The sequence below is a fragment of the Trichosurus vulpecula genome, chromosome 8 (assembly GCF_011100635.1).
Source record: "Trichosurus vulpecula isolate mTriVul1 chromosome 8, mTriVul1.pri, whole genome shotgun sequence".
In the NCBI taxonomy this organism is placed as follows: Eukaryota; Metazoa; Chordata; class Mammalia; order Diprotodontia; family Phalangeridae; genus Trichosurus; species Trichosurus vulpecula.
Window position 1 is genome coordinate 149,996,999 of NC_050580.1, and position 121,896 is coordinate 150,118,894.

General features: G+C 44.1%; 2 protein-coding genes and 1 non-coding gene across 4 annotated transcripts in view; all 3 read right to left on the bottom strand.

Moving 5' to 3' along the window:
- Positions 1 to 18,849, bottom strand: part of PARP16 (poly(ADP-ribose) polymerase family member 16) — a 24,421-nt gene extending 5,572 nt beyond the window's left edge. Inside the window, exons 1-4 of one of the 2 annotated variants that reach the window (XM_036736068.1) lie at positions 18,688 to 18,849; positions 16,523 to 16,718; positions 5,440 to 5,577; positions 3,095 to 3,301 (exon numbers count right to left, since the gene is read on the bottom strand). In XM_036736068.1, coding sequence (XP_036591963.1) covers positions 3,095 to 3,301; positions 5,440 to 5,577; positions 16,523 to 16,696 — 519 coding nt within the window. In that variant the 5' untranslated portion in view covers positions 16,697 to 16,718; positions 18,688 to 18,849. The remainder of the gene's footprint in view (positions 1 to 3,094; positions 3,302 to 5,439; positions 5,578 to 16,522; positions 16,719 to 18,687) is intronic. The other variant, XM_036736069.1, reaches the window with a different exon arrangement.
- Positions 18,850 to 47,956: 29,107 nt separating this feature from the next.
- Positions 47,957 to 117,488, bottom strand: IGDCC3 (immunoglobulin superfamily DCC subclass member 3). Its single transcript, XM_036737023.1, has 14 exons — positions 117,401 to 117,488; positions 113,236 to 113,541; positions 62,959 to 63,103; positions 61,238 to 61,368; positions 59,643 to 59,780; positions 58,047 to 58,205; positions 56,537 to 56,702; positions 53,931 to 54,178; positions 53,418 to 53,582; positions 53,002 to 53,193; positions 50,726 to 50,830; positions 50,332 to 50,470; positions 49,203 to 49,410; positions 47,957 to 48,195 (listed from the first exon to the last, which is right to left on the bottom strand). The coding sequence occupies exons 1-14, from the start codon at positions 117,486 to 117,488 to the stop codon at positions 48,028 to 48,030; spliced, it is 2,358 nt and encodes a 785-aa protein (XP_036592918.1). The 3' UTR covers positions 47,957 to 48,027.
- Positions 109,211 to 109,317, bottom strand: LOC118830420. Its single transcript, XR_005009056.1, has one exon. It is a non-coding gene; the product is annotated as a U6 spliceosomal RNA (small nuclear RNA).
- Positions 117,489 to 121,896: the final 4,408 nt, after the last annotated feature.

The following is a 121,896-nucleotide window of genomic DNA, read 5'->3' on the forward strand; positions in this document are numbered from 1 at the left end:
GGTCAAAGGGTATGCACATTTTTATAGCCCTTTGGGCATAGTTCCAAATTGCCCTCCAGAATGGTTGGATCAGTTCACAACTCCACTAACAATGTAGCAATGTTCCAATTTTCCCACATCCTCTCCAACATTTATCATTTTCTCATTTTGTCATGTTAGCCCATCTGACAGGAGAGATGTGGTACATAAGAGTTGTTTTGATTTGCATTTATCTAATCAATAGTGATTTAGAGCATTTTTTCATATGACTATAGATATCTTTAATTTCTTCCTCTGAAAACTGCCTGTTCATATCCTTTGGCCATTTCTCAATTGGGGACTCTAAAAGATAATTTTAAGTGGCCTCTCACAAAAAATGTTAAGGCCCACGTTTCCTGGCAAGAGATTTAATGAATAGGATCCCCATCACAATCATACAATTATTATTAAACATTTTGTATTATTATGATGATTTATAAAAGACCCAAGAAGTTGGTTACCATTAGTGTATGAGTTAAGTCAGGAGAGAAGTTCAGAGAAACTAAATTACGTGCCCATTCCCAAATATACCAAACTAGCAATAAAACTGGAATTAAAGTGAATGACTTAGCTACTCTGATAGGCATACACCCTATACCAAGATAAAGTCAAAATGGGTACACAATTTAGATATAAAGGATGATACTACAAGCAAGCTAGGAGAGCAAGGAATAGTTTACCTGTCAGATCTATGGAGAAGGGAAGAATTTATGACAAAACAAGAGATAGAAAACATTATGAAATGCGAAATGGATGCTTTTGATTACATTAAATTGAAAAGTTTTTGCACAAACAAAGCCAATACAACCAAGATTAGAAAGGAAGCAGAAAACTGGGAAACAATTTTTAGAGCCAGTGTCTCTGATAAAAGCCTCATTTCTAAAATATATAGAGAAATGAGTCACATTTATAAGAATACAAGTCATTCCCCAATTGATAAATGGTCAAAGGACATGAACAGGCAGTTTTTAGAAGAAGAAATTAAAGCTATCTATAGTCATGAAAAAATGCTCCAAATCACTACTCATTAGAGAAATGCAAATCAAAACAACTCTGAGGTACCACATCACACCTACCAGATTGGCTAACATGACAAAATAGGAAAATGATAAATGTTGGAGAAGATGTGGGAAAACTGGAACACTAAAATGCATTGTTGGTGGAGTTGTGAACTGATCCAACCATTCTGGAGAGCAATCTGGAACTATGCCCAAAGGGCTATAAAAATTTACATACCCTTTGACCCAGCAATACCATGTCTAGGTCTGTATCCCAAAGAGATCATAAAAATGGGAAAAGGACCCACGTGTACAAAAATTTTTATAGTAGCTCTTTTTGTGGTGGCAAAGAATTGGAAATTAAGGGGAGGTCCATCAACTGGAGAATGGTTGAATAAATTGTGGTTTATGAATGTAATGGAATACTACTGTGCTATAAGAAATGATGAGCAGGCAGACTTCAGAAAAACCTGGGAAGACTTATATGAATTGATGTTGAGTGAGGGGAGCAGAACCAGGAGAACACTGTACACAGTTACAGTCACATTGTGTGATGACTAACTTTGATAGACTTGGCTCTTCTCAGCAATGCAAAGACTCTAGACAACTCCAAAAGGCTCACAATTGAAAACGCTATGTACATACAGAGAAAGAACTTTGGAGTCTGAATGCAGATGAAAACATACTATTTGCTCTCCTTTTCTTTTGTTGTTTTTTGTTTCTTCTTTCTTGTGATTCCTCCTATTGGTTCTAATTCTTCTTTACATCATGACTAATGTGAAAATATGTTTAATATGAATGTATAAGTAAAGTCTATATCAGATTGCATGCTGTCTTGGGGAGAGGGGGGAGAAGAAGGAGAGGGAGAAAATTTAAAACTCAAAGTCTTATGGAAATGAATGTTGAAAACCAAAAATAATTTAATTATTAAAAAAAAAAAAGAAATTGTCTTTTCAATAGTGAGCTTTTCATGGACCTGAATCTTTTCCATTTGTCCAGTAAAGCTTATAAGAAGAGTTAATTACGCCACTGTTTTAACAATCACATCCTCATTATTGAATTCAGAAGCTTCCCCCATCTTTCGTGTACCCTAGCCAACACACATTTTTCCTAGCTAAAGAAACAAACTCTTTTTTTTCCACAACTCCATAAGTCACTATTGGGCTAAGTCTACAATGGCCACACCTATCACAAAATTGTAGATCTTTTGCAAGACTGCTGTACTCTAACACAGCTGTGTCTGATTTGAAAACTTGTGGTACATCTGCCATGAAAATAATGTGAAAGATCAGAGCTAGAGATGGGACTTCCTTTAAGTAAATCTGATAAATGAAAATCTAGGTTTAGACAAAAAACAGGTTACAAGGGCAGTCTCAGCTTCACAAAAGGATTTACTTTCAAAGAGTAAGTTCCCTTGGTATATTTAAAGTAGGTTTTAACTTTACAGGAGTCCAACTAATGCATAAAGCTGGGGCCACCTGGATTTCAGTAGCAAAGCTACAGGCTATGCATTTGAGACTCCAGAGTAAACAAGCTCTTCATCTTCAATCTAAACAAAGCAAATTAATTAGGCACAGCAGAGTTCTGGAAAACAGTGCTTCAGACTAGACATGGGGTGTGCTGGGCTGTTCTTGTACTTATGCATACTGGATGACCTGAGAGGCACTAGAAGGTCTTCTCTCATCCCAGCCCCAACAAAATAACCCATATAGCCCACCCACCAGGCTGATCTCTGAAAATCCTCTAGCAGGAACAGAATCTCATTCCTCACTAAAAGATAAGGCTTAAAATGTGCAAATGCCCTAAAGAGTAGGAAAAAGCGTGATTAAAATTCACAACTGAAAAAAGATTGTTATCTGGGCCTTTTCCCAGCAGGACAGAGCGAGCCTCTTACCCTACAAGAGGCAGACAGATGGTTCCTCCGTGGAAGCAAAAGGGAGCTGGAAATCCAAGATGTAAACAGCCTTGGCCTTCTTCTCAATTTTCTCCAGGACTGGTCAAGATGGTATGTCCCTGTCCTTGATGACCTTGCCATGGTTTTAACCCGTAATATTTTCAAATTCCCCTTAAAGCCTCACCTTGTTTAAGTGGCAGTGTAAACCATTATGTAGGATGGAATGGAAGTTTTCCAGGCGGCTCCCATGGAACGCATAGATAAGATCCCTTTCTCCTTTGGTCTCATGAAATTTGGCGTCCACTCGACCAGAATACACTATTTCAAACAGAAAGTCAGGCGCAGGGACACTAGTGCCTGAAATTCCCATGAGCTCTTGGATCTTCACGTACTTGAAAATATAAAGGAATTTTCAATGTAATTTGGGAAACTATCAAAATGTATTACAGAACAAATGATATCACAATTCCTCTTATTTTAAACTGCCGTATTGGAATTTATACATAAGAACATATTTTCATCAACCTGGAAAAAAAGAATTAAAAGCTACCATATCAAGATTTCTTTTCTCTAATTACCCAGACTGCCAGAAAAAAAAGTGAACTAAAGAAATATTATTAACACATTACAACATATAGCACTTCTTTTTTTTTGTTTTTTTTGGGGGGGGGTCAGGGCAATTGGGGTTAAGTGACTTGCCCAAGGTCACACAGCTAGTGTGTCAAGTGTCTGAGGCTAGATTTGAACTCAGGTCCTCCTGACTCCAGGGCCAGTGCTCTATTCACTGCGCCACCTAGCTGCCCCTAACATATAGCACTTCTAACTTTCAAAGGATCTTCATATCTATTACCTCATTTGATCTTCAATATGAAGATCTAAGGTATGAAGGATAGGCAATATTACCTCAACTTGAGAAATGAAAAAACTAAGGCCTAGAGAAACTAAGTCATTTGCCAAAGATCATGACACGAGATAGTGGCAGAGCTAGGACTAAAACCAAGGCTTCCTGATAACTAGTCCAGTGCTCTTTCCCATTATGTCACTAGCCATCATTAGAAATATTGTCCAAGTTTCTACTCCAATTGTGAAAGATGCCTGTCATTCAATAGAGCCTCTGCAACATTTTATACTCTTAAATTAGAATTAATCAAGCATTGTGAAGAGAAACCCTTGTACCTATATGAAGTAGCTCTGTGTAGCAGAGAGCAAATGAGACTGGGAGAATAATACAGCATTTCTCTACTATTCCCCAGCAGCAACTCCTGAAGCACTCTGCTCCTCTCGATGAATCCTTCCTGGAACCTCTATTTTGAGGATACGCTCAGGATGGCCATGCTCACTCCTCTCCTTTCCTGGTTCCAATCTCTCAGGCTTCTCCATTTAGTCTTTCTACATCCCTTTTATGTGTTTTCTTTCCCCATCAGAATGTAAGCTCCTAGAAGGCAGGGACTGTCTCTCTTTTTGCCTCTATTTTTAATCCCAGTTCATACCATAGTCAAGCACTTAGAAAGCACTTAATAAAAGCTTATTTACTTCACTTATGTAGGGCTTTAAGGTTTTCAAAGTGCTTTACATATGTTACCACAACTAAGCATCACAACAACTCTAGGAGGTAGGAATCTGAGGCTCAGAGAAGTATGCTGACTTGTTCATGATCACCCAGTTAGTAAGTAGTAGACATAGCCACCAAATTTTAGTCTTCTTAATTGACTTCAAGTTGACGAGCCTATCTACACAGTCAATTAAGTAAGAACCTACTACGTGCAAGGCACTCTGCTGAGCACTGGTAACACAAAGTTAAAAGGCAATCCCTGCTCTCAAGCTGTTCAGAGTCTGATGAGGAAGACAACATAGCAAACAATTACATATATACAAATAAGCTATATGCAGGATAAACTGGAAATAATCACCAGAAGGAAGGCACTAGAATTAAGGATCAGGATGGGCCTCCAATAGAAGGTGGGATTGTAGCTGGGACTTGAAGGAAGCCGGATCAACTAGGAGGCAAAGACGAGGAAAGAGCGCATTCCAGTCGTGGGGGACAGTGAGAGAAAATATCCAGCATCAGGAGATTTATGTCTAATGTGAGGAACAGCAAGGAGGCCAGTATCACTAGATCACATGGCACACCATCTAATTAGTGCTCTACACAAAAGACTTAATGTGATGGTGGTATAAAATGTAAGACTGGAGAGACAGGGAGGGGCCCAGTTATGAAGGGCTATGAACACCAAGCAGAGGATTTTATATTTGATCCTGGTGATGACAGGGAGTCACTGGAGTTTACTGAACGGGGGAAGACATGGTACCTCTCTAAAGAAGTCTAGAAGACTATAGAGTCAAGAAGTCTAAAATCTAAAGTCTTTTAATCCCACCTCTACCACTAATTAGTTGTGTGACATTGCACCAATCCCTTAACCTCTTTAAGCCTCATTTTCCTTCACCAATAAAATGAAAGCATTGAATGGGGTGATCTTTAAGGTCCCTTTCAGCTCTAGAAATCTGTCACTCTAAATACTAAAATCTTACCTCTGTTTTCCCTATGCTGCGTAGTGTTAGAACCTTTGATGACAAAATCCAGCTCACCAGATTCCATGCCCTGTTATCTTTGTCATCTGCAGACTGGAGAAGTTCCTTCAGGTTTGGCAGCATACTGGCATCTTCAAGCTAAAGAAAAAAGGGTTATTCTTTTTAAGGAATATGGTTCGTGAAACATGACAACAGGGAGACCTCTAGTGGCAATGAAACAAAATTTCATTTCTCATGTCAAAATTATTTTCTCACAAGGAATAAAAAACATCAGTAGTTTTCAATGCTTTTTGCTAAGATGGAGTACTTGGCTAGGGTCCAAACTCCTTAGGCTGGCATCATAACTCAAATACCTTTCCCATTTTTTCTTCTACTGTTTCCCTAGATCTAGCCTCTACTCTAGAGAGAACACTGTCTCTCACATACATAGCTGTGCTTTTCTGTCCCTATCTTTGCTCAGACTGTTCCTACCTCCTCACCGAAGACCTAATTCTTGCACACCCTTCAAAGTCAAGCCCAAATTCTACTTCCTCCATGAAGTTTCCTTGACTACTTTTCACCCCAAGGCCTCAGTGATCTCTTTTCTAAATTCCTTTACACTTATTTCTGTAATACTTGACACTAACAGAGGTAGTGTGGTACAGAGGAAAAAGTACTGGATTTCAAGTCAGAAGATTTGGGTTCAAATTCTACCTCTGTCACTTAGTTGTAGTGTAGTAGTAGTAGTAGTAGTAGTATTAAATCACTTGACCTTTTGGAACCTCAGTTTCCTCATCTGTAAAATGAGGGGGCTGATCTAGACAGCTTCTAAGGTACCCTAACCCCATTATTATCTTTATCACATGTCAGTCGCTTTGTATCAGTTAGTATTTTTTCTATTTCTGTTAGTATTCTCTCTCTCCCTATAGTTTAAGTTTCTTGAAATTGGTAACTATGTCTTATACCTTTGCATTCCCCTAATACTTTGTACAGAGTAAACAATCAGTAAATTTTTACCTATTGATTCTATTCCACTTTTTCAACAAGTTAATTTTATTACGAATGAAAACTGCAAAAGGGGCTTTCCTTGGTTCTTAGGTCTCTAATATTGAAAACTATGAACATTTTAGAATTTGTCACTTACTATATTCTCCCTATCTTACAGCGTTATTGTGAAGAGTTCAAAATTCTTAAAAGTGTTTTATGAATATAAGATAACATTATTATAATTAAACTTTAGAAGCAGGCAATCAACAGTACATGTTTAATAATCAAAGTCCTATGTTATTAGACCATGTGAGGACACAAACAGAATGATGAGGGCTATCCTCTGTCCTTATGGAATTTACAATCTTAAGACTACAGAAAAAACAAAAATTGTATGTACACACATAAATATGTTCTATTCACTCTCCTCCAAACGTGATTAATGTTTTTCTGCCTATATGCCTTTGCTCACTATGCTCCTCCTCACCTGAAATGCTTACTTCCCTCCCCTCATTTACCCAAATCCCATCTTCTCATCCCAGCCCCCACTTATCTCTCCCTCCCAAGAACTCCTTCAGTACTTGTCAGTACCACTCACTTAGTATACGTTACTTAGTACTGCTAGATATATCTCCCAATTTGATCACAGGCACCTTGAGGAGCCTCCAGACTACCTTATAATTTTGTGTTAACCATAGCATCTAATTAGTGCTCTACATATAGCAGATACTTGGTAAATGATTGAATACTGATCGATACAAAGAGGTGAGTGAATCATAAAAACATTATATTGCCAAAACACAAATAACAGAAATATAACCAAGAATTATGTCAAACAGACCAGAGGTGGGCTTTCACAGAGGGTACAGGTTCTGAATAGTTTTGAAGGAAAGGACTTAATGTGATGAAAAAAGTCAGAAGACTCCTATCATCCATCATTCACTATTTCCGCTGCTATATCCCCTTCAGAATACAACTTGGGAGTCAAAGCCTCACCCCTGACTCTTGTTCAGTGCCTTTCTTGTGTAGGAACGGTTCAGAGGCAAGAGTGACTTTATCACAGAATAAACAATCTTGTTGCAGAAACTACAGGAAAATCTCCTGATTCGTGGTTTTATAATTTGAGGTTTCTAATATTTGTGGTGAGTAGTGAGTGCCATGTAGCTAATGCTTCAGGCTGCCAAGAATAAAATTTATTATATACACACTGCCCAGGCCATCCATTTTGTTTATATCTTGTAGTTCCCAATGTGTGCCAGCCAATTCAAGAGTTAGTATTTCAGTTAATCACTTGTAGTCTTGTCCTGGATTAATTCAGTCAACAAAATGTACCAATATAAGATGCATTAAATCTCTCCTTAACATCTTGTAATTTGGTCCCTAGCTGAAGGCTTTCTCCACCTCCCAAAGGTAAAGTATGTCGCTTTGTATCTCTAGACCAAGAATAGGTAAGTCTCCAATACATGAAGGCAAGCAAATTTTAAATACACACGAGACTGTTCCCTTTAATATAAAAGTCTGGTTGCACTTAGATCTATCCTGTTTTACCCCCAAGCTAGCAAGATTTTCCTTATCCACTACAGGTTTATTCAGTTAAACATATATTTACTAAATGCCTACTGTGTGCATGGAACTATTAAATATTATGTAAAGTGCTCAGTTCCTATCCATGCTGAAACTTACAATTCAGTAGGGAGGTAAGACATGTACACAAATAATTGCATGCACAGTAGGAATGTGACGAATGACATAATAAAGGTACAAAGAACTATTAGAGTTCAGAAAAAGAAGCAATTCTAGTAGGGGGTGGCATGGGATGGGGATAGAGAAAGATGAGGGAAAACTTCATGAGAAGATGGCATTTAAGTTCAGCTTTAAAAAGCCAGTAAGATTTCATTATGTGTAGGGCCCAAAGGAATTTTTTTTAATGGTATAATTTCAGGGAGGATGGAAAACCAGTAGGGAAGGTATTTGGGGGGTAGGACCTTCTGGCACCCCACAACAATAAATATATGAAAATAATGTATTGCCACGGGAAACATTTTTAGTGCTAACTGGATAGACTGATTGCTAAGTTCAAAACATATACATTTTTAAAAGAGCAAATGAGTGTCAGAACAAGGAAATTGTTTCAATTCCCCTGTATGATAATACAATCACACCACAAATCACATGGTAGGCAGATGCATGTCTAAGTATAAAGCAATACTGAAACAGGGAAATGGTATGTGCAGTGGTTCTGAGACACATGACTGATATATCAGAGGCAGCAAAAGGCAGACAGCAAAGTATGGCCTAAAGTTGTGGTACAAAGGACAATAAGGGCTGTTAAAGGCACTACAGAGATGGGAGAACACCTACTATGTACTAGACGCTTTGCTAACTGAAGGGAATACAAAGGCAATCTGAGCACTTCCAATCTAGTTAAGAGGATAAATCATACAAAAAATAAATTAACCCTATCAGATTAAAGTCATAGTTCAAGACAACAATAGATATCACAAGAGATTTATGTAGTCAACTGTGAAATGAATCATGTGAACAATAAGAGGACTTCAGAAAGATAAATCATTTTAGGGAGAGAAGACTATAGAAGAATGTGATGTGACCTGGGTCTTGAAGGATGGGTAGAATTTCAATTGACTGAGAGGACAGAGGAGGACATTTGAGACAGGGCTGGGCTTGGGGTCAGGAAGATCTAAGTTCAAAACCCACCTCAGACAATTACTAGTTAAATGACCACAACTTCTCAGAGTCTCAGACCTATAAAATGGGGATATAATGGCACTTACCTCCGAGGTTTATTCTGTTTTATCTGGCTCCTTACTGCTTCCTCTCTGCACCACCACCATTCCCCATTCATACCACTAAACTTTTTGACATCTTTATCGGATATGCCCATTTCCCCACTACTCTCTGTCCAACCTCTTGTGATAAGATTGTTGCCCTAACTATTTTGCTGAAACTGTTCTCTTTATCTTTAAAGATACCAAAGACATTCAAGTCACAAACCCAATAGCCTTTTTAAGACTTCATCCTCCTTGTCTTCTCCACAGGTTCTGACTGTAAATCATAGCCTCTCCTCTTAGTACTCTCTTCCCTTGGCTTCACAGACAACCTGGTTCTCCTACCTCTCTAACTTACTCATTCTTTGGTTCTTCATCCTCTTCTTGACCCCTTAACATGGGAAATTTGAAGGAAATTAAATTCAGGGGTTGTTGGGACATGCAACTGGAAACACCTGAAGAAAGTGACAGATCAAACTGGAGACATAGATTTGATGATCATATATCTATGCCTAGCTTTAAGGCAAATCCAGCATGTAAAAATTACAGTTTACCAAAATTAGAGAGGATTCATTTTACAAAAGTTCAATTCACCACACTATTCATGCAGATGAAAACTAGAAGGAAATGAATACAAATGCAGACATACAAATGATCAAAAACTGAATCTTGAAGAGGTACTGAAGGCTGAGAGGTCAGAGAAAAAGAGAAGATGGTAAGAGACAAAGAAATGCCATTCCAAGAACTAAAAAATTAGGGTTTTCCTCCAAGGCCTGAAAGAAACAAGAAAAGAGGCTACTACCATAAAGCAAAACCCTAAATGACCATGATCATCACAACAAAGTCTCCAAATCATAGAACTCTAGATTTGAAAGAGATCATTTAGTTTCGCAATTTTGTTTCATGGACCTTTTTAAGTAGTTGAAGTAACTTCTGTTGAAGTCTATGGACTCTTCAGGATAATGTTATTAAATCCATAAAAAAGATAAAATTACAAAGGAAATCAACTATACTGAAGTACAGTCATTTTTTTTTAAAATAAGCTCATACACTCCAAGTTAAGAATTCCTGGTCAAGTCCAATCTCCTCATTTTAGAATTAAAGATGCCAAGGTTCAGAGAGAAGCAATTTTCTAAGGTCACCAGGTAGCATAGTCAAGATTAAAACCCAGATCATTTGACTCCTAGTACAATTCTCTTTCTGCTATAACAATGTTGTGGTCTAACTTCTGATTAAATTAGAAAAAACAAATTTTGATTTGGGAATCTACAGCCCGCTCTAGAGAAATAGGAGACCAAGCTCCCCTCTCTGTCAAGTACACTGGCTGAAGGTCCTTGGCTCTATCCTTCAGTTTCTCAAATCTGAAAAATGAACACCATATTCCCATTGTCCCTCATAAGAAAGTTAAGAGGACATGTGGGATAACATAGACTAAGAAACTCTCGGAAATTCTAAAGAGTAGCTTAAGCCAATAAAACCACAATGAGCTCTGTAATATATAGCAACCCACTGATCAGCATCGAAAAAGAATACTTCCATTTCCTAAAAAGTCATTGAAACATAGTCACGATGACTAAAAAAAAAGTCACTGTGCAAAAGGTAAATTAGGGAATCTGAAAGCAGAGGCTATGGGCTCAGCTCATGGAAAAAAAGAAATGGGACATGAAAAGAGAACATGTCTAATTCAATTAGATTCTACAGGTATTTGCAGCAAAGCACAGTGTACCAGCTCCTTTCAGTACCCTGGGTCGATCAGTTATGGCCGAGTATAGCACTCCACTGTACAATGCCAAACTGTGCCACTCCCTCAACAATAGGATGAACTCTTCCAGAGGAAAGTATGAAGCCCTGAAGGGTGTGTTCCCATTCCTTATGTCTTCTCCCAGGAAAGGCTGGAAGAGCTAGTCATCCAAGGATAAAATAGGTAGGGAGGACTGCTCGAATGCAATGGAATTTATATCCCCAAAAGGTTCTCTGGAAGCCCCTCACACAGCCTCACTCTGACATGCTACAGTCCTAGCTCCCTGAAAGTCAAACTGTTTTCACCTCTTCCATAGGTAACACCATGGCATATGGGATCTACAGGGCAGAGCATGAGTACCTGGAACGTACTCTTTCCTTTCAGTCACTCTAGGTGAATTTGCTCTTGGCACAGGACTTTTTCTTTTACTGATTTCAAAACCTCCACTGATAGCTAAATCCTCAAGCTTCTCATCTTCCTGGTCTCTGAGCTTCTGTGGTTCTCCAGGTTTAGAGATTTATTACCCCTGATTCAAAATCACTTCTTAGCCCTTCTGCCATTGCCATCATAATGAGATGCTCATTTATTCCGTCACCGATTTTGCTTCTCTGCAACACAAAGCATAATTTCTAGGGTTTAGTCACAAAGGGAAAAAGTATAAAAAATGTATAACTATAATTAGAATTGTATATTAAACTACTGATTTCCAAAATTAAAAGTACCCAAATTTCCTAACCTAATGGAATAGAAAAGAACTAAGTGCTTACCATGTCAGAAAAACTATGTTCAGTGGTGGGGATACCAATAGAAAATTGAGACACTCCTTGCTTTCAAAGAGATCATATTGTAATTGGGGGAGACAACACATAAAGGAGAGTTTGTGTTCAGTTCATAGCAGGTAGAAAGGCCAAGAAGTAGTACGGTAGATACTAAGGCCCCAGGACACTGGAGACCAAGGGGAGAAAATGGTCCACTACCAAGGGGACACTACTTTATGGCAGCTAGGTGGCACAGTGAATAGTGTGTCAGGCCTGGAGTCAGGAAGACCCATCTTCCTGAGTTCAAATCTGGCTTCAGACACTTACTAACTGTGTCTCTTAGGCCAAGTCACTTAACCCTGTTTGCCTCAGTTTCCTTGCCTGTAAATGAGCTGGAAAAGGAAATGGCAAACCATTCCAGTATCTTTGCCAAGAAAAACCCCAAATGTGGCCACAAAGAGTTGGACACAACTGAAATGACTGAACAACAACATCAAGAAGACAGTGGACTCTAGGCTGTTAAGTGTGTTGTTCAGGACTCTGAGATACCTCCAGCAGAGATAGAGAGCTAGGAAACAGAATCCAGCTGACAGTGGACTTCTTGCACCTATGTTAGTTGAGGAAGGGAATGCTCTGTGGCCCTAGGCACTGTTGGTCTATTTTCCTGCCACCCAATGGCAGGATGGGCCATGGAAATGGCTGGTCCAGGTCATCCAGAGCCCATATGTTGTTCTGCCACCATTCTTGTTTACCTTAAGACTGTCATCTCCTCCCCAAAACATCCCTATTAGACATTACGCAATCCTGATGGAGCTTATTCTCTGTTCTACAATCCTAAATTGAGTCTCAACCAAACAGGAAGCTTCCTGATTTTACCAATAGTGTTTTATTGCCTTACTGATACAGGTGTCCTGCCTGAACTCCTACTGAATTGCTTAGCTAATTACAAATTTTCCTCCTCACCAAATTGAGGCTAGGATATGAAGAACTATCACACACAATTACAGTTTGCCCCGTCTCTCAGAAAATAGAATAATATAATCTGCCATGCAGTTCATCTCTTCATTCTACTCTTCCAAAAAAATTGCTTTCCTTACAAGCTTATCAGGCTGCTCTCTTATATCCCAGGAAAATAACCCATTCTTTATAGATTGTTTTTATCAGGAATATTGGAAAAATGGAGGACCCACACTCAATGTGAGGCTAAACTAAATGATATCTGAAAGCCTCTCTACCAGCTCTTCAGAGTCTAAAATCATGCTAGTCATTATAACACTATTATATTTGTCCATTTTGATTTGAGCTATAGACAGAAAAAGTGACATCCTAGAGGATGTCTAGAGAAGGGCTTATGACAAAAGTTAGAAGTCAAAAGCAGGGAAAAACCATACTCTTCCAACAACCCAGAGGGTGAAACTAGAGTAAACCAGTCATAAGTTACATTACTCACACAATGGGCAATGTGTTGGACTGGGGAGTCAGGAAGGCCTGAATTCCAATCCAATCTCTGCCATTTACTAGCTGTGGGACAAAGGGCAAGACACGTCACCTTTCTGAGCTTCAGTCTCTTGGCTGCACAATGAGGATAGTAACTGAAGTACCTACAGGTTGTGCGTTGTAAGGGTTATTGAGAACTTCATATTCAAAATGTGTAAAGTACTTTGCAAACTTTAGAATGTCAGTTATTATTATTACTACCCAAATGGTCAGCACCGAAAGGGGCTTTGGACCAACTGGGGACAAGGATAAGCTATGTCTAGAAGGGCCCATCTTGATACTTTGAAACTTGAAGTTTGTGCCTTCCCTCGTGCTGATTCTCCACTCTTAACCCAAGTCAAACTAACTGAATAATATGAACTGTATCTACAACCCTTCGATTACATGCAATCTGTATCCTGAAATCCCCACACTGTATCATATACCTTAGCTGTGCACCTGTGTGTGCAGAACAAGGACAAAGTGGGATGCGAATACAGTTCCACCTAAAAGTCGAGTCTTTTGCTGTGAGAAATCTCCCCACTAAGAAAAGAGAACCTAGTGTGAGTGGCAATAAAAGGGATACAAAGATTCACCAGCAGATGAGATATAGTTTTAGACCTATATACATCCCAGGCACTTACAAAACATCTATGATACTACAACAATACGTGTTTGGAACAATGTTCTTAAGAAACTACAAGACTCTGAAATGCCTTGATGGCTGACATTGCGCCTTTAATGACTGTAAACTGCTTTACATATACTACTTCATTTGAACTGCGTAATAATCCCTAGGTAGATACTATGGGTATTATATTCTTATTTTATAGATGAGAAAGTTGAGGCTCAGAGATTGGCCAAGGTCAATCAAATTAACAAGTATTTATTAAGTACCTACTGTGTGTTAGGCCCTGTGCTAAGTGCTGGGGATACAAATACAATGAATGAAACAATCCTTACTCATAAAGAGCTTACAATCTAATGGGAGAAATACCAAAGAGATAGTGTCCCAAAAGTCTTAGTGCAGTGTTAAGCATTCATAACTTCCTAAGTATAAATGCTACAAATTTACCGCCCGCTCCCCAATCCCATCATTTGGAAGTTTAATCATTTTAAATTTCTTTTATATTTAGTTTTGTAGATTCCGAATAATTTTTAAGTTTTTACACCACTGGGCACCTAGTTGTCATGCATTGCATGTATGACAGTTTCTTTATGACACTGGTGGATTCGTAGAGGAGGTCCTTTTGCTTGGTCACCTTGGTCACTTGATCTACCTCTGTTAGACCTTTTCTTTTGAGGACTTGTCAAAACTGTTGTGTATACATCAAACCTTTGTTCTTTGGATGTTCTTAAGTCTAGGATTACAAATCCAATCGTTTCAGTCACTGAGTAGCAGGGACTCATAAAGTTTTTACAAAGTTAAAAAATCAACTTCAGCAATGAACAGCATAAGTGGTGGTTATGTACCATTTTAACATGAAACATATTCAATAGTTTAAATAACTTAACCTTTCAAAAACTTGTAAATACTTTTGAAGTTATTAAAGCTTAAAACTGCATTAAGACTTTGGGGCCACTCTATATAAACTTATTCAGAACAAACATAAGGAGAATAAATACAAATATAATACAAAGTAGCTAAAGATGAGATCATTTGAAAGGGAGGATACTAACTAGCAGCTAGAGGTCCAGGAAAAGCTTCATGTGGTGCATGAGCCGTGTCTTGAAGGAAGTGCGTTCCATTCATGGGGAACAGAATATGTTCAGGCCTCAAGATGTACACACCTACTAAGTATAAGAGGCAGGATTCAAACACGGGACCACCTATCTACTATGCCATATTACCTTCTAAATCATCAAAGGAAGATTATGTTAAATGTGACTTTCATGCTTGTAAACTGTTAATCCAAGTACAGTCATTTTCTATTCATCAGAATAGCTGATTAAGCAGAACTTCTTACTCCACGACTAACCTAGAAGCATTTGCTGTACGATGTGCTTTTTTAAAATTCTCTACTAGGTAATGTGCAGTATGTAATGTGTCATTAACAACCTAAAACATCTAAGTATGTGCTGCAATAGTAGATCCTGAGAGGAAATCATATTTATCTCATGGAAATTATCCAGTGAGAGCATGGGCCTGGAATAGAAATTTGGTAGCCAGACTATTTACTAATGCAGGGTGGGACCTGAGTAATAGAGACACATCTGCCTCTTTCCCCTTCCATAGCCTGCCAGGGCAACTGGACTTGGTCCACAGCCCAGGAAGGTACAGAGGCAAACAGAACATAAGAGCTTTGAATTTTCCTTAAGAGAAAAGAGAACAACAAAAGTTGAAAATGGTAAATGTTGGATGGACTGAGTGAAGACAAGCGCATTGATAAACTGTTGATAGAGCTGTGAATGGATCTAACCTCTCTGGAAAACGACTGAGAATTATTAAAAAGTCACTAAACTGTACATACCCTTTGATCCAGTGACACCACTTCTAGACATACACCTCAAGGAAGTCAAGTCAAACTAAGAGAAAAGTCCTATACACAACAACTTATACAGTAGCACTTTTTGTAACAGAAAACAACCAAGCAACAAGCATTTATTATGAGACTGCTTTGTGTCTAGGATACAAAAACATAAATGAAACAGTACCTGCTTTCAAGCAGTTCACATTCTATTCAGGTAGACAACATGTACATATATAAATAACTATTATATACAGACTATAAAAGAAAAATACAAGATAGTTTACAGAGAGAAGATACTAGCATTTGGGTGGCAGCTCAGTAATTGGAAAATAGCTAAATAAATTGTAGTATATGAAGATAATGGATGTTATTAAGAAATGATGACTACAAAGAATTCAGAGAATTGATAAGACCTGTATGAACTGATGTAAATCAAAGCAAGCAGACACGCAATTATTTTACATGGTGATCACAATAACGGAAGGAAAAACAACACTGAAAAACTTCAGAATTATGATTAATGGGATAACTGTGTCTCCAGCCTTCTGACGAGGAGCTTCACTTGATCACTGATTTAGAGCTTGAAGGGATCCCAGAAGCAACCTAGTCCAACCCCCTCATTTTATGGTTGTGGAAAATGAGTCCTAGGGAAGTTAGGTGATGGGCTCAAGATTACACAGGTACTAAGCAAAATAGGTGCAGAATGAGGCATAGGTTTTCAGACATGGTAAATGAGTTTGTTTTGCTTGACTACTTATTTATTAAAAAGAAGGGTTCTAGAGACGGAGGGAAGTCAATGGGAAGTAACGGGGATGTTAAAAAATAATTAAATAAATAAAACACTTAAAAAGAAAAAAATGAGACAAGTGGTTGAGAAGAACTCACCAGGGCCTCAAAGTCCTTGTTGTCCTGGCTAACATAGGAGGCTGGGAATGGCCTCAGCACAGAGTCCCGCTTGTAGCTCTGCAGGGCAGAGGCAAAGAAGCTGCACTGGAGATCTGCTGCCAGCACATCCCTCTGGGCTGCTTCCCTGGCTGCCTCCAGGCTGAAAGGCTGCATCCCCTCGGCAGAGATGGAGGCACTGTGGGGAGATGGAATCCTGGATCGGGATGTGTGTATTGTGGGTCAGAAAACGGGACTCCTACGAGGTGGGTTTAGGGGAGTGGAGGTAAGAAGCAAAGCTAGAATGAGGCATTTGTGTACCCTAGGGAAGGCTTCCCAAACTACTCACTGGATACTTTGAGCTTTCACATGATTACAAAATTAATGCCCCTGTGCCACAAAGAACAGAAATTTTGGGCATTTAAAAATACCTATTGGTATTAAAAGTGTCCTCTCTCATGTTCTCTCCCTGCCCACCTGCACCACCCCCCCCCCCTTGTGTTCTAGATGGCTGCTTACCTTGCCTACCCTGGTCCTACTTCTAACAAGAAGTACTCAGAGAAAGCAAAAGGGAGAGATCAGTAGACAAAGAATGAGCCTCTGTAAGTCAGGGGAAGGGGAAACCAAGAAGGCAGGAGTATGTGAAGGATGGAAGGGGGCATGTGAGATAAGAGGTCAAAGGTATCTCTTAGAGGAAGGTAGTGACCATCTCTTTTAAACCAAAAATCAGGATACCAGATATTAGAAAGTTGTTTGTCTTCCACTCACCCGCCTCCCCACTTGTCAATAAGGTAAAATATCTAAAAATCCAGGACAGAATGTGAGAGGGGGTGGGGAGAATCTCAGGGGGAAAGGGACGAAGCAGGAAGTTTGGGGATATCTCAGTTCAGTAAAGGGAGTTGGGCTGGAGTAATAGGTGAAGAGGGAAAAGGGTCACTTCAGAAGGGAAGGAATAAAAAAAATCAAGAGGCCTTAGGGGTATCCCCAGGGCAGTGACCAGTCACTTGGATAGAGGAACATGGGGTGGTGTCCCCACTGGGGCATGGGATGGAGGAGTATGTACAGATGGATGGACAAAGTCAGGTGAAGGTCCGTGCTGAAAGAACCAGGTAGGATGAAGCAAAAGGTCAAGAAGGCAACTCTAGGCACCTGGAGGGGGAAGTGTGTATGGGATCACCATTGAGAGAGCTAGTACTGGGGGAGTATTGGAGGGTAGAGGGAGACACCAAGGCCTGGAGATTAAAGTGTCAGGAAGGCAGACCTGAATGGGGTTGGGAAGGGAGCGCTGAGATGGGGGAGTTTCTCTGGCTGGTGGAAGGGGTGAATAGGAGGAGCCAAAAGACAAGAATTTGAGGAGCAAAGGGTCAGAAATGGAGCTCAAGGCACTTGGATGGAGGTTTTGTGTGTGGGATCCCCATTGGGAATGCTAGGATGGGGAGTGTATGGGGAAGGGGAGAACAAAGAGCAAGGAGGCTGAGAGGGATGTATGAGAAGGGCCAAAGGGCAGTGACCTGGGGAGCCCTTGGTCAGGATGGCAGCTCTGCACTTCTGGGCAGAGAGGTCTAGGTGACAGATCCCCACTGGGGGCGCCGGGAAAGACACGGTGTCTGGTCGGGTGGACAAAGGGCAGGGGCCTGGGGAGCCCTTGGTCGAGATGGCAGCTCTGCACATCTGGGCAGAGAGGTCTACGTGACAGATCCCCACTGGGGCGTCGGGGGTGGACAAAGGGCAGGGGCCTCGGGAGCCCTTGGTTGGGATGGCAGCTCTGCACATCTGGGCAGAGGTCTAGGTGACAGATCTCCACCGGGGCGCCGGGATGGCCACGGTGTCTGGGGCACGGGGGTGCACAAAGGGCAGGGGCCTGGGGAGCCCTTTGTGAGGAAGGCAGCTCGGCGCCCCCGAAGAGGGGGAGGTGTATGTGAGGGATCCCCACCGGGGGCGCTAAGATGGAGAGTGCGGGGGCCAGGTCGGAAGGGCAGTTAGTGCAGGGGCCTCGGACTAGGGCCCCACTGTCAAGGAGAGCCTTCGGGGGACAAGGCTGAGGCCTTCCCCAGGGGCCGCGAGCCCGCCCCCCGCCCCCCAGCTGTCAGGAAATACCGGCCCAAGAGACAGTGGAGGAAGGTGGTTTCCCCAAACCCGTTAGCGCCCCTCCTCGCCGGCCGCCGCACCTCCGCCACCGGGCCCGCGCGTTCTATCAGCTCTCCGCCCGCCCTGCCTGGCCGGGCCCGCCCGGCAGGTCCAGCGAGCTCAGCCGCTGAGCCTCCCGGCCCGCCCCGACCTGCCGCCGCCACCGCTGCCCCTGATGTCGCCGCCGCCGCCGCCGAGGCCCCGAACGAGGCTGCCCGCCACTCCGCCTGCGTGCAAGCGTGCGTGCGCAGTGCCCGTCACCGCCCACCAGCCTGTCCCGAGCCGGGCCCGAACCCGGCCCGAGCCCGCCCGAGCCCAGCCCGAGCCCGTACGAGCGCTCATGGTTCTCCTCCCCACCCCACCCACATCTCTCCAGTCAACCCAGGCCCCACCCCCAGGAACGGCCTCCACTGACCGCCCCGCCCTTTTCAATGATCATTTATTAGGCGCCCACTGGAGATACCAAGGCAATTCCTGACCTTTAAGCACTTATATTCTGGAAAGGGAAATGAAACCCACAGGGTGTCCCCAAAGACATTTAAGCGTTAAACTGCACTAAGACTTTTGGGTCACCTAGTCTCTCCTTGCTAAGAAAGTATTTACAAACAACTGTGGGGCGAGGCCGGGCGGAGAACTGAGGGGGCGGGAGGGGGAGGGAGTAATCAGGAAAGGCTTCCCGTAGGAGGGGGCGCCCGAGCAGAGCTAGACTGGCTGAGACGAAGCAGAAGGCGCGGCTGTCGGCCACGGAGACTTACCTGAGCCTAGGGGATGGATGAACATAGCCAGAGGTACAATGTTTGTATTTAAGAGATGGACCAGGCCGAAGCCAAAAGGACCCCCAGTGTCCCCAGCTCTTAGTACAGTGCCTGGCACACGGTAGGCACTTAATAAATGTTTATTGAATTGAATCTATGCCCCACTCAAATCTGTCTCCTTGCACCAAAAATCACCCCTGTCTCCCCTTCCCCAAAAAATATCATTCTGGTTGCCTTAAAAATCAGAATAATTTCATGGCATGCACAGCTAACCACCTCACCCCTCAACACTCACACATAGATATACACATACACACAGCCCAAGTTCACAACCAACCATCCTTTTCCTTATAGAGATTTAATTTGTCAAACATTTATCAAGCCCATGTTGTGTAAGTGATTGCACTGGTTCTACTCACAGGTTCTGTTTGTCTTTCGCCTGGAAGAGGGCGGTGACATCAGGGAAATGATGACGTGACTTACAATTGACTTTGATTTGAGTGAGGGAGGGCTGTGCAAGGTCACCAGCTTCACTTCATCCTCCAGAGCCATCTGGGTCCAGTGGCCTGATATTCACCAGGACGACTGGAGGTGGCCCAGGATGACTGGGTGAACTTGGCCCTTTCAGGCTTAAGGTCTTTTCGGGTTCTCACTGTGAGTGAGGTAATGCCCATTCGGTGAATAGGCCTCTTTAAGAAGTTAATCAAGGGATGGCCCTTTTAATCAAAAACTCAAAAAAAAAAAAAAAGAAAGAAAGAAATCGAATTGAGAGGGGAAGACCCTCAGGATTCCTGGTGAAAGAGAAATAGTTACTATTGTCCTAGAGATAGAAAAACAAAACCGACAGACCTGGCCTTCAGGGAGCTTACATTCCATTGAGGGAATGCCGCAGAAACAGAAGTAACTAAATGCAAAGTCTCTTAGATACAAAGTAACTTGAAGGAGAGGAGTGTAAATAATGGGCGTATCAGCAAAGGCTTCTGGAAGGAAGGGGCGCCTGAACTGTGAAGGGAGGGGGGGATCGGTATTGGAGGTAAGTAGGGAGTGCATTACATACTCTGGGAATTCTTTGTGGAAAGGCAAATAGGAACCAGATGTAGGTGGATAACAGTTAACAGATTAGTTTAAATGAGATAGGGAGTGCATGCGCCTTATAATAGGAAATAAAAGCATATGGGAGTCTGACTGTGAAAGGCTTTTACGTCCCAGGCTGAGGAGATTGTATGTCTGTTAACACCTGGGGATGCTCCCGACTCCATGGTTCCCCTAGACAAGAATATGCAAAGTTCAAGGTTCTCTGTGGGTCTATATCACCCCAAACCAAAGCTCTTGAGTTCCCATCAGTGTGTTTGCCCGTCTCTAATTAGCCAAACAAGGCAGTTCAAAGCCCAAGCATTGCATTTAATGGCATAATAAAAAAAAGATAGTAAATATTTCCCCCATAAACATGGGACATATTCCCACAAATACAAACACACACACACCTTTCTTAGGAAAATGGACACAGGTAGGGAATGTTCATAGAGAGGTGTGTGTATATATATGATATATACATTTGCATATATATATATACGCACATATATATGGAACACAGCCAGAGTACATTTGTAATGAAAGGAAATGTTTTTCTGTTTTTCTTTTTCTACAAAATGTTATCTGTGTACTTCTTTCATAGCCTTGAGTGGAGGAGATTCATTATCCAGGAAGAAAGTCCTTGTGCTAGGCACCAAGCTCTTTTGAATTCAGGGCAGAATCACTTCTAGCTATCTTGTGCCCTTAAACTTAAGTTGATTTTAAAAATTTGTTCAGTGAGGTTTGGGTCTCTGTCAGAGACCACATCCTAGACCTAAGTCGATTTTAAAAATTTGTTCACTGAGGTTTGGGTCTCTGTCAAAGACCACATCCTAGTTTAGGACTATCAAGTCCATGTGGCTCCCTGTTTAATTTCTAGCAACTCAATTACATCAACTCATCATCTGAGTAGAGACTAATCTTGGAGCACTGGGCTACTGACAGTCATCTTGACTTATGTTCTGTCACTGGACTCGGATAACTCTGGAGGAGAGAGTGAGGCTGATGACTTTTCATAGCTTTGCCTCACTTAAATCCAATTCACTTGCAAGTCAAGACATCACCCTTGTGATGTCATTGGTCCTCTTCAAGAACCAAGGACTAATAATAATCTTGGAGCAAACTTCCAAAGCTTCTGTAATTTTTAGGTTACCCAGTTTCTAAATGCCAAGACTCTTTTTCTCTCCCATACCAAAAAAAAAAAAGTGGCAGGAGAAAAGGTAGGGAGCAAACCTAAGCCCCAGAGTCAACTCCTGAGTCATTCTAGATAAGGGAATCAATTCTGTGCCAGAGCAAGGCAAGAAGGCAAGGCTGGGACACTGTGGACAGGACGGAGAAATGTGGTTTGGATGATGGTATAATCAGGTTAATTTGAAACTAGTCCAACAACTAGAATCCAAGAGTGCTAGTTAATGTCTTACTGTCATATCTGAGAAGTCTCTTAAGTAGTACTCACAGGACTGTGTCATCAGCATCGCTGTATTAATCTTCAAAAGCAAAATGTAACAGGGAGAAGGAAACTTTGACTCTATGATGACCAAACCCACTATACAGAACTGACCTAGGCAAGAGCCAAGATAACGGAGTCAACGTCTCTTGAGGATGGCTTTCGCTTGCTAGCCCTGACCCATAGTGCTAGGAGTTGTAATTTTTCATTTCTAATGTTTCTGGCAGGAGATTGTGTCCAGGAGGCAAAAAGTGAGAGTGCAGGTAGAGTTCAGGAGCATTTCTGCTGCTTCTTTCCCTCAGTGGTGGGAAAAATCTGGTGGTACAAAAATTTCTACCAAAGACTTTTAAGGACCCCATAGAGAAGGAAGCCTCTGATATATGGAGGAGTTTGGGAATAGCAAAGGACTGACCAGTACTTGGTGGTGAGAGTCATTGTGGAAGAACCCAAAAGAGTCTAAGATGGTGGGGCAGTGGCATCTTTTGTGTTTGTATTTGGGTCTCTTCCCACTGGGTTATTAGAGTTGTTATTGGAATTTTGTATTATTTATTTATTATGTTATTATTTAATTTATTTTTTTTATTTCCATTTATTGATTTTTTTTATTCTGGGAGGTGGGGAGTCAGGGTCATTGCTCTTAGTTAGGAGGAGATTGAGCTACCTGAAAGTTTTCCCATGGAATGTGGAAATTTACTAAAGGCTTTAAACATCCCACAGATAAAAAGCCACAACGGAAATCAAGGCTTCCCAAGTAATTTGACTTGAGAGAGTCTACTGACACTACCTTTGTAAGCACATCAATCTCCCCCCACTCTCAATCAGCTCATTATGAACTCTCTAAATGTAGTTTTGTCTGTAGCCTGACTTAGTTTACCTGTAATATCTGTTTAGCTAGGTTTGTTTCCCTAGGAGATGTATGAAATTATGATTCTGCTTAACTTTAAGTTTGTGCGATTTTTATGACATCAAAGGAAGCATGAGATTATGAATTGGTCTTTCTTTAAAATTTCTATAGCCTAAAAGAATGTATAAGATTGCAGTATATAAAAGAATCACTTCTCTGTCACTCTGACATAATTTTGTATATAAGAAGCCTGGTTAGAATCCTAATCAGGGATCAGGGGTTATTTTTCTACCCATCTGAACTTGTGCTTATCTCTATAATTTCTGCATTGTGGTTAGATCTATTTCAGCCCACATACAACATGTACTTTTGAAGAGGCAAAGTACTATGGGTACTGTGTTATGATCCAGGTTAGCACTGTTATCTGAATTGTACCAGCTGAACTTGCTTCTGGTTTCTGTCCCTAGAGAGGAGGGAGGGAGGGAGGGAGGGAATAAGTATTTATTAAGCACCTACTATGTGCCAGCCCCTGTATTAAGGGCTTTAGAAATGCTTTCTCATTTCATCCTCACAACAACCCTGGGTGGGTGCTATGATTATCCCCATTTTATAGTTGAGGAAACTGAGGTAGACAGAGGTTAAGTGATTTGCCCAGTGTTACTCAGCTAGGAAGTATCTGAGGCTAGATTTGAACTTAGGTCTTCCTGACTTCAGGCCCAAGCCCAACCTCACTGCCTTGAGACGGTGAATCCTATCCCGTGAGAGAAATCATTCTGTGACACAGTTGGAGAAGAATTCTCCTAACCCTAAACGCTATTGTTTTGTGACTTCTTTTTGCAAGGTTGATTTTGTTTTCCAGGTTGGCCCACAGTCGTAGTGAAGGATAAAGAAAATGTTGATTGAGTGAAAAGAATATTGGACTTGTAGTTAGGAGGCCAGAGTCCTAGTCTTACCACTGCCACTGACTAGCTGTGTGACCTTGGGCAAGTCATTTAAACTGCCTATACTTCAATTCCTTATCTGTTAAATGAAGGAACTAGAATAGATGACCTCTAAGGTTCCTTTTATGAAAATGGAAGAGCTTACATTGAAAGTCAGGACTTTTAAGGTTTGCAAAGCATCTTCTTCGTAATCTTGTGAGGTAAATCATGCACTTTTATCCTCATTTCCTCCAGATAAGTCTTAGAGAGGTTAAGTAATTTGTTCATGGTCACACAGCTAAGGAAATGTCAAAGCTGGGAATCAAACCCAGGCCTTCTGCCTCAAGTTCTGTGATCTTTTTACTATGTCAGGCCACCTCTGGCTGGGGACAATTTAAGCACCCTAAAAGAGGACCAAACCTGGAGCCCAACATTCTGGGACCATATTTGGTAAAATTAGTGTTCTTTGTCCCATAGAACATCCAAAAAAGCCATTGCATAACTCTACCCAGGCCTAGTCACTAATGACCACTTCCCCATAAGGAAATTAATATGAATTGGAACAGGTGAGTCCTGAGGTCCCTTTTAACTCTAGGATTCTGTGACTCCATGACTTGGATGAAAGCTCAGAGGGACTGCTTGTCTAATTTATGAATGGCATGAAGCTGAAATCGATAGCTAATATTGGGTAATAGAATCAGGATCCTAAAAGAGCTGTACGGGCTGGAATGATGGGTTGATTAATCCACCAACTCAAGTTTTTAAGTGGTATATATAGGTGAAAGCAAGAGAAGGTTTAACTTGGACTAAACATGAAGGGTCTAAGTTCCTTTGAGGATCTCTCTTTTCTCTGACTCAATGTCTTCCACTCCCCAGTTACAACCTAGGAACATCGGTATGTGGCACTCTCTTTACAGTAGCCACCATGCCTCTTTACAAGCACTCAGGTTTACATTCTAAGGTGTCTAAACATAGAACAATGTTATTGATGCAGTAAAGGACCCAAGGTAATACTGTGAAACATGGGGAGGGACTATATGGCAGGAGGCCAGTACATCAGAAAGGGGCAAAGGCTTCTCTGTTATAAAAATATTTATAGCAGCAACATTGGTGGTGGCAAAGAATTGAAAACTAAAGCACTGCGTATCAGTTGGGGAATGACTAAATAAGTTATAGTATATCCATGGAATGGAATATTATCTCTTCACAAGAAATCATGGAAAAGTTACTTTTAGAGAAACCTGGGAAGACTTGTGTGAATAGAGTGAATTGAGCAGAACTGGAAAAACAATTTCTATAACAGCAGCAACAGTGTAAAGACAAACAACTTTGAGACTCTGAGGAACTCTGAACAATGCAATGACCAACCATGATTCAGAGGATGAAGTATGCAGCACACCTTTTGACAGAGAAATGAGGGACTCAGGATGCAGAATGAAACATTTATTTTTTGGATATGGTATGTGCAGAAATTTGCTCTATTTACTGTACATTTTTGTTACAAGAGTTTTGTTTTTGTTCCTTTTCACTAGGGCTAAGTGGAATAGAGAAAGGAAAAGTAGTTCTGGTAAAGCACCCCCCTACACACACACACACACACACACACACACACACACACACACACACACACACGCGCCGGAATACACCAAGAGAGAGAGAGAGAGAGAGAGGGCGGGGGGGGGGGGGGGGGGGAGAGGGGGGGGAAGGACGGCCACAAGGAAACACAAACAAGCAGGACAGCTTTCAAAGTTACATGTTGAATTTATTATATGTTCAAAAAGAAATGCAAGCCCTTAACAGAGACTCACAGTTTCATGTGCAATTATCCCCTCTCTTCCCCCATGTATATAGAAAGGCTTGTTTTGTTTCATGTTAAGTTCACAATAAAAACAAAGTAAAATTAAAAAAAAAGAAAGGGTTCTTGTGACTCTGTGGGCTCATGTCCAAGTTCTTTGTGTGTCCTTACTGTGTAAATAAAACTTTTCAAGGTTTTGCAACTCTGTAAGCCTGTGTATTTATAAGAAGAGCAGGTGGTTACCCTTGGGAAAGGGCTAGATATGGAAGTTTCCGGGTTCCACCTGGGTATGAGCAACAGGCTAATGTAAAGATAGGAATAAAGGGCAGTTGAAAAGGCTGATGAGCTAATCAATAAACATTTTATTAGTGCCTACTATGTACCAGGCACCTTGCTAGGTGCTGATGACACAAATATGGAGAATGAAATAATACCTATTTCCAAACAGCTTACATTCTTTTTCTTTCTCTTTTTTAAAATTTATTTTTTTAAACATTCATTTTTGAAATTTTCAGTTCCAAATTCTTTCCTTCCTTCCTTCACACCCATTGAAAGTGCAAGGATTACATTATACATGCAAAGTCATGCAAGACATATTTCCATGTTAGCCATGTTAAATAGCTTATATTCTAAGGAGAAATAAATACGTATGTAAATTTAGACAAAATAAATATAAAGAGAATAAACACAGGATAGATACAAAGGTTAAGAAGGGTGCTCTCTAGCATGGTGGAAGGAATGAGGAAGGGCTTTTATAGAAGGTAGAGTGTGAACTGTGTCTTCAGAAAGAGAGGGATTCTGTGAGGCCAATGTGGAGGAGGGCTTTCCAAGCACGGGAGACAAACCATTGCAAAGGATCCAAGACGGGAGATGCAATGTCAGGTGTAAGGAACAGAGGTCAGTATGGCTGGATTCTGGACTACAATAATGTACCAGGAGGCTAAGAAGATAGTTTGGGGTCAGGTTGTGGAGGACTTTAAAGTCTAAACAATGGGATTTATCTTTATCCTAGAAGCAAAAACATGCCTTGGAGCCAAGAAGCCAGTTACCAGGGATTAACATTGTAGATTTAGTAACCACTAAAGACCATAGTTAAAGCTGAGGCATAGAGTGCTCCAGGTGCAAAAATTAATGAAAAAGATGATAAAGTGTCCTGAGGTCAGTGACTGACAATGACAGAGATCTGGACAGAGTTATCTCATCCCACCCAAAGTCACTCATTAGGCAAATCCCTGAGTTGGGGATTGGAGGGTGGGGAGAATCCTGGCCTGGGGCCAAGTTGAGAAGAGAGCAAGCTGAGCTTAGTCCAAACCAACCACCCCCACTTCTCAGTAACCCCTGTTGGTACTAGGGTATCTGAGAAATATCAAGGTCCCAAACCTGAGATGAGTTTCTGAGCAAAGACTTACTTGGAGAAATCTGTATAAGATCAGGGAGCCAAAATGCAGGGAATGCCAGGGAGGTAGCCATTTATTTTAGTCTAGCTGATTTCCCAAAAGCTTCAACCTTTTCACCTGAGCTTCTGTTGTTTCCCACTGCCTCCCAACTCGTGTGATCATGGGTGATGCCTGCATCGATCTGGCCATGGCCAGGGTAATCCAAGGGGCGATTCCATCTTCAGAGAAGAGGTTGTTGAGTGATGGTGGCAGAACGGGGGTCTGGAAATGGCAGGCGGAATCAAGAAGTATTCCAACTCTGCTTCGTGGCCAATACTTGGAGGGAGGTTGGGGGAGAAAAAGGATAAAACATGAAAAGATGAGTGTCAAACTTTGGACATAATGGCCAGGGAGGTGGTTTTATGTGATTAGATAGGATTGGTGTTCAGTCATTTCAGTCATGTCTGACTCTTTGTGACCTCATTTGAGGTTTTCTTAGTCAAGATATTGGAGTGGTTTGTGATTTCCTCCTCTAGCTCATTTTACAGATGAGGAAACAGAGGCAAACAGGGTTAAGTGACTTGCCCAGGGTCATATAGCTACTAAGTGTCTGAGGTCCCCACAAGGATGGGTCTTCCTGATTCCAGGCCTGCCACTCTCCCCACTGTGCCACCTAGCTAATTTGCTTATTCTTAAATCATGACTTTGAGTGAGTCTTACTAACCAGCTGTGTGACATTGAGAAAGTCATTTTCTGTTTCTGGGACTTGATTTCTTCAGCTATAAAATGAGAAGCTTGTACTAGATCATCCCTAAAGTTCTCTTCCGGTACCAAGAATCTGTTGTTCTACACTAGCACTTCCTGGAAATAAAGACAAGGATGCTTTGGAGTTGGCTTAAAAGGCTATGATGAATGGTTCCCATTTAGCTGGTTACAGTGTTTATCTGACTTGGCCAACCTATACCATTCCTTATTGTAGTCATAAAGGATGACAGCGAGCCAAGAGCTCCGAGGTCATGCTGAGATGTTAGCACACTGCACAAACACTCACAAACCCACCATCGTGGGCTGTTTCGCTTGAAAGAAAGCTTGACCCACAGTGCTGCCAGGGTTAGAAATCTGTCTTCCTTGCTCCACACCAAAGAGACTTTTTGAAGGTCTGTCAGAAAAAAAAGAAGCAGGGCCCAGAGGAGCTGGGAGGAAACGATGCTCCGTCAGCAGGCAGCTCAGCAGAGAAGACCCAGAGAATAGAGACAGCGTGTTAACTGCTCTGCTCATTAATTCATCAGGGCCTGCTTACGCCTATACATAGTCTCTTTGCAAATCATTTGCTGTCTAAATTGGTTGATTTTCATTTGCTAATATTTCATTAATCTTAATCATTCTCTCTCCGGCATCTGATGAAGGATAGTAGAAGGAAACCACAAAAGGACTGTGGGGGTGGGGAGCTCTTATATCTGTCTCTATGCGCGAGATAGAATAAAGAAAAATGGGTAGATATACAGACAGTCAGACTTAGTTCATGGAACTTCAGATCAGGAAGGGACCTAAGAGATTATTTGGCCCAACCTTAGATAGATAGATAGATAGATAGATAGATAGATAGATAGATAGATAGATAGATTTTGTTGTTGAGCTGCTTTCAGTCATGTCCAATTCTTTGTGACCCCATTTGGGGTTTTCTTGGCAGAGATACTGGAGTGGTTTGTCATTTTCTTCTCCAGCCCATTTTATAGATGAGGAAACTGAGGCAAACAAGGTTAAGTGACTTACCCAGGGTCACCCAGCTAGTAAATGTCTGAGACCAGATTTGAATTCAGGAAAATGAATCAAGTCTTCTAGATGAGTGTTTCTCAAGTTTCATTATGTTCAGAACACCATCTTGGCAGGAAGCCATGGAAAGCTGGGGAGACTCATGCATGCACATGTAATTGCATGTATATGTTCCATACAATTCATTGCATACCAGTCAAAATTCAAAGTACCCTACTATGCCAGGGTATATTCTGAGAACCACTACTCTGAACCCATAGAAGGTGCCATGGCTGGCTGAGAAAAGATATCAGGCAGTGGAGTCAGCCCAATCTTGTGAATAGAGAGAGCTGTCTGGCTGCAGAACTATAGAGCAAGGGAGAAATTCAGAGCAGGGTCTTTTGTTTGGCATTGAGCTGGACGAACACAGGGATGTGAAATATCTCCAAGATAAGCTAGCTGTAGAATGTACTCCCTCACCATGGCATTGGCACATGGCACTTATACAGAGGACTGGCGCCATATCCATTTCTTCAGGTCCCAGACTGAGTGTAGAGCAGGGGTTCTCAAAGGACATGTCATAGCCCAATTGTTAGGTACTCTGGGAAGTCCATGGAACGTATATTTGTGGGGTTATGCACATGCAAGTCTCCTCATTTTCCAGCAATGTGTGCCATGAGTGATAGACGTCTGAAAACCATGGGCACAGAACAATGTCAGGATAACCCAAGGACTGCAATAGGGAGCCATCTTGAAATCACCATCATCTTCTGGGAGCTGTTGTTTGTCCTTTGTTCTCAAAGAGGACCATGACATCAGGAAGGTGATGTCATGACTTGCAAGTGAATTAGATTTAAGTGAGGCAGGGCTGTGCAAAATCACCAGCCTCACGTTCTCCTCCAGTGCCATCTGGGTCAAGTGGCCAGATATAGATCGGATGACTGAAGATGACCCCAGCTGCAGTGGGTCTTTTTCAGCTAAGGTCTTTCCCAGTTCTCAGTTTAACTGAGGCAAGTGAGGCAAAGAATGGTTTCTTTTACCTAGCAAAAAAAAAATCAATCTGGGAGGGGAAGAACCCCAGGGTTTCCAGCCAAAACAGAAATAATTGCCATTTACATTCACTCTGAGCCATCTGGGCCCAAATAATGACTAGGTGGGGCATGGTTTGGGACCTATTGTTGGCCAAGGAAGGAAGGAGCTACGGAAAACTGAAGGCAGAGAGAGAAGCTACACTAAACTGATAGCCACAGAACGAAGAATAGGAAAAGTGACATCAAGTCACCTGTGTGAAGGAGCCACACAAGAACTAATACTTGCTAGAAGCCTAGCCAGGGTAAGGCTAGAAACAAGTGGATGATGGGGAGGGTTGCATATAGGTAGGCATCATTATTTTTCCATGAGATAAGAATGAATATTATTTGATTTCTTTGAATGTATTTAGATCTGTTCATTTCTTTAGGAAGTGATCTTCTTAACTTGCCAATCTGACCATGTCATCTTCCTACCAATAAACTCTAGTGGCTCCCTATTACTTCCAAGATCAAATAAAAGATCGCCCCTTTGACTTTTTAAAACCCTTCATTACCTAGCTCTGTTCTACCTTTTAAAGCTTCTTACACTTTGCTCCACACAATGAATTTTGCAATCCAGGGCCACTGACCTCCCTGCTCTTCTCTGAACAAAACACTACATCTGAACATTTTTGCTGACTGTCCCCTTGCCTGTATTGCATCCCCTCCTCATGTCCACCTCCTAGTTTCCCTGGCTGTCTTTAAATTTCAGCTAAAATCTCACCTTCTGCAAAAAGCCTTTTTTGGTCAGCCTCAATGCCTTCTCTCTGAGATTACTTCCAATTTACCGTGTTTATACCTCATTTATATAGTATATATAATTTATATAATTATATATTTATATATCATATATATATATATATGTCATTTATATCTCATGTACAGAGGTGTTTGTATGTTGTCTCCCTCCCCCATCATTAGTTTGTCAACTTCTGAGAGCAATGACTGTCTTTTTGCCTCTGTATCCCAGTGCTTAGCACAGTGCCTGTATAATAAATAATTAAGTCATCAGTCAAGAAACACTAAGTTTACAATCTAATAGAGGAGATAACATGCAAAAAAATATGTACACATAAGATACACATAGGATAAAATGGAGGTAATCTACAGAGACATTGAGAGGGATAGGGAAGGGTGAGATTTTAGCTGAGACTTAAAGGAAACTGGGAGGGAGATGAGGAGGGGGAGCATTCCAGGCATGGGGGCAGCCAGTGAAAATGCCCAGAGTCCAGAGATGGACTGTCTTGTTCAGGGACAGCAAGAAGGCCAGTGCCAATACATCAAAGAGTATGTGGGAAATAGGGGAGGTAAGAATAAGAAGACTGATGATCTTTGAGCTCTATGACCCCTGTATATACAAACAAAGGTGGTGACAACATCCTGACTTTCTGATAGCAAAGTGCCTGCATTATCTGGGTGGAGACAAGTCAGAATAGTGAGAAATAAGGTGTGCTAAAAATAGGTCTAGATTAGGGCCAAGCTTCACATTCTGGCTAGAAGATCAAGACTTGGTGATTTGATCAGACAGTACAGATCTGAGGTAAATGTGAAATATCCCACAAGTTTCTTGGGAGTCTTTACATTCCAGGGGGGAAAACAGGTGGGTTATTGTTTCATGTTTAAAGCACTGGTTGATGAGAGCTTATAAGTATTGTATGTTTTAAGCATTTATTTTGTGGTAGTGGAAATAAATAGCTGTCCTATACCTGATATCTACTTTGTATATTGAGTTCCAAGGACCTTTGTTCATTCTTTTTGCGGGGACCCAGATATGAGCTTTTTAAAAGACATTTTCCCTAGAACTTCGGATTGGAGGCATGCCCTCTCTTCCTTTAAGACACAACTCAAGCACCAGCTCCTGAATGAGCCCTTTCCTGATCATTCCAACTGCTAGCGCCATTCCTCCCAAACTACATTGTATTCAATCTCCAGGCCTGTCAGCTAAGAAAGGTCTGAGCCCTTAATTTTCAGGTTGTCCAAAAACTGTTCTGAATTGTCTGCTGCACAACATTCAGGAAACCATTAAGAGTTCTGCCACACACAAAGAATTGGAAATTGAGGGATGCCCATCAATTGGGGAATGGCTGAACAAGTTGTGATATATGAATGGAATGGAATACTATTGTGCTATAAGAAATGGTGAGCAGGAGGATTTCAGAAAAACCTAGAAAGACATGAACTGATGTTGAGTGAAGTGAGCAGCCAGGAGAACATTGTACACAGTGACAGCAGCATAGTATGATGATCAACTATGATAGACTTAGCTCTTCTCAGCAACAAATGATCTACAACAATTCCAAAAGAGTCATGATGGAAAATACTATCCATATCCAGAGAAAGAACTATGGAGTTTAAATGCAGATTGAAGCATACTATTTTTTTTCCCCACTCCTTTTGTTTTTTTTTCTTGTGGCCTCTCCCTTTTATTCTGTTTCTTCTTTCACAGCAAGACTAGTGTGTAAATATGTTTAACCATTTGCACCTATATAACGTATATCAGATTGCTTGCTGTCTTGGGGAGGGAGAGGCGGAGGAAAAATTTGGAACTCAAAATCTTATAAAAAAGGAATGTTGAAAATTAATTAATTAAAAATTCTGCCACACAGACTGTTAAGATTCTTTAGGGCAAGGCTTTAGAGAAAGCATTCAAAAGAACAATGTGTGAGCCTCTCCAAGTACCCGGAGAACTTTCCAGAATTTGGAAATGTGAGATGTAGTTATTTGTCTACAAAGTAATTAAATAGAAGGTGGTTTGGAAGAGAAGGACCAAGCAGTTTGGGTGAGTGGGAACCAGGAAAGGCTTCATGCAGAAGACGGTACCACGACTGCATCTTAAAGGAAGAGAGGGAATCTATAGGATGGGCAGCTAGGTGGCACAGTGGATAGAATGCCAGTCCTGAAGTTAGGAAGACTTGTCATCCTGAGTTCAAATCTGGCCTCAGACACTTACTAGCTGTGTGACTCTGAGCAAGTCACTTAACTCTGTTTGCCTCAGTTTCTTCATCTGTAAAGCGATCTGGGGAAGGAAATGGCAAACCACTCCAGTATCTTTGCCTGCCAAGAAAACCCCAAATAGGGTCACAAAGAGTTGGACACGACTGAAAAAAAAGACTCAACACACACAAGGAGGGAGTGCATTCTAGATCTGTGGGATGGCCAGCACAAAAGCGCAAAGACTGGAGATGGAGTGCCCTGTGTGAGGAACAAAGAGAAGGCCAATTTGACTGGATTGCAGAGCATAGAAGGGGTCATAATGTCCAGTTAAGCTGGCTGGGACTGTGTTATGAAGAACTTTAAAAGCTCAACAGTTTACATTTGATTCTAGAAGCAAGAGAAAATCATAAGAGTTGATTAAATAGGAGAGTCCTATGGTCAGGTATGTGCTTGACAAAAATCACTTTGGCAACAGTATGTGGGATGGACTGAAGCAGGGAGAGCCTGAGGCTGGGAGACCCAATTAGGAGAATTAGGAGGCTGTTGTAGTAATCTGGGTGAGAGATGATGAGGACCTGACCCAAGGTGGTAGCTGTGTGAGTAGAGAGACGAGGTCACATGCGAAAGATGTTGTGCAGGTAGAGGCAACAAGATGTGGCAACTGATTATCTGTGTGTGGTAAGGCAGGGTAAAGAGTCCAGGATAATGCTGAAATTAGGAACTGGAGAAACTGGAAGGGTGGTAGCGCCTTCACCAAAAAGGGAGATGTTCATTAAATACCTATTGACTTTCACTTCACTATCCAGGTCACAGACCACAGAAAATGCAAATCTCGGATGGAAAGGCAAATGGCGGTATACACCCCAAGGGAAGATGTGGATCTGGAACCAGCAGCTTTCAGAAATACACTGAAGCCTCATGCCAAGTTATCCCAGCTGAGCCCCTTTAAAGAGAATAGCATCTCACATATTCAGAGCTCCTGCTGCCCTTGTTACAGGTCCCAGGGCAAGAATATAATAGAAAGAATATAGAGAATATAATAGAAAGAAGTCTGGTCTTAGAACTGAAAAACCTGGGTTTGAATCTCTATCTTGATGTTTATCTCCTCTGTGATTTTGGGCAGATACTTTGCCTCAGTTTCCTTATCTATAAATTGAGGGACTCTAGACTCAACCTCTAAAATCCTATGATCCTGGCATGTTTCAGTCACTAGCTAGAAAGCAGTTAGAGGCTAGCCAGCTCCTCCTCTGTTCCCAAGAGACCCCCTTTTAAAAGATGGAATAAGATTCACACAGCTATTGATTTTTCCAGGAAAAATATCACCCTCGTTAGTTAAATATTATGTCTAAGGAAGGGTTGGCCCGGGATTCCTTAATAGCTGAAAGGGACTCTGGCCACAGTGTAGTGTGGATCAGGTCTCTGTGTGTGGCTCCTTATAAAATTAAGAACCTATTAGTGGGAGATGCAGTCCTGGAGTTTTCCCCACCCTGATCAGTTTTCCTTCCCCTCCCCCTGATAGCTCTGGAAGCAAGGTCTGTAGCATCGAATTCCAACAGCTGCTTTCTGAATGAAAATGTGGTTTAAATCCCCTTCCTGAATTCCCAGCAAATTAAAATTTATCTCTGCCAGAGGAAATGAGAGGGTTTTCCCCCCTTCTTTTTCTTCTTCTTCTTAATGAGCACTGATGAAGGAAATGAGGGTAGAGTAGAAAAACAGAGCTAAGATCAGGCACTGAGTAGCTCAGAAAGATCTAGGGTTCCCTATTCCTGTGGGGGTGGGGAAGGGGCAGCTGGCCACAGTCTGTTTTATTATATAATTAACCTTGACCTCCCTGGATTCAAAGAGAGAGGTTAGATGGAAATAAATCAATAGTCTGGTCCGGTCACTTCAAAGGCTACTAAGTCAGACAAGGGACATTCCAGGCTCTTTCAGTGAATAAATTGGAATAGGTTGTATGACTTGGTTTTTTAAAGTTTGGTGCTTTAAGGGGAAAATTGGAACTAGGTCACATATTTCTTTAATCAACAGGAAGAGGCAAGATGACTTCTGCAATGTCACATAGCTATTAAATAGAAGAACTGGGCCTGGAACCCGGTTCTTCTGACACTGTCCACTGACACTACGTTTTTCTCTAAGACCTCAGATGGTTAATGAGAAAAAAAATCACATGGTTCTAAGATGGCTCTCTCCCATGGCACCTCGGTTAGACTGGATGATCTCTAAGTGAAACTATTGAGATAGGAATAGAACCTGTGATCTTATTAAACTCCCATATGAGGAAGGTCCCTCTACCAGTGCAGACCAACAACTTGTCTGCAACTCAAAGTCTTAGAGAATTGCCTAGAGCAGTGGTGTCAAGCTCCTTCTGTGATATATTGACTTTAAAAACCACATATTACCAATCTCCATGTTGTATTATATTTTTATTTATTTTGTTAAACACTTCCCAATTACATTTTAATCTGGATCTTGCTGAACCTGAGTTTGACACCTCTGTTGTAGAGTATTGAGAAGTTAAGTGATTTACCTAGGGTCACACAGCCAGTTAATATGTCAGAGACAGAATTTGAACCCAGGTTTTCCAGTGTCTGAGTCCAACTCTCTATCCACAACACCATACTACCTCTAAGAGCCATAGCTAAAGGAAAAATAGAGGCAGGTGTTAGAGCTGGGGGCAGTGCAGAGGGTGGTCTGACTATAATGGTTATCATGCTAGGAAAGGGGGTTGAAGAGTAGTGGTAATGGACATCCTTGCTTTACCCCAAAACTTATTGGAAAGGCCTCTAGAATTTCTGTATTTTTAGAGTAAGGGTTCTTAACCTTTTTTTGTATTATGGATCCTTTTTTCACCCAGGTGAAGCTCTGCTCAGAGTGATATTTTTAATGCATAAAATTAAACATATCGAATTACAAAGGAAACCCAAAGTTAGTGAAAATAGAGATGTAATTTTTTCTACCCCAGTTCACAGGCCACCCGAAATCTGTCCATAGATCCCAGTAGACATCAGGTCCTATTTTAGGTAGATACTGTTTACCATATTAAGCAAATATCTGTCTTGTCCTATGCGTTTTCATTGTTTAAAAAGAGAAATGAGTGTTATATTTCATTAAATGCTTTTTATGCATCTATTGGTATGATAATATGATTTTTATTGTTTAATCTCCTTGCACAGAAGTTCTTAACCTGAGGTCCATTATTTGTTTTATTTTGGGTTTATTTTTTTTACTATTTTAATAACTGCTTTTCAATTATCAGAACTGGTTTCCTTTGTAACCCTATGTATTTTATATTATGCATTTGAAGACATTAGTCTGAGAAGGGGTCCGTGGGTTTCAACAGACTTCCAAAGAGGTCCATGACACATAAAAAAGTTAAGAACCCCTGGCCTACCTCCTGTGGGGTGGGAGAGAAAGAGGAGCCATAGTGATGGGCCTTTGAGGGAGGTGGCTATGCCATGTAATAATACTAATAGCTAGCATTTATACAATGCTTTAAGGATTACAAAGTACTTTACAAATATTACCTCATTTTAATCCTCTTCATAACACTAGGAGGTTGGTGCTATTATTATCTTCATTTTACTAATGAAGAAACTGAGACAGACAGACCAGTGTTACACAGCTAGTCGTCAGTGTCTGAGACTAGGTTTAAACTCAGTCTTCTTGACTCCAGATCCACCAATTTATCCACTGCACTACCTAGCTCTGTGTGTGTGTGTGTGTGTGTGTGTGTGTGTGTGTGTGTGTAGGTGGGTGACAAGGGCCAACAGAATCAGTTAATCAGTCAATAAAAATTATTAAGTTCCTACTATGTGCTAGGTACCCGGCTAAGTGGAAGACCAGAAAGCACAGGTTTGGTGGTTGCTTCAAGAAAGGCAATGTGGCCATATTGGTGCCATAAGCGAAGTCCCTTTTGCCCAGTGCTAGTTATAGTTCTGTTTCTAAGGTACCTTCAAACTATGATATCTATTATTTACTAAGTCTGGCCTCCTTCACAACTCATCTATAAGAAGTATAAGAGAAGCTTATTTGGGGGAGAAAAAAACAAAAACATATGAAAAGTTAAATAGCAAAAAAATTTTTTTTTTAAACCAGACCTCTTAATTCATCAAAGGAGGGAATTTCTGGTAGGGGACCTTTCCCACCAACAAGAATCTCTGCCTTCTCTGAAACTTGAGAGTCTTTGAGAGTCTCCTGGGGGCACTGAGGTTCCACTTGCTTAGGGTCACCCAGTCTTTAGGTGTCTGAGGTGAGTTTTCATCTCTTCAAGATCAGCTCTTTCTTTCACTCTGTCTCTCTGAAGTAATAATCAGATAGCTAAGTTGAAAACAATAGGAAGTTTGTGGCCAATTGTTTACCAAGAGTGTTCTAGTTAATACAATAGGTACCACACACACCAACTCTTCCCCTGCTCAGCTGGCAAAGTCATCTTCCTCAAGCTCAGGTGTGACTGTGTCACACATATACCCTCCTTCTGTAAACACCTGTGGCTCCCTATTTCCTCCAAGATCAAATATGAACTCCTGTATATGGCTTCTAAAGCCTTTTACAACCTGACCTCATCCTACCTTTCCAGTCTTCTTATATTTTACTACCTTAATTAAGCAACACTGGCCTTCTTACTGTGCCTTTTCATTGACTCTCCATTCCTGGGACACTCCCTCCTCATCTGTACTTCTTGGCTTTTCTGGAATCCTTCAAGACTCAGCTCAAATCCCATCTTCCACAAGAGGACTTTCCTAGTGTCTCCCCACCCCTATACCCAGCTTGGTGCTTTCTCTCTGAGATCAACTCCCATTTACACTGCAGCTGGATGGCACAGTGGATAGCGTGCGGGGCCTGGAGTCAGGAAGACCTGAGTTCAAATCTGTCTTCAGATACTTACTAGCTGGGTGATTCTGAGCAAGTCACTCAACTGTTTTGCCTCAGTTTCCTCATCTGTAAAATGAACTGGAGAAGGAAATGGCAAACCACTCCAGTATCTTTGCCAAGAAAACCCCAAAAAGGGTCACAATTGGATAGGATTGAAAATGACTGAACAACAACAACCCCATTGGCATGTGAGCTCCTTGAGAGCAAGGACTATTTTTGCCTTTGTTTTTATTCCCAGCATTTAGCACAGTGCCTAAAGCTTAGCAATCATTAATAAATGCACACTGACTGGCTATTGAGTAAAGCAGCAAGATGAGAGAGATAGATCAATGTGGGTTGGAGTGGTGTGAGAAGGACTCCCAGAAGAAATGAGAGCCAAGTCCCTGAGGGACTTAATGGATTTGGTTAAGTGAGGAGAAAAAGGGAGGCCATTCCCAGAAAGGGGAAAAGCACAAAACAAAGCATGTAGGCTTCACAGATCATGTCCTCCATGAAATCTTCCCTGAATGCTCAAACTCAGATTAATCTCCCTTCTCTGAGACATTTGTAGTTTGAACCATATAGTTCCATTTGAACTGTTCTCTCTTTGATTTCATATGTATATATGCCTTCTGTCCCCAACCTTTCAAAGCCTGAAAAATGTATCTGATATCTCTTGTATATAATAATTCTCTCAGCACCTAGGACAGATTTAAGCATACTGCTATGTAGACCAAGACAGGTAGAATGATTGGTTAGTAGAAACAGCACAAACCTTAGAATCAGAAGAGGTGTTCATAAATCTTTCAGAGTTATTTGTTTTTATAGTGTTGTTTTTATGGTATAAATTATTCTCCTGGCTCTTTTCACCCTGCTCTGTATTACTTTATGCAAATCTTCCCAAATTTCTCTGAAACCATCCCTTTCACTAACTTAAAAACTGTAATCAATGCACTGACCAACAATGATTCCAGAGGATTGAGGATGAGACATGACAGAGAAGTGATAAACTTAGGGTGCAGAATGAGACTTACATTTTGGGAAATGGCCAATTTCCAATGACCTATGATTTACTTGGCTGTACATGTTTGTTACAAAGGATTTTTTATTTCTTTTTCCAGTAGAGAGGGATGGGATGGAGACAAAATAAATGCTTTTTAATTGAAAAATTTTTAATTAGAACAATCAGAATATGTGTGTTTGAAGCATAGTCATAAGTGTACAAAGGTCATGGTCTGGGCTTGTTGGCACAACTACACTAGGGAAAGCCTTAACAGGGAGGAGGTTCTGTGTTCACATATGCCTAGGATCACAGTTCTAATACTCACTAGCCATGTCACCGTGAACTTACGACTCTTCTTCTCTAAGCATCACTTTCCTTTTCCATAAGATGAGGAAGATCTGGAAGAGTTGACCTCTAACATTTCATGATTCTATGTAGATTCTATGTAATCTACTGAAACTTGCAATCCCTGATGTCCCCATATGATGGCAGCAGGAGCAACCTCAACACAGCCCCTGGAGTGACAAAGTCTCACTCCTCACTTCTCAGAGGGGCAGCATATGGGATTTCTCCCTCTAGAAGTCCTGTGCTGACCAGAGGCATCCTCTGCCCTCGGAACTTCCTCTCCAGTCCCCTTACATGTCTGTCTGACCCTGTCTTCTCCAACAGCTCTCTGAGGTCAGAATTGTCAACATTCCCAGTGAATTCCCCCCTCACTCCTCCCCTTGTGTCAAAGATCATGGATCTTACACGCTTGAAAGCTGGAAGGGACCTGGGAGGTCCTCTAGTACCCTTCCACCCCCATTTTGCAGATGAGGAAACTGAGTCCTAGAGAGGAGTAGTGACTTGCTTAATTGCAAAGTCTGAATTAGAACCCAGAACCAGTAGACTCTCACTATGTCATTATCACTGTCTTTTAACTTAAAGGAGGCTCACTGGAGTGAATGGTTCAAATCCTGCCTCATACTATATGAGCATACACAAGTTACTTAATTTGCTGAGCCTCAATTTTCTCATCTTTAAAATGGGGATAATAATACCTGTAGCATCCAACTCAAAAGGAGCTATGGAGCCCTAATGAGACAGTGCATGTAAAGGATTTTGTAAAATTTAAAACATTATATAAATACCAGTTATGGTTGTAATTTTTGGTAGGGTCTGGACCGGCAATTTCATCCAAGTAGGGGAGTTCTCAGCGTAGCAATGCCTTGCATCTATAGATTGACAGGTCACCTGTAATATAGCTTTACAGAGTGCCGTGGGGGCAAAAAGCCTTTATGACAAATGGCTGGTTCATGGTGGCATAGTTAACAGACATCAGAGGCAGGGCTCGAGCCCAGATCATGCTGACCCCTTTATAAGGACACCCCTTTATAAGCCACACCAACTACCTTATCATAATCATTACTATTGCTTAGTTTCTCTTCTATCTCTCATTTTTTTGGAGTTTTTTTTCCTTTTCTTACTGTTTTTGTGTCATCTGCTTTCATGTAACTTTTCATAGCTTCTCTGACAGAGGTGGGATCGCGATGGCAAAGATGGCCCAGAAGAGGGATGTGGATGGAGCCAGGCCTGCTGCCTCAGGGCAGTATCCCTGGATTGAAAAACTCCCATAAGGCCTTAGGCCTTATCAGGGAACAAAGGATACCAGAAGCTAGATGTGTCACTCTGAGAGTGTAAACACTCCTTGATGATGTGGTGATGGTAGCAATCAGTTATACTAAAAAACCACTGATGGCTGTGGCAGATGCTTCAGGGGCTATGGTGGCTTTGGTGCCACTAATCTCCATCCCCTTGGACCTGCTTCTTATTCCTTCTCTGCCCCAGCCAGAACACAAATAACAGAATTGCTCCCAGAGGCCCCAGAAGGGGAGCACCACCCTCGCATTGAGGAATCTCCAGGGAGGGTGATTCCGGGGTCCCCAATAGAAGGGAAAGAGGAGGTTCTCCCCTCCTCAGGCCCAGTCAGAGCTTCCTCCCCAACAGAGAGCATGTGGAGAACCAAGTAATGGTTATGGTCCCCTCCCCTCCCTGTTCTTCCCCCCTGACCCTGGCAGATGTGCAAAATACCCCAAAAGTAAGGGCAGCCCCTTAGGGATTTTCTTTCTATGTGTGATTGTCTATGAAGGTAACAACTGAAAGCATTTGTGGCTAAAAATTCTGGGTCCTGGGTTCTAATCCTAATTTGGCCACTGAATTGCTGTGTGATTTGAAGATGAAAGTCGCTTTCCTTTTCTGGCCCTTAGTTTCCTTATCCTTAAACTATGAAGGTTAGATTGTATTATTTCTAAGATCTCTTAGCTCTAAGATTCCCTTCTAGGGCTGGCATTCTGTGTGCTTAATAAATAGTAAGAGGTTACTTTTGTAAGCGCACTCCGAGGTCGTCAAGACTCACGTTTGGAGGTTTACAAAAGCACTTTCCATAGAGAGTCCAGTAAGCTAGTGAGAATGTTATTAGCCTGACTTTATTGATGGGGAACCAGAGGCAGTAACTTATCCAAGGTCACACACAGTTTAGGCAGAATCTAAAACCCAGATCATCTGATCCCCAAAGTCACACTCATTCCGCTGGACCAGGGGTGGGGTTCTGCAGGTTCTGCAGCCTTGAGGCCACATGCGACCCTCTAGGTCCTTGAGTGTGGTCCTGTGGCTTTGAGGCCACGTGTGAGTGACCCTCTAGGTCCTTGAGTGCAGCCCTGTAGCTTTGAGGCCACATGTGAGTGACCCTGTAGGTCCTTGAGTGCGGTCCTGGGGCCTCAAGGCCACACATTCCCCACCCCTGCACTAGACCTTGTCGCATGCTAAAGAAATCATCTCAAGGACCACGGTCCTCAGTCTTTCTCAACCCTGATTCTATCTCCATCTTTTTTCATCTTTTCTCTCGTCAAAAAGCAGAGAATAACGCTCTCGCGGACTTCGTACCCTGACTGAAAGCGCCCGCCTTGGTGCTGCCGCCCCCTAACTAGTGCAGAGCTTCTGCCTCCACCTGGCTGGCTAACTGGACCCTTGCATGATTCCACTGTCCTGCTCCCTCCTTCCTCCATCCCTTAGTTCTCAAGTCAGCCTCATTCTGGTTAGTTTAGGCTTTTGCCTGGTCGAGACAAGATGGTTTCTGTTGACTTCCTGATAATAGCTAGCACATCAAGGTTGGCAAAGCACTGTACACATATCATCTCAGTTGATCCTTACCACAACCCTGTGAGGGAGAGAGGTGCTATTATTATAATTATATGTAAATATATTATAATACCCATTTTACAGGTGAACTGAAGCTGAGAGGTTATACAGGGTCATATAGCTTGTGAATATCTCAGGCAGGATTCAAACTTGGGTCTAAATCAAAGACCAACACTCTATCCACTGTGCCTCCCAGGTACCTCTAACTTCCTGCCTTGACTCCATGTGGACTTGAGCTGGGTTGAGGGGGGACCCTTTCTAGATGTTTATAGGTTTATGGGGTGGGGCTAGTTTCTCTGCCTTTGGGCCTTGGGTTTCTGATTCAAGATAGGCCATAATCCTGGGGTCTTATAACTTGATATTTATATTCAGACTTCTGCAGGTAAGGTACCTCAGCCCAAATAAAGATATGTATATTCACACACATACACACACACACACGCACGCACACACGCACGCACACACGCACACGCACAGGCACATATACATATATAATATTTCTCTATATATAAATAAAACCAAATATACATTATATGTATAAATATAACTATACATATTATATAATATATACACACACATATATTCACATACCTAGATATATAAACTGCCCAGTCATTCAATGTTCTATGACTTATATATTAATACGTAATATAGATATTATATATAATTAATCCATATTATAAAACATATTAATATAATTTATTTTACATACATATAGTTGCTATGAACATCAAATGACTGGATGGTTGAAGAGGGTATAGGGCTGCTTGAGGTCTGGAGCTTCCCTAGCTAGGCCAAATACTACTAATGATAATAACAGCTAGCATTTATATAACAATTTAAGGTTTGAAACATACATATGTTAACTCTTTTGACCCTCACGACAACCCTGGGAGGTAGGTGAGATTATTAAACCCACTTTACAGATGAGAAAGCTGAGGCTGAGAAAGATTAAGTGATGTTTCCAGGGTCGCAGATCTCTGAGGTTGGATTTCAACCCAAATTTTCCTGACTCAAGGTGCATCATTCCATCTACTGTCCTACTTAGTCACTGAAGGGCCAAGGCGGGGGGGGGGGGGTACCTGATCCCTCTGGTGTCAGTGGCTGTGACAAGCAGGCACCACTGGCAAATTCATGGACCCACACACAAGTGGATAGAGGAAAACTAGAAGACGGTGGGACCAATTACAATTTTTTTCAATCTAACCCCAACTCTTACTTCAGGAGGAGAGGATGAGGAAAAGAAAATCGAAATACATTGTATAAGCTACACTAAAGTTTTGTACAAACCAGATTGGGGGTGAGGGGGAGAAGAGTATTCAAATCAATGTTGTAATTTATGTAAGATCTTCATGGGTCTATATGGGCATTAATGTCTACTCCCAATTGAGTTTATAAATGGTTCCTACTGCCATCTTATCAGATAAATATGAGAGAATGACAATACCATCGAGTCTTAGAGCTGGAAATGACCTCAGAAATCATCCGATTTAACCCCCTCCTAATATAGTAATTTCTTTTACAATATGGCCATCCAGATTCTGCTTGCACACCTCACCGAAGGAGAGCTTACTACTTGAAAAATCAAGTCTGGTGGATGGTTCTAGCTCTTAGGAAATTCTTCCTTCCATTAAGTCGGTATCTGTCTCCTTGCTAACTTCCCTGTCTCAAACATAGTTCTGCCCTCTGAAGCCAACTTATCTACATCTTCTTGTATATGAACGCCCTTCTGATATTTGAAGATAGCGGTCATCTCCCCAAATTTTGTCTTCTCCAGGCAGAGCATCCTCAGTTCCTTCAGTCAATCTCTATGTGACTCCTGGACTTCTCAGCATCCTGACGGCCTTCCTGTGGACTGATTCTAGTTATTCAACGTTACTCTTGAAAATATGGGGTCCAGAACTGAACTCAGTACTCTAGATGTGGTCTGAGTTGCGCAGAGAACAAAATGACTGTTGCTTCTTATGATTTGGACACTGTGCTTCCATTAATGTAACCTAAGATTGAGTTAGCTTTTGTAAGCAGCTATCTCCCATATTGGTTTATAGTAAGTTTGTGGTCTACTAATCACCTCCCTGATCCACCCCCTATCCCTAAGTACTTTTCACATGATTGGCTACTAATCCAGGTCTCTGAAATAAATCCTCTATTTGTATCATTACTGTCCTGTTCTCCACCCCTTACCTAGGAACAACGAAGGGGAGGATTGTGATGGAAGAGGGAAAACAGAAGGGGAATGAAGGCCCCCTAAAAGTTGACCTTGGCCCCAGTCTGGAAAGGGTTGGCTCAGAGGGTAAAATCTATAGAGGCAGCAGGAGATTTTTTCTGAGGCACTCTTTCTTTCTGGGTAATGAGGATGATCCTACTCCATATCTAAAGGGGGGGAAAATTTTTATAGTAGGAGATAGGAATTTGAAGGTGTCAGAGCCACGATAATGTGGGGCAACAAACCTAAAAGCAGCCATACACATCCAAAGAAAGAACTATGGAGCTGGAATGCAGAGCAAAGCAGACTATTTTCTCTTTTGTTTTCTTTCTCATGATTTCTCCCATTCATTATTATTCTTCTATGAAACATGAATAATGTGAAAATGTGTTTAATAGGAATATATATATAGAGAGAGCCCATATCAGATTGCATGCTGTCTTGGGGAGGGAAGGAGAGGGGGGGGAGAAAATTTAAAACTTATGGAAGTGAATGTTGAAAACTGAAAACAGAGGCAGCTAGGTGGCGCAGTGAGCAGAGCACTAGCCCTGGAGTCAGGAGGACCTGAGTTCAAATTTGGCCTCAGACACTTGACACATGCACTAGCTGTGTGACCTTGGGTAAGTCACTTAACCCCAATTGCCCTGCCCCTCCAAAATAAATTTAAAAAAAGAAAACTGAAAATAAATAATTTTAAAAAAAAACCTAACAGCTTATCAGAATCTAGAATAAGCTGGATATCAATGGAAAAGCAGCAAAGAAAAGATCAGGGATGAAGTCTAGAGAGCTGGCCATCACATCCAACAGAGTAGGCAAAAGCAGAAACCAAATGGATGTCCAATAGAACTATAATGCTAAGAGGAACAGACCAAGCCAGAATAGGCCAGTCTAAAGGAGAAAAACCAAATGAAGAGGCCCAGAATCAAAACCTCATAAAACCAGCAGAAAACCAAGGGAGGACATGGTAGAGATCAGTTGACAGGTGACAACAGTTCTGCTGGTTTCTTCTAGTCTTTGGCCTGCTTTATTCAGACAAGGTGCTGGGCTGTGACAATTACTCCTAAGCAGGCAGCTTAAAGGAAATATCCCATGAGAAATTGAAGTCCAACCTTATGTCGTAGCTGAGGTGGAACTGGACACTGACCAGGGCTTAAGCTCTTGCTAACTTGTCAGTTAGCCCCTTCTCAACTAGGAAAGTTTAGAAGAGGAAGACTGCAGGAAAAACTATTGTGGTTCCATAGGGTTATAAAAGAAAACCTTATAAATCATTACTAAACCCACTAGTGGGCACATACATGACAGAAAGAAAGATACCATATGTACCAATATATCCCTAAGAATACTTCTCATGGTAGCAAAACTCTAGAAACAAATTAAGTGCCCTTCTAATGGGGAATACCAGAACAAACTGTGGTATAAGAACATAATGCAATATTATTGTGTCATAAGAAATGGCAAAGGTAAGGAATTCTGAGAAACATGGGAAAGTTTGCGTAAAGTGGTAGATATCAAAGAAAGCCAAGCCAAAAGAAAAATCTATGGATTACAGCAATGTAAATGAAAACAACACTAAAAGACGTGGTACCCAATGAAATGTTAACACCAGTCTTGGTTCCAGTAAATTGCTTCTGGAACACACTTCTCTCCTCTACCTAGAGAGGTGGTGATCTGTGGGCATGGAATGTTGTATGCACAGTCCCTGGGTCAGTTGGCTTTGTTTAACTATTCTTCTGTTATATGAGAGGGTTGGAGGTGTGCATGGGGGTGGGGGGATGGGAGTTAATCAATAAAACATTTTCTTTTAAAAGATGCCATAGGCAGACATTCTTCCACAATCCCAAATGCATCACAACATTACAACTTCCACCCCACAACTTCCTCCCTCCCTACCTTTGATCATCCTCAGTACAGTCAGATACACAAGTGTTCACTTTGGCAACAGGACTTTATTCAGTCAGACAGAGCAGACAGCAAGAAATTCCTCGGTAGCCCAGGGCTCCAGCTCCCCCTTTCTTCTCTCCCTACTCCCTCTCCAGTACCCTCTATTTCTGCTCTATCACCCCCGGAAGGATAGAAACAGGAATTAGAGGTGGAAAGAAAGATAAAATTTTTGTGATGAAAGAAGTCATCTCCAGTGGACCCAACCCTGCAGCCTCCTTGACTTGGCTGATCAATGAGACCAGAATGCTCTGAGAACCCCTGCTGGCCAACAGAGCATCTGGGGAAGGGGAACATTTTTGTCACCGTATTACGCATTGAATCCCCATGGACACACAACCCTACTGCTATTACAACACCACAATTCTTTAACCTAATTAGCTAATGAGGGAAAGGGGTAGGGCTGGAGGACAGGAACCTAATAATCTAATCTCTCATATCTGAAGGGTACATTTTAAAGGGGTGGGGTTGGTTTTTTTGCTATTAAAATGTTTCTGTGCTTAATCAAAAATAGTTATTTTGTTTCTTCTCATTTCTATTCATTGAGCAATCACAAACAAAACCCAAACAGACCACGAAAATTCAAATCTTGAACATGCCACCGTTTAAAAACAGCTTTCAGCCCATTATCTGGCAATGGAGGTCATGCCAACATCCCAGGGGTGAAGCAGGGTGGGTAGGCCTAACTGGTATCTCAGGGGTCTTTGCCTGGGCATGCACATTAACACACACACACACACACACACACACACACACACGCACTCATCACAATCATAGTACATTCTAGGGTGTCTACTCCGTCCACCTCCAATCACCTGGGATCCATGTCTGAATGGGAGCAAATGGAGATTGGGGGAAATGTACCACTGTGGGAGCTGGGCCAGTGGGAGACTGAAGGGATAATGTAGAAGCGGGGCTAGGATTGGTAATGGGGATAAGAGTTGAGTGGGGTGAGTTGGTTAGGGGATGAGATAGAGATCAGTGGGGGTAAGTTGGGAGATAGGATGGATATGAAATTGTAATGGAATGGAGGTGAATGAGGCAAGTTTGGAAATTAGATGAAGGAGAAAGGGGAGTATGTAGGAGTGGGAATGAGTAAGGATGACTGAGGGTAGGAGATGGTTCATTTGGGGTGGGGGGTAACCATGAAAATTTGTCACCAGGGTTTTCAGGTTCAATATTTTTTCCTTTTTCAAATTCTTTCTTTAAAAAAAAAGTTGTCTTTATGCAAGGATCGGGTGGGGTGGAGGCGGGGGGGAAGCGATAGGGTCTCCATGCGATAGGCAACTCTATCTACCCTTTCTCCTCTCACAGCAGATCCAGGGGGCCATCTTTAACAAGGATGGCTCAATTGGAGGCAGAAGAAGGGAGGAGGAAGACCAAAAGAGGAGGACAGGAGGCCCAGGGACACAAACAAGTGACCTGGAGTGAACCTTGAGGTAGAAAAATTTTGCTTTTGCGCCTAGAAGTGCTTTTTTTTTCTCTTTATATCTGGACTCAACAAGGCCCTGGAGCTTGGGGGCCCAAAGCCAGGACCTGAGGTAGGATAGAGCAAGGACCAAGCTCCTATAGGGCTCTATGGGGTCGGAGGGGTGGGTCCTTGGACCTCCCCTCCCCCAAGGACATTCATTCCGGCTGAGGTAGGTGCTGAGGTGCCTCCGACGCTTTGTAGTCAAGAGTCAAAACAGCCAAAAACCATCCTGAGAAAAGAGGAAGTGAACAGAGCCACTTGGCCAGGGTGGGACGGAGTCAGTTGGGAGAACAACAGTATAAGAGGGACCTGGCCAGGGCCAAGGGTGATGAGGGAAGAAGGAGCATATTTTTAGAGTCACATTAGAAGGATTCACCTTCCTTTCTCTCTCTCTCTCTCTCTCTTTTTTTTAGTTTTTTTTTTTCTTAAGAAAATTAATCCCGAGTCATGAGAAGTATCAGGAAGCTGAGTACAAAGATTGCCAGGGGAGGCTCCCTCTCCACATTATTCCCATGGAAGCATCTCTTGCAAGAAGATCAGGCCTAAATGACCTGAAGGGAAAAAAGGGTATATTCCCTAGCAGTGGGCTCCAGCCCAGATGAGACTGGGGGAATGCCCTTGGAGGCTCTGGTCAGACATAGCTTGATAGAAGAAATCTTTCCTTTGACCTGAGATTTAAGAAGTCACCATTCAGAGCCCTATAGACACTGGCTATTGTCCAAATGTGGCCAGCTGCGGCATCTTGGAGGGGGTATGGTGAGACTTGGCAAACTATCCTTCATTGGTGGGACTGGGGCTGGGCACTTCCTCCCTTTGGGGTGGGATGCCTGCAGCTAGACAAGACATCTCAGTTATCTGTTCTTCCAGTATGCTGAGTTCATCAGGTGGGAGAGTGGAGAGCTGGGTCTCATCACATGGGCCTGGGGATCCAGGGTCCAGCTGAGGGAAGAGATAAAGGGCAATATTAGGAGCAGTACCTCCCCACTAACCCCAGCCCTCCATAGGGAAGCTGCAGTGCACCAAGACTGGGCAGTTTAATGCATGGGCTAACTTATGTCTTCCTATGATAAAGGCAGGTACCTCAGAACATACTTCCCCTCTCCTGCCCATACCACCCAGTTCCTAACAAGCACCAGGAGGACTGGAGGAGCAGGCACTGTAAGGCCCTTACCCCAACTTTCTTATCAATGTCCCCTTCTTTCTCAGTTGGTTTCTGACATATACCTCTCCCCACCCTCCCCCACTCCTCATAAGAGGGAACTCAGAGTCCAGCTTCATTCTCTTCCCAACAGTCACAGGCTGGGCCCCTCCAGCTTCTGTTCTTCTCCTCACCACCCAATGCTTACATTACTTGGATAAACAGAGACTTACCAATTAGAATCCTTTAGTAAGATGGAAGACAACCAGGTATCACCATCTGCTCTGCCACTGTGTGCTAAAATACACTGAGATACCCTAAGGGCTCATCTGCTTTACCCTTTAGCCTACTGGGCCTTCCATTCACCCTGCAGCTAAACCATCCTGAACCTGTTGTCTTCCTCAATTAGAAAGTGAGCTCCCTGAGAGCACAGACTGTCTTATTTTTCTATTGGTATCCCCAAGTACTTAGCGCAATGCTTTGTACATAATAAGTATGTAATTAATCAATTTTTTCATTCATTTATTGCTACATGACCCCAGGTAGCTGGCTTAGCTTCTCTGGACTTTAGTTGAAGACCAAGGAGCAACTGTCCACAATGGGAGTTAGCGTCTAGAAGGAACTTGGGCAAGGGAGAAGCCCGAGGGCAGTGGCTGAGGTTTGAGACTGACACTAAATGGTGAGTTTGGGAGTCCTCCATCAGTTGGTGACAAGTGATTAGGTCAAGTTATTAATACTTCTGCACGGAACACCATGCTCCGTGCGTAGTAAGCAGACACCAATACTTCCAGTTTCCCTGCTGACTTACCATAAGCCTGCTGCCCTGCTGCCCTGAACCCAGAGAGAGTGGGAATAGCTGCTCCAGTTCATTCAGATCCAGACGCTTCTCATCCCCATCGAGCCGGCCTCGGTCCCCTTGGCCCATTCCATTCAGAGCCAGAATGCCTAGGTCCCTCTGGCTCCGGGGCACCTGGGGTGGGGACAGTTGATCCTCCACATCCTTACACTGAAGGAGCCTGGGGAAGAGAAACGTACAATTCAATTCCAGAGTCTCTTATTAAGCATCTGCTACGTGCCAGGAGGAAGGCTAGAGATGGGGGTAAAAAAACCAGAAACGAAACAACACCTACCCTTCAGGAAGCTTACATTCCACTGGGAAGATATCGCACAGAGACAAAGAACAAGAGGAAAGACATACTGAGGCAGAGATGTAGAGAGGGGAAAGAGGAGAAAGAGAGTCATAGAAATTGTGATCAGAGAACTGGAAGAGAGAATGAGAAAGACTGAAAGGATGAATGAGATTCTTTGTTATAAGGGACAGCTCTGTGAGAGGAGAGGGGTAAGGATACAGGAGAAACTAGGTGACATAAAAACAAAAGATAGTAATAAAATTTTATTTAAAAAAAGTGAATGAGAAGTATTGAGTGAAAGAGAAATAAGTAGGAAGGCAGGTTAAAAACAGATGATTGGGGGGCAGCTAGGTGGAGCAGTGAGTGCAGCACTGGTCCTGGAGTCAGGAAGACCCGGGTTCAAATCCAGCCTCAGACATTTGACACATTTTCTAGCTGTGTGACCTTGGGCAAGTCACTTAACCCCAATTGCCCTGCCTTCCCCCTTCCAAAAACAAAACAAAACAAAAACAGATGACTGAAGCAGGAGAGACAGTGAATAAGCTAGATGAATAAAGTGACTAGGTGGAACCTCTGTCCATCACTTTCTGCCCATCCTCCATCTAATCTGATCCTTCTTCTACCCCCAGGCTGGGTGTCCCTAGCTTGGGCACAAAACCCAATCAAGTCCTCCCAACCCTTTTGTTAGAAGGCCTGGCAAGAGGAGGTACAAGCCAGAAAGCCCTCCTCCAGTAACCCTCCTGCTCCTTTCTCTCCTCTCTTTTCTTCTCTTCTCCCTCCCCATCCCTGGCCCGCCCTGGCCCCTACCTGCCCCTGTAGCCAAACATAAGGAAGAGGACACAGAAAATGATGCAGGTGACTCCAATGTGGATGCTGATGATGATGCCCGTGGCAGAGGTCTTATTGCTCGTCTCATCCTTCCTGCAGTCACAGGGGGGGCTCAGTGCTAAGATAAGAATGGAGCAGGGAGGGCCAGGTTAGGGGGGAGACAGCGACTCAGTCTCTAGGACCTTCCTGCTCCCTCCTCTCCCTGCTCACACCCACACACGTAAGCTCAGCTATTAGTAGGCAGAGCTAGGAGCCAAGTGGAGCTCCAGCCAACTCTGGACCCCAGGCCCACACTCCCTGCTGAATCACCCCAGGCCTTCTAAACTTCCATGCCCATATGTCTCCCTCTTGTCCTCTCTCTGATTCCCTTTACCTGTCCTTTCAGAGGTTCCCCTCAGAGACACAAATCGGACAGTGGCATTGCCATCCCCATGTTGGTTGTAGGCCAAGAGTTTCACCTCATACACCTCAGTTGGATCTGTGGGCAAGAAGAGAGAGAGGCTCCTTTCAGCAGACTAAACCAGCCCACACTAGGTTGACTTGTCTTCTTAGGACTAGAGGGCTCTGGGCATAGTCTGGGAAACCAGAGACCTCATTTTAGGAAGGCATGACAGGAATAATCGATAGCCTACTTGTAGCTACCAAACTAATCTTGCCCATGCACAGATCTCCACGGGTCAGTCCTCTGCTCAAAAGCTTTCACTTGTTCCTTATTGCTTCCTGAGTACTGTTTCATTGCCTGATGCTCAGAGCCCTCCACAATCTAGTGTGACCTTACCTGGTCAGATTTATTTCCTCCTATTGATAACCTCTACAAAATCTACATTCTAGCCAAACTACTCTTGTCTGTCCCCCGAACAAGCCTTCTACTTTCCACGCCCTGTACCTTTGCCCATCTGTAACCAGAATGGCCTTTGTTTTCTTTGAGTGACTCAGTTTATCTCATTGAGCCTTGCTGGGTGCTGGGCCCCAGGCCCAGAGCCCTGTTATGTGTGGAACCTTGGTGGGATCATCTTTGGGGAAGCTCTTCCGGTGCCTGCTGCTTCTCTTCCGGGGCAGGAAGCCCAGAGACCCATGCCTGGGAGCAGAGAACTTCCTGTGTGACAATTCATGGGGCTGGCTGAGGGGAGGTGTTGACTCCAGAGCCACGCCCTATTGGGTGTTAACCTAGTCTACGTGGATGTGAACCTCCCAGGGTCCTAGGGGGAGGGGCCAGCTTAAGAACCAATCGGCCCTGGTCATTCAGGCAGCGCTTGATGATGTCAAAAACTCTATAAGAGGGGAGAAGACAGCTTGAAGATCCCTTTTTTCAGTTGGAGCAGCAGCAGTGGTGAGCATGACTCTGGGCCACCCCTTGTTCCGAGCTCTGGGGCTGAACCTAGATGTTGGTAACTATGAATTGTATTGGGCCTGTCTGTTGATATTTGTAATTTGTTTGTATTTTATTCTGAAGTTCAGGGTGCTAGTTTTTTCCCCTGAACTAAATGAATGTTCTGAAGTTCAGGGTGCTGGTCTTTTTCCCCTGAACTAACTGCTGTCTGTATGCTCCCCTGAACTAGGGTGCTGGCTTTTTCCCCTGAACTAACGAATGCTGTCTGTATGCTGGATTAAAGTAAGCTTGTCAACCCCTTCACCATGCTTTCCTTGGTTAAGCAGATAAAAAGAACCTGTGCTTTCCTGGCGTACCGGCAGCTTTCTGGGTGCTGGATGCAGGTGGATCTTACACCCCCACAGAAGCTGCTAGCCGGATTGTTAAAACACCATCATGTTTCCTGTGCCTAGAATACTCCTCCTTCCCCTCTGCAACTGCTGAATTCCTACCTGCCTCAACTCAAAAGCCCAACTCAAATACCCCCTCCTTCAAAGACCTCCCTCTATGGTCCCATGGGTAATGACCTCACACAGCCCTTTGTCTGAGTCTCTCTAAAGCATGTAGCATGTAATCCAGTAAATTATGGTTATTTATATTTGTGTCATCTCCTATTACTAGACTGCAAATTAAAGTTTACATCTTCCTCATAGGGGCAGATAGGTGGCACAGTGGATAGAACACTAGGCTTGGAATCAGGAAAATTAATCATCATGAGTTCAAATCTGGCCTCAAACACTAGCTGTGTGACCCTGAGCAAGTCACTTAACCCTGTTTGTCTCAGTTCCTCATCGATAAAATGTGCTGGAGAAGAAAATGGGAAATCACTCTTGTATCCTTGCCAAGAAAACCCCAAATGGGGCCATGAAAAGTCAGATATAACTAAAAAATGACCAAAAATATTCTTCATGCCTTTTATTGTTGTATACATAACAAATGCTTAGTAAATATTTGTTATCGAATGAAGATTTGGGTTACGTGACCTCCAACCACTACACACCACCCCTTTCTTACCATACTAGCCCTCAATCACCATCACAAACTACCCTTTATTGACCACATGGACCATTACAGCTTGCCCCTCACCAGCCCTGTCAGCCACTATATGCTGGTTCACAGTGACTACATAGCTCCTTTACTAACCACACTAAAACACACACCCATCTTTACCAGCACTGTGTACCAGGACTCTCACCCACATTACGGATCACTCCTCTCCCTGACAAGACCATGAAGTTAGATATACTCAGGTAGGTGGTGAAACTCTGTGGCTCCCTTACCCAGCTGGGTGATATTGTAGGCTGTGAGGATTCCTGGCAGTACAATGGGACCGGTGAAGAGGCCTTGACTTGCTGGGCGGTAAAACAGCTTGAAACCACCATCTCGCTGTGTCAGCTTAGGGGGCAGCTCCCACAGCAGCTGGACAGAGGAGCTACTCAGAACCCGGATAGAGAGTGGTGGCGGGGCAGGAACTGGAGAGGGGTAGGTGGGTTTAGAAGGAGACAGAGACAGAAAAGCTGAAATGTAAGCACTGGGACCTCCTCCCTCAGAGCCACTAGACAAGGCCACCAGCCCAGCCTTCCTAGGCCCCTGAGACCCAGCTTACTCCCTGGTCACCCCCTCTGGCTTAAGGACTCAGAGTGGTCCATTCTCCCCATGTCCCCCTCCCCTTCAACCTCCAAGGTCCAGTTCTTACCCTCTCCCAGAGTGCTGGCCAGGGTGGGGACAGAGGCCAAGCTGGCTCCTCGGGGAGTATAGGCCTTGATGTAGAAGCTGTAGCTTGTTGAAGGTTCCAGGTCACTCACCAACTGTTGGAAAGTGCTCTTGCTCACAGCTTCCTGATATTCCAGCTCAGGGGGGTCTGAGGAATGAGAAGAACAGAGGGAAGAGTATAAGAGCCCCAAAGGGAGGCTTTGGGGTGAGGAGCCCCCGAGCCTTGGGAAGAGAGCAAGATTCAGAGGGCAAGTCAGTAGGGGGAAAGTAGAGACTCAGAACATGTGGGAAGAAGGAACCACTATTGGGAAGGGGGAGGTAAGTAGGGGGGTAACGAAGGTAAGGGGAGAAAGCCAGTACAGGATGCCTAGCTCAGTGCCTGGCACCTAGCAGATGCTTCATTGATGTTCATTGACTGACAGAGAAGGATTGGGGGTGGGGTAAAGATAGGAAGAAGGGGACAAGGAGATTCAATGGATGCCACCTCTGGCCCCACCTGCTGCCTTCCTGATGTGTAGGACATAGCCGATGATCTCCTTGGTATTCAGCAAAGGTTCACTCCAGGACACACGGACAGAAGTGGCTGACACAGAGACGGCGCGTACATCCCGGGGAGGGCCCGGGAGTCCCTCAGCCCACAGCACAGTCAGTCGGGCACTGGCCTGGGAGGACCCGGCACTGTTCTCTGCCACACACTGGTAGATGGCCTCATCTTCAGGACCGATCCCCGAAATGGTCAGTGTGCTGGAAGGAAAGGGAGTGAATAACAGCAACAGAATGGAGAACCATCCCATCCTCCTGTACAGACACCACTTGGAACTTTCCAAAGCATTTTTATATCCACTTTGTCATTCTGAAATCACAAAACTTGTGATTTCATCCATCTGTGGGTCTTCCAGAGGTAGAACCTTCCCCTACTGATGCAGGTCAGCTACTCTTCTTAACTTATAGTCTTAAGACAGTTGCCTGGGGCACTGAGAGCTTAAATAAATTGGCTGGACTTGAACTCAGGGCTTCCAGACTCTAAGGCTGGCCCTCTATTAACTACATCATGCTTTTTTTCTGTTAGATCTCACAGAATTCCTATAGGCAGATAGGGCAGCTGTCATTAACCCCATTTGCTTCCGATGAAGAAACTAAGGCTGAGACTAAGGCTAAGTCTGCAAAAAAGTCAAGACCAGAGCTCCTTTCTTCTGGTTCTTAGGAGTAATCTCTTTTGATTATCCCCATTGCTGTGTGCAGCTCTCCGTTCTGATTAAATGAAGACACAACCCTACCTTTGAAAGTAAGCTTTGATGAGTAGTTCTCCATGTATGCCGAGACATGTATGTTGCTGACTACAGATGGTTCACCCCTCTCCTCTTCCTCCTCTCTTCCCTTCCTCCCTCTTGTTATCCCCACTTTATCCTTGTTATCCCCTTCCCTTCCTCCCTTCTTCCTTTCATCCTTCCTTCCTTTTTTCTTTCCTTCCCTCCCTCCCACTCTTCCTTCCTCTTATCTCCATTTCATCCCTATGTTGTCCCTTCCCTTTCTTCTCTTTCATCCTTCCTTCCTTCTTCCTTTCTTCTTCCCTTCCTTCCTCTTGTTATCTCCATTTAATTTATTATCCCGTCCTCTTCCTTTCATCCTTCCTTCCTTCCCCCTTTCTTTCCTTCCTTCCTTTCTTACTCCCTTCCTTTTGTTAGCCTCATGTTGTCCTCTCTCTTTCCTCCCTTTCATCCTTCCTTCCTTCCTTTTTTTCTTTCCTTCCTTTCTCTTTCCTTTCTACCTCCCTGTCTATGCCATGTGTGACCAGAAATGCCCTGGATCCTCCAGAGACATCTAATAAGCCTCATCTATCTTCTTGTGGACTTCCTAAACAAGATGTGAATTCCTTATCAATTCTGTTCTGGCGCTGACTCAAGTTCATGGCTGGTTTACTCACCTAAGTTGTGATTTTGGGACTTGGCTTTTAAGGGGGGCAGGGGACAGTGATGTTAGATGGCCCAGTAGATAGAACACTGGGTCTGGAGTCAGGAAGACCTGAGTTCAAATCTGGCTTCTTATTAGCTGTGTGCCCCTGGGCAAGTCACTTAACCTCTCTTCGCCTTAGGTCCTTCATCTGTAAAATGGGGATAACAATAGCACCTGCCTCCCATAGTTGTGAAGATAAAATGAGATAACATTTTTAAAGCACTTAACACAGTGACTAGGACAGAGTAGGTGCTAATATAAATTTTAGAAATTGTTATCAGGGCAGCTAGGTGGCACTGTGAGTAGAGCACTGGCCCTGGAGTCAAGAGGACCTGAGTTCAGATCCGGCCCCAGATACTTGACACACTTACTAGCTGTGTGACCTTGGGCAAGTCACTTAACCCTAACTGCTTTGCCTTCCCCCCTCCAAAAGAAAAGAAATCGTTATCATCACCATTATGACTATACTTTTAAAAATGTAGCTCAAAGGACAGGGTTATTTTATTCTGTAGTAACCCTGAATTCATTCTCTTCACAGGAGAGAACATTGAGACCCAATGGAAAGGAAAGTGGAATTGTCTTGACTGTTTAAGGGCTCAGGTACCAGTTCTTTGCATTTTTCTTAGAATAAAACTTGCCCTGTCTTTGATGTCTTGTTAGCTTCAGTGCCTGCATGGAAGCCAAGTATCCATGTAGGCACAAGGCAAATCCTGCTTTTCCCAGATAAAGCCTGAATGGGAGCATGAGCCAAAAAGATTGAGGTTCAGGAAGCCTCCAAGATATGAACTCAGGTCCACATGAATCCAGACTTTTGAGCCACAGGTTACATACATGTTTTCTAAAAAGTTGGATGCAATTGGATTTTGTAAGTAAAATTATAAATTTAAGTGCACCAGGAATGCTGGTGTATGGTGAGCCTGCAACGACAATTTCAGAAAAGCCAAGAATCCTTCTACAAAGTGAAGTTGTTCACTGAACCCTCTCTCACCCTACCATCCATCCAAGTTTCCAAATACTGCATGGGGTTCCCTTAAAGAATTCTATCTATATTCACATAGTAACCACCTGCTCCAGGACATCCTTTTGGATCTGCCCCTCCCACCTCTATCACTCAAACGCACACCCTCCTGTTCTGAACACTGCTGGCACCTGTTATTGTTCCTGAGACGAACATGGCCTCCGGGGCCCAGGACCTGTCCATTCTTCAGCCACGTAACATGGGGCGGTGGCTCCCCCTGGGCCTGGCAGGTAAACATTGCCGTGGTTCCAGCTGGGCGAGAGATGGACTGGGGATGCTGGATGAACTCTGCGGGGGCTGGTGGGAGGCAGAGAACAGGCATGAAATAGAGACAGGGAAATGGAAATTCCTGCATGACGGAACAGGCAAGGAACAATATGGCTCATCTCCAATGACTAAAAAAAGGTTCCATCTCCTAAGGCTCCCAGACCTCCAATGTTTTTCCATCCTAAGTTTCTTTTGCTATTGTGTCCTGCTCTTCCCATCTCAGTCTCCACTAACCCTGATCCCCGCTGACCCTTCATCTGGGTTCCCTTAACCCCCAGCATATATGACTCTGTCATATATATATATATATGTATATATATGTATATATATATATATATATATATATCCACGCCTCTGTCTCTATCAGGTGGAGATGGGGAGAAAGGGAGCTGGTGAGAGATCTGGGAGTTAAGGGGCCCTGTACAGAATCTAGGAACATCCTGACTGGCCCCTTCTTCAGGCATAGATGAGAGATACTTCCACTTTAATGGCAATGCCTGACATTTCTATCTGAAAACGATCAAGCTGAGCTCCCCATTCGGAAATTGTTAAATAAATAAATGTGCTAATAGGTTTGGCTGTTCCTTGCAGGCTATAATGACTTGGAAGATGGATGGGCCATGAGCACCACCCCCTGCTACCCACCTGCCTGCATTCCACTTCCCACCAATCCTGAGGCAGAAGGCTCCATTAACACTCCACAAATGAAACGCTCCGTCACTTTCATTTAGACAGATTAGTAGCACATGGAATGCTAAACAAGCGAGCATTTAAGTCACTAATTTTCTCTTTACCCCCATCCCTTACCCATAGCTCTCATGAGGAAACAACCAAGGATTAACCCTGAAAACTGAAATATGGGTCCAGGCTCTGGCTCTGAAGGGGAGCTTACTGCGGAGGCAAGGATGTGTGCAGATCTAATGGCCTCTTTGGGTTCAGATCCAATGAGACTGGGTTTTGTTCTTGATCTTGTGTGTGATACAATATAGTAAGGAAACTAATGATTACTATATGGTGATGGTATTATGAGGGTAAATGGAAAGGATGGGGGTATATAAAGATTCCATAAGTCTGGGAGCTAGAGCAGGGAGTGTGGAAATGATGGGAGTAAAGAGGTGGGGATGAAGGATGGAGATAAGGGATGGGATTGAGAAATAGCAAAAAAAGGATAGAAATAGGAATGAAGGATGAGGGACAAGGGATAGGGAAATAGGGTGAGAGGTGGGTCTGGGGATATAAGATGGAAATGAGGAAGAGAATAAGACTGACATATGAAGATGAGGGGTGGGAATTCAGACGACAATCAACAAAGGGAATGAGGGATGGGGCTAAGGAGAGCTCCTGTCTCCTTTATTCTCCCCTTAAAGTCCATACCTTGAACCACAAGCCGGCCCTGGGCTGTACGTCGTACCCTTGTGCCAGGCCTGTTGGCAGCACAGACATAGACTCCGGAGTGCTGGACAGTGACATCAGAGATGATGAGGTTCCCTGTTCCCAGCACCTGAATCCCTTCCACTCCAATGGGACGGCCATCTGGACAGGAGATGGAGATGGAAGTGGGCAGAAAGAGACATAGTTGGGTAGGGAAGGGGGAGGGAAGAGTCAGAGAGGCATTGAGAGGGGACATAGAGGTAACAGTTCTCTGAGGGAGGAGACCTCAAGCTTGTCTCACAATTCTCCCCTGCCCCCAACCCATTTCCCAAAGAATGGTGAGACCCTGACTTTTTGATTTAACTTCCCCTCAGGTTGGAGGATGAAAGAAACAGCATGACAGATTATTAAGAATACTAAATCAAATGTTAAGATGCCTAGTTCTAAAGCCATCTCAGTCACTGACAAGCTATGGGACTTTAAAGGCAAAGCATGCCCCATCTTGGTACCTCAGTTTCCCTCTCTGTAAATAGAGAGGTCTAGGCTAGACAGTCTCTATGGTCTCTTCCAATTCTAACATAATGGGATTCTCTCATTGGCATCTTGCAGAAGCAGCAGTGGGGGTAGGGTGGGGGAGGAGGTTGGGGTGGCAGCAGCTCTGCCACTGGCTGTCCTAATGGTCACTTAGCTTGTTAGGATTTCTTTGTCCAGCTCCTTGCCCTGGGACCTGAGCACTCCCCCTCCCCAGGAGCGGATTAGAACAGTCATAATACACACGGACAGCTCCCCATTCAGTCCCTGAAGTGGTGAAATTTACTCTATTATCCATCCCCCCACCCCAGTTACCAATTACTTGGCTGCTACAATGTGGCACAGTCTCCTTCATGAATACCTACCTACCCTCCCCCACCCCCTCCCAGCTCCTTCTTTTCCCCTTTCTCAGGGACGCTGGTGGCCCACGGTCACCCTTTCTTCCCTCTCTCCTTCAGTAACTTGAGGGTTTAGGCAGTGCGGCTGGGGGAAGTGGATCGTAGTGGGGGTGGGGAGGGGGAGCTGGGAGCAAGCAGGGATTAGGAGGCTTGGACTAGAGGCTTAGGGGTTGGAGATTAGAAGGGGGCTGGTGAGGGTTCAGAGTAGGACAGAGGTTCCAAGCAGGGACTGGGAAGCTAGGATGATAGTCCTATAGGGTTAGCGAGATTGAAACCTGGCTAGGATGAGGAACCAAGGTCTAGGAGCAGGGCTAAACTGAGGGCCTGAAAATAGAGACTTGTGCATCCTTGTACTACAAGAGGCAAAGTACAGATGGGGCTCTGGGAATCAGATGCTGTTGGGATGTAGGAATGGTAGGAGGTAGGGCCAAGGTTAGCCACGGGTTAAAGTAGGATGGAACCCAAACACTATAACCTTTGGGCCCAGGGCCAGAGGATCCAATGGCTAGCCCAGCCACCCACAACCCATCATACAGGGTCAAGTTATTGGCCTACCACCCATACAGAGCACGGACTTCACAGAGAACAAATGAGATTTGGAATCTTCAAGTAATTGGGCAAGACCAGGCATTCCAGGGTTTAGGGGATGGGGCGGGAGAATGGGGCTCACCAAGGCGGCTCCAAGACACGATAGGGCGGGGGTTGCCTGTGGCAACACACTCCAACACAGCTGTCTGGTGCACAGTCAGGGTCAGGTTCTCAGGCCCCACGAGGATTGTGGGCTCCTTGTAGGCACTGGAGCCGGAGCCTGGAAAGACACCACCACATCCTCCCTCCTGACTTAGCTAAGAGCCACAGTAGGAATCACACCATCCCTAGAACCCAACTCTGACAGCTCAGCATACACAAGCAACAGAGGAGGAGGTAAAACAAAGTTCTTTAGGCTGGAACTCCAAAAGACCCATCCCACAGTCTAGAACTAAAGGAGAATACAGCCACCAACCACGGGAAGACTGTCTCAGAATGAACTCCCCTGTCCCCAGACAGCTGAATGACGGAGAAGATATTGGAGTTGGGCAGTCAGCCCCCTGACTCCTCAGGCCTCAGAGGCCACTCTGAAGTTAGGGACACCTAGGGCATTCCAGGGATACTCTGAAGATCTGAACGTCTCCTGCCTCAGTCCAGGAGGACCCACAGTCTAGTTTCAAAGTCACCTCAATTTGTAAAGCACTTTATATGTTATTTCATTTTATCCCCATAGCAGTTCCATGTGGTACCTGCTGTTATTCTCTTTTTAGAGATAAGGAACCTAAGACTGAGAAAGGCTAAGTGACTTGCCCAGGGTCACACAGTAAGTATCTGAGGCAGGATCTGAAGTCAGAGTTTCCTGACTCCAAGGCAGTCTATTCACTCCACCACGTAGCTGCCCGAGTTTTACCACATTGTATCCTGCCTCACAGGCAACTATATTAATGTAGCCTCGTGCCATTGGGTCAAGCTGGTAATTAGGAGATGGGCTTCCTCTAGCTAGAGTAGAAACTCTGAGAGCAGGGATGATGTCTTCTCTTTCTTATGGATACCTCACAGAAAGCAGAACAACTCTTGGATAGGTAGGTGCTCAGCTTGTGCCTATTAACTACAGCAATGGTTATCAAATCTTTGGGTCCCCTTTGAGGACCCCAAAGAGCTCTTGTTTATATGCATTATATCTATCAATAGTAAGTCTATCAGAGATGAGAACAACTTGGTATTGTTATGAAAATAGTTTTGACCTTGAGAACCCTCTGAAAGCATCTTGGAGACCCCCAGGAATCCCCAGACCATACTTGGAGAACCACTGAATTAGAAGATAGTTAGCAGCAAATGAATTAGTGAATGGGAGCAAACGAGGAATAGTCAATAAGAGGATCCTCTCAGCAGAGAGGCTGGGGACTACTACAGCCAGGTTGTTAGAAAGGTCACTGGACTGGCTGTTTTCCCTTAATTATTTATCTTTGTTATAAGGGAGGATTCAACTGATAAATGGAGGTAGCTCTCCATGTATTTCAAATAATGGCAACATAAAAAGGCGCCCATAAGACTTTAGTAAAAAAACATGTTAATTAGAGCTCTAGCTATTAAAATTCTAATAATCATCATAATTAATAGGAGGGTAGTGGGTAAGAAGGGACTAGGGTAATTACCCAGGGGCCATGGGAATCGTCGATGAGGGCATGGGAAGTAGTTAGTCAGGGAGAAGGGGAAGAACAGGTGGAACTCTCTCACCTGAAACGGTGAGGCTGGCTCCCTGGCTCACTCGGACACTGGCGATGTTGGAGGCCACACAGTGAAAGATGCCACTGTCCTCAGCCCGAAGCCCTGTGATCTGCAGGACACCCTTGGGCAGCAGAGTGTACCTGCCAGAGACAGAGACAGAGACACACAGTCCATCACAGTCACAGATGCAAAGTTCTAGGCAGGAAGCCAATCATAGCCACAGGCAGAACTGCACAGGATAGCCCAGATCCAAGAGATAGCCATGGCATTTTACAACTCAACGAGGTCAGAGAGAGAGGGAAAGGCCTCATATATGCAAAAAATATACAACAGCATTTTTTACAACAGGAAGGAAAATGGCTTCCCGTTGATTGGGGAATGGCCGAACAAGTCACTGTACATGAATGTAATGGAATATTAGACATAGGGACTGGGCTAAGGAGCTCCCAGGTGAGGAAAGTCCCTCTACCAATGCAGCCACCCCAATCCCTCCATACAGAGTCAAAATGGGGCTCTGAGAAATGAAGGCTTTAGCCAAGGTTCCACAGTTAGTAAATGCCAGAGAAAGGTTTGAACTTCTTTCTCTGCCTCTAGATTCGGCACTCATTCCAACATACCACATGATCTCTTGCTTTCTTCAACCCCTTAAACCATTTTGTATCTACCACTTTTTTTGTATTTATCATGGACAAAAGCTAGAACCCAGGGCTTCTTACTTCAAGTTCAATCTTCTTTTAACTATAATTAGATATTAACCAAGATTAACCAAGATATTAACCAAGGTCCCAAAGGATCTCATTGGTACCCCACTTTCTGCAGTCCCCTTTTGCACCCTTAATGCAACTCATAGCCTTGGAGAGTTGCCTAGGAGACTGAGAGTTAAATTACCCTAATCTCCAGTTGTACAGGGTCACACAGACAGTATGTGTTAGGACTTGAACTCAGATCCTCCTGGCTTTAATGCCACTTCTCTATCCACTTGATCATGCTACCTCTCAATGGAATATTATTGCACTGTAAAATGATGAATATGAGTAATTCAGAAAAACTTGGGAATTTGAACTGATGCTAAGTGAAGTAAGAAGAACCAGAAGAATTTACGTAACGACCATAAAAATGGAAAAGAAAACCACACTCCAAAACTTCTGGTCTCTGATCAATACAGCGACTACAATGTATTGTGCACACCTGTGACTACAAAAGACTTCAGGGGGCACAGAGAGGTGGTAGCCAATGGGTGCAGAATGAGGCATACATTTTTAGAGATGGTCAATATGTTGATTAATTTTATTTGTGACTCATTGTTACCATTAAGGATTATATTATTATAGGGGAAAAGAATCACTAGGAAGTAACGGTGATATTTTAAAAAGACATCAATAAAACATTTTTTCAAATCTATAGATAAAAGGATCCACAGATATCTAGTCTCTCTACCCACTCCCCATTTTATAAATGAAACAGTACCCCAGACAAATGAAGTGGTCCCATAGTTGACGGAAGAACCAGGTTTCCGAGCTCCCTGGTTGATGCTATTCTGTGACAACTCAGTCACATTCACAGTAACATTTGCAAATGTCCTCTTGCACAAGGCTGCACAGTCACCTCATAGCACAAATGTTAGCACAGACAGCCACCCTCACAGTCATTAATATCTCCAACAGCTACCTGTGACCACCATCGATTTGGATCTTTGTTAGTTTCTCTCCCATAGGAAGCTGCTCACTCACCTGTCATTCCTTGTGTCAATGGGGATATGGTTCTTCTCCCACAGGATGAGGGGCTTGGGAAGCCCATGGATCTGGCACTGGAACCTGGCCACTCCACCCTCCTCACCCACTGTGGCCTGTGGGTGCACATGGAAGTCCGACATGGCTGGCAGGAGACAAGAGGGGAAGGGAGGGAAGTGGGGGTCAGGAAAGGCATCAAAGATTTGACTCAGAGAGGGCCATGGGAAGAACTCTGGGGTAACATTCCTCCAGAAACTACCTCATTCCTGGTTGCAGCTCTGGCATTTAAAGGTATGTGCAAAGATTATGATAATGGAAATGGAAAGAAAAATCAAAAAGGAATATTGCAAAACTACAAAGAACAAGAATAGCCCCAAAGAATAGATCAGAAGATATTTTCTTACTCTATGGATGTGGAAAGTTGCATATGTTTTCAGATTTTTTTTTTTGGTGTATTGATTGGCTTTTACTGCTCTTTCACTCTTTTTTTAAAAAATCCTCTGCTATATGTGATGGATCTCTGGGAGGGAAAGGAGGGCTACAAGGGGAAAATTTAAGGGATACAAAAACAAAAGACATTGCATATTCTAAATGTCAGTTACACGTAGTATTGTCTCTCTGTTTAGAATGTTAAGTTCCTTGAGGGCAGGCCTGTTTCATTTTTGTCTTTGTACCCCCAAAGATTTGTTCAGTGCCTGGCTTATAGTACTAAATTAATAAGTGCTTGTTGATCAATCGATAAGTTGGCTGGTTGGACAACTCACACCATCCTTGTATCTGTATTGAGGTATCTGCTCAGAGGTAAGAAACCTCTGAGTCTTGGTGCATAGGTTTCCACACCTTCAATTCAATCTCCTTCTTCCAACTCCAATAATATTTATGCCTTGAAATGCTATCAATCCTTCATGCACCCAAAACATCACCTTATTGAAGTCTTCATTCTCATCTCCCCACAATTACAAAAAGGATTATTAGTCTTGGATCTCAAACGGACCTCAGATCTAATCCAGAGGTTCCTAACCCTAGAGTCCCTGGATAGATTTAAAGGGGTCTGTGAATTAGATGGGGGGCTACACCTTTATTTCCACATAACTGTTTTCTTTCAGGGGCTATGCATTTCACATTTTGTGACTAGGGGTCCATAGATTTTAGCAGACTGCCAAAGGGGTCCATGACACAAAAAAGGTTAAGAACCTCCGATCTAATCCAACCCCCTCATTTTACAGGAAAAAAACCACAACCTGGTACTTAGAGGGGCAGGACTTGGCCAAGGTCATGCAGGTATTAAGCAGGGGGATAGGGATTTCAACCTCTGTCATCTGACTCCAAATTCAACAATCATCCCTACGTACCACATTACCTCTTGCCTTCCTCAGGCCCATACCTAATAGCAATTTGTATCCACCTCTTTTCTGCACTTATCATGGACAAAAGCTGAAACCTGGGTCATCTCACTTCCAGTTCAGTCTTGTTTTTACTATAACTAGATATTAACCAAGCATCACATCTGCACCCCTCTTTTCTGCAGTCTCCTGTTGTACCCTCAGTTCTGGAACAGGGGCCCCACCCCAATGAGACCCTTTCTTAGAGCAAGGAAGGAGGATTGGGATTTAATCATCGAAGTGACAGACAAGTGGATGGTGAGGATTCTCAGACCCACCAATCTACATTTCAATGTGTCATAAATATTCAGAACTCTCTACTCCACCCCACCCCCACCACCTTTTGGGGGGATCTAAATTAACCCCTTGAACTCTGCATCCTGGGGAATGTGTACAGGGATGGCTAACTAAGGTTCCCCCCCTCCCCCCGCCAAAAAATAAAAAGTCCTGGTTGATGCTTTAGCCTTTTAAAATTGTATCATACCTCACACAAAGCCATTGGGAAGTGAGGGGTGGGGGGAGGTGGCCAAGAGGCTGCAACTGCTACAGGGTCCCTATTTCATTAATATCCATTTTGCTTCGAGTGTTGTGAGCCCAACTCACCATCTGTCCTCCCAGGCAGCCTGGGCCCCCTCCTTTCTGCCTCAGGCACTCCATCAACAGGGACAGTTGTTCCCCCCCTCCCCTAAGGTGCCTCTTCCCCCTCCCCTTACTCTCCTCAGTTAGGGAGAAGAAGGGAAGCTGGGGAAGGCCCAAGGCACTAGACTGTCTGGTACCACCTCTGGTACTCACCTCCCAAGGCCACCTCCTCTGGTCCTGGCCCCTCATCTGCCCCCCTGCCCTCCACTGTCCTTTGCTGAGAGCAGAATCTGTCACAGAATCATAGATTTAGGGTTCAGATAAGGAAACTGAAGCCTAGAGAGATTAAGCAACCTGCCCAGGAACACACAGCTAGAAAATAGTAAAGATCTGAACCCTATGTGACAACTTCTGATCTTAAGTGCCTGCACTGCTTCCATCCCCACAGCAACAAAATATATTTTTGAAGTGCCTACTATGTGCCAGGCATGATGCTAAGTGATATAGATGCTAGAGATCTAAAGACCAGAAAAAAAATAAACAGTCCCTCAAATAGCTTATATTCTACTGATAGTATCCTTACCAGTCATATGTTGTTCAATATCAAAACGCTCTAAAAAATCCCTTGGACCCACCCCTCTTTTCCCCACAGTTATGTACCTACACACATGAATATACAAACGTATATGAGCAGCAATGTGCTGGTAAATGTTTAACAACCGGCTCTCCATCTCTCCCCTTCGAAAACGTACACATTTAAGCTGATTCTGCATTATTAATATTTTCTCTTATTACTTTCTTAAGTCTAGACCAGGGGTGGGGATCCTGTGGCCTCAACACATGTGGCCCTCCAGTTCCTCAATTGCAGCCCTTTGACTGAATCCGAATTTCCCAGAACAAGTCCCCTTAATAAAAGGATTTGTTCTGTAAAACTTGGACTCAGTCAAAATGTCATACCCGAGGACCTAGAAGCCCACTAGTGGGCTCCAGGCTCCAGGTTCCCTACCCCTGGTCTAGACAATCAACAAAACAATAAATCAAGCCCAGATTTGTAGCATTTGTTCATTTCAGAGGTTGAGAAGTAGTCTGAGGTAGTTCCAGCACACTCCTGTAATGTCTATGGATGTGTGTATGTGTCTGAATGTGTGTTTGTGTAAGTATACACAAACACACACACACACACATATACATATACACACATATTCATATATATGAATCTGCCTTTTTAGTAGTTTTTAGTAGTTTTCTGTATATATTCATGGCTGCCTGTGTCTGTATAATTTGTATCTGTGTATGCTAGTCTCTACAGGTATGTGGATGTAGAGATGCATGAGAGTTAGAGCTGAGGTGGCCTTGGAGGCCATCTATTCCTACTCCCTCATTTTACAGAGAAGGAAACTGAGTCTCATACCAGTTAAGTGACTTGCTTAAGGTAACATAGGCAGTAAGTAGAAGCACTGGGATTCAAACCTAGGTCCCACTGACTCAAAAACCAATACATGTTCCGCTAGACCACATTTTGATGAATGAGGAGTTGACCTGTAGTGGAAAAAAATCACTGGAACTGGTCTCCAAGGACCTAGATTCAAGTCCTGCCTGCCTGTCTCTTCAGCTCTGTAACACTGTCCAAATCACTTTACTTTTCTGAGGTTTCTCGGTTTTCCCATCTGTGAAATGGGGGTCATAATAATTGTACTACTCTAATGGGCTTCAGTGTGCCCTTAGGCCAGCCAATTTAGGATTCAGGGCACGATGACCAAGTGCGGTCCCATGGGAAGCTCCTAGTTCAGTTGCTTTAGGGGCAGGGAAACCAGGACTCTTGGCTGATATCTCCTCCACTACACGGAGCCCTCCAGTCAGTGGGAAGAAATGAAAAGAGGAAAATATTCCTTCAACTAGCAAAACTAGATTTTCCTTGACCCTAAAGAAGAGATATAAGAAACCCTTCAGCCCTTCCCCCTACTCCTTTGCAGAGAGTGGGGAAATCCACAGGTACCAACTATTGCACATGTCAGATTTTTTCCATGTATTGATTAGTTTTTCTGAATTTTTTCCTTGGGTTAATTTTTAAAAATGTTCTTGGTTACAGGAGATAGCTTTCTGGGAGAAGGACTGGAAGGAAAACTGGGAAATCTTGGTGCTATAAAAAACAAAAGGTATCAATAAAATATTTTTTTAAAAGATGAAACTAGATTACACACACACCTTACCATAGTCTTAAGTACTTTCTTGTTCATCCACCTTCAATATCGGTGCTTGTCAGTCGCCTCCCAGTTGATGCCAAGAGCACAAGATGCCCACAGTAGGATGCTAAAGCTAATCCTGACCAGTCATTGGATGCCTCCTCCCTTTGCAGAAATGGGTCTCCACTGCTTCTAATTCTTTTTGCTCTGTAGAGAATCACAGTCCTTTTTCCTGGGCACAGAGAGCATGACCCTAGCCCCATACCCAAATATATTTCCTAGGTTTGTCTCATAGTCTATAACTAAGCTGGGGAGGGTGGGGGGTAGGGAGTTGGGAGGCCTGGGTTCCACAGGCCCCTTCCCTCATAGTGTTATCAAAGCCATAAGGACAGCTTAGAAGGTTTTGGCTTGAACCACTGTACCAGGAGGGTTAGGAGGGCACATGAAATTGGGGAAGGAAGAGAAAATTAGGTGCTTTTCCACCAAATCCCACCTCTAACAAGGAGTGGAACACTTACTGGACATCCCAAGTCTGGGCCCCCATCCCCAAACCCTCACCTCTAGAACAAAGGGGTCATCCTCTTTTGTGTCATGGATTTGTGTCCCAGAGTAATGTTTTTGAGTAATTGAAAGAAATGCTAGATTTCCATCAGAATATAGTGAAAAATAAAGATGTAATTTTTCCCTCTCCAAGTGCACAGACTCCCTGAAATCTATCCATGGACCCCTGACCCCAGTTGAAAAACACTGTTCTGTAGAAACAGAGAAACTTCATAGCTCCTGACTCCCTAATAGTGAGGACCAGATGTGGCCCCAGGGCCCTGCTTCACCCAGGGAGCTTGGGGGGGGGTGCTGCATAGAGCCAGGGGGTGAGGTGGGGGAAGGGGAAGGAGCCCTTTCTCCCCTCCATACTCCAGCTGGCGAGGAGCCTGTGCTGCCTCTACCCCAGGGACCCTGGGGAGGAACTAATGCAGTTGCCTCCTCATTAAAGGGCTTAATCCTTTTGTGTTTCCCTCCTCCTCTCCCTAGAGACTTACCAGCCAAAGGCAAAGCTAAATTGTTACCGAACAGAAAGGGCTGGTGGAAGGCTAAGGCAGGAAGAGAGTGGATTCTGTTTCGGGGAGCACTGGAGATAGAGAAAATGTTGCCCCAACTAGCACGGATTTCCTCGTGGCCACGCCCCTCCCCTGCTCTCCTCCCCACCCCCACCCCCAGTGATCTAAATCATGGAGTACATTAGAAATAGAGTTTGAGAATCACAGAATGTTAGAGCTGGAAGCAACTTCATAAGTGATCAGACCCAATGCTTCATTCAGATGTAAAATGACCTGCCCAGGGTCACAAGACTAGTTACTGTCTCTGAAACAGGGCTTCCCATCAGAATAAGGCGCTTCGAGGGTAGATATTAATTTGCTGTTTTTCTTTGTCTCCTCAGCACTTAATCAATACTTGTTGATCGGTTAATGTCTGTAAATCCCATGAATTGCCCCCCTAATATATATGCATACATATACAATTATATATACATATATGACATATAAGTGCATGTCTGTTTATATATACAATATATAGGTGCATAAGATATTAAGTGTAGATAATATGTAATATTCTATATACTCTAATATATGATATTTAATAATAAATATGTATAAATTTATTTTAAAGTGAGGCTTTAGTCTCCCCTCCCCCATCTTATTCATGTCAAAAGGGATCAGAGCTGGACAGGATGTCATTTCATGGGTATTGGGAACTCCTGATGAGGGAGGTATCCCTACTGAGGCCAGTGGGTACCTCATAGTCTTAGAGAGTTGCCCAGTTGACTCAGGGTCACATAGCCACTAGGTATCAGAAACGAAGATTTGAACATTGAGCCTCCTGGCTCCAAGGTTAATTTTTGAATCTGCCACATCTGCCACAGCATTTACTTCAATACCCAGAAAAACACCCAGTTCCGCCAGAGAGCAATATAAATTTGGGGTGGTGACTACCAAGACGTTTTGGGCATGCAATTCATATCTAGCCATGCAAAGAAAGCTTCCTCCCAGAAGACCCTAGCAGCTTAAACCAACACCAGCCCTCCAAGGTGATGTAATTCAGCATGGGGTGGGAATTCAGAGAAGTGGAAGCAATGTGTCTGAAGCCATCACCAACCCCTCCCCCAATTCACCCTGGTTTGAGCTAACAAGAAAGGTGTTTATTAGTGCAAAGCGCTGCAGGTGATGTGTGGGCTCCAGAGACCTAGGCTCCATCTGCCTGGGGAAATGGTTCTTTTTCCTACACCTGCTCTGCCCATAAGCACAACCTGTGGGGACATTGGCTGACCACTCCTTGCAGATTTGTGAGGGGCTGATGAATGAAGAAATCATTCCGGGCCTGTGTGGAGATGTGGTCTTTTCCACTAAGCTCCCCAGTCTCTGTTCCACCAAAGAATGAATGACTGAAAAATCGTTTTACTAAACACCTACTATGTGCAAACCACTATACAAAAGCAGAGAGTCCTTGCTCTCAAGGAACTCACATTATAATTGTTGTTCAGTTGTGTCAGACTGCTTTGTGACCCCATTTGGGCTTTTCTTGGCAAAGATACTAGAGTGGTTTGCCATTTCTTTCTCATTTTACAGATGAGGAAACTGAGGCAAGCAGAGTTAAGTGACTTGCCCAGGGTCACACAGCAACGAAGTATCTGAGGCCACATTTGAACTCAGGTCCTCCTGACTCCAGGCCTCCACTTGTACCACCTCATTGCCCCTTCAAATTATAAAAGAGAGACAAAAACATAGGACAACAGCTTGTAAACATTCCCCCTATTTCTCAGCCAGACTTGCCAAAGCTAATGGTAGCCTCTGGGAATCACCCAAGGTACTTCCAACTTCCAGGCAGAATTTTTCTCTCAGGAATAATAACCATCCTCTCTCCAGTAGCTCCAGTTCTCCCCACCAGTATTCCAGAATGGGAAGATGCCTGGTTGGCTCTGGTTGGCTGCTTTGGGATAGGTTGTAAATTCATTGCAAGCAGGGATTGTTTCATTCCTTGTACTAGTATCCCCAGGGCCTAGCATTGGGCCTGCCCCCAGTATTGCTTAAAAACATTCACTGATTTCATCGATGCTGTCCTAGAGGTATAAGCTAATGTATAAGCAAATTCCAAAACCCAGCAATAAGAATTTGGAAGGCCCATCTTACTGTCAGCCAAAAACATTTTCCCAAATCATAGGCTCATAGGATGATCAGATTTAAAGCTAGGAGGAACCTCGGCTGTCTCATACTCTAACACACAGTGGTCCTGGAGCCAGAGGATCTGAGTTCAAATTTCAGCCCTGCTTGTGTGACCTAGGCAAAGTCAATCTCCTTCTCTGGGCTACTTACTTGTAAAATGAGGGAACTGAACTAGAAGGCCTCTGAAATCTCTTCCAGCTCTCAATCTATGGTCCTCTCCTTTCGTTCAAACCCTCTCATTTAATTTTTTTATTGAGGTCTTTGTTTCCCTCCCCTATCCTATGAACCTCCCCTTGTAACAAAGGTTTAAAAGGAGGGGGGAGCAATTTCCAGCTAAACAACACATCAGCAGAGTCTGACAGTTTATGCGATGTTCAACACCCATTATCCCCAATCTCTACAAAGAAGGGAGGGAGGGAGGTACATTTTCTCATCTCTGTACCTTCGTTTTACAGAGACAGAAGCCCAGTGACACTCTAGGGAGGTGTTCCCACAGGACAGCACGGTGATTTGAGACCCAGGAGCAGTATCTGAGACCCCAGGAACTCAGGAGAAAGCGGCACTTTGAAAAGATGGGGAAAATTCACCTTCCCCCAATCTGGTGCCCACTTGTACTGGAGCCTCTAGGTTCTATACCGTGGGCTGAAACTGATTAGCTAATGTGTTCATGGTTAGCCACCATTAGTGACACACACACACACACACACACACACACACACCTCTTAAGGAACCTGTCACAGAAATATAGCCCTTCTCCCCAGCCTTCTCTTGAGGCCAATCAAAGTGTCTGATAGCAGAAAGCATTCAGAGGACCTGGGTTCAAATATTGCCTCTTAGCTTAGGCAAGTCACTTAACTTCCCTAGGCTTCCACGTCCTTGCTTGCAAAACAAGGGGCTTAGACCAGATAGCCTCCTCTAAGGTCCCTTCAGCTCTAAATGCATGATGCGGAGACATGAGAATCCTGCTACTGTAAAAGCTTGGCGTGAGGATGTGGGAGGTTTTCCTGAATTCTCCCTCCAGAACTGAATACTGAAGATGGATGCTGGTCCATGGAAGTCTGTGGATCAGGAAAATTGGTAGGATGGAGGCCCTGGGGTGGGGGAGGGGGGAACAGGAGGAATAAAACATTTACTCCCAATAAGTTTAGAGATAAAATTTTCCCATGTCCCTCCCTGCCCCTCTGGCCACTGGGCTCCAAACCTGAGGGAACAGGGGAGGGGGGAGGGGCCAGCTTAGAGGAGGCAATCCAAAGGAGGAGGAAGGAAACAAAAATGGTAGGGCAGGAAATGACTCCCTGATACCCTCTATAAATCACCTGGGGAGGGGGAGGAGGGAGGTCTACTGGGAGACCAAAGGCAGCTCAGGAAGCCAAGGGAAGGGCTTTCCTCTGGAGCCACTGGACTTGGCTTATGTCTTGCCTGGTCCTGATTAGAGAAGATGAGGAAGAGGGGGAGAGGAGATGCTAAGGGGTGAGAGGTGGGGGAAGAAGCACAGAGGAGGATGTTCTAGAACAGGGCTGGTGAAATGAAGCTGCCTGATTAATACATCTGAATTTGGCCTCCTGGGCCTCAAGACCTTCTCCAACACTGAGGCCACCCACCACAAAGGTGCCGTGTTATGGACTTCTGATAATACAGGTCTATTATTATCTAAATTTGAGACGAACATGAGTCAAAATCAGTAACTTCCCCTCTCCCAATATCACACAGATATGCTGTAAAAGGCTAATAGAAGGGGTTGAGCCTGAGACACACCCCTGGCACATAGCCTCCCTCCAAAAGGGGCCCCACCATATTTAAATTATTTCACCAAGATCTCCCTTAATGGATTCACTTGTGACAGAAGGGCTCCATGCTGATACAGGATATTCTAATATCATCTCTCTTCTCTTTTGGAGAGAGAGGGTGTAGCTATAAATCCTGCCTCTGATACTTCAGTCAATCCATAAACATTTATTAAATGCTTACTACGTGTCAGCCACTGTGCTAAGAGCTAGGGAATACAAGAAGAAGCAAAAGCCTTCAAGGAGCTCGTATTCTGAACAAATGCAAACAAACAGGTACAAAACAAGCTGAATACAGGACAAATAGGAAATAGTTAATACAGGGAAGGCAGTCGAATTAGGAGGGGTGGGGAAAGGCTTCCAATAAAAGATGGTGAGACTTAAAGGAAGCTAAGGTATGACCTCTGGGACATCATTTAATCCTGTGCCTCAGTTTCCTCTTCTGAAAAATGAAGAGGCTGCATTAGATAGCCTTGAAAGTCTCTTCCATCTTTAAATCTATGATTTCTCTCACTGTCCCCAACAAGCTAGGACCCCTTCCACCCAACAGGTCTAGTAAGTAGAGCCTCATAAATCCAGGCTACCAGCCACTCTCCAACCCCATCTCCAGTCCAACATCACTGGCCAGGAAGACTCAACCTTCACACCTTGCTCCTACACTCACTTACTTCTCTCCACCCATCCCCAATAAATTTTTAAAATTAACACCCTTTGTTAAAATTAATGCCCTCAACCCTGACAAGTGGAACCCTCCCTTAGAACAAAGAAAAGCAACTCCTCAAAACCAGCCCCATCTGGCAAGCGTATGTGATGCTGTACATCTATAGCCCCCCACCTTTCTGCAGAGAAGAGCATCCTGTTCCATCCTGTTTTCTGGAAAGAAGATTCTTCACTGCAATCATTCTGAATTCAACTACTTTTTAATATCTTGCAGGACTTTTCAATTTGTGTTCATTTCTAGTCAGTCACACAGGTCCCTAGAACATTGACTAGGAAGTAGCTTAAGAAATCAAAAAGTGAGTCCTGATTTTTGTAGATAAAAAACTGGGGCCCAGTTCAATAACATAACCCATCCACCCATCACACAGCTAGAAAGTGGCAGAGATTCATGCCCTTCTGTTCCTTCTCCTAGGGGGACTTACACATCGGAATTTGTAGCCTCTACACAGATGAAGGGTGGGTAGGGGAATGGAGGGGAGGAGAGTGAACATATTATAAATCAAAGTCAACCCAACCACTGAGACTTGCCAGCTTCTTACTCCTTTGGTATGGGGCCTTTTAAGAGGCCCCAATAAACACACTCTTCATAGGAAGAAGCCAGGCCCAGTAATTGGGGCCTTGATTTCTCCAGTAAAATGTTTACAAAGCCCATAAACTCATGCCTTTATTGGTCCTGGCTCATTCGCTGGATTGGAAGTAGCTCTCGGAGGTGTAATTAAAGCACCTGCTGTTGGCCAACTTGACATCTAGCTCTGCTCTCCAGGCCAGTCCCCAGCTAGAGACCTCAGCACCATGGATATCAGGTGTGGGTGTCCCTGCATAGCTGCGGGGCAGGACGCTGCCCTGATAATCACACCAATGATGTGTGCTTCTCACCTTTCAGAGAGCCCTCTCTTTGGTCTTCCAAAGATCACAGGGAAGCAGGCTCCGTAAGAATTATTATCCCATCTGACAGACAAGAACACTGACGCTCTAGAGAGATTCTGTGACTTGCTATAGGAAATCTTGAAAGTTAGTGTCAGTCAACAGAGATCTCTTAACTCCTGGACCGGAACCCTGCCACACAGTGATGGCCTCTCCAACCTCCCCACCAGCTGTGCCCCAGCACAGTGTTGCTGGACACTGGCTCTAATCAGGGACAGTTCCCACCCAGCCCAGCTGTGGCAGAACAGGGAAAGTCAGGGGATGAGGTGAAGAGCCTTCTATTTTTTCCTTCCCTTGAACCTTGCCCCCCCCCCAAAAAAACAACAACAAAATGAAGGCCTGGGTTTAGATTCTAACCCCTAAATAGCAGCTCTGAGGGGAGGCATGGCCTGGTGGGGGGAGGTGCGGGGGGAGTAGCTGGTAGGGGTGGGAGATTCCCTGGATTTACAAATAGAATAAAAGAATCACAACAGGCCCCACTCAGCCTTGCTCAAAGGAATGATTTATTTATCTGGGGCCTTTGCCTGGATGACCCTGCCCTGGGGAGCCTCTGAAACCTCTTTGTCTGCCCCTGGGCCTCCTCACCTCCCACTCTCAGACCCAAGCCCCTGAATCCTACCCCCTCCTGCTCTCATCAGCTCCCACCCCCTACTCGATCCCTGGGCCCCATTTCTTACACAAAAGCCAACTTTGTCTTTAAAGTGAGCAGCCATAAATCCACGCTTCTTCTGTCCTCTGCCTCCTAAAATAGGGAGCAGAAAGGGAGGGAGGAAAAGGCACAGGGATAAGGGGAAGGGGAGGAAGGTGCTCTGCTTCAGAAAGGCAGTTTCATCAGCTGCCCATTGGCCAGTCCAGGGTAAGGGAGGCATGTTGCCTTATGGCCTCATCTTGGCTTTAGATGGACAGCCAAATGCATGAAGCAGCTGCTGGGGAGACACAATATGGGGTTCTCCATCTGGCTCTCTACTAGGTTTTTATAACACAGAAGGGAATTAAAGCCTCCGATCTTTGGTTAATATTCTTTAATCTCCATAACAAGGAAGCCATCCCCCAGCACCGCAATAATTCACCTTTCTAGGGGGCATTAAGGTTTTCAAAGCTCTTTGCACAAACCCTAACTTGATCTTCACAGCAATCTTACACTCTTATCACTGGCCCCATTTTGCTGATGAAGAAACTGAGGACAATTTGTAATTTGTGTAGGGTCACATAGCTAGTAAGTAAAAGCTCAGATCTTGCTAAATCTAGGTCCGTTATTCTATCCATTTCCCCCATAGGATAAGTAGAGGTTAATAGCTAGGTAGGTATCCTTTTCCCAGACCCTAGGGGTTGCCTGATTCTCACAATCACCATTGTCATTACTACCAATATAATCACCACCACCTGCTCAACAGAACTTTTTATAGTGTGTGAAGTGTGCTTTATATCCATTAATCCATCAATCAACCACCATGTGCCAGGCGCTATGATAGGATACAAAGACAAGTGTGAAGCAACCCTGCCCTCAAGGTGCTTACATTCTTTGGGAAAAAGTGGGAGAACATCATACCTCGTCATGTAGGGGTATACTTTATATGGTATCTTCTTAAAGAAGTCTTTATATGCTGTCTAGGTGTATACTTTATAATATCTTCTGAAAGATAGACATACCCTCTATCCCACTCCAGTGGACAGGTAGGTGGGACAATGGATAGACTGCCAGGCCTGAAGCAGGAAGATTCATTTTCATGAGTTCAAATCTGGTCTCAGACACTTACCAGCTGTGTGACCCTGGGCAAGTCACTTAACCTTCTCTGCCTCAGTTTCCTCATCTGTAAAATGAGCTGGAGAAGGAAATGGAAAACCACTCCAGTATCTTTGCCAAGAAAATCCCAAATGGGGCACAAAGAGTTGGACACAACGAAAAACAACTCAACAACTGAATCTTACTCCAGGGGCTCTCAATTACCTCCAGGATCAAATATAAAAATCTTCTGTTTGTCTTTGAAAGTCATTTAAAAGACCTGACCCTTTTCCTATCTTTCTTATACCTTACTCCCTTCCACTTTATTCTGACATCCTTCAACACTGGTCTCCTTGCTGTTTCTGGAACAAAACTCTGTCTCCCAACTGCAGGTGCTTTTACTGACTGTCCCCCATACCTGGAACACTCTCTCTCCTCATCTCTGCATTCTGGCTTCCTTGGCTTCTTTCAAGTCCCAGCAAAAGTCCCACATTCTGCAAGAATCCTTTCCTGGTCTGCCTTAATCTTAGTGCCTTCCCTCTGAGACCACCCCCAATTTATCTTGTGTAGATCATGTATCTAGAGAGTTGTTAGTATGTTTTCTCCCCTATTAGACTGTGAACTCCCTGAGGGCAGGCCCTGTTTGTTTTTGACCTTTCTTTGTATCCCCAGTGCTTAGCATAGAGTCTAGAACATAGTAGGTCCTTGATCAATACTAGATGAATGCCTATAAAATAAGAAATGTAGGGTATGCCTTAGAGATTGTGGGAGTATCTTATGAAGGGTGAGTTGAGGGGAACCTTGGAGAATATGTGGGACAGCACAGGTCATATAGAATACAAGTTACATCACTAGAGCCCTTTCTATAGGGCCTCCCCGGTAGCCCTATCCATCACCGCAACCGCCTTCCCAGGCATAACAGAGAGGCAAAGGAGATGTTTCATGTGACCCAATTGAATGTAAGCTCCTTGAAGGCAGGAGTTGATTTCATCTTTGTTTCTGTGCATCTGGTTCCAAGAGCAGCACCTGGTATACAGCTGGTACTTAAATCAATGTTCATTGAATTGCTCCCAAGTGATCCCTTCCCTGAACCTCCAGGTGGCTGGATTTTAGGGATGGAAAAGAGAGAGTGACGATAGAGCAGGATTGAAGCAGCAAAAGGAATTATCTAGAAAGCAAGCCTCCTAGAGGATCAGCCTAAGGGTATACAACATGGCACCAGGCAACACTTGAGCTGAAAGGGACTGATACAACGTGGCACCACATAATGATTTAGTTGAAGGGGACCTTAGGACCCTTCCTTGTATATACAGCTCAGCCCCCCAGGGTGGGGGCCACCAGAGAGTCTTGACAACTTGTGCTTATTGCTGAGAGCAAAGAGAAGTTTCAGAAGTCACAGATTGATCAAGCAACACTTCCCCAGAGGCCTGAAATACTTTCTGGGGGTTACTGAACTTAATCTACCCCAAAACCCCAAAGTCATTTGCCACAATAACTACTCACACTTCTCCAGCTCTTTCATTTCTAAGGACTTTCCTCACAACAACCTTCTGAAGATGTAGTGCAAATATTATTAACCCCATTTTACAGGGGGAAAAATGAGTCTGAGAAAGGGTGAGGCAGAGTGGTATAAAGGTGGTTGTTTGTTGCCAACACTTCATGACTCCATTTGGGGTTTTCTTGCAAAGATACTGGAGTGTTTTGCCATTTTCTTCCCCAGGTCATTTTACAGATAAGGAAATTGAGGCAAACAGGGTTAAGTGATTTACCCAGGGTCACATAGCCACTAAGTATCTGCAGCCAGATTTGAACTCTGGTATTTCTGACTGCAGGCCTGGCGCTCTATCCACTGTGCCACCTAGACTGCCAGCATAAAGGACAAAGCGCTTATCCTACCATAGTTATGGATCCATTGTTGGGTTGCTTTTTTTTTTAAGTATAAGCTGTCCCCCTAGAGATCAAGCAAGACTATGTCACATTAAGAGCTCCCAAACTCTGAATGTAATTCCATGACAGAGTGCCATTCCTGAGAGAATGTGCACTCAGACCCCATCTACTCCTTCCAAGAACCTTGAGCAGATCCAAGTCTACATTCCAGAACCTCCAAATGCCTCCTGGACTTTTCCAAGCCTATGTCCTGCTCTCATCTTAAACTTAACATGTTTAAAACTCATCTTCCCTGAGATGCAGCCCATGTTCTACCTCCCCTTATTTTGAAGGCAAAGAAGCCGAGACACAGAGATGTGAAATAATTCGGGATTTGAATCCAGGTCTCCTGACTTCAAGTCTAAGGCATTTTCCACTATCCTGCCCTGCCCTCTCTGCAGAAATACACACATTTACACACCTATTCAGGCTGAGATCACAAGCCTAAGTACCTACAAGCACCCTCCCAGAAATGGGAAAGCACAATTACCCAAGATGCGTAGCATCGCAGAGATCCACGAAAACACACACAGGCATACAGAACCATGCAAAGATACTGGCAAGCCTAGCAATGCACAGAGAGAACTCCACACCAACACATGCATGCACACACACACACACTCACACAGAGCTCTTCAGTGAGCTCCACACAGCTGACTTCATTTTAATTGAATCCCCTCAGGGTTTTTGGTACAAGCTTTATAATGCATAACTAATACCGATGAGCAAGCTTGATAAAGGTGGCATTATTACTCTACTAATGGGTCACTTCATCCACAAAGGCTTCCTAATTTATTTGAAAACAGGTTCCTGAACCACAAGTAATGGGGCATATATACCAGACTGGCTCTCTCCCTGCCCTTCTCTAGGGCCAGGACCTTTTCAAATGTGGGCTAGTATTACATGGGGTAATCAAAAGCTAGAAACAAACTGCTCAAGCATTGGGGAATCGCTGAACAGGTGTGGCATATGAATGCAGTTAGTCCTTATGGCATTCACTGCAAGGACTGGCAACTGTGAAGCATTCAGAGAATTCTGGGGAGACCTGAGGGGAGTGATACGGACACGAAGAGAATGGAAGCAGAAGAAATACACAACAGGCCCGGAACAACGTAAATACGGTCAAGCTGTACAGGCTGCCCAATTCTGGCCAAACTCAACTGTCAATGTTGGTGCCCCAACTGGCAAAGCTAAAGGGCACAGCTCTCCTTTCTTTTAACATGTGATGAACCATTTCTAGAACAGGTGCTTTGGAGGGGGAACTTAGGTGTTTATTGGGAATTCCACTGAGTCCAAACAAAATGTATCCACAAGATCTTTTCACAGTAAGAAATGTAAAGGGGCTGCACCCTTTACATATATAATAAATAAAATAAAATAAAAGACAGTCTAGCGCTCCTGTAAGCCCAAAGGCCCACGAGTACAATCCCAGCACCTTACAGATGTAGAAGCTAAGACCTGGGGAGGTTAAGTGATTTGCTCTAGATCATAGAGGAAATGTCCAGTCCTCTGGTCCCAGAAACGACACTCTTTCCACTGTAACTTCTATTATTTTGTAAACGAGGAAAATGAGGCATAAAGGGGTGGTGACATCCAGAAAGTAGCCTTGCCCAGTGAATGAAACAATTTGGAAGTGAATACAGGTCTTTAGATTCCCAATCCAAGGTTCGCTCTACTATACCATAACAGCTGACTATGAAAGAGGTTAAGTGAATTGAACCCCCGGGGACAGTGTTAGGAAGCCTGGGCTCTAGTCCCAGTTGTGATATTGGCTAGCTGTGGGGGTCATTTCCCTTCATTGGGCCTCAGTTTTCTCATCCATAAAATGATCATCCAGAACCAGAGAGTTAGAGCTGGAAGGGAACTTGGAGGTTGTCTATATAAAACCCCCTCATTTTATAGACCAGGCATTGGAAGCCTAGAAAGGTTAAGTGATTTGCCCAAGGTCACATAGGTAGGTAGTAAAATAGCAGAGATACTATTCAAATGTAATCCAACTTATGTCCAAGGTTCCTTACAGTTCTAAAAGTCTATCATTTTAGGTGCTAGAATTCATAGATCATAGATTTAGAACTGCATGAGACCTTAAGGGCACCAAATCCAACTCCTCACTTTATAGATGAGGAAATAGCCAGAGTTTAGGTAATTTGCCCAAAGTCACCCAACTTAATGAGTGTCCAAATCAGAATTTGAACTACAGTCCTCCTGATTTCAGGTCTAATGTCTTCTTGGCTATGCAATTCTGCTTCTCTTGGGAGCCTAGGTACCAGAAACAAATGTGGGAATGCAGGTCTGTTTAGGCCAGACCTAGGAATACAGGTCTTGGTTCCCTATTGCTCAAGCATCAGAGCTAGGACAAGAGGGAGGTAGCTAGGCAGTCAGTCACCTGAGATGTCATATAGGAGAGAGAGGAGGGTGTGTGGTTTACCTCTAGAGAGGGTCCTTCTAAAATCTACCAAAATGCAAATATTTTAATGCCAGAGATTTCCATTTTCCAAAGCTGTAAGTATTCATTTTCTGAGAATCAGTTACTGCATCAGTCAGTTATAGTGAAGGCTGGAAGCCCCTAGGGGACAGTAACAGGGAGGCCCAGGGAGAGGCAGTTTCATTTCCAAGCCTGGCCTGGGGCTCTGTTGGGCAATGACCCTGCCTCCAGAGGCTCTATTCTCTGGCCCACAAACACCAAAGGCCTCCAATTTTCTTTAACAAAAATGTGAGCTATCCCACAGCAACTCATCACTCTGCCTTTCTTGTTAGCACACAAGATCCCCCTCATCCTCCGGAAGGGGGACTTGTAAGGAGTGGGGGTGGGGTGGGGGCTGGCCTGGAGCTATTAAGTAAATTGCTTGCACATGAATGTCTGTTCCTTTCAACAAGGGAATGAAGCTTATTGAGTATTTGTAGGTCCTAAGGCATCCTAATGTAGTGAGAAGAATGCTGACATAAGGAGACCTCAGAGTCTGGTCTTGGCTCTTCTACCATCTAGCTGTATGACCTTGAGCAAATCAGTCAACCTCTCTGAGACTCAGTTTCCTTAAAAAGGTGCTTGGAATAGATGATTCCTAAAGTCCCTTGCCGTGCTAAGATTCTAAGACTTTAATGAGAAATGCAGTGATTTCCCATCCACATTTGGAGGCTTCCCACTCTATACCAACAATCTCCAAGTAAGTCCCCTGTTCATCTCACAGGAGAACTCAACTCTGGAAACTCTGTGCTATGAAGACACCCAAACTTGAGGTCAGGAAGAACAAAGATACAGATGGGAAATCCTCAGTGGATAAAGTGCTAGGCTTGGAGTCAGGAAGACCTGAGTCCAAATCCAGCCTCAGACACTTACTAGCTGTGTGACCCTGGGCAAGTCACTTAACCCTGTTTGCCTCAGTTTTCTCATCTGTAAAATGAGCTAGAGAAGAAAATGCCAGTTACTCCAGTATCTTTGCCAAGAAAACCCCAAATGGGGCCATGAAGAGTTGAATAAGACTAAAAGACAGCTGAACAACAACAAAACAACAAGCCCTTAGCTTTCTTCATATTATATCTGCTATGCAAGATTGGTCTGACTTTGCCTTTCACTCACAGGCATGCATTCATTCTAGAGGATGATCTTTGCTAGACTAGAACTCAGGTTTCTTGACACCTTCAGTATTTTTTTTCACAGGATATACTCTAATCTGTAAGTTCCACAGTCATGTGCAAGTAATTTACTGAAAATTGATTTACTTAGTAACCCTCTGCCTTTTGTTATTGGGGGGGGGTTGCAAAGAGTCTCCCTAAAATCTATAAAAGCCCAACTTTTACCACTGGGCTTTGGAATGTTTCTTCTGAAGTCCAAATAAGCAAAGTCAATCCTGGGTCCCAATGTCTACCAACCTGCACCCCTGTTTAGAATCTGACATTCAGCTTTCACAAAATTCCAAAGGAAAATTAGGTAGCCAAAGTCTGCTACCCAGAACATTAACTCTTTCACCCCACTCAGGCATACAAATTAATTTTCCAGGACAGAACATTTTCTTCAGCCCTTTTTTCTTTCACCTTTCCTGCTCGTCCTCAAACCCCCAAACTGAAGGGTTTAGCAGTGCTGCAGAGCTGCAGGGCATTGGGAAGAGCACTGGAATCAGGAGACATGGAATCCCAGCATTGATACTTAGCAGCTATGTGAACCTGGGCAAGTCACCAATAAGTCTGAGCCTCAGTTACTTCATCTGTAAAGTGGGAACAACACTGACACAACCATGCTAGTGTCTTCCCTCTAAGGGATCCAGGTTCAATTTATCCCATTTATAAGTGGTCTGCTCACAGCTGTTTGCATGTTGTCTCCCCCATTAGGCTGTGAGTGTAGGGAGTAAGAGTAGGGATTGTCTTTTGCCTTTTTAGCACACAGGAGGTACTTAATAAATGCTTATTAACTGACTGACTACCTAGCTCACAAGATGGTCGTGAGGAAAGTCCTCTAGAAATGTGAGCTGTTATCAATATTCCTGTGACAGGTCAGTTGGTGGGCACTGTCTGGGCTCCCTTCAGAACAGGCAGCACCAGCCATTGAGGGGCACCTGGCAACTCATACACTCACAGTCCAAGGGCCCCAGTGTCATGGTGGGAGCTCCAGGAGGGAGTATGAGCCGTGGCAGTGGTCTGACTGCATGCCCATCGAAACTAGGCAGAATGTGTGATGGAGGAGCGAAGCTGAGCCCCAGCTGGGGCCCCCAGAGTTCAGGCATTCAGATGGCAGGCAGGGTCAGAGACCCTGGCCTCGGGGCCATGAGAGAGCGGCTCAGAGGAAGAAGAGGGGCCATCTGCTTCAGACTCCTCCAGAGGTCACTGCTGTGGGTCAAGCTTCCCCACCCCCACTCCTCACTCTCCCTCCTTCCCTCCTTGCCCTCTGACTCCTGGGACTGAAAGGAAGAAAGCTCCCGCCCGCCGGAGCCCGATGAAAGTGGGACCCTGATAGCAGAGGACAAGCTGCACAGGGTTTAAGCAAAACCAGCCACATGCTCTCCCCCTCCCCAGTTAAAGGAGCCGGGCTCCATTTCACAGCTTCGTGGGACTCAGCCGTGCAGAAGGAAATGGGATGGGGAGCTCAAGGGAAATTAGAGTGAGGTATATATTCAGTCCTAGGACAGCTTTGCAAAGGGGCTCGGTCATCCCCAGACCAGAAGGAGCAGAACCAGAGCTGAGAGATGCGCGGTGCCCCAAAACACACACACATACGCACACACACGCACGCACACACCAATGCAGGGCGGGGGGGCTGGTCTGCAGCCAGGGGGAATATCGCTGGTTCCCACCACGCCACTGCCCCAGTGGGGCCCCTTTGAAGTGCCCGGCAGCTGCACACCCCAGCACCAGGCGACTAATCCCAGCCAGACACGGGGCGTTCTCCTCCCCACCCGCCCCCCTCCATCCGCGAATAGCAATAGTGTCTTCGATGAATAGCACTGGCTAATTACCTTGTTCGCACCACCACTGGTGAATGAGAGAATCCGCCATTGTGCTAGGCAAATGGAGAAAATAAGCTGGCCATTGTCCTCCAAAGCCAAACGAGGGTTTGATGTCGCAGTCGTTAGAGAGATACCATTTCCCTTCCCTCCTGTCCCCACTCCCATCTGAAATCCACCCCCCCTCCCATCCAGGCCCAGGCTCTCCCCTGAAAAGTGCTGCTATTAGTTGCTTCTGCAAGGAGATGAGTTCAGAAGGAAAATGAGGCGACTGCTCCTGACTCCCCTAAAATGAATTCTTACGCAACCATTCTTATTCAATGAGAAACATTCATTCAACAAACAATTCATTCCACAAATATTTACTGAAGGCTCACGATGTGCCCACAAACACAGTTCTGCCTCCTCCACCCCTCCCCCATCCCTCATACCCATCTTGGCCCCACAGAGCCCAGAGATCTCCCTCAAATCAATTCAGTTCAATTCAGCATTTATTAAACCCCTAATACATTCCAGACCCTGTAGTTTGGGCGCTGACTGGCTGGTGTAAATGTTATTTTTCCGTGTAAGCTTCTTGTGGGCAGGGCTTATTTGGTTCACTAAATGTGCCACCAGAAGCTGGAACACAGCCTGGCGCCTGGCAATTTAATAAATGCTTGTTGAATGAATGAAAATGAAAATCCCTGTCCTCAATGAGTTATAATCTAGGAGGAAAGCAAGATGGTATAGAGGAAAGTGAGGTAGATTTCAGTCCAGAAGATTTGAGGCTCAATTCTCAGCTCTGCTCCTGACTCCCTATGTAATCAGGAACAAATCAGTTAACATCATTAAGCCTGAGCTTCCTCCTCTGTAAAAAGGAGGGGTGTACCAGATGATACTGAAGCCCCCTCCAACTCTAAATCTATGATGACCTGCTGTTATGTATATTCAGTTTTTAGTTTAGGGCTCATCTTTTTCCACATTGCTGGATACAGAGCATACAATACCATAGATAAGAAACACTTAAAATATCTCAGTGTTTAGTGTCAGAGGCACGTGGAAACGGACCAGGTAAGGGTTGTGGCAGATAAATCTACCAGCTGTAATATTATATGATTCTCCACCTCCACCCCCAGGGTTGGCTTTATATATAGGCAGAATAAGCAGCTACCTATGAGATAACTTTGGGTTCAAATCCAGCCTCAGCCAGTTACTAGCTGTGTGTGACCCTGGGTAAGTCACTCAACCCTGTTTTGCCTCAGTTCCTCATCTGTAAAATGAGCTGGAGAAGGAAATAGGAAACCCCTCCCGTATCTTTGCCATGAAAACCCCAAATAGGGTCTAGAAGAGTTGGATGTGACTGAAATGACTGAACAACAACAACAATATGGTATAACATTTCAGAGTTGCTGAAAGACCCACCTGACACAATGCCTGAAACTCTGCCATTAGTAGAGTAGAACCAGGGACAGCTAGGTGGCAAAGCGGTTAGAGAGCAGGGCCTGAAGTCAGGAAGACTCATCTTCTTGAGTTCAAATCCACCCTCAGACACTTACTAATTGTGTGACTCTGGGCAAGTCATTTAATCCTGTTTGCCTCAGTTTCTCCATCTGTAAAAATGAGCTAAAGAAGGAAATGGCAAACCACTCCATCATCTTTGCCAAGAAAACCCCAAACAAGGTCACAAAAAGTCAGACACAAGCAAAAACAACTGAAAACTATGAACCAACTAATCCCAAACCTCTAGCTAAAGAGGCAACGTGTTGAAGTTGAAATGTAACTGAATTTACAGTCAGAAGACCTGGGTTTGAATCTGGGCTCTCCTGCTTACTCTCTGTATGGCCTGGATGTCTAGTGCTAGATTCAGAGTTGGAAGACCTGGACTCGTACTCTGGTTCTGCTATTAGCTATCTGACTTGGAGCACTTTTTTGGGCCTCGGTTCTCCTAAAAATCAGGGGATTGGACCAGATGATCTTTAAGGTCCCTTCCAGCTCTCAAAGTCTGTGATTCTAAATCACTTAGCTGATCCCAGCCTCAGTTTCATCATCAGTAAGATGAGAGGGTTGACTGGACTACAAGTCAATTAATAAGCATTTATTGAGTGCCTACTGTGTGCCAGGCCCTGTGATAGGTATTAAAGTCACAAAGGAAAAAAAAGAGTAAGAAAAAGAAACAGATCCTCACGAAGCTCATAGTCTATCAAGGAAGACCACATGGCGTAGATAACACAACATGTATATGAAATAAAGTACAAAGTAACTTTGGGGTAGCGCTAGCCACTGGGGGAGGGAATCATGAAAGGCCTCCCATAGGAGATAGAGTTTGACTTGTGCCTTGAAGGAAGGATTCTAGGTAACTAGACAAGAGGGAGTGTATTTTCCCCACATAAAAGCAGGGAGACCCGAGATGTAATGTTAGATAAGAGGAGCAGCACATGGGCCCATCTGATTAGAATATAGAGTCTGTGGAGGAGGGTGATGTGTCGTATTCCTGGAAAGGTATGCTGGAGTCCAATTACAAAATGCTTTCCAAGACAAAAAAGAGAGATTTGCATTTTATCCTAAATGCTGCAAAGATTCATTTGAGCTTTTTGAACAGAGGACTGGAATGTCCAGAATGTATGTTTAGAATATCACGAAGGTCTTTCTTCATTCACTATTCTCAGAACCTAGCAGGGTGTTACTTTTCCCTTCTTTTTCCCATCACCAAAAAGCAAAACAAACCATGAGAAGCTACTTCAGATCGTTGGGGAAAAATAGACAGAAGGGAAGCATTCTTGGCCTGGAAGCTTATGGTTTTAAGTACAAACCATTTCTTATACTTCTCAATACACTTTTAAGAGGTTGAATTTCCTGATTGGGAGGGGAGATATTGACTATCTGTATGGGGTACAGATAGCAATTCAAAGACCAGGAAGGCAGGTTTCTCTTCCCTGAGATATTTATCTACCGTTCATGTATGCATCAGAACTGAACTCAATCAACAAATATTTACTGAACACCTGTGTGCCCAACCTCAGGGTGGGAAGTAGGAGAAAGACGAGAAGGGGAGAAGGCACTCTTGGAACTCATTAGACTTAGTTTGAGACATATGAACAATTAAGGGCTAATTTAAGTCTGACTAATTAAGTGCCAAACTGTATAAGTACACGGCCAATACCTAGCAGATCAGAAAAGGGAGAAATCAGCATGGGTTAGAGCTATAGTGTACAACTCAAATGAAAATGGGACCACTAATCTAGATATAACGATCCCTGCAGGACACATACTGACTTAATTTTTAAATGTGATATTATCTATGTTTTATTGTTTTCTTATTTATTTTGTTAATTATTTCCCAATTACATTTTAATCTGGGTCAGGAATATTATGGGTCACATGTGGACTGAGCTAGAACAGTCAAAGCCTTTATAGAGTCACTGGGCTTCGAGAGATGCCTAAGTATTCAAATAAACAAAATGCAGGGAGAATTCATTCCAGGTGTGTGGGGGAGGGCGGAAAGAGAGCATGATTTGTGGCCTGATGGGGCATCAGTGAGAGAACAGTGTTGGAGAGTAGTGGGAGATGAGGGTGGAAAACAAGGGTGGGGCCAGATTATAGAGGCCTGGAAATGCAAGCAGTTGGGGCAGCTAGGTGGCATAGTGCATAGAGTACCAACCCTGGAGTCAGAAGGATCTGAGTTCAAATCCAGCCTCAGACACCTACTAGTTGTGTGACCCTGGGCAAGTCCTTAACCCCATTGCCTCCCCCAAAACAAAAAGCAAACAAAAGAAATCCAAGGAGAGAGTTTTAGACTTGGTTCAGTGAGCAGCACTGAAGTTTCTCAGACATTAGGATTATTTGTCTGACAACAGTGTGGAAAAAGCATCAGAACCAAATTATTGTGTAGGAAAAGAATTCTTATTTCTAGGGCTAAGAGACATCATGCCGCACTGGAAAGAATACTGTATTTGGAGTTAGAGGACCTAGTTTCAAGCTGAGGTTGAATTTCTTACTGCTTTGTTTCCTTGTTCAAGTGACTTCACCTGTCTGTCCCTTGGTTTTGTAAAATGAGGGGGTTAGACTAGACCAGGGGTAGGGAACCTGTGCCCTCGAGGCCACATGTGGCCTTCTAGGTCCTTGGGTGCAGCCTTTTGACTGAGCCCAAGTTTTACAGAACAAATACTTTTGTTAAGGCAGTTTGTTCTATGAAGTTTGGATTCAGTCAAAGGGCTGAACTTGAGGACCTAGAGGGCTACATGTGGCCTCGAAGGCTACATGTGGCCTCGAGGGCACAGGTTCCCTACCCTGTACTAGATGATCTCAAAAAGTTGTTTCCAATTCTATAAAGCCAAACTCAGAAAGTCAATGAGTTTATTCCTTCAAGGGAATTGTTGAGAAAACCCTAGGAAAATTGAACCGCCCAAGGGCAAAGTCCTAAGGGAAAGTTCAACAAAGATTAGTTGTCCAATGTATACATGGCACTGTGTTGGTTCCTGATAATTTAGACTCCAATTCTGCTCCCCAAGAATTTATAATCTAGTAGCAGAGATAAAATATATGGCCTGTAATATAATACAAGTGTATCAATGGTATAAAATGCTAAGAAACTCAGAAACTGAGCTAGCGAGACCCACATGGAATCTCCAAATTGGAAGAGAGTACCTCAGAACTCACCTGGTTCAAACCACATACCCAACATTTCTGACAAATAGCCAGGTAGCTTCTGCTGGAAGATGCTCAGTGAGGAGGGACCTGCCATCTCCCGAGGTAGCCTATTTCCATTTGGCAGCTCAAATTATTAGGAAATTTTTCCTTCTGTTGAATGGAAATCTTCCACTTGTCCACTTCTACCCATTGCTCCTAATTCTTCCCTTCTAGTCAAAACAGAAAAATTCTAATCTTCCTTCCGCTAGATAGCTTGTTAAATACTTGGAGAAAATTGTTGCTCTTTCTGGGGCAAAACATTCCCTATGCAGCTATGTGGCACAGTGAATAGAGTGCTGGGCTTGGAGTCAAGAAGACCTGAGTTCAAATCCAGTCTCAGACACTAACTAGCTGTGTGACCCTGGGCAAGTCACTTGCCTGGGTTTCCTCAACTGTAAAATGGGGAATAATGGCATCTGCTTCCCAGAGTTCTTGTGAGGTTCAAATGAGAATATTTTTAAGGCACTTAGCAAATCTATCCTTCTTCCCACTCTTCCTTCGTTTCTTCCTTCCTCTTCCTTCCCTCCCTCCCTCCTTTCTTTCCCCCCTCCCTCCTTTCCTTCCTTCCTTCCTTTTTCTTTCTTCCCTCCTCTATCTTTCCCTCTCTCCCTCCTTTCTCCCATGAAGCCTTCTCCTAAATTTTTAACTCCACACTGAATTTCTCAAAGCTTCAGTAGTATGAGCCACAATCTTTATGATTGATTATACGTTTTCTTACCTTGGTCTCTCTTGGTTTCGTAGATTCAGTTCAACTCAACAAGCACTTATCAAGTGCCTAGGCAATTCAAGGCATCGAGTACACAAGGCAAACAACAAAATAGTGCTTGCCCTCAAGGAACTTACATTCTACTTCAGGAATATGATGTATAAAAATAAGTAAGTGCAAGGAAATTTAAGCTGGTGCGATCAGGACGGGCTGTGTTCTGTGGGAAGCTAAAGGTTCTGAGAGGCACCTTGAGAATGAAGATGGTGTGAACCTGGGACAGCCAGTGTGAAGCCCAAAGGTGGGAGACGGAATGCTGAGTCTAGAGAATTAGTAGTCGAGTTTAGGCAGAATGCAGAATGTACAAAGGGGTGTGATACAAAATGCCTGGAAAGTAGTTTGGAGCCAAACTGTACAGTGTTTTGAATATTTAACTGAGGAGTGTTTTATTTTATCTCAGAAGCAATAGGAAGTCACCGAACATTTGGGAGCAGAGGAGTTGTTGATCAGAACTATGCCTTAGAAACACTATTTTGACAGTTGTGTGAAGCATAAATTGGAGAAGAGACAGAGAGACCGACAGACACAGACATTGACACAGACACAGAGAGATACACAGGTAGGGAGACAGAGAAACAGAAAGAGACAGAGAAAGTAAGGAAAACAAATAGGCTGTTACATAGTGTACTTGAGGGGTGATGAAAGTGTGAGCTTGGTTAACGGCCAGACTTAGGAGTGGAAAGAAAGGTGTCTGCAAGAGATATTGTGGAGGGAGAACTCTCAAGACTTGCTGCTGATTGGACATTAGAGGGTGAGGGAGAGGGAAGAGTCAAGGAAGACTCTGAGGCCTGGAAAGATAATGATGTCCTTACCAGACATGAGGAAGTTTAGAAAAGGTGTGGTTTGAGTGGGGAAGGGGGAGGAAGATAAAGAGTTCTGTTTTAGATGTGCTGATGTGATGCCAATGGGGCATTGAGATGAAAATGTCTAGAAGGCAATTGGTTGTTGCAGGCTTGAAGTTCAAAAGAATTTAGGGTTAGTTTTTTTATTCATCTGCATAGAAATGATAATTTGGGAATCATCTGCACAGGGATGATAATTGAACCAATAGGAGTTAATGAGGCCTCTAAGAGATCTTGTAATGAACAGAGAGAAGAGGGCACAAGACTGAGCCTTGGGGAGCATCCATCCTTAGGAGGAAGAAGATGGATGATGAGCCAGCAAAGGAAATTGAAGAATGGTGAGGTAGGAGGATCATAGATTTAGAAATAAAATAGACCTTAGAGGCAATCTAGCCCAACTCTCTCACTTCACAGATGAAGAAATTGAAGACTAAAGAGGTTAGTTGACTTTCTCAAGGACACACAAATAGTAAAGAAGAGCAAGAATTCAAATCTGGATCCCCTTACCCTAAAGTGGTTCTCTTTCTAATGTACCACCCTAGAAAACCAAGGGAGAGCAGTCACCAAAATCAAGGGAGGGCAAAATATCCAGGCAGATGGCGTGGACAACTATACCAAAAGTTGCCTGGGGCAACCAAGTGGCACAGTGGATAGAGAATCAGGATAGAGAACCTGAGTTCAAATCCATCCTCAGACACTTGACACGTACTAGCTGTGTGACCCCAGGCAAGTCACTTAACCCAGATTGCCTAGCAAAGGAAACAAAAAGTTTTAGAGAGGTCACGTGGAATGCGGACTGAAAAAAGACGATCAGATATAGCTGATGAGAGATATTGGTGACCTTGGAAAAAGCAATTTCAGTTACATGGTAGAGTAAGAATCCAGGTACTGAGTGAATGTCCAGAGATATTGGTATTAACTGCTGCTTGTTTCCTTTCTTCTTCCAGAAACACCTGTACCCTCTAGGTAGCTTTTATTAGACTGGTTCTATTTAAAGAAAGATCAAAATCCTCAAGTGCCAGGGTTTTATCAAGCTGATCAAGAAGCAAAAGGCCCGATGTTGATCAGGGAAAGTTAGGTGGAGAGCGGATAGCGGATAGAGCCGCGGATAGAGCAGCAGATAGTGGATAGAGTGGCGGATAGCGCAGTGTATAGCGGATAGAGCAGCGAATAGCGGATAAAACAGCGGATAGTGGATAAAACAGCGGATAGTGGATAAAACAGCAGATAGCGGATAGAGCCGAGGATAGCGGATAGAGCAGCGGATAGCGCATAAAGCCGTGGATAGCGCAGCACATAGCGGATAGAGTAGCGGATAGCGGATAGAGCCGCGGATAGCTGATAAAACAGCGGATAGCGGATAGAGCCAAGGATAGCGGATAGAGCAGCGGATAGCGCATAGAGCCGTGGATAGCGCAGTACATAGCAGATAGAGCAGCGAATAGCGGATAAAACAGCGGATGGCGGATAGAGCAGCGAATAGCGCATAGAGCCGCGGATGGTGCAGCGGATAGCGCAGCGGATAGAGGATAGAGCCGCGGATAGCGGATAGAGTGGGGGATAGCGGATAGAGTAGTGGACAGCGGATAGTGCATAGAGCAGCGGATAGCGCGTAGAGCAGTGGATAGCGCATAGAGCGGCGGATAGCGCAGCGCATAGCCGATAGAGTAGCGGATAGAGCCACGGATAGCGCGGCGCATAGCGGATAGAGTAGTGGATAGCAGATAGAGCAGCAGATAGCGGCTAGAGCGGCGGATAGCAGATACAGCAGCGGATACAGCAGCTGATACAGCAGCGGATAGTGGATTGAGTAGCGGATAGAGCAGCGGATACAACAGGGGATAGAGAACCCTGTCTGGAGTCAGGCAAACCTGAGTTCAAATGCAACCCCAGATACTTAATAGCTGTATGACCCTGAGTAAGTCACTTTTTTGCCTCATCTGTAAAATGAGCTGGAAATAGCAAACCCCTCCAGTATCTTTGCCAAGAAAACCCCAAATGGGGTCCCAAAGAGTCAGACATGACTGAACAACAACAAAATTGTCGATCATATGGCAGTAATCTGTTTATATAGCCCTGGCTCAATAGACTTATACCTTCTTGGGTTTGTCCTCATAGTTCATTGTCATTGAACTCCATTCGCTGACTGTCATTTGAGAGGTACCTTAAGATGATGTTTTAGGCTTGGAATGTGCTGGAACCAACATCTATTTGAGTTAAATTTTCAGTGTGAGCATTTACTGTGTGGAAATCTTCAAGCTCTATAACTCAGAGCTGGATTTCTTGTTTTGTTGATTGTGTAGACATAAGAGATAGAGAAAACATTAAGAATGAAGATATCCCGCATGTATTACCACTACCCCCTCCCCCAAGCTGGCTGTTAAACATTGTCAGCACTCCCCTGGTTTTAGTCATCTCTTTATCTCATTTCCCCCACTGTATACTCCCTCCACCCAAAAGCACTTAGCATAGTGGCTTAATGTAATAGCTACTCACAGTTCTGGATGGGTGGCCCCAAGTATCAAATTTCCAGTTTGGTAATATTGTATACTAGAGCAAAAAATACTCCTTGTATTCAGTTAGAGGAAACTTTGGAAGAGAGTCTGATGGAAAGGGATGGATGGGAGGCAGGGGTAGAAGGAAGGAGATGACCAAGGAATCTTAAGGGAGCAATTAGGGGCTACCTGGAGAGGAGATGTGGGATGATGATGAGGGAGGGGTTGGGGAACATCCTGGCTGCTGGTACCCAGAAACAGAACTCCATTGATGCTATACTGGTTGCTACTCTGATGCATATTAAAAATGCTCCAATGTTATCCAAGATAAAGGAGAAGAGGCCTCTCAAATATGCACACTAGATGAAGGTCCTTTTCAGCTGGAAAGGTCTTTCAAATGAATTCTATTTCTTTTTCATCTTCCAAACCTGAGAACATTAATAACTTTCTTAATATTGCTTAGTGGGTTAGGACCATGATATGAAGATAATTATAATAAGCATGATGATAATGAAAAATTACAATTTCTACTATTAAACATTTCCAGAGTACCACACCATAGCAAAGTGCTTTGCCATAATTAGTTATTACTTTAAAAGATAAGAATGATGAATCTTTACTGTTTCAAAAAGGTGGGAAAGAATAGTATTGGTATTTCTTAATAAAGAGAGGAGTAAGGCAGAAGAGAAATGGATCTTGGGAAGAACACACCCAGGGGAAAACAGGGGGGCAGTGGTCTTAATGTAAAAAGTCCTGGGGGGGTCTTACAGACTGTGTGATTCTGGGTAAGTCACGTACAGTCTCTGAGCCTCAGCATCCTCATTACTGTGGAGAAATTCTCAGTGTAGCAACCCCCTCAACACAGCAGCAACTTGTCCTTATAGTCATGAAGAGTTGTCTGGGGCACTGGGAAGTTAAGGAATTTATCCATGGTCACCCAGCTAGTACACATCAAGGGCAAGACTTGAGCCCAGGTCTTCCTGACTTCTTGGAAAGCCTTTTATCCACCCCTTGCAGAGGTCTCAGAGCTGAGAGGAAGCCAAGAAAAGGACCAGGATTCCAAAGCCTAGGGGTGAAGGTCTGAGGTTATCTCCCCTCCTATCCTCAACCCAATGGGTAGTACAGGGCAAAAATCTCCAGCCTTGCCTGAGGGAGGAGCCAAATGGTGACCTAAAAGTGATAGATGATGGCTTAGAATAACCTCTACCACTATTGCTACTTGCTACTGGGTGATGCTGGAAGAAAGAAATAAAACGGATGAGCTAGGAAAATGATCCTGTAGAGACAGGATGGCAGCAAGTGCCAATCACACAAATAGAAACTGAGGAAAGATGGCCCAGGTGCAAGAGTAACAGAAAAAGAGGTCTGAGATTCATGGTTTTACTTCCTACAAACTGAAAGTGTCATCCATAAAGAGACACTGTGAAAAATAAACCAACATGTGATATGATCAAAGAAATCTGATGTGAAAACCCAGGAACCATTCCTTCTGGGGTACTCAGCATAACCCCGAGTCTTAGTATTAAGTCTAGTCTGGGTTACTCCACTTCAAAATGGGGTATAGGAATGTGCAGGAGGAGTGACCAAAATGATCAGATGAACAGAGAAGGCTCTGAAAAGTAAGGCCAAAGGTCTAAGAACTTTTTAACCTGAAGAAGAAAGAATTAAGAGGTGACTTCATCACTGCCTTGGAGTATAACAATTTTGATGTTGTTATTGTCCTGTTCTTTTCAGTAGTGTTTGACTCTTGGAGTTTCCTTGGGAAAGATACTGGAATGGTTTGTTATTTCCTTCTCCAGCTCATTTTACAGATGAGAAACTGAGGCAAACAGGGTTAAGTGACTTGCCCAGGGTCACACAGCTAGTGTGAGTGTCTGAGGCCAGATTTGAACTCAGGAAAATAAATCTTCCTGACTCCAGGCCTGGTACTCTATCCACTTCACCACCTAGCTACCCCAGGGTAACAATCACTCTGGCCCCTTACAGGTACAGTTAGGTGGAGCAGTGGATAGAGCATTAGGCCTGAAGTCAGGCAGACCTGAGCTCAAATCCAGCCTTAGACACTTATTAGCTGTGTGACCCTGGGCAAGTCATTTAAACTTTATGCCTCAGTTCCTTCAACAGTAAAATGAGGATAATAATAGCACCTACCTCCCAGGGGTGTTGTGAGGATCAAATGAAATAATATTTGTAAAGTGCTTAGTACAATGCACTTAATAAATACTTGTTTTCTTCTACCATGATTTAGGGCAGGGCTGTCTAAAATGTGGCAGCCAGTGTGATTTATGAGGCCCACCTACAAGCATAGAAATTGACATAAATGCTTTAGTAAATGAAGCTGAGCTACCCAAGAACTCTCACTAAAATGGCAAATCAAAATATATTGTCTATAGTTTCAATAAAAACCTAAGGTTGGACAGCCCTGATTTAAGGGAAAGAACCCTGGATTTGGAGTCAGAAGATGTGGCTACGTACCCTTGAAGAAATACTTTCATGTCTAGGGAATCCAGTTTTTCATCTAGGAAAATGAAAGGATGATCTCTAAGATCACTTCCAAATTTAAGTTCCATGATCTATGCCTAGGTGTGTGGACAGCTCCAAGTTCTGCTTCTCTATATGTGACATGTTAAAGAAAAGGGAATGGATTTAAGTGGAGGTCAAAGATGTTGGCTGAAATGAAGGAGGATCTTCTTGTTAGACAGACAAGGTAGTAAAATCGTGGAATAGGTAAGGGAGCCTATGATCTTGAAAGTTTGTGGGTAGGAAGGATAGCACCTGCCCAAGAGATGGGAATGGGTTTGAAGAAAGATTCCCATCTCCTCTCTGAAAACATTATTTTAAAAGACTGAAGAACACTTGATCAAGTGTATAGGTCCTCCCTCCCCCAAAGGGTGGACACAGTCTATGGCCACAAAGACTTATAAGTATTTTGAAATCAAAAGGAGAAACATGAAGAATAAAAGTATTTGGAGGATAAAGATTTTCTAGGAAAACAGAAATCCTCAATTCCCTAAGTGCATAAAACTGAGTAGAGGAGCTGGCCAACACCCTGAGGGGGAAAAAGAGGGCAAAAAGAATGGCAACCTGAGTGTATTGTCTTTTTATTTTGTGTGTGTGTGTATTGTCTTTTTAAAGAAGAGTGTGTTGTATTTATAAGAAATTGATAAAGAGTTTCTTCTACAACTCAAAAGCTGGTCCAAGTTTTCTTTTGTTTTTGGAGTGGAAAAGAATAAATTGAGTAAGGGATCAATTAAAAAAATCTGTTGATTAATAGAGGTTTGTAGAATTGGACTAAAGCAAAGGTAAGGAGTTCAGAGCAGAAAGAAAGGCACTTTGGACTGGAGAGGTCATGAAGGAATTTGAGCTGGGCTTTGAAGAATGGCATGGTAGAAATGTGTTCTATGAAAATACCTTTTACAACATATTCTTAGATGATTTTTTAATAGAGTTGATAGTCACCTTCTTGAAGTCAGAGAGCTTGAGAAGAGATATACTGCATCAATCAACCAAGTATAAACACCTTGAACTGGACTTCTGAAGACCCAGGTTCTGCCTCTAATTAGCTGGATGACCTTGAAGTCTTTCATCAAGGCAGCACCACCATGGACTAAGGGACCTCAAAGGCCATCTATTTCAACTTCTTCATTTCCCAAATAAGAAAAGTGAAGCCCAGAGAGGTTAAGCCACTGGACAAAAAACATAAAGATAGTACAGGGTAGAGCAGCAATTTGAAACCAGATCCTCCAACTTCAAATTCAGTGCGCTCTCCAATGTACCAAGAGTCTCGGTTTCCTCGTCTGTAAAAATCATAGGAACACAGACTTAGAGCTGGAGGGAACTTCAGAGGCTAGCTAGTCCAACTTCAACATTTTGGAGTGGAGGTAACTCAGTTTCTTCAGGGAAATTGTGACTTGCCCAAATTCACACAGATACATACTGTCCAGAGGCAGAATTTGAACCCACATCCTGTGGCTTGAGTATCTTTGGCCTAAGCTATGATCCTATTATTTCTTTTAGCTCTAACCTTATGTGGTTAAGTCCTGTCTCTAAATATTTTTAAGGGCCTAAGGAGTTCTCTATTTAGGACCATATGAAGTGACAGTACTTTCCTACCTTCTAGGAATTGGAATTCTTTCCTGGAACTACTCACCAAGGGATATTTGTCAAGGAACTTTTGACCATTCCTCTCCCTAATATTCCATAATCTATAGAAATGTTAGCACAGCTGCCCCTCAATGTACCTGAGATCCTCTCCAATCCCTCTGCCTCTGCCCCCCGTTCCTTGTTACAGTGCTTAGGACTGAGATGGGTAGACGACAGAAAAGTATATTTCGGAGGCCAGCTCCCAATTCTCTATCTGGGAGAAAGGTCTCGTTTTTTTGAGTTAGAAGTGGTTACCCTGGCCTCCCTCCCTATCTTCCCGCGCCCAGTACACAAACTGGCTCGCATTGCTGCATATGTTGCCTGGATGCTTTCGCATCTCCGAGGCAAAGACAGGATAGCGTTCTCTAGTCTCACTCTCTCTCTCTCTCACTCTCTCTCTCTCTCTCTCTCTCTCTCTCTCTCTCTCACACACACACACACACACACACACACACACACACACACAATCCCGCCCCCACCGCCAGCAGCCCGGGCCACTTTGACTTTATAGCGGCGACACTTGAAAGCGTCTGTTCCCGGCCGATCCATGGAGACTGCGCGGCGCGGGGGTTAATTGAATGCACATTGATTCCACCGAGGAGCCTCTAGAAGAAGCCGCGGCTTTCTTTCATTGCCTTCCCCACCCCTACCCAACCTCCGCATCCAGCCAGCCATCGTAGGTTGGGGCTGGAGAAAGGGGCGGAGGGAAGAGGGTGGAAGGGGCACATCTCATCCTTGCCTGAACTCCCTATTCCCGTGTAATGACCCCAGCTGGGAAGCTTAACCTTCCACTCCCCCAAAAAATACATCCTCTGAGTTTCCCCCATTCTTCGTCTCGGATCCTCAGGGACCGTAGCCCAGAGCAGCGCAGGGAGTGTGCCGGTGGTGTGTTCCTCTATAGGGGGTTGGGGTGTGGGGAGCATCCAGGCCGGGAGGGAATTAATTTTCTGCAAAGGGCTCCTTTCCCAGCTCCCAGCCCTCGCCCCACCACCCCCCACCCCACTCCCAGCCTGCTTACAATTGCAAATCCCCCGCTGCACAAAGAAACTGGATTGTAATGAGCTCGGTGCTAGGGGCTGGGGGCTTCTAGAGCCCAAGTCCCTGGTCTGTAACGTAGCGAGAGCCAAGAAAAGGTTCATCTGAATCATAAAACTCCAGCCCCGGGCCGAGTATGAAGCCCGAGTAACCCAGGCCCCACTCGCTCCCTCTGGACATCTGCCTAAAGAGAGGAGCCGAGCGGGGAGGAGGAGAGGCACAGAGAGCCTAGGCGACAAAGGAAAGAGAGAACACAACAAAGGAGCAGGCTGATTGTTTGTTTGCAAAACTTTGAGCTTCAAACACTAAATAAAGAAAGAGACCACGAGGTTCGAATTCTGGAGGGAGAGATGCTTACAGAGACAAAACAGAAAGGGGGGGAGGGAGAAGTTCTTGCTAGATGAAGCAAAGAAATATACAAGGCACATCCAAAATTTTTGAAAAGCGATTTGTGCCGGAAGTGAGGCACAAGCTAGAAAAGCTAGGATGGGGAAAGGTCACTTTTCTAGGCCTCAGTAAACTTATCTATAAAATCAGAGGGTTGGATGAGATCATCTCTAAGGCACCTTCCAGCTCTAGTGTTTTGTGGTTCTACTCCCCAGTCAAATCTCACAGCTTCCCATGGTCTGGAATTTCCTCCCTCCCCATTTCCTGCCATTTGAAACACCTGGAATCTTTTGAGATCTAACTCAAATGGCATCTTTCCCATGAAGTCTTCCTTAATCTTTCTTCCCTCCCCAGATCAGAAGTAATCCTTCTTTTCTTTCAACTCATAATACTTGCTTGTGCCTCTTAGACATTTTTGCAGACTGTATTATAATTATTCAAATCAAGAAATATTTGTTGAGTCTAATGTGTACAAGGCACTACTAGGAACTGTAGGCACAAAAGACAAAAATATGAAAAAGAAAAAGAAATACCCATTGGTCGCTGCCCTCCAAAAGCTTAAGATTTTACTGGGGACTCAACGATTGCAACAATAACTTATTCTCCTCCCACTCTCAACTGAATTGTAAACTCTTTGAGGGAGGGAGACTATATCAGTCAATCGTACTCATTTGTGTATCCAATTGACGTTTATAAAATTTAATTGAAGCCTCAGGATGGCTCCCTCTATCCAAACTGCCATAGACTGGGGCTGTCACGTTTTTTTCAGGCTCTGTACACTATCCCATTCCAGTCTCTTGTCTCAGGGCATACCTTCACCCAAGCCACCTCGGAATGACTCTCGTATATCAAAGACTTGTGGGCTTCCCCCTTTAGATCTCCAGGCAGTCGTACATCATCCTTTGGGTAAGAAGATATATGATGCCTGCCAGAAGCCAGCCTTGTCTTTGGCCACAGATATCCAACCTCACTCCTACCCCAACTGGAGGGAAAAACTGTTCCCCATTCTCCAAAGGGGAAACCGCAGAAAGAATGGTTAAGCGATAAAACTGGGGCCCCTCCTACCTCACAGTATACTTTGTTCCCTCTTATTATTTTGTACTCTAGTTGTGTTTGTGTCTTGTCCTCTCACCATACTTACCAAATTCCATGAGGGCAGGTAACCCTATTTAAATTAAACTTCGTTAAAAATCCCCACGGGCTTAATAGGGATCTCAAAGCAGTAGGCTTTTAATAAATGTTTTTAACGAGCGAATTGAGGTGAACTAAAACTATAAAGTGTTTTGATTCTCAGCTCCGAGCTTTTACTATTAGGGGACGCTGCCGCACTGCCAAGTAGCCTCCGGATACTGGACCAAGAGCCCAGCTCCCTCACTTTGATACCACCTACCATCTCACGTACACACGCGATTGACACTTTGGGGCTTTTTAACTCAGCCTCTGGGAAGGGAGCGTAACCTGCCCGGGACTCTAACCTCTAAGGAGGATAGAAATGGAGGTGGGACGGGATTTGTGCTGAAATCCGGAGGTATTCCCAAAGCAACTAGCTTAGAGCCAAAAGTACAGACCGTCACAATACCCCCCAGGGCTAGGGCTGGGGCTTCCTAGGCTAAACTTGGAAGCGAGTAGGGGAAGCTCTGGGAGCGAGGGGAGCGTCTTTGACACTATGGGGCCACGGGTTTCCAGTCCCAGGCGGGAGCAGCCTGGCCCTGTCACGTGTCCCAGGGATTAGCTGCCTCGGAAACAAAGGCATTTACAGAGTCAGCTTGGTGGGCATAGATCAGGGACTGGGAGCCCCGGCAGAAACGAGAGCCCCTGGCCGCCCGTGGCCAGCCTGAAAATGGGACTGGGGCGTGAGTGGGCGGGGTTGCTCGTTAGTTCTGGAGCCAGGATCTTGAATCGCAGGAGCTGCTCAGTGTTAGAGCAGGTTAACTCCGGTTGGCTGAGGTTCTCAGGGGCACATCGCCCCAACTCTGTCTCTGCACACTTTGGGATGCTGGGCCCCCTAACCTCCAGAAGTCTTGGGTTTCCAGTCCCGTATGCTGTGCAAGTCCCCTGTCTCTTGGGACCCCCTGCGGGGCCTCTTCTTTGCCCCCCGCACCTACCCGCCCCAACCCCTCCGGAGCAAGTGACCCTAGCCTTCTCAGAGGAGAGGGCTAGTTGCTCGGGTTACAACGTTGCCTATGCCTCCCGGCCCATTGTTACTGATTCGAGCCTAACTTGAAGTTTGCAAGGTAGAAGCTTTAGGCCTTGAGTTCCCCTAGTCTCTGGCCAGGGGCTGTGCTGAAGGTCTGAGGCTGTGAACACGACTACAACGACCTTTTCCCTATCAACTCCTGGGATCTCATACCCTTTTAGCGAAGGCAGAATTGCGGAGAGTGAGGGAAGGCAACCTCCCTCCCTTCCCTCCCCAGCCCCCACTTAGCTTCCCCCACACACCTCCAGGGGGAAAGAAGCTTTTTTTTTCTCCCAAGGCAAGCTAGTTCCTTTCGTTTGATTTGTTCTGAATTTTCAAACAATGACTAACTAATTGTGACAGATGCAGAGCAATCAGCATCATTATGCAAGGAACAGGAAAGGCGAGAGGAGAATGGGGGTGGGGGTGGGCAACAGCCTCATTCAGCCCTGGGGATACAACCTCCAGCCTCCGCCTTCCCCTCACCTTACCTGCAGCGGGTCGGTAGCCCGCTCTAATTGAAGCCCTCCTTTCTCTGAGAGGGGTGCAGTCGGGCTCACCACCAGAACAGAGGCCGGCATAAACTGGGCCAGTGTAACCCCACCCACATAGAGTCCTCAGAGACCGACAGGGTACAACAGCAATAATAGGAACTTGAATTCATAGACCTTTTCTACTTAAAGGCCTCTTCTCACAAAAGCCCTGGGAAATAAAAGTATAAGAAACCATATGGAGCACTAAGCTGGTTTTGGAGCAAGAGGGTCGGGGTTCAAATTCCCGCTTCTGCTACTTCACACCAAAGCAAGTAATTTGATTTTTTTCTGAGCCTCTATCTCCCCATCTGTAAAATGAGGAAGTTAGGTTAAATGGTCCCAGGGACAGCTAGGCAACAAAACAGAGCTCTGGGCTTGGAATCAAGATGACTCATCTTCCTGAGTTCAAATCCACCCTGGGTAAGTCACTTTGCCCCGTTTGCTTCAGTTCCTCATCTGTAAAATGGGCTAGACAAGGAAATGTCAAACCATTCCAATATGTTTGCCAAGAAAACCTCAAATGGGGTTATGAAGAATGAGACAAGACTAAACAAGAACAGAAGTCCCTGCCAGTTCTAAATCTATGATCTCCAACTGCCTTAGCAGCTCAGTATTGGGCCTGAGATCTCCCAAGTGTGTGGGCATTTCTTCACCTTTAGTAGCTCCTCTCCCAGTTACTTCTCTGGGGCTTAGAAAGGCTTGGCCTATACTATGCCAGTCCTTTTGTAAGAAGTAGGGACAGTGAAATTGTGAAGGGATCGTCCCAGAAAGTCTTCTCCTCAGAGGCTTTTTTCTGGAGGTCTTAACCAGTCAATTCAGCCTCCAATCTGGCTTGCAGACTGAAATGCTCCCTCTAACATACTGCAGACTCTGAGTCCATTAAGCATTTCTTCATTCCCTCTTTATGTATAGAATTGTGTGGCCCTGAGGAGGGAAGGGGACAGGAGCACATTGGAAATAGTGTCATCCTCAAGTCAATAAGCATTTATTTATTTATCTGTTCATTCATCATCCATTCATTTATTTATCCTGCCTCTGATACTAGTTGTGCTATTTCAGGCAAGTCATTTTTCACACACACACACACACCCCACCACCACCACCACCACCACCACCACCATCAGGTCTCAATTTCCTCAACTGTAAGGTGAAGGGATTATACAAGGTGGCCTCTGAGATCCTTTCCAGCTCCATACCCTATGATCTTAGCCTTGATCTTGGGAAGCATACTTATATCCAAGACTAGATACAATGAAGAAGTTTCTGACCAAAATGAGAGTTTGCTCATTTTTTAAGCTGTATATGATTCTTTGTGATCCCATTTGGGGTTTTCTTGGCAAAGATTCTTGGGTGGTCTGCAATTTCCTCCTTTAGCTCATTTTACAGACAAGGAAACTGAGGCAAACAGGCTAAGTGACATAGTAAAGCACTGGGCTAAACAAAGAACAAAGTATCTTCAGGGAACACTAAGGGCAAGAGAAGTTCCCTTTTTTTTTTTATCAAGACTTGAGTCCCAAAAACCAGAATCAAGAGGGATGACCTTCAAAGGGCCTGGGGACACTACTAATTTTAGGGCTTTCCAGTAGTGGAAACCAGAAAATATGAAAAGAAGGGAAGGAGCTTCTTTCTCCCATAGTGGTCTACCCTCTCTTTCCCTTACTAGGTGGTCTTCTTTCTCTTCCTCCCTCCCTCTCTCTCTCTCTTCCTCTCTCTCTTTCCCCCCCTTTCCTCCTCCCTTGGGGCCCCAGGTCCCTGGGGTTTGCAGCTACTTTTTCACACATTCCAATGGCCCCAACATCAGCAGCCCAGACCAGAAAGTCCAGTTCCTGCCTATTATCAGTACTTTCATCTGTGAAGCAACCTAACACCTGCATTCCTGAAGCAGCCTCCAGTCTTGGGTCAGCACCGGGCAGTCAGTGCCCTGGGCCAAAGGGACCCTTCTCTGACCGAAGAAGATGTGATAGGAGAGGGAAGGGACACTACAGTTTTCAACCTCAGGAAAACCTAGGCTCCCATGGTAATATTAGGACAAGCCACATGGCTTCCACTTTGAAGTTCAACTTTTCTTCTTGCACTTTACTCCTAATTCCTGAAATAGAAGGGCTCTGCATCCCTTGGAGTCTAGCAGAGACAGGAATTCCTACAATTATACACAACTGTAAAAGGGGCTTTATTCTTTGAGAACTGGAATTTAGGCTAGCTGACCCCTAAATCCCCCCCCACTCTAGTATTCTATGATTCCAGCTGAGGGAGAAGGATAGAAGGACAAACAGAGAAGAAGACGGAAGAAGAGAGGGAGAGAAAAAGAGAGGCATAAAGAGTAGGATAAGAAAGAAGAGAAGCAGAGAAAGAGGTAGAAAGAAAGAAAAAAGAAACAAAGAATGAAGAAAAAGAAAGAAGGGAAGAAAAGAAAGAAAGGAGAAAAAAGAGAAACAAATGGGAGGGAGAGAAGGAAGGAATCAAAGAAGGAGAGAAGGAAAAAAAGGAAAGAAACAAGGAAATTGATTTAGTGGGATGAATGGAGGTCTGGGAAAATAGAGGAGAATGAGAAGTAAACAAAGTATATAACATGCCCTGAGTCCTAGAGTCCTTCAGTGGTAGGTATTATTCACCAAAAAGTTTGTTCTATACACTCAATCTCAACTCATCTATGAACTCTCTTGGGCTCACACACCTCAGCCTCTGAAACATTCCCATGGCTAACCAGATCCCCTCTCATCCACAAGGGCTACCCCTTAACCTCTCAAGAACCAAGCTTCAGTCACCTCTTTTGTGAAAGATCACAAGCTCACTCTCCAATTAGCAAGTAGTCACTATCTCACTGCAAAATTTCATTTGTCTCTTTCCCCAGTACAGCCCAAGACTGGGTCAGGTACTGAGTTCAGGGGTTTAGGCCAGGGCAGGAACGACATCAAAGGCTTTAAATGGGCCTTTCTGGTAGGCAAAAGGGGGAGGGGATAAGAAGAAGAAAAGGATTGTCCGTTGAGAAACAGAGGGAGAAAAAAAGAGAAACACAGGGAGAAAGAAAAGGCTTTCCCCTTTCTCATTGGCATCAACTCTGAACTCCTCGGTCTGTCTTTTAAGGTACTAACTCCCCATTCAACCTTATTTCCCACTGTTCATTTACATCATTTACATGCAATTTCCCCTTCCCTCTAGTAAAAATCCAGTCTCTTTATGCTTTTTCTAACTCCCACCACCACCACCTTTGCTCATTTCAGTCTCCTATTTGCCTCCACTCATCAAGAACCAGCTTATGTGTCACCCTCTCCATGGCATCATTTCATACCATTTCAGATTACTCCAACCTGGCCATCTTTCTCACTTTTTTTTTCCTGAACAGTACAGTAGGGTACTGTTATTATATGTGTATACATATGTATATATATATGTATATGTATGTATGTGTGTGTTTTATGTATATACATATATATATATATATATATATATAATAGTACTACAGGTATTAACAGTCAATAAATTCAATATGCTTTGGTGCCCAAGGGGAAAGAAGCACAGGATTTAAAGTCAGAAGGCCTGAGTTTGGGTTCAATTTCTTCTTGTACAGAATGAGCAGGTTAGATTAGAAGGTTTCTAAAGTCCCCTGCAGCTCTATATCCTATGATCCAATGAAGGAGAGAAGCAAATTGTGACAAATCAATACCCCCACTTGCAGGCCTGATCATAGAGTCATTCAGGCTTTTTTATCTTATGCGATTCTTACAGAGATTTTTAGTAAATCCTTTTATAAAGGATCTACTCAGTGTGCTTGGATTCTTTCATGAATAATTATAATAGCATTTATATTATGCTTTAAGGTGTACAAAGCACTTTATTATCTCATTTGATCCAGGGAGGCAGGTGTGGTTATTATCCCCATTTTAGTGATAAGGAAACTGAGTCTGAGCCTCAGTCAACTCAAGGTCACCTAGCTAGTAAGTTTCTGTGGTCACATTTGAATTCAGGTCTTCCAAGCTCTAGGTCCACTGCTCTTAGCCTCTGTGCTACCTACTCACCTTCCCAGTTGTCTTTAATTTTCTAGATAGAAGAGCAGCACTTAGATAGTTCATCTGTCATTTCTCATTAAGGATCACACTGTTTTTAGTTCTTTTCAAAAATAAATTTTATTGATTTTTTTTTGTTTTTATATCATCTAAATTTTCCCCTGTATCCTTCCCCTTCCCAAGAGAATCATCTGGTATAACAAATAATTTTCAGTTCTTAGTTCTGAACTGGCCCTCATATAATGGCAAGAAAGAAGAGGGAAGAGGTGGAAGAGGTATCACAGTATAGACTCGACATTGTAGAGGTCAAGAAAAACTTGGGCTCAGATCCCACATCAAAGACTTATTAGCTCTGTGACCTTGGCCAAACCACTTGGTTGGAACTCACTTTCTTCATCTGTAAAATGATGGGATAGGGCTTAATGACTTATAAGGTCACTTCCAGCTCTGCATCTATGACCCTATTAATCCAGGAAGAGTCTTCTGGAGAAGAGAAGAGGCAAAAAGGTGCGACCCTAAGTAAGTCACTTAACCTCCTTGAGCCTCGATATCCTCTTCTGTAAAATGGGACAGTGGAAGGGGGTTGATCTAAGTTGCCTCTGAGGTCCCTTCAACTCAAGATTCTATTATGTGCATCTTGAATTCAGCACATATCTAAAAAGGAACTTTACATTTCATGGATTTGTAAAACTGAGTCTAGAAGTCCATGCTCACAAGATGTCTTAATAGGAAATCCAGGACACTGCACTCTCTTACTCCAGTTGGCTGGGATATGCCTTATAATAACCTTAGAGCCCTCCCTTCCATATCCCTTCATTCCAAGTACACTCGGATTAAAAATAAGCAAATTCAGCATAATTAATCTCCTCCATCCATCAGTTCATTCTCTCTGGCATGGCACTGCTGCTTGGTGGAAAATTTATTCCTTGGTTCTTCTCTAGGGCTTTGGAGAGATTGGGTCTGACCAGGTGGACTTTTGTGTTTATATTCACCAATGAATCTGACCTCCTTAATGAACCTTCCTTCCTGTACAGACCTACCCAGACACACACACACACACAGAGGCAGAGTCTCTGTAGAATGAAGCACACTGTAACCATGCCAAAGCACCACCCTTACAAAGGGTCCACAAAGTTTCTGGCATATTTCATTTGAGAACTGCACTTAGAGAAGTGAATTCTGTCCTGTTTTCTTCTGAGAATCTTTTTTCCGGGAGTGTGTATAAAGAGCTTCCCTCAAGGGATTATAGAAATGTCAATTCCCCTACCTTGACCCAAGGGAAAACCTCTCCCTTCCCACTGCTTATCCCCCAAATGACACAAGAGAGAAAGGAAAGCAAACAGGAGGAGAAAAAAAATCCCTTCTCCTCGGGGGTGGAGTGGAGGGAAAGATGGGAGGGGAGGTATGGGGGATGTGGGGGGGGCGCCGAGAATCAGGGAGGCAAGTTTCACTTGCAGGCTCCAAATGCCTCTGCCTTTCACTGGCCAACATTCCCAGAGCAGACCGAGAAGTGAACAATAGAAAGAACCAGGAAAGGAGAAGATTTGCACATTGTATTCAAGGGGCCATCTGGCTGGCTGGAGAACTAAGGTGTGGGAACCAGGGGGGAGTTCCACCGCTCGGGGGCTGGGGGCTGGGGCCTGGGGGTTGGGGGGGGGTGAGACCCCAGTTGGAGAAATGGGATGAAGACACATGGCTAAAGGGAAAATGGGGCCAAAACAGGAGACCCACAGAACCAGGCAAGAGAAACTGTGCACCCCTGATTCACGATCCCCTAAAATCATTAAAAGAAGTCACCAGCACATCGAAACACAAACACACAGAACAGATACCATTTCAGTTCCCCACCACCAAGCAATCACCTATTAATGAATGCATGATGAAGAGATATCTGGGATCCTAATGGAAGAGAGGAGGAGCAGATTTGGAGTCAGGAGTATTTATCAAGGGACTTCTATAGGCCATGTACTGTGTTTAGCACTGAGGTTATACATACAAAGAATGCAAAAATTCTCCTCCCAATGAATCAACCTTCTATATTAATGCTAGTTCACCATACTACCCCATGAGTAGTAAGAGATAAGGTAGGTTGGGGCTAGGGAAAATGTTTTTATTCTGACCATTTACAAAGAAGAACATGAAGATGATACATTCTTTTCTCTCTTTTTCTCTATCTCTATCTCTGTTTCAGTCTATCTCTGTCTCTTTGTCTCTGTTTCTGTCTCTACCTCTGTCTCTCTGTTTCTATCTCTACCTCTGTCTGTCCCTCTCTGTCTCTTATCTCTCTTTATCTCTCACTGTCTCTCACACACAGACACACATATGTATATAGTTATGAGCACACACAGAATATTAATGAAACCTGGCATTCTACTTGAGCCAACATGCCTGCTCTTCAGGTCCCTGTGGACCAGACAGGCAATGGCAACCCCTTTTCATTCTAGTAGGAACCAGGTGGGTGGGAAGGAGAGGAGGAAGATGTATGGGAGTTTACAAGGCTAGGTGAGGGCTTCTCTCTCAGAGATGATCTCTGCCCTCAACATGGCAAGCTAAAGAGATGAATACTCTGCTCAGCTGCACTTGAAGGAGGAGAGAAAACCCCATTCCAAATGTGTAGTTTTCTTGGCTATTTCATAATCTGGGGTCAGTTCACCCATCAAGACCTGAGAATCTTCTAATTCTTGTATTACATGACTAATATAAAAATAGGTTTAATATGAATGTACATGTTGAGCCAATTTATATGCCGTCTTAGGGGAGCGGAAACATGGGGAGAAAATGTGGAACTCAAAATCTTTTGGAAGTGAATGCTGAAAACTAAAAATAAATAATTTTTTTAAAAAAGACCAGAGAATGTTTTCCTCTAGGTGCCCAAATCAGCCTTCTCATTGCCCAGTGTCACCAGCAATGCCCATTTTCTGTGACCAGGAATGACTACATCTTCCCATGACCTACAGTAGTGACCAAGGTTCAGACCTACTCCCGACAACCTCCTAAACAGAACCTTGAGAAGATCATTCCCAGTAGGCCCTCAGCCCCTGCCTTCCTGATTCCCTCAAAGCCTCTTCCCCCCTCCCCCATTTTCCCCTCCTTTTTCACATATATGCTCTCACCCAGACCTCCCCCACATAGGCACAGCTCTCTCCCTTGAATTCCCATAATACTCTCTCAGGGTTGGATAGAACCTTAAGAAATCATTTAGTCCAAGTCTCTTATTTTATAGATAAAGAAACTAAGTTTCAGGGAAGGGAGTGACTTGCTCCACTAGTTAGTAACAGAGCTGGGAACCTCTTTCTTTGGATCAACTGTAGGCAACTTAAAAAAAAAAATCTTGGGGCAGAGAGGGTTCATTAGCTAAGTCTAGCAAAGCCCTGACATTACCATCTTTGGAAGGATCTGTGGAGCTGGCACTATGCTATAGTGGATAGAATGTCAGATATGGAATAAAGAAGACAGGTTCAAATCTCACCTCCAACACAAGCTAGGATCACTTAACCTCTCTGACCCTCAGTTTCCTCATCTGTAAAGTAGGGAGATTTGATCTCTAGAGTCTCTTCTAGCTCTAAATCTATGATCCTATGATCCACAGGAGGCAGCTAGGTAGCTCAATAGATACAACTCTGGACCTGGAGTCAGGAAGACCTGTGTTCAAATCCAGCCTCAGATACTTACTAGCTGTGTGACCCTGGGCAAGTCACTTAACCTCTGTTCGTCTTGATCCATTGGAGAATGAAATGGTGAAACCACTCCAGTATCTTTGCTACAAAGCCTCCAGGGACAAGTATGTTCTATACAGTCATGAAGAGTCAGACATAACTAACCAACCGAACAAATGATCCATATAGATTGCATAGCAAAGTGACCTGTTGAACCCTGGGAGTTGAGCTGACCCTAAATGGACACCTTTGCCTAAACAGGGATCAGTCAGTCAGTCAGTCAATAACTACATACTAAGTGCATACTGTATCAGGCAATGTGCTAAATCCAGAGGGTACAGAGAAAAACAAAAACAGTCCCTACCCTACCCTCAAGGAATTCATTCCTAACGGAGGATGTTATATACTAGGTATATACAATACCTAGACAGAGAGATCCCTATCTCTGGAGAGGGGTTGGGGTGGAGACAGAGAGAGAGGCAGAGAGAGAGAGGAGAGAGCAGATAGAGAGCAAAGAGAGACAGACAGCAGAGAGAGACAGAGACAGAGGTGGGGGGAGACAGAGAGAAAGAGAGACAGACAGACAGAGAGAGCAGAAAGCAGAAAGAGACAGAGAGAGGAGAGACAGAGAGAGAGACAGACAGAGAGCAGAGAGAGACAGACAGACAAAGAGACAGACAGAGAGCAGAGAGAGACAGAGAGAAGGAGAGAGGGACGGAAGGAGGGAGAGAGAGGGGGAGACAGAGAGCAGAGAGAGACAGAGAGAAACAGAGAGATAGAGAGAAACGGAGAGACAGAGCAGAGAGAGACAGAGAGAAAACGGAAAGTAATCTGAAAGGGAATGGCTTTGTCATCTGGGAGGCTCAGGAAAAGCCCCTGCAGAAGGTAGGATTCCAACAGAGTCTTAAAGAAAGCCAGGGAAAAGTAAGAGGTGAAAGGAAGACCTTCCCAGCAGGCACCAGGCACAGGCTTGTGCAAACAGAAAGGGGAGATGGGCTATAAGGTACAAAGAACATTAAGCGGGCCAAGAGGGCTGGATCCTTGGCTGAACCCCACTTTCATGGCACGGAATAAAATGTAGAAAGACTAGAGACTCAGGAAAAGAGTTGGGTTGTGAAGAGCTTTAAATGACGGAGGACTTTATATCTGATCCTGGAGGTAATAGGGAATCACGGGAATTTATTTCCCTGGAGGGTGTGAAGCATGACTCAATCAAATCTCTTCTGGAGTGTGCTGGTCAATGTTTAACAATGGGCTCTCTGAAAAGACAGGACACACTTTAAAGTTTAATATAAATTATTCGTATTTTCTCCAATGCATTTTTAAGTCTAGGCAATCAATCAAACAATAAATCAAGCCCTGATCTGGAGCATTTTCAGTCGCCTGAGGTATAAATGCCCATGATGAAATTTAACAATTGACTCCGGGGCTGACTCCAGTATACCCTGACCTGTGCTTTAGAAAAATCGCTTTAGCAGCTGAGTGGAGGTTGAATTAGAGTGAGGAGAGATTTGAAATAAAAAGACCAACCAAACTCTACTGGGATAGTACAAGCACGAGACAATAATGGCCCAAAACTAGCATGTTGGCTGTGTGAGTGGAGAAGGGGCCACGCATGAGAGATGTTGTGAAGGCAGAAATGTCAAGATTTGGCAATAGATTTTTTTTTAAGTTTTAAGTGGAAAAATATGGAACGCTTCACGAATTTGTGTGTCATCCTCGCACAGGGGCCATGCTAATCTTCTCTGTATCGTTCCAATTTTAGTATATGTGCTGTCGAAGTGAGCACATGGCAATAGATTTAATACGTGGACTGAGACTGAGAAGTTAAGGATGACACCGGGGTTATAAGCCTGAGTGATTAGGAGGAGAGTGGTGCCCTTGACAATAATAGGGAAGCCTGGAAGAGGGGAATGTTGGGGGAGAAAGAGAATGAGTTCTGCTTTGAATCTATCTGGATATTCGGGTCATCCAGATGGAGTCAGAAAGGCAGCTAGTAATGCCAAATGGAGCTCAGGAGAGGCTAGGGCTACCTCTAAAGATCTGGGAATCATCAACATAAGAGCTGATGATTGAACCCATGGCTGCTGATGAGATCACAAAGTGAGAATGAGGACTCAATCTAGAACCCAGAACTTGGTTTTTTAATAGCATATTGATAACTATATTATAATATAATTTGTTTCCTATGTATTTCATCTAAAATCATTATTTTCAGAAGGCTTCGTCAGAATGCCAGAGGGGACCATGACCTAAAAAAAGATTGAGTGACCCAGGAAGGAAAAGAGGAGAACCCAAAAGAGATCCTAGAGGGATACTCATGGGTGTGAAACCAATGAAGATCAAGCAAAGGAGGAGAGGATAGGAGCATGGATGGGGACTGATGGACCAGTCTAGAAACCCAACCTTTGGCATTCATCCAGCAGTGAGAAAACTGGGAAGACTTAAGTTCCAGATCCAGTTCTGACACTAACAAGCTGTGAGATCTGAGAGGAGTCATTTCACTTTTCTGTGGCTTAGTTTCATTATCTACCATCTGATACCCCTTCCCTACCAGGGAATAAGGTTGCCAGAGGGGAGGGGGGGAATAGAAGTAGGAAAGATTCCACGCTTGAAACTTTCTTTACTTATGCTAGTGATTAATGCTCATGGCAAGCCAAGATTACATTTAAATATATCAATATCCATCAAACTGTGAGCCTGCAGTAATATACTGACACAGCACTACAAGCCCAGAGAACCACCTAGCCTTGGAATTAATACAAGATTATGGCACCATGAATACAGCGGAACCCTTAAGTTCCAAGAGCCTTCAGTTCACTGGACCCAGAACAAATGGACACCTGATATGCTTCAAATGTGGTGAATGTGTTAATTGTTTTGTTGAACATAAAAAAAACCTTTAGTAGTAATCTTTAGAATGGCCATCTAGGTAAGAGTTAAAGTAGGGGAAAAATTAATTTTTATGGTATTTTATTTTTTTTCCAATTACATGAAAAGATAATTTTTAGCATTCTTTTTTTTTTATAAAATTTTGAGTTCCAAATTTTCTCCCTCCCTAAGATGGCAAGCAATTTGACATAGGTTATATATATGCACAATCATGCAAAACCTATTTCCATATTAGCCATGTTTACACTGATATTTCTAAAGCACAGTTCTGACTACACCATTTCTTTGCTCAAGATGTTTCAATGGCTCCCTACTGCCACTAGTAAAAAATACAGACAGACTCTTCAGCCCATAGTTAAAGCTCTCCATACTCTCACTCCAACCTAACTTTCCAAATTAATTTCACATTACTCCCCTAACACATTACTCAAAGTGGCTTATACTGTTGCCTGTATGTGACATTCCATTACCCACATCTGTTCCTTTGCCTGGAAAAGCAGGAAAATTTTTGAAACTAAATGTGACATAAAAACAAAAGGTATTGATAAACTTTAAAAAACAGCCCCAGAAGAACAGCAAAGAAACAAATGGATGCCTGGTACTTAGGACTAAGAGGAATTCTCCATAATTTTAGCCCATCATGTCAAGTCACTCACTCAAGGACAGAATGCCTGGTCTCAGAGGGATAAGCCAAAGGAGTGACAGACAGAAGAATATTCTCTACCTGTTCAGGTCCCTGAGTAGGAGAGAGCTGGATAGCTGAGACACACCTTGATGCACATACACAATGATGTTGGTAGCACATGTGGGAAAGAGAGCTCATGGTACCTTTTCAGAAAGACATCCTGGTGAGTAACATACCTACATCAGTGGCAGGAAGGAGAGTGGTTAATGGAATGAGGAGGCCTTAGAAGCTAACTGGCTTTTGAGGTTTCTGGGGGGAAACTTCTGGAGAATAGCTTTTAAAAAGTACGATGGAAAAGGGGGTCCAGCTACATGGCTTTACTGGGATGTACCCTCATGCCCTTTCCTGCTCCTAATTGAATCTATATCTTATGTGGAAGAAGCTGGACACCAGAAGACTCTATGCTGTAGCAATCTCAAAACAATCTCACAGCTAAACCCTGGACCAGAAAGAGTTAACTAGTCCAAGATCAAGGGGCTAGCCACTCACTCCAACCATATAGCACAGTGCAATTTCTCACATTGTTGGAGTTGGAGAAAACTAAACATCTTGAAGGTATTACCATTTATAGAAGAGTATGTACGCGGTTATCTATATATAAACACCTGGGATTTATGTCATAGGATCCTGGACCTGGTTGGAGGAGGGGTAGTTAGATTCCAGAGATCATTCAGATCTTCCCTCTAGTTCAGACACGGGGGAGTCAAGTAAAGAAGAGAGGCTTCTTCTATCTTCAAGTTCCCTTTATTTTTTCTGTTTCTGGGTATCCCCACCCCAACACCTCACACTTTCATCTGTAAAACAAGAGACTTGGACTAGATAGACTTCTAGCCAAAAACCCAATTCTTCCTCTGACACCAAAAGCTACTTTCCTCTTGTATTACCCTCAGGAGGACAAAAAGTCACCTTCTGTGGTCCAGCTGGTCTTCAGGAACTAGAAGGCTGTGATTCTACCCAAGACAAGAGTCAGTGACTCTGATAAGGTCTTAATGATGGAAGGTGATGACCTGAAACTTACTATACCAACATAGCTCCTTCTGAGATTTCTATGGGATACAGTGGCTCATTCAACTCTCTCCCACCAGTACTTTTTCAGCCTCATTTCAAATGGAGGTGATCTGAGGTAAAAAAGAAATCTGATTTTGGGGGAGAAGGCAGACCTGGGAACTGTAATTTCATCAGTGAAGAGAACTCCTGGTGTGGAAACTGCCTCGACCAAAGCAGGTCAGCAATTTGTATGTAACACATAGAATCATTGATCTAGGACTGGAAAGGACCACAGAGGGCATCTAATACAACCTCCTCATTTTATAAATGGGGAAACTGAGACCCAGGGAGAGTAAGTAACTTGTCCAAGATCAGAGATTTGAACTCAGGTCTTCTCACCTGACTCTGGTTTAGCCTGTGGACCTCTTCTCACTGTTTTTGTGTCCTGGACTCCAGATCTTTCTATCAACTCTATCATATTGCCTCCAAATTATAGTCTTACAGAATTCTTTGGGAGTACTCAGAGGTTAAGTCCATGGCTATACAGCTAAGTATGTGTCAGAGGAAGAGTCTGAATCCAGGACTTCTTCACACAAGATTCCCCAGTCAATGAACTATGATAGCTCTCAAAGATTTCAGTATAGCTATAAATATTTCCTCAGGACTGGAGAGAAACTGGAATGGGTAGGTAAGAAAAAAAATCATTAAAGTAGCTAGTATTCCTTCTGTTTCCTCCCTTTCTGCTGGCTCTGGTCTCCATCCTTGCCTAGAAGCCCATTATTAATGGCATCGTGGGAGTTAGACAAGGTGGGGTCAGCTGCATCTTTCAGCTTTTAGAGTTTTTGTTCCTCCTCTGTAGTGCTCTATTAGAATGAATGGACAGCCAAAGACCTGATGAACCCAGAGAATTCAAGGTCAATAGCTTTCCTTCAAGAACAAGGGGTGGGGGAAGAGGGAGGGAGATACACACACACACACACACACACATACAGAGAGAGAGAGAGAGAGAGAGAGATAGAAAGAGAGAGAGGGAGGGAGGGAGAGAGAGAGAGAGAGAGATAGAAAGAGAGAGAGGGAGGGAGGGAGAGAGAGAGACAAAGAGGCAGAGGAACAGAGAAACAGATACAGAGACTCTTCACTTACTTGCAGCCTGGATTCGGGCTTTTCGGCTGACCACCAACCCAAATCGATTTTGGGCCACACAGTCATAGTCTCCCTCATCAGAAGGGCCATTTCCCCGATCTGGCCGGAAGTTGGGAAGGAGGAGTGAACCATTGGCTAGCACAAGGGCATGGGTACTCTCTGGAAGTTCCACTCCGTTCTTCCTCCAGATGACCCGAATGGGTGGTGTACCTTCTGCTCGGCAGCCCAGCACCACCGACTGCTCAGGTACAACAATCTCATCACTTGGTTCCACAGTGAATGCCAGCTCCGTGGAGTGACCTGGGTCTGGATCAACACCAGGAAGAGAGAAAACAAATCAGTGCAGGAGTTCGTGGAGTTAGTTATAAGGGTTATAGAAATGCGTGCAAATCCTCTTCATACAACAGATAGGTTAGGATAATCCCAGCTCCAATCTTTCCATTTAGCCTCTTCTTATATAGCCATCAGAAACTCATGCCTCAAAATGGACATAGTATATGACCAAATAAATACCTACATGTCTATTCGATCAGCACAGTGCCTAGCACATTGTAGGTGTTTAATAAATGCTAGTTGATTCATTGATTCTGTCAATCCCTTTGCCTTTGGGTTACTGCAACTCAGCTGGATAGTCTGGGGTCTTTCTCATTCTGAGAAATCTCCAGGGAAGATGACACAAGTATCTTTAGGGGATTTTGTCGCTTTCCCCCAATCCTGAGCCCTATGCAAATCCTATCTTTCTGTGACAGCTCCCTTTCAGCATCAGTAGGAGGGGAAAACTTTGCATCTCTGTTGAACATAGTAGGTGTTTAATAAATGTTTGCCAAATGAATGAACTTAACTGTTCCACGTCTCAGTTTCCTCATCTGTCAAATGACATAATACCTAACACCTAAGTCTACCTGTCATGTAGGGTTGTGTGTGAGTCAGCTGAGGTAACAAATGGGTGACAGTACTCTGAATAGTTGAAAGTGCTAATAATACAAAGTCAAGCATAATAATGATCTCTTCATTCACCCAGCAAATCTAAACCTAGACCAGATCTGAGCCTAGAACAGAAATCAGTTAATGCTCAAGGCTAAAAGAACGCAGATCTCAGGGAAAAGTAGAGGAAAACTGCTTAGGATTCTTGCTTATCTCTTCTTCTGTTTTCCTTTTCACTAGATTTAGGATTTCACTAGGGCAGGGAGAAAGTGCCCAGTCTCTATGGAAGCAAATCTTCACCTTCTCTTCAATTTATAGTCTCAGAGATTGCCTGGGGGCACTGAAAGATTAAATGACTTGCCTGGGGTCACAGAGTCAGTGTCAAAATCCAGACTTGAACTCCAGGTCTTTCTCACTCAGAAGCCAGTTCTCTACCCACTTATTCCATGCTGCTTCTTTTCTTTTTCTTCTTTTTTTTTAAACTGTCATTGAATCATGACAAGTTAGGTCTGGAGAGGACCTTAAGCATTGAGCTCCATTAGTTTTGCTTAGTCACAATTACTGCCAAAAGCCCCTCCCCGCAATAATACTAGCTAGCATTTATATTGAGCTTTAAGATTTGCAAAGCACTTTACAAATATCCCATTTTATCCTCACAACTTCAGGAAGTAGGTGCTATTATTATCTCTGGCTTTATAGTTGAGAAAACTGAAGCAGTCAGGGTTTGTTAAATGATTTGCCCACATCACTGCCTAAGGAGGAATTTGAACTCAGGTCTTTCTGACTCCTGGTCAAGGGTTCTATCCTTTGGGCCACCTTAAGCATTCTTTGCCCTTTCCCACCAGAAGATGAAGGGCACAGGTAGCCACTCCAATACCCGGGGAGATCAGATGGGTTTGATTTTGGCATGACTGTGACCTAGTCCCTCTTTTGAGGTCTTCCCCCTATTAATATATGCTGGGCTAAAGTGTACTGTAGGAGAAGGGAAAAGAAACTCTAATTTTTGTCCCTTCTACTCTAGATCAGCCCAATTCCACTTAAAAAAAAAGAGGGAAAGTCCTTTGAAACTGCTCCCTCCTGCCAAAAGGCTGCATGTTACATTCAGAGGATGTGAGTTTGAATTCGGACTGCCACTTTATTACTTCTGTTATCTTTGGGCCATCTACCCTCTGGAAAACAGTTTTAAGTACAAAATCAGGAGGTTGAACTAGAAGGCTTCAGTCCCCTCCAGTGGAGATGAAAGGAGGAAGTGGGAGGGGTAGAAGGGAGAAGGGAGAAAGGAGGTGAAGGAAGAGATGAGATGTGAGAGGGAAAGCTTGTTCTCATCCCAGACCACTGAAAGTCCAGTTTCTTCATCTCCTTCACAACACAGCCAGCTTGGCTTATTACCCAATTAATGGGACCCAGCACCACAAACTGCTCAGCTTTACCCTGAGGATGAGGGAGTAGAGCTTTCCCCCCGACCCCTGAGGAGTCGTACAAAAGGAGCCTGGGATCCAGAGCCAAACCCTGTTCTCCACCCTACCCGTCCCCAGCTCACTCCCTTTGTGACCTCACGGAGACCAGTTCCCTCCCTCTGGCACTGGCTGACTGAGACTGATAGCTGACTGCTGACCCGGGGGGCAACCGAGGGAAGGAAGCATGCAGCTTAGAGAGCAGGCTAATCAGCATCTGGGTAAAACACACCGCCACAGGAGCCAAGAGGATTTTCCTTCGCTAGAGTGTAACATCCATCTAAGTGCCCGAGTTACTTTCAAAGAAAGTAAAAGAAAACGTCAACTCCTTCAATAACCGTGTATTGAAAAAATCTTTAAGACGGGATAAAGCAGCCTATTTCCAATCTCTACTTAATCTTCCCTAGCTTCTGGCCAGCACCTCCCCAACTGCTGTGGTGGTGAATGAAGTTTCTTCTGTGACTCCAGGAGAGGGAGGGTGGTATGCTGCTAAGAGAGGATAAGGCGCCCAGGAGAAAAGTTGATAAATGCGAACATTAGGGTTGGAGAAGCCCGACCAGGATGGGAGCACGGCACAGAGAACCGGTCCATTCTGGCGAGCCAAACAGAGATTACTGACATAGCCCTGTGCTGCCAAGTGCAGGCAAGCCCGACCCAGTCCTAGAGTGTGCTTGTGTGCAGGCACCCTGGATGCATGAACGTTTGTGTGAACCTGTGTACCTCGGCGCACTTTTGAATGGGTGGAAAAGTAATAGTGCTTGCCGGTACTCTTTGTAGCGCATATGTCTCACCGGTGGTATCTCTTTTTGCGACCCCCGAAGACCAGTTTTTGGCTTTATTTCTCTCTTATACCAGAAGCCGCATCTCAGTCCCACGCCAAGTCCTACACCGAGACTCTCTTCTTCTGACACATCTCTAGTCCGGGCTCTGTCCCTGCACTTCTCAGATTCCACTCAGCTGCCCGCGCACTAGTTACTTAGTTCTGATACCATCTCCCCTTACTCAGCGACGCGTCCCTTTCTGGCTTCCTTCATTCCAGTTTCCTTCAATTTTCCCATTTCAATCCTGCTCTATGCCCCCTAACTCTCAGCTGAGTTTCCTCTGACTTTCCTTTCTGTGCTGGCTGTCTGCTCACGGCACGATCGGAACCCTCTGGGACTGCTCTCTCTCTTTCTCCCTTCTATCTGGATAGACTCTGCTTTACTTCCTTCACCTGTATCTCCGTTCACTCTGGGCTCTATCCACTCTCAGACTCAGGCTTCTCAGACTGTACTCCATCCCCGCTCCATCTCCTCTCACCCTGGGGTCTATTCCCTCCGGGGCCGTCCTCTCTCCATCTCCCTTCACTCCAGGTTTCATACCCGCTCCATCTCCATGCACTCCGGACTCCAATCCCTTCCCGTGGCCCATCCCCGCTCCATCTCCCTTCCCTCCGAGCTCCATTCCTTCCCCGGGTCCATCTCCGCTCCATCTCCCTTCACTCTGGGCTGCATCCCCTCCCTCGGTCCATGCCCACTTCATCTCCCTTCACTCCGGGCGGCATCCCCTCCCATCTCTTCTCCATCTCCCTTCACTCCAGGCTCTATCCCCTCTGGGGGTCCAAACACTGTCCATCTCCCTTCACTCAGGATTCCATCCCCGCTCCATCTCCCTTCACTCCGGGCTTCTTCCCCTCTCGGACTCCGCCCCATCTAGTTTCGGTCCCGGGTCCGCTGTGCGCTCGGCCCCGCCTCCCCTTGCCCCTGTCCCTGCCCCTGCCCTTGCCCGGCCCCTGCCCCGACACTCACCGCTTCCGAGAACGAGCTGCAGCAGCAGCAGCCGAAGCAGCAGCAGCCAGAAGCGGGGGCGCAGGAGCGCGGGGCGCGGCGGAGCCATGGGGTGCTTTGCTCTTTTCTGCTCAGCTCCGGACCTGTTAGTGGCCTCACTACGCCCCTCGGAGACTGCGCCGGGGCCGAGATCCGGGCCCGGGCCGCGGCCGAGCCCGGGCGGCTGGAGGCTGGGGCCGCATGCCGCTGCCTAGGAGCGTCGGGGCTGCAGGGGACTCGGCGCTTGCGCCATCTTGCACATAGAGGAGCGATCTGTCAGCATCTCGCTCCGAGCGCTCCGAGCACACGCTCCCCACCCGCCGCTGGCCCGCTCTCTCCTCCCACTGCCTCCACTCCCTCCCCTCTTCCCTCCCCCTTTCCCCTCTAGCCACCCTGTCCCCTCCCCTCTCCTTCCCAGCCCCCTCTCTCCGGAGGCCCAGTCTGGGGAACAAAAGACCCAACCAGCGCTTTATTCGGCCGGACATCCCCGGCAGTGCCGCTGCCTCCCCCCTCCCGCCCTCCTTCCACTCTTTGAACTGAGGCCGGCGGGGCCCTAGAACTCCCTAAGCTCCAGCAGTCCCGGAGAGCTTCGGATCTCTGTGGACCTCTCCCTCCTGTGGGAAGGAAGGAAGGGCTTTGAGAATGAGTTACCGAGAAAGATTGGGGATACACTCTTAGGCTTGACTTTCAAAATAGCGGAGAGGGGAGAAGTGCAGGGAGGGTGTGTGTGTGTAAGTACAGGAAGACTGGAAAAAGAGACGAAAGAGGCAGAGATGCCGTTTTGAAATTGACCAACCCCCTCGTGGCTTACCACTCAATGGAAGAATTTGAACCAAGTCTCTAGACTCTAGATAGATATCTAAGTGTATATGTGTAGGGAAGATTTTGTTGTTGTTAGTCGTGTCTCCCACTCCTAGGGACCCCGTGGACCATACCGTGTCCATGAAGTTTTCTTGACAAAGATACTGGAATGGTTTGCCATTTCCTTCTTCAGCCCAGGGTCACACAACTAGTTAGGTCTGAGGATCTTCCTGACTCCAGGCCTGGCACTATCTCCACTGAGCCACCTTGGTGCCTCCTAGGTGACAGATTAGATAGATAGGTGTATATGTGCAGAGAAGATAGGTAACAGATGTGTGTGTGTGTGTGTGTGTGTGGAGAGAGAGAGAGAGACAGAGAGAGGGAGAGAGAGAGAGGGAGACAGAGAGAGGGAGAGAGAGAGAGAGAGAGAGAGAGAGCGCGAGACAGAGAGAGAGAGGAGAGAGGGAGGAAGGAGATAGGAAGAGATTAGAGGGAAAGAAATGGGAGAGGGAGAAACAGAGACAGAAACAGAGACACACATAGAGAGAAAAAGAGACAGAGAGTCCTTGAACAAAACAGCCAAAAAGTTTTTAGCTACCTTCTCCTGGGAAGCATGTGAGTACCACAAAATCAGTTAGGTCTTTCAATTGTGAGATTTCTTGGGATCCCTCTCACCTTGAGATAATCCATAGCTCCATATCTACTACTATTTGGATAAGAGAGCTAATGAAAGTCACTTTACCTCTCTATGCCAGTTTCCTCATCTGTAAAATTAGTATGAAAAGCAGCTAGTTGTAGTCGACAGTGGATAGAGGGCCTGCCTAGAGTCAGTAAGAACAGGGTCCAAGTCCTACTTCTGACACCTACTAGCTGTGTGACACTGGTCAGGTCATTTAACTTCACAGTGACTCAGACAACTCTCTGAGATTATAAATTATGGATGAATTGCCAATCTGTGTTAAGGAGGGAGGTTTCATACCAGGAGCTCCCTACACTGATGAAATCACAGGTGTAGACCACACTTCCCCCCTTTGTCAAAATGAGGCTATTCCTCCCAGACTACTTTTGAAGTGGTGTTTTTAAATTACATGACAGAAATGTTTAAACACAATGAAAAGTTTACAATGTGACAGAAATTTAGAAAAGACTATTATCATGCTTTCTAATTGGAAAACTTTCAAAGACATCATCTGTTAAGAAACACATTGCTGGTAATAAAACATAGGACCCAGGTGAGGATATATGTTAGGAGCATTCATGCCACATATATTTACATAGAACGTTGTCCATGTTATCCTATCATGACTACAAATCCTGAGTACTGTGAGTCCTGATGAGTCTGTCATAGACTCATCAAATGTTGGGAACTTTGAGAGACCATCTAGTCCAATCCCCTCCTTTTACAAATGGGGAAATAGAAGCCCAGAGTGACAGTGAAGCGTCCAAGGTCACACACTTTCCTATTTGGTGGCAAAGCTATACTTGGAACTCAGGTCCCCTGACTTCAAATCCAGTGCTCATTCATTCATATATTGATTCATTTACCATTTATTGAACACTTACTATGTGCAAGTATGCTAAGGCAAAATGGATTGAAGGTAAAAGTCAAATATTCCTGTCCTCAAAAAGCTTCCATTCTACAAAGGGGACAATAACATTGAATCGTTGATTTAGAGATGTGAAGGAACTTAGGTCATCTAATCCAATCTGTTCATTTTAAATATATGAGGAAAATGAAGCCCATGTACATATAGGTAAGGCAATACAAAACATATTCTAAGTAAATATAAAATAATTCAGTGGGGGCAGGGGAATCAGGAAAGGTCTCATGTAGGAGGTGCCACTTGAGCTGAGTCTCAGTGGAAGTTAGGGATCCAAAGAACCAGAGGTGGTGAGTGAATTCTGGGAATACATGGGGAACTGTTCAGTTCGGCTTTTAAGGCAGAGTATGAGGAGAGTTTGGAACGACAGGCTGGAGCCAGATTGTGACAGGCTTTAAATGCCAAACATTCGTATTGTTTGTATTTTATCCACTGCAACACTTCCACTAAATGTTGTCTGTATCTATGCCTTCAATATCTGTCTGGAATCAGGCAATCTTCTCACTGAGGATGGGAGAGAATCTCACACAGCCTGGGACATTAGGATTTGTGTTTGGGGGGGGGAAGGGATGAAGACAGGCTGGTTCCTTTTCTCTTTGTCACTCACTGAATGTTCAATCCTATTTTTGTCTACTTGGCTGGGAGGCCATGTGGCATGACAGAAAGAGCTAGCTAGAGCTTTTGCGGGGCAATTCCTTTCTCTGGGCTTCAAGGTCCTGAATCTGTAAAATAATTGATTGAACAAGACAGCCTAGAAGGTCTCTTTCAGTCCTCCTCCTTCTTTCCCAGATCTTTGTTCTGGTACCAAGAGACTTGGGTGCCAGTGATTACAATGTAATCAGGTTGCCTCTAAAAGAATGGCTATGAGGTTAGAACCACATGAATTCAATTTAAACAAGATCTGTACAAGTCTGGGAATTCTAAGGTCTTCCATGTATTTGTTGGGTTGGGGGAGAGAAGAGGACAGAGGAAGACTTACCTGTGTAAAGCACTCATCTCTCAGTTTCTGAGGGTCTGGTGAAAGGATACCTGACTGGTTACTATTTGAGATTTATCAGAAGAGAACATGGTATTGGTTGATAGTGTTGAAGTTGAAATCAGTAAGACCAGAGTTCAAATCCTGCCTTATGATCCTGGGCAAGCCACTTAGACTCTCTTGACCTCAATTTTCTCCTCTGAAAGAGGCAGCTAGATAGTGCACTGGATGGAGCATTGGACTGGGAATCAAGAAGGCTCAGCTTCATGAGTTCAAATTCAGCCTCAGACACTTGCTAGCTTGGTGACCCTGGGCAAGTCACTTACAACTGTTTGCCTGTTTCCTCATTTGTAAAATGAGCTGGAAATGGCAAAACACTCTAGAGTCTTGGCCAAGAAAACCCCAAATGGGGTAAGGAAGAGTCAGACGCTATTGAAACAAGTGAACAGCAACCACAAATTGAGGATAGTAATAGCATTTACCCCCACAGAGTTGTTTTCAGGATCAAATGAGATAATATATGTGTAAATGTTAAAGCTTATTATTATGATTACCCCACTTCAGACACCTACTAGCTGTGTTATCCTGGGCAAGTCTGCTTAGCCTCATGGAGTCTCAGTTTCATCATCTGTAAAATGGAAAGAATCATAACACCTATCTCACATGATTGTTCAGGGATCAAGTGAAATAATGTATATAAAATGTTTTCTAAATCCTAAAGTGCTATATAAGTGTGAACTTTTATTATTGTTAAAGGGACTCACTGGGGCATGTTAACTGTTGGATGAGGGGAGAAATGGAAGAAACCTCCCTGGCTGAAGTGATTGATTTCCCTGTAGGAGTTCAACAATCTTCCTACTTCATGCTCCCTCAACTTCTCCAGGGACCCTGGAGTAGAGTTGGCTTCATCAACTGCTGCCACTAGTTTTCAAAGTCATGCTCACAAATGTGTTAAACCCTCTGAACTTATAAAAGTCCATAGTTTGAATGATATATAAAGATTGGTAATCTATTGTGTACAAATATGCTTACTCTCTTCCTCTAGGACATCCTTCTAGCCTCTCCTCCCCCTCCTCCATTATTTGAGGATCTCACCTCAA

Coding starts and splice junctions, on each gene's coding strand:
- IGDCC3 (XM_036737023.1), bottom strand. CDS start 117,488: ATGGCTCCGCCGCGCCCCGCGCTCCTGCGCCCCCGCTTCTGGCTGCTG. Junction 113,542..117,400: donor GCAGCTCGTTCTCGGAAGCG/GTGAGTGTCGGG, acceptor GTGTTGATCCAG/ACCCAGGTCACTCCACGGAG. Junction 56,703..58,046: donor GGGCCGGCTTGTGGTTCAAG/GTATGGACTTTA, acceptor GCCTCCCACCAG/CCCCCGCAGAGTTCATCCAG.